The sequence below is a fragment of the Amphiura filiformis genome, chromosome 12 (assembly GCF_039555335.1).
Source record: "Amphiura filiformis chromosome 12, Afil_fr2py, whole genome shotgun sequence".
Taxonomy (NCBI): Eukaryota; Metazoa; Echinodermata; class Ophiuroidea; order Amphilepidida; family Amphiuridae; genus Amphiura; species Amphiura filiformis.
This window is the reverse complement of record NC_092639.1, coordinates 32,594,148-32,724,065: the sequence shown is the minus strand read 5'-3', so window position 1 is coordinate 32,724,065 and position 129,918 is coordinate 32,594,148. Positions and strand designations below refer to the sequence as shown.

General features: G+C 37.3%; 3 protein-coding genes across 5 annotated transcripts; 1 reads left to right on the top strand and 2 right to left on the bottom strand.

Annotated features, from left to right (window-relative positions):
- Positions 1-28,538: 28,538 nt before the first annotated feature.
- On the bottom strand, positions 28,539-33,654 carry LOC140166084 (uncharacterized). Of its 2 annotated transcripts, none has more exons than XM_072189470.1 (3): positions 33,486-33,654; positions 31,158-31,271; positions 28,539-29,495 (listed from the first exon to the last, which is right to left on the bottom strand). In XM_072189470.1, exons 2-3 carry the CDS (start codon positions 31,210-31,212, stop codon positions 28,618-28,620), a joined length of 933 nt encoding a protein of 310 aa, XP_072045571.1. In that variant the 5' UTR covers positions 31,213-31,271; positions 33,486-33,654; the 3' UTR covers positions 28,539-28,617. The 2 variants fall into 2 exon arrangements, with proteins under 2 accessions (XP_072045571.1, XP_072045570.1); XM_072189469.1 differs by lacking the exon at positions 33,486-33,654 and adding an exon at positions 33,184-33,419.
- A 1,134-nt stretch (positions 33,655-34,788) lies between these two features.
- Positions 34,789-40,039, bottom strand: LOC140166088 (Rieske domain-containing protein-like). Its single transcript, XM_072189474.1, has 5 exons — positions 39,888-40,039; positions 38,902-38,925; positions 36,661-36,695; positions 36,264-36,351; positions 34,789-35,747 (listed from the first exon to the last, which is right to left on the bottom strand). The coding sequence occupies exons 1-5, from the start codon at positions 40,003-40,005 to the stop codon at positions 35,704-35,706; spliced, it is 309 nt and encodes a 102-aa protein (XP_072045575.1). The 5' UTR covers positions 40,006-40,039; the 3' UTR covers positions 34,789-35,703.
- Positions 40,040-47,129: 7,090 nt separating this feature from the next.
- LOC140166082 (coiled-coil and C2 domain-containing protein 1-like) lies at positions 47,130-94,178 on the top strand. Of its 2 annotated transcripts, XM_072189465.1 has the most exons (29): positions 47,130-47,284; positions 64,888-65,059; positions 65,783-65,874; positions 66,564-66,653; positions 67,014-67,139; positions 68,545-68,902; positions 70,688-70,800; positions 71,697-71,784; positions 72,560-72,798; positions 73,975-74,197; positions 75,680-75,775; positions 76,158-76,288; positions 76,583-76,639; positions 77,501-77,632; positions 78,407-78,465; positions 79,388-79,504; positions 80,478-80,551; positions 81,423-81,478; positions 82,382-82,530; positions 82,922-83,012; positions 83,454-83,579; positions 84,727-84,753; positions 84,948-84,964; positions 88,167-88,242; positions 88,542-88,668; positions 89,172-89,248; positions 89,861-89,908; positions 91,140-92,913; positions 93,105-94,178. In XM_072189465.1, exons 1-28 carry the CDS (start codon positions 47,231-47,233, stop codon positions 91,158-91,160), a joined length of 3,036 nt encoding a protein of 1,011 aa, XP_072045566.1. In that variant the 5' UTR covers positions 47,130-47,230; the 3' UTR covers positions 91,161-92,913; positions 93,105-94,178. The 2 variants fall into 2 exon arrangements, with proteins under 2 accessions (XP_072045566.1, XP_072045567.1); XM_072189466.1 differs by lacking the exons at positions 88,167-88,242; positions 88,542-88,668; positions 89,172-89,248; ... (1 more) ...; positions 91,140-92,913; positions 93,105-94,178 and adding an exon at positions 87,275-87,340.
- Positions 94,179-129,918: the final 35,740 nt, after the last annotated feature.

Genomic DNA, 129,918 nt, shown 5'->3' with positions numbered 1-129,918 from the left:
AAGTACATTTCTTTTTCAATCAAATGTTTAATAACTTCAGGAAGAACTAGATTGCCTAATACTAAGACATTTTTTTGTAATTATATCATCACTGAGAGTGACGTCTATGGCTGAATTCTCGCCACCTATATGTAGGAATTAAGAAATACGCATGTCTGTCAAGAAATAATATCTCTTACAAAAAACAAAATGTTTATTTTGATTAAAATGATGGTAAACAAACACATTATGCTGTTGCACCTTTAACTATATAGCTATCTTACTCACTGTTTGCCTGTTTGTTTTAACAATTTTACTTTTGAAACAATTTTAATATGCTCCTAATTTTAATATGCTCCTAATTATGACTACTGTTCATATTTTGGGAATTTGTTTGTTTTAAGGTACACCCCTTGGAATAGCTTGAACTAAGTGGGCTACCTCAGATGTATGTATTGTATGTGTATAGCTGAAATTTGAATAAATAAAATAAATAAATAAATAAATAAATAAATAAATAAATAAATAAATAAATAAATAAATAAATAAATAAATAAATAAATAAATAAATAAATAAATAAATAAATAAATAAATAAATATGGAGTGAAAACAGAGACTATGGGAAGGGCGAGAAAAATTACGAATTGATATAAATTTAGTATCTCACGAATAAATCAAAGTATTCCTACTAACTGTGATGAGGCCAAACAGATTGACCAATCAGATACCGGTATTGATGAATGACGTGTGAAAATTTCAAGTGTGTGTCACCCGGAGTGTGTCATTCATAAACTTATACCACTTTATCTTTAGGTTACGTCAAAATCGTCTTACTGGTAGTAATGATTTTTGCTTGCTGTTGTTCTTGTTTGGATAAAACATTGACATAAGTACATTTTTTCCCAATCAAATGTTTAATAACTTCAGGAAGAACTAGATTGCCTAATACTAAGACATTTCTTTGTAATTATATCATCACTGAGTGACGTCCACGGCTGAATTCTCGCCACCTATATGTAGGAATTAGGAAATACGCATGTCTGTCAAGAAATAACATCACTTACAAAAACGTTTTAAATGTTTTTTTGATGAAACGGATGGTAAACAAAAGTAATAATCATTTATGCTGCTGCACCATTAAATATATAGGGAATAAATAAATAAATAAATAAATAAATAAATAAATAAATAAATAAATAAATAAATAAATAAGGAGTGAAAGCAGAGACTATTGGAAGGGTGTGATTCTTTCAAATTGATATAAATTTAGTACCGGTATCTCACGAATAAAGCAAAGTATTCCTACTGACTGTGATGAGGTCAAACAGATTGACCAATCACATACCTGTATCGATGAATGACGTGTGAACATTTCAAATGTGTGTCACCCGGAGTGTGTCATTCATAAACTTACTACTTTAGGTTACGTCAAAATCGTCTTACTGGTAGCAATGATTGCTTGCTGTTGTTCTTGTTTGGATAAAACATTGACATACGAGCGTACAAGTACATTTTTTTTCAATTATTGTAGTAATCAAATGTTGAATAATTCAGGAAGAAGCAACTATGGGAAGGGCGTGAAAGATTACAAATTGATTTATATTTAATATCTCACGAACTACTGACTGTGATGAGGTCTACTGGCAGATTTGACCAATCAGATACCGGTATTGATGAATGACGTGTACAAAATTCGGTCTGTCATTCATAAACTTCAGGTTTAAGTTACGTCAAAAATCGTCCGGTAGTAACGTTTTTTGTTTTTGCTTGCTGTGGTTTTGTTTTGGTTTTTTTTTGGTGTTTTTTTGTATTTTTTTACTAAATTTGTTACCATTGTAGTAATGAAATGCTGTATAACTTACGAAAGGAATGTATTTAAAAAGACATTTCTTACATTTAAAATGTTTTCTTTATAATTACATCGATGTACAGCAGAATTTTCTTCCAATTACAGAAATTACATCACTCGTAAATTTTGATTAAAATAAAAATTATGGTAAACAAAAGCAATCATCATTTAAGCTGATGCACTTTGAACTATAGCTAATTACGCACACCTTGCCTGTTTTTTAAAGACATTTTTGCTTTTATTATCAATGTTTTGTGAATTTGTTTATGTATGTTTTAAATGATGCCATATAGCTAAATGGGCTTCCTCAGCTGTATATGTGGAAATTGAAATAAATAAATAAATAAATGATTTAATAAATAAATAAATAAATAAATAAATAAATAAATAAATAAATAAATAAATAAATAAATAAATAAATAAATAAATAACCGGTTAGACATGAAAGCATAAATTATTAGAAGGGTGTGAAAGATTTCAAATTGATGCCTTACTTCAACACTAAATCAAAGTATTCCTACTGACTGTGATGAGGTCAAAAATATTTGACCAATCAGATAGCAGTATCGATGGATGACGTATGAAAATGTCAAGTGTGTGTCACTCATAAACTTACCATTTTAGGTTACGTCAAAAATCTTGAGGTAGTAATGATTTTGCTTGATGTTGTTTTTGTTTGGATCAAACATTGGCCTAGAAGTACATTTTTTACAATTATTGCAGTGATCAAAATTGATATTGTATAATTTGAGGAAGAACGAAATTCTATCTCATTGATTAATGCGTAAGCCACTTCTTCAGGTTAAGCAATTTCATAGCGTCAATGAGTGACAGATATCAATTATGTGGTACATGGAAGAAATAGATCTTCTTCCATGATTGGTACTTACGCATGTTTTGCACAAGCTACAAAAAGATTTTTACAACATTTCTTATTTGCATATAATTCAGGCATGTCATCTGGATGACAGGTAGGGCTGAATTCTCTCGCCTGTCTATAAATTAAAGAAAACTTATGAACAGATGAAACCCGTTTTTAAATGTTTATTTTGATGAAAATTGTGAGATACGAAAGCTTAACAGTATTTCCTTTCAAAAATGTATTGAACTAAAGTACTATTATATTAACATAAATTTCTAACAGAATCCGCAATGTTACCCAGGTTTTGTAAAATTTTGGAAAAGTAGTTCTATAACCATATAACCTCATTTGCTCAGATTGTGTGCATAATTAACATTGTCATCTGTCACGTAGATGACTATTGTCATTCAGTTAATGTCATGACGCAGTGACTTATATCAATATAAATATAATGTTTAAGACGTGTAGCAGCTGGACGATGCGCATGTTTAATGAAAACATTTTGAATTAAAACATAATTAACAAAACCTATATAGTGAGTCAAACTTACATGTTTAGTTTTTTTTCGGTGGTTTGAAAAAGAGAAGAGCAAAACAAAAATATTCCATTGGTTTTCATAATTTTGTTAACCTTAATTTGTTCGCCATTTTTTTCTTTAATAATTCTCTTTGCCGCCCCTTCTTCTTCTCCCCCTTTTTTTTACCGCCCCTGTTTTTAACCCCCCCCCCCCCCAAGTACGCGTTTGATGGCGTTGATCAACTATACCTAAATGGCCGCTATAGCTAAAGATATGGGCAATGATTATATTTCAGCAGTTTGTGCATATGGAATTTGAATCAACATTTTTAATATCAGTATGTGGAAACAGACCTGATATAAACATGATAAAAGCAGACAATATTAAAGTTAATAATTAAAAAGTTTAAAATTATGAGACAAAAACCTATGGTATGATGTATGGCGTCTTTGCACAATATTCATCAATACTTTCGAAATAATCAATTGCTTTGTAAATCAGATATGCCAATCAAAATGATGCACGTGCGCATGTTTTGGTGATGTAAAGCCAATGTGGAGAGAAACTAAATCCAAAATGAACGAAACAGTTTTCACACTTTTTTATTTCCTTGAAATTCTAGAGAGATTCACTTTGAAATTTTGCTCAAAGAACTACCGACAAGAAGAAAAACAATTTGTAGTAGGTTGTTTTCGAAGGGGTAGTATATAATAGGCCTTAGTTTCATAGTGGTATTTCGGAACTACCCTGTGCAATTTCTTAATTGTCCTTCAAGACTTGCAATCAATGATATTTATTTTCTTTCTTAATCTTATTCACACTGTTACATCTAAACTGTTGAAATACGCCCAGGTTTTGAAGAATCGGATATAGCTTGAAACGCCACAATTAAATATAGCTAAGCTCAGCCGATCAAGAGTAAGAGACACTTTATCCTGAATTGCAGACACTATGATCAAACGTCGAGAACCATTAAAGACACACTGCATGCCTTTTTGTTGCTGAAAGAATATTTCCTTTGTCAGAATAAGCGACCACTTTCCATACAAGGAGAAAATGTTTTTCTGTTTTGCCGGATGAAACACATACAATTCAATTTTATTCTTTTAATTGGACCAAACTGTGAATTAAAGTTCAAATTCTATATTCCATCAATTTTAAGAAGAAAATGGGAAACAGTATGCATTTCAGTGTTTTTTTTTGTATATATCAATCACTTTGATCCTAAAGACTTTTACAAAGAAAAACAATCAGAATCATGTCTTATACGTTCATTAAAGGTAAAGACAATGGAGTGATAGCCAATACAATTATGATTAGACTTGTGTCAAGTCTGTGAATTTAGGAACGGATATTGTAGGAAAACATGCAAATATAAGGGATGCTGGTAGCTCGTTCATCAATTGTCATATTTTATCTACTGCTAACCGGGCTGCTGGCATCTACTGCTGTTAAGATCATCAATTGTCACATCTATACTGCTAATTAAATTGTCGTATATGCTGCTGATATCAGTAGCTCATCAATTCATGTATCTACATTCTACTATAGCAGATAGTTCACCAATTCCCATGTCTACAGCGGATATCAGGTAGTTTATCAGTCCCCATATAGTCGGGTATCTACCAGGCTTTAATGTGCACCCCCCCCCCCCAGGACTCTACCAAGCCAACCTTTTTTAGCTTCCTTTTATGGTCCTATAACACATTCAAGATGTTAACAAAAAATATTTCCCGGCACTCCGGCCATATTCAAGGTTAAAGGTCAACACAGGGGTCAAATTTCAAAGTTGCTCAAATCTGGTTAACAAGCACACCAAATTATTCCTCTCATTGCACGGATTCAGAAAAAGTATAGTTTGACCTACCTGCGACATACCGTTCTTGAGTTATAAGCAAAATGGTGGTCAGTTTTTTTGGCCACACAGGGGCCAAAAATTAAAAATGCTCCAATTTGAACGAAATTGGTCTCAAATTGCTTGTTATGTAAAAATAAGTCAAATAAGGAATAGTTGTAACCATGTAGGATGTTTCGTTACCTAGGAAACATCACAACATAGGTTGTGGTCAATAGGCTGTAATGGGGGATTGCCTTTATGGCCAATTTTATCAATAACGAAGCATTTTAGACAGTGCAAACAATTCCCCTTTTGACTTGCTTTTGCATGACGAGCAATTTGAGACCATTTGTGTTGAAATCGGAGCATTTTTAATTTTTGACCCCTGTGTGGCCAAAAAAACTGACCACCGCTCAAAATTTGACCTTTTTGCTTATAACTCAAGAACGGTAAGTCGCAGGTAGGTCAAATTATACTTTTTCTGAATCCTTGCAATAAGAGGAATAATTTAGTGTGCTTGTTAACCAGATTTGAAATTTGACCACTGTGTTGACCTTTAACCTTGAATATGGCCGGAGTGCCGGGAAATATTTTTTGTTAACATCTTGAATGTGTTATAGGACCATAAAAGGAAGCTAAACAAGTTGGTTTGGTAGAGTCCTGGGGATGCACATTAAAGCCTGGTAGATACCCGACTAATATCTACTGCGGATAGCAGAAAGTTCATCAATTGCCGTATCTGGTGCTGATAGCAGGTAGTTCACAAATTCCTTTATATTGCTGATAGCATGTAGTTTACAAATTGCGTATTACCTATAGCAGTTGTTCATCAATTGCTGTATCTATCAATTCCCGTATTTGCTGCATAAGGTAATTCACAAATGCCCATATATCTACTGTTGGTAGTTCGTTCATCAATTGCCATATTTACTGCTGACATCTACTCCTATTAAGATCATCAATTGTCACATCCACTTCTTATTAAATCGCCGTATCTACATAATACTGCGGAAAACAGGTAGTTCATCAATTGCCGTATCTGGTGCTGATAGCAGGTGATTCATTAATTCCTATATCTACTGCTGATAGCAGGTGATTCATTAATTCCTATATCTACTGCTGATAGCAGGTAGTACTGTTGACAACAGGTAGTTCATCAATTCCTATATCTACTGCTGATAGCAGGTAGTTCGACAATTCCCATAATACTGAGGAAAACAGGTAGTTCATCAATTGCCGTATCTGGTGCTGATAGCAGGTAGCTCATCAATTACTATATCTACTGCTGATAGCAGATGATTCATTAATTCCTATATCTACTGCTGATAGCAGGTGATTCATTAATTCCTATATCTACTGCTGATAGCAGGTAGTTCATCAATTCCTATATCTACCATTTCCGTATAATAGCTTTATCACATGCCAGATCCACTGCTGATATGAGATAGCAATGTACCGCTGAACATGCTGTAGCAGTCAAGTTAGATCAATCGATAAGGCGTTCGACTATGGTGCGAGAGGTTGCGGGTTCGAACACTAGTGGTGGCTAGTACGCTCTCGTGTAAAAATTGAGTTAGCTTGAAATTCCCCTGGACAAGGAACTAACTGCTAATTGTCTCGTTGTAACCCGTACGAAACTCGGGGAGCTGATCCTGGTTACGATGGTATTTGTGGAATGTCTAGGATGTGCGCTCTTGAAGCAGCAAAGTCCCTGATTTATTGTTAAATGGTTTATGGAATGATGTGGGCCGTAGTGGTCAGCGACAACCTGTAAAGTGTGCTGAGGCTTGTGGATCAACGTCTAGGCGTTGTGCCTGTGCGTAGCGCACTATAAATCAATGCGCTTTTCTTTTTTTAGTTCATCAATTGCCGTATCTACTGCTAATATCAGGTAGTTCGTCAATTTACATCTACTAGTTCGTTCATCAACTCCAGTATCTACTGCTGATAGGTGATTTAGCAATTGTCGTATCTACTGCTAATATCAAGTCATCAATGCCGAACCTACTGTTGATTTGAAGTAGTGATATGTCGTGCATTGTCTTATCAATTGCCGTATCTGCTGCTGATATAAGGAATTTCCGTATCTACGTACAACAACTGCCGTATCTACTGCTGATAGCAGGTAGTTCATCAATTGCCGTATCTACTGCTGATAGCAGGTAGTTCATCAATTGCCGTATCTACTGCTGATAGCAGGTAGTTCATCAATTGCCGTATCTACTGCTGATAGCAGGTAGTTCATCAATTGCCCTATCTACTGCTGATAGCAGGTAGTTCATCAATTGCCGTATCTACTGCTGATAGCAGGTAGTTCATCAATTGCCGTATCTACTGCTGATAGCAGGTAGTTCATCAATTGCCGTATCTACTGCTGATAGCAGGTATTATGAAAGACAAAGATAAAAAGACTAGTTTGCGTCTGACGCCACTGTCAATCAAATTCTCTACGATCCTTGATTGGCTAATAGCGCGTATAAGGAAGGTCGATTCATCTGGCTGGTGCCGATCGGAGAAAAGGAATAGCAGTGAATGGTGAAAAATACGTACTCTTACAAGGCAAAAAGCAACTTTTCTAGGCATTGTGGACATGGTGCCTTCGCCAAAAAAAGTTTCCTACTATTAAGACCTAACTTTTGAGATGGTTTGTATGTTAAAAGGTGCAAAATTAACAATAAGGCGCCCGGTTTTACCGCCGTGTTCAGCAACTCATATCATCACGACACTTGTAAACAAACCATGCTCGGAGTTTGATTGACAGATGACGTCAGACGCAAACTAGTCTTTTTATCTTTGTCTATCATTATAGTTCATCAATTGCCGTATCTACTGCTGATAGCAGGTAGTTCATCAATTGCCGTATCTACTGCTGATAGCAGGTAGTTCATCAATTGTCGTATCTACTGCTGATAGCAGGTAGTTCATCAATTGTCGTATCTACTGCTGATAGCAGGTAGTTCATCAATTGCCCTATCTACTGCTGATAGCAGGTAGTTCATCAGTTGCCGTATCTACTGCTGATAGCAGGTAGTTCATCAATTGCCCTATCTACTACTGATAGCAGGTAGTTCATCAGTTGCCGTATCTACTGCTGATAGCAGGTAGTTCATCAATTGCCGTATCTACTGCTGATAGCAGGTAGTTCATCAGTTGTCGTATCTACTGCTGATAGCAGGTAGTTCATCAGTTGTCGTATCTACTGCTGATAGCAGGTAGTTCATCAATTGTCGTATCTACTGCTGATAGCAGGTAGTTCATCAATTGCCCTATCTACTGCTGATAGCAGGTAGTTCATCAGTTGCCGTATCTACTGCTGATAGCAGGTAGTTCATCAATTGCCGTATCTACTGCTGATAGCAGGTAGTTCATCAATTGTCGTATCTACTGCTGATAGCAGGTAGTTCATCAATTGTCGTATCTACTGCTGATAGCAGGTAGTTCATCAATTGTCGTATCTACTGCTGATAGCAGGTAGTTCATCAATTGTCGTATCTACTGCTGATAGCAGGTAGTTCATCAATTGCCGTATCTACTGCTGATAGCAGGTAGTTCATCAATTGCCGTATCTACTGCTGATAGCAGGTAGTTCATCAATTGCCGTATCTACTGCTGATAGCAGGTAGTTCATCAATTGCCGTATCTACTGCTGATAGCAGGTAGTTCATCAATTGTCGTATCTACTGCTGATAGCAGGTAGTTCATCAATTGTCGTATCTACTGCTGATAGCAGGTAGTTCATCAATTGCCGTATCTACTGCTGATAGCAGGTAGTTCATCAATTGCCGTATCTACTGCTGATAGCAGGTAGTTCATCAATTGCCCTATCTACTGCTGATAGCAGGTAGTTCATCAGTTGCCGTATCTACTGCTGATAGCAGGTAGTTCATCAATTGCCGTATCTACTGCTGATAGCAGGTAGTTCATCAATTGTCGTATCTACTGCTGATAGCAGGTAGTTCATCAATTGCCCTATCTACTGCTGATAGCAGGTAGTTCATCAGTTGCCGTATCTACTGCTGATAGCAGGTAGTTCATCAATTGCCGTATCTACTGCTGATAGCAGGTAGTTCATCAGTTGTCGTATCTACTGCTGATAGCAGGTAGTTCATCAATTGTCGTATCTACTGCTGATAGCAGGTAGTTCATCAATTGTCGTATCTACTGCTGATAGCAGGTAGTTCATCAATTGCCGTATCTACTGCTGATAGCAGGTAGTTCATCAATTGCCGTATCTACTGCTGATAGCAGGTAGTTCATCAGTTGCCGTATCTACTGCTGATAGCAGGTAGTTCATCAATTGCCGTATCTACTGCTGATAGCAGGTAGTTCATCAATTGTCGTATCTACTGCTGATAGCAGGTAGTTCATCAATTGCCCTATCTACTGCTGATAGCAGGTAGTTCATCAGTTGCCGTATCTACTGCTGATAGCAGGTAGTTCATCAATTGCCGTATCTACTGCTGATAGCAGGTAGTTCATCAGTTGTCGTATCTACTGCTGATAGCAGGTAGTTCATCAATTGTCGTATCTACTGCTGATAGCAGGTAGTTCATCAATTGTCGTATCTACTGCTGATAGCAGGTAGTTCATCAATTGCCGTATCTACTGCTGATAGCAGGTAGTTCATCAATTGCCGTATCTACTGCTGATAGCAGGTAGTTCATCAGTTGCCGTATCTACTGCTGATAGCAGGTAGTTCATCAATTGCCGTATCTACTGCTGATATCAGGTAGTTCATCAATTGCCGTATCTACTGCTGATAGCAGGTAGTTCATCAATTGCTATAACCAATTGTCATGTCCACAGCTGAGAGCAGGTAGTTAATCAATTCCCATATCTACTGCTGTTAGCAAGTAGTTCAGCAATTCCTATAACTACTGCTGATAGCAGGTAGTTCATCAATTCCTATATCTATTGCTGATAGCAGGTAGTTCGGCAATTCTCATATCTACTGCTGATAGCAGGTAGTTCGGCAATTCTCATATCTACTGCTGATAGCAGGTAGTTCGTCGATTCCTATATCTACTGCTGATAGCAGGTAGTTCATCAATTCCTATACCTGCTGCTGATAGCAGGTATTAATGTATCTACTGTTGATAGTAAATAGTACATTTTCGTATATCTACTACTGCTGATAATAACTGTATCACTTGTCAGATCCACTGTTGATATGAGATAGCAATGTACCGCTGATTGGTAGTTCATCATTGCCGTATCTAATGCTAATATCAGGTAGCTCGTCAATTCATATCTACTGGCATGACTGGTGATATTAAGGTGTTCGTCAATTCCAGTATCTACTGCTGGTAGTTCGTTCATCCACTCCCGTATCTACTGCTGGTAGGTGATTTAGCAATTGTCGTATCTAATGTTGATATCAGGTCATCAATTGCCGAACCTACTGTTGATTTGAAGTATTTAACCAGTCACGTATCTTCTGCTGATAGGGTGTTCATCACTTGAAGTATCTATCAATTCCCGTATCTGCTGCTGTGATATAAGGTTATTCATTAATTCCCGTATATCTACTACTGGTAGCTCGTTCATCAATTGCGATATCTACTGCCGACATCTACTGTTGTTAAGATCATCAATTATTGTCATATCTACTCCTAATAATTAAATTGCCGTATCTGCTGCTGATCAGGTAGTTCATCAAATCCTGTATCTACTGTTGGTATGAAGTATATAGTTCATCAATTGCTGTATCTACTGCTGATATCAAGGGGTTCATCAATTGCCGTATCTGCTGCTGGTAATTCATTAATTCCCGTATCTGTTGCTGATAGCGGGGATGGGAGTGCGTCAATTACCGCACCTACTGCTGATGGGAGGTAGTTCATCAATTGCCGCATCTACTGCTGATAGCAGGTAGTTCATCAATTGCCGTATCTACTGCTGATAGCAGGTAGTTCATCAATTGTCGTATCTACTGCTGATAGCAGGTAGTTCATCAATTGCCCTATCTACTGCTGATAGCAGGTAGTTCATCAGTTGCCGTATCTACTGCTGATAGCAGGTAGTTCATCAATTGCCGTATCTACTGCTGATAGCAGGTAGTTCATCAGTTGTCGTATCTACTGCTGATAGCAGGTAGTTCATCAATTGTCGTATCTACTGCTGATAGCAGGTAGTTCATCAATTGTCGTATCTACTGCTGATAGCAGGTAGTTCATCAATTGCCGTATCTACTGCTGATAGCAGGTAGTTCATCAATTGCCGTATCTACTGCTGATAGCAGGTAGTTCATCAGTTGCCGTATCTACTGCTGATAGCAGGTAGTTCATCAATTGCCGTATCTACTGCTGATATCAGGTAGTTCATCAATTGCCGTATCTACTGCTGATAGCAGGTAGTTCATCAATTGCTATAACCAATTGTCATGTCCACAGCTGAGAGCAGGTAGTTAATCAATTCCCATATCTACTGCTGTTAGCAAGTAGTTCAGCAATTCCTATAACTACTGCTGATAGCAGGTAGTTCATCAATTCCTATATCTATTGCTGATAGCAGGTAGTTCGGCAATTCTCATATCTACTGCTGATAGCAGGTAGTTCGGCAATTCTCATATCTACTGCTGATAGCAGGTAGTTCGTCGATTCCTATATCTACTGCTGATAGCAGGTAGTTCATCAATTCCTATACCTGCTGCTGATAGCAGGTATTAATGTATCTACTGTTGATAGTAAATAGTACATTTTCGTATATCTACTACTGCTGATAATAACTGTATCACTTGTCAGATCCACTGTTGATATGAGATAGCAATGTACCGCTGATTGGTAGTTCATCATTGCCGTATCTAATGCTAATATCAGGTAGCTCGTCAATTCATATCTACTGGCATGACTGGTGATATTAAGGTGTTCGTCAATTCCAGTATCTACTGCTGGTAGTTCGTTCATCCACTCCCGTATCTACTGCTGGTAGGTGATTTAGCAATTGTCGTATCTAATGTTGATATCAGGTCATCAATTGCCGAACCTACTGTTGATTTGAAGTATTTAACCAGTCACGTATCTTCTGCTGATAGGGTGTTCATCACTTGAAGTATCTATCAATTCCCGTATCTGCTGCTGTGATATAAGATTATTCATTAATTCCCGTATATCTACTACTGGTAGCTCGTTCATCAATTGCCATATCTACTGCCGACATCTACTGTTGTTAAGATCATCAATTATTGTCATATCTACTCCTAATAATTAAATTGCCGTATCTGCTGCTGATCAGGTAGTTCATCAAATCCTGTATCTACTGTTGGTATGAAGTATATAGTTCATCAATTGCTGTATCTACTGCTGATATCAAGGGGTTCATCAATTGCCGTATCTGCTGCTGGTAATTCATTAATTCCCTTATCTGTTGCTGATAGCGGGGATGGGAGTGCGTCAATTACCGCACCTACTGCTGATGGGAGGTAGTTCATCAATTGCCGCATCTACTGCTGATAGCAGGTAGTAGTTCATCAATTGCCGTATCTACTGCTGATATCAGGTAGTTCATCAATTGCTATAACCAATTGCCATGTCCACAGTGGATATCAGGTAGTTAAGCAATTGTTGTATCCTCTGCGGGTAACAGATAGTTCATCAATTCCTATATATATCTACTGCTGATAGCAGATAGTTCATCAATTCCCATCTACTTCGGATAGTATGTAGTTCGTCAACTGCCGCATCTGGTGGTGCTTATAGCAGATATTCATCAATTCTCATATCGTCTGCTGATAGCAGGTAGTTCAGTTCAACAATTGTCGTATCTATTGCTGATATCAAGGAGTTCATAAATTGCCGTGTCTGCTGCTGATACCAGGTAGTTCATCAATTGCCGTATCTACTGCTGATATCAGGTAGTTCATCAATTGCCGTATCTACTGCTGATAGCAGATAGTTCATCAATTGCTATAACCAATTGCCATGTCCACAGCGGATATCAGGTAGTTAAGCAATTGTTGTATCCTCTGCGGATAACAGATAGTTCATCAATTTTCTAAATCTACTGCTGATAGCAGATAGTTAATCAATTCCCATCTACTTCGGATAGTATTAGTATGTAGTTCGTCAACTGCCGCATCTGGTGCTTATAGCAGGTATTCATCAATTCTCATATCGTCTGCTGATAGCAGGTAGTTCAGTTCAACAACTGTCGTATCTATTGCTGATATCAAGGAGTTCATCAATTGCCGTGTCTGCTGCTGATATCAGGTAGTTCCACAATTGCCGTATATAGTTCGCCAATTCCTATATCAACTGCTGATAGGAGGTAGTTCATCAATTCCTTTACATATATATTACTGATAACATGTAGTGTACCAATTGCCGTAACTGCTGCTGAGAGCAGGTAGTTCATCAATTCCCATATCTACAGCTGGTAGCAGGTAGTTCATCAATTCCTATATCTGCTGCTGCTAGCAGGTAGTTCATCAATTGCCGTATCTACTGCTGATAGTAGATATAGTTTATCAATTACCTTATCTGCTGGTAGGTAGTTCATCAATTAACGTATCTGTTGCTGATGTTGTCAATTGTCGCATCATCTATACTGCTGATACGAGATAGTTCATCAATTGCTGCATCTACTGTTGATATAGCAGGTAACTGTCACATGCTAGGTCATTCATCAATTCCCGTTACTACTTCTGATATGAGGTAGTTCACCAATTGCCGTTACTACTGCTATTGTAGGATTGTTCATTAAATTTCTGCATCTAATTCTTACAAGGGCACGTTGGCGCAGCGGTACGGGCTCTGCCTTGTAATCGGTGGATTGCGAGTTCGAGCCCCGGCGGTCGGTGCCATCGTGTTGTGCTCTTGGGCAAGGCGCTTTACCTTACTTGCCTCTCTCTACCCAGGGGTGAAATGGGGAGCTGTTGCCCATTGAGCGCCGCCTAAAGGTATGAGCACGCCTTGGGCATTGTATGGCAGCTGACATATTCTAACGACAGCGGAATAAATGTAAAGCGCTTTGGTACATGTACACATGTGAAAGGCGCTGTATAAATACCAACATTTATTTATTAAACATTTATCAAATGCTAGTTTAAGGTAATTCATCAAATTTACGTTCAGCTTACCATTATGGAGAGCGAAGTCCGGCTACTCAGCGTGATAAATATGAGTGGAATTTTTTTTTTTACATTTTATGCATGTTATCTTTTCTTATCACTTAGATAAACAAGTATAATGTTGTTTGAATTTAAAGGAATTAACATTCATCCCATCGGTTCCATCAAAGAACTCCGTGATTTATCAGTGTTTGATGTTAGGTGTTTTGGTGTTTTGTTTTAAAAATATAGCTTTTTCAATTATATACAATGGTGTCCTCACTCGGCATAGTCTGCTATCTGCTGAAGGCAATAATTGTAAATTCATACATAGTTCCTTTAATATCGCCTTGATTTAGCCAGTATTCCTATGGCCGTAGGCCAGCAGCTGTAGCTACATAGAACCACCGATAGAAACTGTATACGCTACTTTGTAAGCAAATGCGCCGGATCTGTTAGAAATGAGCATCGTCATCGCGTCGAAGCAGGCACCGATTTTGAAAGCAAACCGTCACGGAGACAGGAACTGGTCGTAGCCAATAGAATACGTTATTTTGTGTGAGTGCAAGAATCGCATGTTTTTGTACAGTATGTTGTATAAAATGAAAATAGCTGCCATATGAAAAATTACATTACTTTTAAAAGTTTTATTTTTATTATTATCATGATTACTCTGAATAGAAAGTTTGTGTATAGCCTACCCAGCAAACACAAAACGTTTTCGACATCATTCGCAAAAGGGTATAAAATGTTGTCAGAAAACGTTTAAATGTCGGGTTATATAAAGGGTATATTAAGGGTATAAAACGTTTTCATAACATTTAAAAACATTTTTTGATAATCTACTGCCCAGCAAACACAACATGTTTTACAGAAAACGTTTAAATGTCGGGTTATATAAAGGGTATAAAAACGTTTTAATAACATTCCAAAAACATTTTTGAAAACCTGATACAAAACATTCTAAACAGAATGTTATTTTTGAGTTGAAAAATATTTTGCGAAAAATGTTTGCCCAAAATATTTGCAATAACGTTTTAAATACGTTTTTATGACCTTTGTATAACCCGACATTTAAATGTTATTAAAACGTTTTGAAGAAAACATTTTAAGAACATTTCTGTGTTTGCTGGGGGCAAATATTTTAACATAATGTTATTCAAGTGTTGACAAAATATTTGGTAAAAAATGTTTGCAAAAATAGTTTATAATAGCATTTTTGAAAACATTTTAGAAATATTGTTGTAGTGTGTTTTCATACAAAATGTTTTAAAACGTTTTCATGACCTTTATAAAACCCGACATTTTAATGTTATTAAAACGTTTTTACCTAAACCAAAAGCCAAAATATAACTTATTTAAAACGTTTTTAAAACGTTTTTGTGTTTGCTGGGTAGTGACGAAAGCTGCCTATACGAACTTTACATTAGTTCTATTAATCATTACTCTTAAAGGGTCATGGTCAGAGTTCTTTGTACTTTGTACATCACATAATTTGAGGGCTGTACCAAAATGATCTGGTTCTCAAGTTTTGAGTTGAAGGGGGATTTCGTGATCTATGGCCTCATCCTCTCTGGCCTCATACTCCTCAACCCTACCTTTCTGAAAAAGAGATTTTTTTATACCACCGGAAACCTCTCCCTAAATAATGTTTGTATGCAAAAATATTCTTGCATATTCATTCGCTTAGTAAAAAATGTTGTCAAAATATTTGTACTAATGTTCTGTTAAGGGCTCGGATAGCGACATTTTCACGTATTTATTGTGGGACATGAGAGCACATCAGCCATATCGAATTGCATTTTGATACGAGGAATATCCTTCTGATATCAATTTTTTTTTTTTTTTCACGATATAATACACATTTTATACACAAAGTGTATGTAGCTGGGATGAAAAGCCGTTCATCATATGAGAATTTTGACCTTTTTTTTCGTATTGAAGATATAGATTTTTCCACCAAACACCAACAAAATGAAGGTCTTATTAGGAAATAAATATATATCTTTAAAAGTCCAAATTTTAAATTGACGGTCGGTTTTTCATCCCAGCTACATACACTTTTAGTAAATATCATTAGATTCATAAAGTTAACTTCGAGGACTTTTAAATATCAAAAATATCAAATTTTAATAACTTGCCATGAAATAAGTATCATATCGCGAATTAAAATTATTAGATATCAGAAGGACATTCCTCGTATTCAGATTCGATATATGTCTGATGTGATCTCATCACTATCCCACAAAAATACTGTGTAAACGTTGCTATCCGATTCCTCAACAGAACGAATTTACAGCACCGTGGCCTATAATGGAACAATGTAATAATGCATGTCAATCATGCTTAACTTGCAAATTCGGAATCAACTGAAATTTTGGTAATAAACTTTCGTGGGTAAACGTGTACATAAAAAGAGGATGCTAGAATCGCAAAATACTCCTTTAAATTTCACCAGCGGCTTCTATCCAATATTGAAACAAAAAATGTGTTTCATAACGGCCCGAAGAACAGCATGGTGGTACACCACCATAGGCGATCACACGAGTTCATAACATATAAACGGACATATTTCAGCCCTAAAATTTCTCTGGAATTATGAAAAATATACGAGCTTTCGTCTTCTATTTTGATAGGATAAAAAAAGGGTGAGAATGTCGATATCCACACTCCTCAAAACACCCAGACCGTGAAAAATAAATATATTAACTCACAAACAAAAATGTCTAGTCTGTTTTTCGGATCTTTTGCTCTTTCTTTCCTTTATAGTTCTCTTCCCTTCTTATTCTATTTAATGATTTGTTATTATTTTCTGCCATTTTTTCCTGTAATTCCTGCAATCTCAAGAGAACCATCACTGCATCGTCGTATAACATACATAATTTTCATATTAGCGAAAGACCATGCACCACAAGCATTTGCTGCAACTTACACAGTGACATGCTGGCGCTGGAGCCCTATTCATTCTGTTTAAGGGGGTACTACACCCCTGGCCAATTTTGTGCCTATTTTTGCATTTTTCTCACAAATTATAGCGCATTGGTTACAGGTAAGATATGTATATTATAGGAACAAGGACTACAACTACTGCACTGAAAATTCAGCAACTCAAGGCAAGTAGTTATTGATTTATTGATCAAATATTGGTTTTCCCTAATATTATGACTCAGATTTGATGTGAAGATCCACTAACCAGTTATCTGATTACTAGAAATTAAACCAAATACATGGCTAGTAGATCTTCCATCTGAGACGGGGAAAGACTCAACAGAAACAAACGGAGAGCAAAATATAACTTCACAAATAAACTTTAATTTCTCATTAACAAAGTGATCACAATAATATAATAGATGAGCGAAATATTCTTAGTTCATCCTCCGGCTATGGCTGGCTGACAACTGCCCAGAATAATAGGCCGGGGTAATTGAGGAGACGGAGCCGCGGAGCGATATATTTAAATTAGCTATGGAAAGCAAATAGCGTCATAACACACGCCCTGCCTTTCTTGAATTGGCGCCTGACAATTCTAATTTAATAATATAACTTTTTAAAATAGCAATTTGAATTGATTTCAACATATGATTTAAAAATAATTATATCTTATTAACATAAACTTTAACATCAGACATAACATTCATCAAGTAACTGCATGACTAATAATTAACTGCATGCTGCATCTTTTAATCTGAAACATTTAACTCCAAAACACAATTGGATGGGGAGAAAATTATTTTTAAAAACAACATCTTTTAAAACTCTGAAGCTCGTACAGCAGACAAGGAAAAAGGGGAAAAGGGGATGACAAACTAACACAATTCTGCAAGACATCGACCAAGACCTTGCACAATCCCCAAACTGGGCATTTACAATGTCAAGTTCCATGTGTTTCAGAAAGTGCGAAGATCTTACTCTACACCTTAAACTACACCTTAAAATTAACCCTAGAGTTCATAATCTTGAATCGCTGAATCCCTGGCCAGTAGATCCACCGCTGTCGACTTGAACCCATTCGCTGCACTGTACTTGACGCAGATCTTGACGTTGAACTTGACACTTGCGTGATGAACTTGACATTTAATTTGTCGGTGTGATTCAGATCATGTTTTCCATAAAATTTTAAACATGACGTAATAAAATTGCTTTTTTTATTAGACGATAACTAATGACGGATGTCAATATAAATAACAGACGAATTAATTTCTTCATATAACTGCAGTTTTCAATGCACCAACATTGTGAAATAAGACGCAGTTCCTTCCGTAGATACAGTACTTGACGAACACGACGAAACAATTCCACACGACGAAATTGCACTTAGACATTCAGATCTGAAGACAAATAGCTGGATAATATTTGATTCAGAACATAACGGGCTTACATGAAAATCGTATGCAAAGTTCTAGAAAAAGGTTTTAAAGTTGCAACATACTTTGCATAAAATGATGTCATGTATCAGATCACAGTTAATTACCCCGTATTTTATTATTTTCTGAATCAAATCTTATTCTGGAATCACAAATATTGTACTGACGAAAATTCACAATCATTTCAGAATCACACATATTGCATACCAACTGGAACAAAATTCTTCTGTGTCAAGTTCAAATCCAAATGCACCTATTGTTCAGATGATTGACCACGAAAATGACCGAAGAACTCCATAATCCATTCAGCACGACTCGAATTCTCTGAAATATAAACTCAAGCAAAATACACAGTATAAGTATAACACATACATACTATCTAATTTAGCATATTTCTTAATTCCATAATCATAAGAATACCGTATACCATATATAATATAACATGAAATACAGTATTTCATCATAACATAACACATGCTGCCTTTCTTAAATTCTTCACAAATTTTGAAAAATTAACACAGCCAAAATTCTATAAACATGCAATTTTCAATTCAAAAATTCATAATTGAAATTACAATCTGCTTTATTCTTCACATAATTTGGAAAATGAATACATCCAAAATTCCATAAACACACAGTTTTCAAAAATTCATAAATTACAATCTGCTCTATGCACAACAGTAGTATTACAAAATTTAATTGCAACACATTCATCTGCTTTTGCCAGATATCTTCACAGGATTACTTTTCAAAAAGTCCAAAGCAGCTGGGTTTAAATTATCAGCCGGCTCCCAAGTATTTCTGGAACTTGGGAAATCACGCCACTTGATAAGATACTGAAGCTTGTTGTCCCTGTACCTACCACGTAAAATCTTCTCTACTTCATACTCACTACTTGTGGTAACAGGAGTCAAAGGTAGACCCGGTATAAAAGATATGCGCTTATCCAATTCCTGGGATGCCATAAGTGGGGCAAACGAGTCATCTGGACAATCAGCATCTACAACATCTTCTAGAGGATCCTTTGCACAAAATCTTTGGGCATGACATGATTTTCTGGTCTGGCATATCGATCATAGGCAAACTTCATTCGATTAACATGCACTGGGGCTGACATCAACTTATTGTTTGTCAGATTTCGAACACGGAAATTCACGGGCCCCGTTTGCTCTACGAGTAAGTATGGTCCTGACCAAAATTTCATGAGCTTCTTTGACAAGCCTGGTTGAGTGGCTGGAATATATAACCAAATTGTATCACCCACCTGAAACTGTACATCACTTGCATGTTCATCATAACGGTCTTTCATGCTAGCTTGATTAAGTTCAAGATGTTGCTTAGATATTGCACGGAACACTTCTAATTGAGATACCAAATGATGGATATGTTCTCTCACTGTCTTCTCTGGGTATTCACTCTTAGCCATCAATGTCACATCCAGGGGTAGTCTTGCTTCCCTGCCATATAATAAAAAGAAAGGGCTAAATCCTACAGAATTGTCTGCTGGTGTAGACCTATATGCAAATTGAATGGCTGGAATATACTCATCCCAGTTTGTCTGATACTCATTAGCATAGTGTGACAAGGTATCTAAGATAACAAAGTTAAAACGTTCCTGAATAGCATTACACTGTGGATGATAACTACTTGTATTCAACTTTGATGTACGCATAATTCTACACACTTCAAGCACCAGTTTACTGAGGAAATTTGTACCTCGATCACTAAGCAAATATTGCGGACAACCATGTTGACATATAATATGATCAAAGAATGCTCTAGCTACAGTGGCTGCATCCATAGTCTTAATGGGAACTAAGATAGGCCATCTGGTACAGTGATCTGTAAAACACAATACATACCGATTACCATTGGTTGTAATAGGTAGAGGACCCAAGATATCCACACTTACACGTTCAAATGCACTGGGGACCTTCATGGTCATCATGGGAGCTCTAACTTTGTGTCTATGTGTTTTCTCTGAGCACAAGATATACACGATCTTACCCAATTGTCAACATCTCTATACATACGTTTCCAGAAATATCTTTGGCGGATTTTGTGATATGTTCTCTGAAAACCAAAATGAGCTGCTAAAACATTATCATGACAGTTGTTAAGTATGATATCAATCATGGTTACAGGTACATAAAATTGCACAGTATTTCTTTCTGGCATGTGACGTTTGGCGGGTGTGTGCCATATATGATACAAAATACCTTCATGGACATAGTATTGATCTGACTGCAATAAAATATCACGTGCTTGTCTTTGATTATCAGGCAATATGTCTTCATCCAAAAATCTTATCATGGGACCAGCAAAAGGATCAGCTAATTGAGCATCTTTGAAATGGTCCACATTAACATCAGTTGGTAAAGAAGGAACTTTTTGAATATCTACATATTTTTTGTCTCCATCCAGTCGTCTATTCCTCTGAAATCTCAGATTTCGAACAGTATTCACTTCTGGATCTGGCTTTGTCTCTGACGCAGGAGAGTCATTGATAACATCATCAGTCATTGTCTCCAAGCCACATTCTGTCCAGTTTGAATCTGTTTCTGAGGAAGTAGGGGAGTCAACATGATATGAGTTACATGAATTACAAGATTCTGACACTTGAGTTGGTATTCTACTTAGTGCATCTGCATTACCATTCTTACATCCTCTTTTATGGACTACTTCATAAGTATATGATTGTAACTTCAGTACCCATCTTGCGAGGCGACCTGTTGTACGCTTTTGACCAAACAACCATTTCAATGCACAGTGGTCAGTCTGAATTGTGAACTTTACAGTATGTTGAAGGTATGGGGAATATTTCTTAATCCCTTCAACCACAGCCAAAGCTTCAAGTTCAGTAGTTGTATACGTCTTTTCGGAATCATGCAAAGCTCTACCTCCATAACAAATTACCTTCTCTTCACCATCTTGTACCTGTGCTAAAATGAAACCAAGACCTTTTATACTGGCGTCAGTTTGCAACATAAATTGAGTACCATCAAAACGAGGGTAGGCAAGAATTGGAGGTTCTACTAGCTTTTGTTTCAGGATTTCAAACGCTTCTGCACACTCTTTTGACCAAATAAATTGAACATCTTTACGAGTGAGATATGTTAAAGGTGCGGCTATTTTACTGTAATCTCTAATGTACTTCCTATAATAGCCTACAAAACCTAGAAATGATCTTACTTCCGATACCTTCGTTGGAACTGGATACTCTTGGACTACTTTGGTTTTCTCTGGATCAGTAGCTATCCCATCTTTACTTACAATGTGTCCTAAATAACGTACCTGTTCTTGAGCAAAAGTACACTTTTTAGGCTTGAGCTTCAAATTGGCTTCTCTCAACCTCTGAAATACTTGTCTCAAATGATCTACATGTTCATTAAAAGAATTGGAAAACACTATTACATCATCAAGATATATTAATACAAATTTCCAATTTAAACCTCTGAACACTTCTTGCATAACTCTTTGAAACGTGGCTGGAGAATTTGTACACCCCATTGGCATTACATTAAACTCATACAAACCATCTTGTGTAATGAAAGCACTCTTTTGTTTTGAGCTTTCTTCAAGTCCAATTTGGTAATAACCTGACGCTAAATCTAGTGTGGAAAAATAATTTGGTGTTCCTGCGCCTAAGCTATCTAATGCATCATCTATGTGAGGTAGAGGAAAATTATTCTTTTCCACAATTTGGTTACATAATCTCATATCACAACAGAATCTTAGTGTACCATCAGGTTTAGGAATCATTACAACAGGAAAACTCCAACTACTGGTGGATTCTCTGATTAAACCATCTTCTAACATCTGATTGACTTGTTTACGTATTTCAGCTTGCACATGAGGAGGTTGTCTATAAGGACGACATTTGATTGGCGGATGATTACCAGTTCTTATGACATGCTCAATTTTCGTATATCTTCCTCTAGGACTATCTTTGGTTTGAAAAACGTCTACATACTCAGCTATAAGATCAGATAACATATCAGAATCGGTTTCAGTTAAATGAGAATCATTGAAATTGACCTGAGAAAGAACTTCACGTACCTTAGGATCTGGCGAATTCTGTGCCTTTACATGGACTGATGCTACAGGTACTTCATCTACTACAGAGTCATCTATATCGGTAAAATGAATGATTTCACTGTTATTTACAAGTGTAAATGTACCAAGTTTTGTTCTAGGATACAACACAATTGGTTCATTGCTAGTGTTTAACACAAGTAATTGAGTACTACAACTAGATTTGTTAGCAATAGGTTGAACACTTGATACTGTATTGGCAATCAATACTCCTAAAGCAGTGACTCTCCGTCCTCCCTGACATAATCCTATTGTGCCTTTTGGAAGATTATTCGATAACCTCGCACGCACCACTGATTGTGAATGAGGCGGAATTTCTTGCCTTTCAATTACACGCAAATTACTTTTCTTAAACAATCGCAATTTCTGTGTGTTAAAATCTAATCTGGCCTTATGCTGTTTTAGGAATCTTTTTCCCAACATGATTTCCTGACTAAGATTTCGAGCAATATACATTGGCACGAGAAATTTTGAACCTTCAATAAACAACGGAACAACAACAAAACCACTGATTTGCAACACAGATTTGTTAGCGGTACGGGCTTTTGTTAATCGCGGTTTTGACACTACAATTTGGTGTGACAATTCTAAAGAATGCCAGTACTCATGATCGATTAGATTCATTGTACAACCAGTGTCAATTAAACAGTCAATGTTTTGGCTACCAATAGTGACAGAAATATAAACTTCTTCATCAAAATCTGTTTCAACGTTATCACTATCGCATTCAGACGCGGCAAAATTTGAATCAAATCTTCCATTGCGCGGAACTTGGGCTGAATTACACGGAGAATTACTGCTCTTTTGACGCGTTTGGTCAGTCACACTGTTTACATTACAACTATTTGAAACAAATTTCTGTACAGTTTGTGCATGTTTTACCTGTTCATCAGTTGGATAACAACAGTTACTACGACCCCGATTATACACATCTTCCTTTTCAGGACACTGTCTGTAGCTATGACCTAGTGTATTACATCTGTAACATTTCATATTACGGTCATTAACCTCTCTACACGTATACGGACTCTGATCAATACAGCTATTACTGTTTACAGGTGCATGACATCGATCATTTACATTTTGTTCAATAGATTCAATGTACCTCTCATTGGACAATATCCTTTCATTGACCTCGCCAAAACAATTGTGTGTACGTCCTACGTTTTCGTGTACTACTCTCACTATTTCACTAGTACTTGTATCCACTAATTTCACTATTTCATGACTGAGTCGGAGTAGATCATTATATTCTGTACTATGGATTACCTTCTCTGGCTGCTCTGAGTCAGCAATTGGTATGCCTCGGTGCATGCCTAGGGCAACTTAACCCATGCCTATAGGAGCCATAATCACATTTACTTTTCGCCATTAATATACATTGTATCAATACAAGAATATCACGCTGCAATATTATTCACAAAATGGCCGAAAACAGAAATCACGCAACAATATTCTTCGCGCCATAAAACAACTTTGGCGGAAATCACGAAAGCGTATTTCACTTAATCTATCAAAATATCACATAATATATATACAATGAATCAATCCAATATTGCTATAAATAATAATACCAAATTAACTTACCTGGGGGTTGGTTTTTCCCACCAGGGGCAGCTGACAGCCAGTCACAGCTTGCTTGGTACCGGAAAAGATTGGATTCTGCACCATTTATTATGACTCAGATTTGATGTGAAGATCCACTAACCAGTTATCTGATTACTAGAAATTAAACCAAATACATGGCTAGTAGATCTTCCATCTGAGACGGGGAAAGACTCAACAGAAACAAACGGAGAGCAAAATATAACTTCACAAATAAACTTTAATTTCTCATTAACAAAGTGATCACAATAATATAATAGATGAGCGAAATATTCTTAGTTCATCCTCCGGCTATGGCTGGCTGACAACTGCCCAGAATAATAGGCCGGGGTAATTGAGGACACGAAACCGCGGACCGATATATTTAAATTAGCTATGGAAAGCAAATAGCGTCATAACACTAATTTTTGACTGTAACTCCACAACTGTTGTCTGTGCTGAAATAAAATTTTCAGTGCAGTAGTTGTAGTCCTTGCCCGCATATATACATATCTTACTTGTCACCAATGCGCTATAATTTTTGAGAAAATGCAAAAATAGGCATAAAATTGGGCAGGGGTGTGGTACCCCCTTTATAATAATAGACTAAACTTAAGTTTTACTTGGTTTTAAATCTTTATTATCGGAAAATATAGGTTCATTTCACATAAGTTGTTTTCCCTCAATGAGTTATTTATGAGAGTGGACATCTGTCTTTTGTCTTTCTGATTGCCTGTATATTATGTTTGCATTTATTGTCAATACTTGGTACAAAATTATTGCAATCCGCAAAGATTATTACCTGACCCGTGCACGCAAATGAAACGTCTCTGAATACGATATACAATTATGCCGCTATCTGCATGCATATACCGTAACGGATCTGATATTTTTTGAAAGAAAAGAAAAACAATGGAAAAAAGTGGCAAGATCGACGAGAATCGAATATAATAATCACAATTTTCACCAGGCTCACCGTCGCAAATAATAAAGGAGACAAGCAGAAAAAGGGATTCCGTCTGTGAATTGAACCCAGGACCTTAGGTTTACGAGACCTGTGTCATGAGAGCTTCATTATCATTCGGGTTGAAATTCAAACCTTAAGTATATAAATTACAAATTCATCCCAGTGTCTCATTTTGTCTTTGATATTTTGGCATCTTTGTTAGTGTCATATAGATGTGCTAACATACCCTACTGTTGGCAAAGCCGAAGGCCGTTTATCAAAGATGCCAAAATCTGAATTTTGATGAGCTTGCGATCCTCCGGATGAGCAAATCACTGAATGGGCCTTTAATCTCATCTCCCCGCAGGATAGAAGATTAAGTGACCGTTTATTATAGGTCTGAATTTCAATCTGCCTCATTTTGGAGCTCCAATGGCAGAGTCCTGAGGTCCTGGACTCGATTCTCATGCGGGATCACCTTTTCTACTTGTCTCCTTTATTATTTGTGACGGCGAACCTGAATGAATGCGCAGTGATTTATAATAGTGCGCTGCACATAGTCTGACATAAACCCATAAGCCTCAGCATACTTTACAAAATTCGCTGATCACTCTGGTCCAATACACAACATATAAAACTATAATAAACCACATAGCAACAATCAGGGATTGCAGCTATACCACCACAAACCATCGGAGCCAGGGTCAGCTTCCCGAGTTTTGAATAAGCAGTCAATTCCTTGCCAAGGGGAATATTCAAGTCAGTTCAGTTATTCACAAGAACAAACAGAGCCTGTGCCGAGTCTCGAACTCGCATCGCCAAACACAATGCACCGAAGTCTAACGCAATACCGATTGAGCTATAACTTGACTAAACAGTCAGCAACCTGGACAACCGATTCTTTAGAAATGATTAGGCGCGCTAAAAGTCGATCGATACATGTTAAAAACAGCACAATTCAGAGATACACCTTTTTGCTATTAAATTAATTTTCTCGGTCAAATATAAAGCAATTTTTTTTTTCTTCAGTAATGTCAGTTAAAAACTTGGTGCTTGGATATACATTTTTTTTTAAATGCTGGTGTTAAAATTAAGCATCAAATTGTATCTTTTAGTGTGATAATTTTGATTTTTATAGGCCTTGAGTTCGCCCGCGAGCTTTTTACGGAATTGATTTTTTAGCGTCTCAAACTAATATAGTTTGCTAAAGAAAGATATTTCCCACCTCTGTAAGGCACATCGTGTGGGTCTATATATTATAGTTTTGTCAGAATTTCCGTTTTATTTTACCCTTTTTCCCTTCATGCTCCGAAAATGTCAAACTCAGTACTTTTATCTCGTGAGCAACCAGCAGAAATAGTCGATATTTTCATTGTTGTCATCCAGGGCAATTTTCCATTGAAAAGCAAAGATTGCCCGACCAGCGATTTGGTAGCCCAAATCCCCAATTGGGTTTTCTGGTAAATGAGGTGAATTTTAAAAATTTGCTCCCGTGATAGCCTGCAATTTCAATTTATATGGATTCCATGATTATGAAAACCATTTTGTCTGTTTGTTTGTTTACCTACAGTAGGTTAGTCCGTATTAAGAGACGCACGCTTGAGGTCCATGGGAAAATCCACGGTCCAAACCTAGAAAAATTAGCGTGTTATTATAGGGGATTTTAATCTTCTGTCCCTCCTATCTCCAGGTGAATTTTGTATGACCTACCCCCCCCCATCGCGGGTTGCCATTTTCATTACACCCTTCAGACTTGTGTTCGGGTTTGTTTTAATTTGACATGTAGGCCTATAGGCCTAACCATATTTGTCATAATTAAGCGCTATACCTAAATGTATAGCTATGCTATATATTATTATGTAATATCATGTACATGTAGGCCTATGGGGTGGGGTGGGTGCAGATGTGTGTGAGGTGGGTAGTGGGGGTGTATGTAGGGAAACTTTGGGGTGGTACTCAACACACTTTAACCATGACTTTCAATGCAAGGCTTATTGTTGCCACAAATGTTTTTTTTTTCCTTAAGGTTATTTAATAGGTGAATTTTATTGCTTGCTCATTTTATCTACCACTACGTATGAATATCCACTCGTATGTTATTTAATAGGTTTTTATAAACTTCCATGTTTAACCTGGTATTGTTTTGGCTGCTTCATTAGGGCCTATGACTTTCGGTGGGTTTCCAAAAGCAGTTTCAAACAAACACAAACAAAAGGCACCATACCCAGTCACCTTCATGACAATTGAAACACTACGTCAAGTATTAACATCCAAGTTATTCTGTATTTAGGCAAGCAATTTTAAATAATTGCTTGAACAGGTTTTTGTTTAAAAACAAAAACCTGTTTAAGTGAACAATGATAATGAATGGTTCTTATAAGGCACAATCTCAGATGAGGAACTCAAAGCGCGTAAAGCACGAAATTTACAAACAAACATAAACACAATCAATTTATAAAGATTGGTTTTAAGCTGGCGTTTAAATAACGAAAGTCTGGGGGCGTTACGAAGGTTATTTGGAAGTGTGTTCCAAACAGTTTGCTTGATCATAAAACATGCAGCGTAATATTATGTTTTGTAAAAGAAAGTTTTGTTTAAAATATTGCCCAATTGGATGTAAGATTGTTGGGCAAAGTTGTTTTGAGGAGAAGCAAATTTCAACACATTGGTCCGATGATCACGGTGATGATGAAATCAAATAATTAATCACTCACGTGATGAAAGATTCTCATCGTGCTATAAACATGATCAGTAGGAGCGCTATTAGGCCTGGGAATTTTGTTGCTATATTGAAGTTCTGGCAACACTGTAGCCATGCCGGTATTCCTATTAAACCCAGGGATATCGATCCACAATGCTAGTATTAGCCTTAGATTTCACGCGTTGATTTTGAAAAATTTTCAGCCGGCAGTAAAAATGGTGAAATCAAAACGGAAATTTTGACAAAACTATGATATATCGCTCACGGTGGTGTTAGTTAGAAAGTTGGGAAAAATCCTTCATTAGCGAACTATATTACTTTGAAAAGCTAAAAGGTTGATCCAAAAAAAAGGCTCGCGGGCAGAGATTAAGCCTATCAAAATCGAAAATCTTACACGAAATGACTGAATTTCACGCCTAAGTTTAACACTAGGATTTGAAAAAAAAATACAGTATCAAGCACTACAATTTGACCTGACATTTACTGAAAAATGAAAATGATTGCTTTTCATTTGGCCGAGAAAATTAATTTTACATTGAAAAGGTGTAACTCAAAATTTAGCTCATTTCAACACCAAATTCGATCGTTTGTATTGCCTCATTAAATGACTGAGTGAGCCTTGCATAACAAAAGAATCGGTTGTCCAGGTTGCTAACTGTAAAGCATATTGTTTCGGAATTACTGGGACTTTTCTCAGCCGGGCAAACTCGAAAGCTTCGTCGCCGCTCGATGTCATCGCACCGTTGCAGACTTGCAGAGCATCGTGCCTTCGGCGCTCCCTGCTATATATTGATCGCGAGGGGTAGGGTCCTATTTGGCAAAGATAACTCTTGAAGTTAACCTAAGCACACACTGGTCTCAAGTCGCAGCAAATTAAGCATCCCCTTAACGTCCGACACGATACTATCAATATGAGGCCTATTTCTCCTGTCACCTTCCCAGCATTGGCGGAGCAAGTTACGAATAGGCTGTGTACAATCTCCTGGAATTGGTGGCCGTTTGCCATTTCCAACAGCCCACATAATTGCGGCGCCATCCATTTTGCCGAACGGAATCTTCCCCGTTTTTAGTTCCCAGATAACAACTCCGTACGAATAAATGTCTGATTTGTGTGACACTTTCTGCTCGATGAATACCTCCGGTGCCATCCATGGAAAAGAACCTTTCTGAATGGTGTCCACGGTGCGAGTAATACTTTTAGCGATACCAAAGTCACATAGCTTCAAGGTGTTATCGTCGGCAACTAGGTAGTTAAGGCTTTTGATATCCCGATGTACTACATTTTTTCTGTGGAGGTATTGGATTGAACAAGCTGCTTGCAACATCCAGCGGAGGAGACGTTTTTCTGACAAGGGATGGTGGTTCGGACGTCTTAAAAAGTCAAAAAGAGAACCTTTGGCTGCGAGTTCACTGACAAATATCATAGTTGTTTTTGTTAGGATCACACCGATAAATGTGATTATGTTCTTGTGTTTAAGTTTACACTGAAAATCCAGTTCTTTTTGGTGGTCTTCCTTAACTTCCTTCATGCTATCAGCGGTACACATTTGACTGTACAATCTTTTTGCTGCTACCTTTTGGCTAGGTCCCTTCTTTGTTTTAAGAGAAGCTTCGAAAACATCAGCAAACGAACCGGATCCGATTGGCTTGCCGAGGACCAAATCGCTTTCTTCTAGGTCCCACTGCGACGATCCAGTGTTGATGTCTTCCGTATCTGAAAATGTAAATAGATGACATAATTACACCAATTGCTCAATACCGTAACCATGCGAGTATAAGCTCACCTTATATAGACGAATCCAATTTCACGCATTCCTACACCTCAATGGCAGCCATTAGCTGGGTCCCCGTCGGCTCTATCTCACCTAAAATGTAAAATGACGCGCATATGCGGCCTTGGAGGGTATTTTAAACTGTATTCTATCACCCGTGTTACACATAGACAAAAGAATGATGACAGTTTGCAACACAAAAGAATCTAACATCGAATTTTAAGCGGGTTTATTCCACCCAATTGGGCGCGCACTCACAACACCAGTTTTGTGCATGCTGGGACCCAATAATGGCCGACCAAATCCTGACCATGACTTGGCTCGTTGGATTCGTCTATTGAGAGAGTTTATATGTTGCGATTTCTTTAAGGGGGTACTACACCCCTGTCCAATTTTGTGCCTATTTTTGCATTTATCTCAAAAATCATAGCGCATTGGTGACAAGTAAGATATGTATAATATAGGGGCAAGGACTACAACTACTGCACTGGAAATTTTATTTCAGCACAGACAACAGTTGTGGAGTTACAGTCAAAAATGAGGGAAAACCAGTACAGTATTTGATCAATAAATCAACAACTACTAGCCTTGAGTTGCTGAATTTTCAGTGCAGTAGGGGGCCTAGTTGTAGTCCTTGCCCCTATAAAATACATATCTTGTTACCAATGCGCTATAATTTTTGAGAAAAATGCAAAAATAGGCACAAAATTGGCCAGGGGTGTAGTACCCCTTAAATACGTGTAAATCAATTGAATTAACAACATCAGTCATGTTGGTATAGAGGCGGGCCAACCCAGCACATCCAAATGTCAATTTTTGACTGCGTGTAAAGGCGTATTTGGGGTTAAATAAATCATTTCAGGTATAAATTCAAAGCTATTACTAGTATTGGCAACCTCTCCAATAATTCGGCATAACATCATGATATCCTAACAGGTAGTCACGAGATTGTAAGTCGGAGCACGCGATAATCGTGTCTTCTCCGGGGTGTTTAAATTAAAAAGGAAAAAAGGAAAAAGTTTAACAAACTACCCTAGAAATTCGTTCTTGTCCGAGCAACTCGTTAATTGGCACCTATGCTTATTAACGATTATTAACGGTACATGAACATATATTGCCTTTTTATTGGCTCACAAAATTAAAACAAAACAAAAGTCTCCGAGTCAATGAAAAAATACGGGCTTTCCAGTTATACCAATATCTTCATTTCGATGGGAAAAAGCGGGGATGATATGGGATAGGGTTGAGGATGTGGATCGGAACATGTAGATGATCCAAAATTTGGGATGTTGTCGACAAGGCTGTTGTCGACAATATTGTCGACAAAGCAATTGGCCTGATTGTTCACAAGCATTGTCGACAAGGACTAGTTATTAAAGATATTAGCGATAAGCTTGAGATCAGCATTATTTACCATGAAACAACTTCTGTGTATAAAAAAAAAGTAATAATTAAGCATATAAGATGACAATGATAATGATGAATATGGTAGACTTCGTTTTGTTGCCGATTTGATTACGTGTGGTTGATGGTAACATTTTGATGTAAATAAACGACGCATTTAAGGACTTGATTGATGTGTTGCATGAAAAATAAACACTTACCTGCAGTTTCTTTAGATCGATACCAATCCGCTCCAAACATACACGGAGTAGTCATTTTATACTTGATTTTCTCAAAACCTTCATAAGTATATCACCAAAATAAATGTCGGAAATCTGAAAAATGAATATACTACAAATTAATAATCAAAGATTGAACGAATACATAGTGTATCAATCAATCAACCAATCAATCAATCAACAAATCAATCAATGGATGAAGGACTCAATTAATAGTTCGATAAGTAGGCCTAAATCAACCAATCAAAGGATAATTAATGAATGAATCAATCAATCAAGCAACAAGTCAATAGACGAAGGACTCAAATAATCAATCAATAAATGGTGTTTTTTTGTGATTTTTGGCATACCGGCCAAAAAAATTGACATTTTTCATCAATTTCTTTCATTTCAAAAGTTTGTATTTAATATATACACTTCATAATTATTATTGATAAAGGCCCTGCAATGTTTCTGTAAAATCCTTAAATAGCCTGACTTTATGGAAACGGAACAAAATTGACAACATAGCAGAAAATATTCCCCAGACTTTCATTTTGAATATTTTAATTATTTTGTCCATTTGATTTTGAAACACTTGTCCTACGAAATCGTTAAATATAGCACTTTTGGCTATATGGCCTCGCTACTCCTAAAATTTGGCCAGTGAAATTGGGCAATATAAAATTGAATTTTCAACTTGTCTTGCTTTCTCAACTGTTCACACAGACTATATCCATGATTTAAAACCAATAAACCATACAATTCGTACTCATTTGACATTGTCAGCTATTGTCTGCAAATCATTTATGCATGCGTTTCATACATTGTGAAAATTTCTAAACAGTGTGTCAAGTCTTTAAGGAATCAGATAGTGACGTTTGCACAGTATTTTTTGTGGGACCTGAGACTGAGCACATCGAATTGCATTCAATAAGTTAAAAATTGATATTTTTGATAGTTTGGTATATTTAACAGTCCTCGAAGTAAACATTATAAATCTAAAGATATGCACTTAAACGAAAAGCTGTCCATCATTTGAAAATTTTGACCTTACGTGCTGACGATAGGCCTACATTTCCCCCAAAAGACCTAAACTTTTTTACGCCTTTTTGGTAAAAAGATAACCGTCAATACGAATCACTTAATTTATTAAGTTTACTTCGAGGATTGGTAAATGTTAAAAATATCAATTTTTAATAATTTTCCATAAATTTGTATTATATTGCTTATTTCAAAAAATTAAAATTATTTGATATCAGGACAATCCTCGTATTCAGAATGCATATGCAATTTGATGTGTTTGACGTGCCCTCATGTGCCACAAAAATACTGCTATCCGATCCCTAAGTTACGTGTGCCAAAAATAATTTACCATAAATTTGTATTCATATATCGCGAATTAAAAAAAAATCTGAATTATTTGATATCAGAAGGACACGCGCATTTGTTTTCACCTCCCTATAGGCCATATAAAATGCCTTTATTATATTGGACCCTATAAGGCGCAAATTGAGATATCATCAACACCTGTAGACTACATCATGGAGCACTATTTTGGCGAAATCTCAAGTTTGCGCTTCAAACCTCTTCAAGACGGCTGTTAATTAGGTTTACCCTCACCCAAGGTATTCGTTATATATGCCTACACCAAGTTATAATAATAATACATAAGGCCTATGTATTTTAACGGAACGAACTAACGTTATCCCGTAAATAGCCAATAGGCGAGGTCTGCCTTGCTAATTTACCCAATTTACTGCATGTTGTTGTCAAGCTAATTATGGTAAAACAGAAAAGAAAGTTGTTTAGTGCTTCAGAAACTGTGAAAACTAATGTTTAGGTCCTAAGGATGTAAAACATTTCATTTCATGCATGACATTTCTGAACAGCAAATCAGTTTGTAATTAATCAATTAAACTTAGTTTAGTTGAATCCCGGGAATTGAATGTGTGCATTTAGTAGCCTATCCAAGTAGTTGCATGAAAATTGTCAACAAAATGATAAAATACAATGTAGCATAACATACCTGTTACAGGTCTATTACGCAGAGAAGGTTCTATATACCATGTAGGCCTTCTCTCCCGGGTCTCCTGTAAACCAAGTCTGATTTTGTTATCAGCTTCTGCCGTATCGTCTCGCGCACCAAATTAAATTGGTGAAAGTTTGAGATACCGTACATGTACTACTAACAATTTTCCACAATTATAATTATTTACATCGTGGTTTCTATATAGAGTGTACACTGTAGTGGTTTCAATTGTTCCAAGATGTTGCCAAGCAATCAGCTATATAACAATAACATTTATTAATACTGAGAACGAAACTCACTTTTTACGGATCATCAGTCATGTTCCTGATAACGCAGCGCCACACCGTATACAGGCTGTATCAAAATGATTGGTACCAATGGTTTTATTGAAAACTCTGCCTTTTCCGAATGCAACGTTGGATACTCTAGTTGAAATGTCCAGAATGTATCATGACTTGTTATAAAAGTAACGTACACATTATTTGGATCTTTTGATATGTCAGACTCGTCCACTATGACTGATGGGTACCAATCATTTTGATACAACTTGTATGGTGATATATTCATAAACTGTATTACAGTAAAATCTCCTATTACTGCATGCAACCCGGCATGCAATTGGTATCAAAACAGCGTTGTCAACAATAATTTTGTTGATTTGTCATCATGGTTAACGCCCAACATAACAATTGGGAGGTAGGCCTATGTTATCTTATCAAACATGCAGCCCTATGTTCTATAAATAGGTAAAATTATAAACAGAGGGTAATTCCCGAGCATTTTCCGGTCCCATGATATTATTTTAAATGATATCAATCAGGTCACTTCAAGCACAACTACGACCTTTCAAGAAAGGTTGCAGCATTGCACAATGAATAAGTACTTCTTCAGTGTCCTAAACTGCTCACAAAGTATCGTTACATTTGAAAATGTCGCTGTGTTTCAAAAACCAAAAGGGTATTTTACAAATTAATAATGCACCATTTTATACTGCGAATATTGACAAGGGCGTAGACACCTTTCTTGATCGGGGAGGGGGAAATAAATATTTCTTCCCGGTTTTGGTGGGGAAGGGGGGAAAACACACAAAAATCCCAGTTGCATCATTTTGACCTGATTATCCGTGGGATATATACATTATACCGGTTGTTTTTTAGAGAGCCTGTACGTACATGTGAAGTCTTCGAGCTTCCAAAAAAGGCTTTATATTTTTTGACAAACAGACAGAGAGACAGACGCACGAATCACATAAACATATGGTCTTCACAATAAATTGGATGATCTAACAATGTCAGTCCCCAAACAATAACATAAAACAAATATAATAATGGAACTTTTTTCTTTAATACCGATTTGTTGTCTTCAGTAGATAGCAATTATTGCATTACTGTATAAATTGCAAGACTGCCAACTTGAGTTTCAGTGATTTAACATGCCGCAGATTTGCTTAAAAGGAGGGTTCAATGTAAAAATTCATTTCACTATAAAGGCCCGCATTCTTTTTAGGCTATCATAGCTTGTGCATTTTGCAGACATGTCTTGACCACACATTTTCCCATGGTCTCACGTGTATGTCTCTTACGGACCAGCATATTAGAATCCTAGTCTGCCATCCATAAAAGTACCATGTGGGTCAATTCGCATGATAATGCAATAAAACAGGTGATACCCAGCAAACACAAAAATGTTCTTAAAACGTTTAAAACGTTTATTCAAAACAGCTTAATAACATTTAAATGTCGGGTTATATATAAAGATCACGAGTAAGTTTTTAAAACATTATAATAAATATATTTTGTCAGGGTGTCATCAACAGTTAAATAACACTCTGTAAGAATGTTTTGCCTCATGTTTTCAAATATGTTTTATGAATGTTATTAAAACGTTATTATACCCTTTTAAACCTTTTCTGTAAAACGTGTGATTGCTAGGTAGGTATGAATGTTGTGGAATCGAACTAGAGACCTGTCCCTCTGGCACTAATAAAAGCTTATAACCAACATGTCTGCCATTTCGATTGTTATACCATTCTGAATGAGTTTATTCGATAGGGTCTATTGGAAGTTGATCTATTTTAAACCAGGTCTATTCTTATTCAATTTATCCTTGCAGTTGGTAAAACAAATATTTTAGTTTTCTTTCTTTCTAGAAATCATATTGTACAATATTTGTATGGTCAGAATGTCCTGACTGCAAGTTGCTGTGCATGGTAAGGGTAGTGTTGATTGTCATGGCAAAATTACCACCCAATAACTGCACATGATAGTGGCGATAATCATGGGTAATGTCAATTTCCTGGCACGTAAGATAACAGAGATGTGACGATGGAGGTAGAACTGTTTGAATGCATGACCCTTTAATACAAATCTGTGACATTGGTCACCTTTTCATATTTTTCATAATTTCTTTATATTGATCTGAATAATAGTAATCCGAGTCCAATTTTCTGTCACAACTTGATAGTTTTACATAAATGTTGCCATTGTCAGCTAGTACTTCATGTGTTCTTTGTTTCACTCACTTAGACTTCCAAGATGGCGGCTTTCTTAAATGTTTGGGATCTGTAAAAGAAAGAAAATAATATCCAAGATTGATCAAAACCATACCAGGAAATTGTGTACTTTTATCTTAGAACAGACCCTTTTAGGTAAGGGATGTTGATGGGTAGGGGAGACGTGCTGAGTGGGAGGGTTCTATTACCAAGTTCAGATATTTAGAAATAACAGCTGTTTAAAATGGTCTTCTATAACATTTATTTCTTTGTCAAAGTTATGTAACAAATATGAATTAACAAAATAAAAATCTCTGGGAAAAATATGTCAAACCAAGCTAAGCATTGTGATAAACTTATTATGAAAAAAACTTGATTCCATCTACTTGTGGTCCAGGACCACAGTGCTATTAATGGACAATGCTATATTAGAACTCCATTAGTTTCAAGTTTGCTATGGAAGTCAGCAGCCTCAGCGCATGCAGCATTGTGTTCCTGGATCACACATTGCAGACAAAATAAAGGTACTTGCAACTTATTATATACATGTGAATAAATGTCCCACTTCAGGGTTTGATTTTCTTACCAATAGCTTGATAGTAGCCTTCCCCTGTTTGTAAACTGATTTTATATTTGTGCCATGGGCAAATAATACATGCCACACCATTGATATCCTGAAAGAAAGAAATTAATGGTAAGTTATGATTGGAGGTACAAAGATTCAAAGAATATTTTATCAAATTATTAAAGCCATGGTTTAAATTTATAATTATTTGGATCAATGGGCAAAATACAAATGTATACAATTTTAAAAATTTAAAAGCTGGATCTGGCCTGTGGATGATATGGTGTGCATTGTTCTATATTAAATAATAATACCAGTTGTTTAGTTTGAAAATCATAATCATAATTTACTAGCAAATTGTATGAGTTGGAGTAAAAGTATAAAGTATTGTTTTGATTCATGAGAATTAGCTTCATACCTCAATATCTCCAGCATCTAGAGGTCCTCCAGAATCTGAAGTAAGAACATATTGATTTTAGTCATCAAAAAAATGTGTTTGTGCAGTGCAGATAAAAATAGTTGGTACTACATGTACATGATGTACTGTGATAATGGTTATGCTAATTTATAAGACCTCTTGGTTATGCTAATAACTCATGCTAGATTGAATAATTAATGTAGCCTACTATATTATTCAACCTTCAGTTGTCGGATTTTGCAGTGGAATATTCTAATCACTGCATTTACGTGCTTGAGTTGACAGGGTACGGGCAAATCGCCCTTCTACGCCCACAGGATGAAGTTAGTGCACAAGATTTGAATCTGTCACTGCGAAATCCAACATAAGACAAGACAGACAAGAGCTGTTTTAAACTCCATAAAGCAGAAAAAATTCATAAAAATGAAAGATACATAATAGGGCCTATAGTTAATATTGCATGCAAGGAATGACTATCAAGCTGTCAACATGACAGTCAGTAGGTTTATATACTGCGCCAATAAAGTATCCTTACACTTGAAAAAGTAATCACAATTTCAAAACTGAACCATATTGGGGTAAATTTGTCTAATTCTGCACATTATGACACCACATTGAATCCAATGTGACCTCAAGAAGTAAAGTTACAAGCAATTGAATAGACGAAGGTCCCGTTTTAAAAGTGACAAACTGGCCTATGCAAGGCGCAAAATGATTCCAACAAGCGCAACAAAGAGACTTCTCTGTACTTTTCATAACTTCCATTTTATTTGTCAGCTCTTTTGTTTCATTTTTCTTTTGTTCCTTTTGTTTTAAATTAAAGGCACACACAAATTAGCCATTTACCACTCTCAAACCAAATGTCTAGTCCGTGGAGTTTTGACCAGGTAAAACCCTACAATCGGGGATTTTTTACGAAAATCCGGGGACTTCGCCCCAAATGGGGACATCCCCAATTGTAATAATAGCCGTATGGGGTCCCTCTATGGCTTAAAAGGCCAAAAATGGCATTATCACAACTGGAGACTTCCTTCAAGTAGGGGTAGGTCCCCGATTGTACACACATCAAAAGCCCCAGATGTGTGGAATTTCGCACAAAAAAGTCCCCATTTGGAATTTTTTTTTAATGTGTGTCCCCAGTTGGTCACTCAAGTGGGAGGGGGTGAATAGGCCAGTGTGTCACTTGGAGCAGTATACAATGGGTACACAGAGTTGGGTTGTAAACTCATTGAATTGTGTGTCATTGGCCCTCAACTGTGGGAACCTATGGATTTGATCTATGTATTTATTTGGGTAGTAGCCTATTAGGTCTATATAATGAAATTATTAGTTTCCTGTCACCCGCCTGCATCACTTTTTCAATTTGACCAAAACGTTCATTATTTTCATTAAAAAAAAGTCAATTATCTGAAAATAGAGATGGAAATAACCAAAATTTAAACTCTCAAAATGTCTGACATCCCCTGCTGATCATAATCAGCAGTTTTCTTAGTTGTAGGGGTAGAGGATGTGGTAAATAATGTAAATTTAAGGATTACCTCATCATGTTTCTAGTGATTACAAAAATTGTAATTTTTTTTTTCATTTTAATAAAAACAAATTCAAATCTTTTCTCAATCTGTTGCAAAATGTCTGTAATGATGATCTAAGCATTATAACCTGTTTTGAGATCTGGTCTTTCATCAACAACAATAGCCATGTAGATGAAAGTTTTGACAATAATGAAAATTTCCAAAATAATGAATAATGAAATCATGACCTCATATTTCACTGAAAAAAATGTGACGGGGAAACTAATCATTTCATTAACCTTAGGCAATGAAAAAAGAAAACTCTGTTCTACGGGCCCGATCGACCCAGATTTTGAACAAATTAGGAACAAAATTTTCCTGTACAAATTTAATACCGACCCAAATTTCGACCATTTCAGGAACAAAATTTCTTTTTTGTATTTTCCCATGTATACAGATTTTGGTGATTTTTTTGGGTAATTTCCAAAAAAAAAAAAAGCCAGACCGACCAACCCTACTTGAAAGTTCCGTCCGCACGTAGAACAGGTTTGTTTTTTGTCGCCTAATATGGCTTTTTGTCATCCCAATAAACGACATGTCTGAAGTTTCAAGCTTGCCACTGCCATTTTTGCTGGCAAAAATTGTTTTTGTCAAGCCGGTTAAAACCTGCAAACCCTGGGAGTTGGTGATTTGTACACCCATAATTTAATACTGTTCAGTTTACACTCACGGTAACAATGGAAATCCAAAGCATCAGGGTTCCCGTTAAGGGTTTTAAAATGTGCGTCATGTGTGACGCAAGTTTGCTGACAAGATTGAAAAAACTTGCGTCCAGACAGATTTTTGTGCGTCCATCTGAAATTCACGATCAATCATACCGGGAAACGCAACGGCAACCCCTCGTTGCTAACACACGTACCCCGGGTCTACCTCATCAAATGTTGATTGTTAAAATAAAAATTTCGCCGTGATATTCCACCTCCAGTCGCAATGATAATTTTTCTCATTTCTGCATCAGTTTTTGTCCGAAACATGGTCAGAAACAGCTGCAAAAACATGCGCAAAGTCTGTCAATCTTTAGCAAATTTTCGTACTTTTACTTCCGGGTTTTACTTTTACTTCGATCCACGTGTTGTTGATGATGCTATAATTTATAAAAGCTAAAACACGCGCTGCCACAAATAATACAAAAAAAGGTTATCATTTGGATTTTGTCTTTAAAATTGCTTTTATTCATCGTAACAATAATACTAATAAAGGAAACGTAGATTATTTATGAAAAATAAACTTAAAATATTAAAAACTGAATATTGTCAGGTTGTGATAAATAACTAAATAAACATTAACTGCACGTCGTCAGTTCAGCATGCTTTGTAAACAAACAATTGCATCAATTGGGACTTTCCCGGTTTCCCCATCAAACAGCGATCGCGACGGAAAGCATGCAAAAAGTGCACGATTTCCTGACGTTGCATTTACAAATATTGCAGAATTTACTTCAATTCTTAGCAGGTTGGTCAAAATTTTGGGGCTTTTATTATCGTAAAAATAAAACAATTTCTTATTTTTATCATCAATTAATGATTAAATTTCGAAGTTTTGTCTGCGTCCACATGGACGCAAAATACATTGATTAGCCATGTGAACTTGCGTCCAAATTTGTAAAATACGCGTCTGGACGCAATGACGCACACTAACGGGAAGCCTGCAAAGCATAGAACTTCCCTTCATAGTGAAACACTGTAATTTTTCTACCATTCACATCACATGTTTTCCTTTGCAGTGATCGGATTTCACTAGCACTTCCAATCAGCACCGTATCAGAACTTGCCATTCTTTACATCTACTTGAATGAATTTATTGAGGCTGATGTAGTCGGTTCTTCATTTTTCCCATTTTCGTGTAAATGTGTCCGTGTCAGAGGTGCTGTTTATACTACAAAGATATCTGTGTAGTAAATCATCATGTCATTGCATGCATAGACATGCCACTTGTTTGTCTGGGATTGCATGTGCAGTTTGTTTACAAATATAAAGGTCGGAGGTCAAAATGCGATTTGGGCTATTTTCAATGCAGTGAAATGTGCCCGTTATGTAATAAAATAATTAATAACGCAATCAAATTCATGTATTTCATCAAAATAATTGAATAAAAACTTAAATGTAAGATATCATTTTATACAGGAAAAGTTTGAGAAGAAAATGCTTTCTTTTCCATGATTTTCCGTGACTCAGAGTCACTCAAAGGTCACAAGGTCATAGGTGTGCCACTGCGGTATCAGGACGACTCGACCTCCGGACTACTCGACCACGGACTACTCGACCACGGACAACTCGACCTCCCTGACAAGTCGACCTCCCTGACAAGTCGACCTCCAGAATCGCCGTGCACTTGGTGCATTCATGAAAAGTGATAAATGCATGCACGAAGTTGTTGTTGTTATTTATCATTATTACTTTGTTGAGTAGCTAACATAATTAGTAGGCCTAAATTTAAATGTTTTGTGTGAAATAATATCGTAATATGAATTAATATTCCATATAACAAGACATGATTATCAAGATCATAAGAACTCTGCATAGAGAGATACGGTATGGCAATATTTTTGTATTGACCACTTGATAAGGTGATTAACGCATTGTCACTTACCTACAATAGCAGAATGGTATTATATAAAATCAATGAATGTCAGGTATTTGTTATCAATGAACATGATCAATGGAATCTATAATTTAATAAAGAGTCAGATAAAAGGAAACTAGTAGTTTTCGTGGAGAGTAAATATCACTAGAAAATTCAGATACAGAATCATGATCAGACCGCATATTTCTAACAGAAAAGTCATGAAATTATGTGAATGTTCTTATTCTTGTGTACGAATTAAATACAGCTCTTACCACCATGCGGAGCATTTATTAAAACACAATTAATTAAAACTTCTTTATATTGGAATGGATGGATAAATTGTCTTAGGACTATAAAAATTTTGACATGAAATAAAAATGATTTCAGTACCAAGAAATAATATTTTAGCAATGTACCAGTATTTTCCATTGGGTTTGATTTAAGCTTCGCTATTAATATTGACTTGCTTATATTATTTATTTATTTATTTATTTATTTATTTATTATAATTTATGCTCTGAAATTGAGCATAGCATTTATGGCGCGGCGCGCGGGTCTATAAAATACAGAAGTTCATTAATACATTTAGTATTATGTACGTGTTTATTGTCATCATGTATGAGACTTGTGTTAATTTCAATTCGCCTCATCACATGTTTAACATAGGTAAGCATGTGCTTAACATATGTACCTTGGTGGGCAACGGGTATGTGGGGACTTGAGTTAATTTCACAGGCTTCAACACGTTTAACAGCACGTTGGTGGGCAACGGAGCACTGCACTTGTGTTAATTTTGACACGTTTAACATAATGCACATTAGTGGGCAATGGAACCCATGCATGCACGCATAGTCTGGGGTACGTTGGTGGGCAACGGAGTATAAGACTTAATTTCTATCGCTTCAGCATCAGGCACGTTGGTGGGCAACGTAACCCATGCATAGCATGGCGCGTTGGCATGGGGGGGGGGAGGGGACGGAGTACGAGATTTGTGTTTTATTTGACATCGCTTCAATACGTTTAAGATATGAACGGGGATTGTTGATGTTTTATGTTATTTCGCTGTTCTACTAAAAATTAATGCACACATTTGGCAGAATGTAGGCCTATTAGGAAAAACTTTTAGTATTTTGATATTTCGTGTTTGTTTTGTTGTTTTTTTTCACTATCTACTGAAATAGCATTTTGCGGCGCGACGGCCCTATAAACTTGATATAGAACATTTGAAAAAAAGTTGAAAAGGCCTACTTTTAATATTTGATAAATTTGAAAATTTCACAAAAGTTGAAAAAGTTGAATTTCGGATTGAAAAAGACTTCCAATGATTGAAAAAAAGTGTATAAAGTTGAAAAACTCCCGAATTTTGGCCCCCACTGGTTATGCCACTTCTTTCGGGGAAAATGTTAACAAAATGGGGGCCTTTTGTGGGCAGATGCTAAAACATTTGGTTCCTTTAAGATCCTAAAAAGTTGGTCTTTCAGTGGCAGATGCTTAAAAATGGGACCCGTTTCGAGGAAAATCTAAAAATGAGTTCTTTTGAGGCAGAATCTAAAACTGAGGTCTTTTGGTTGCATATGTTGAAACATGTTGAAACTTTCAGTTTTTAATGAAATAAATATATGATATAGGCTACATCATGCCTGCAGGATAAACACGTGAACCCAAAGAGAGAAGAACGAATTCGATGGTGTTGCATGCATTATCCACAACAGTGCGTTAGGTGCTCCGCTGGTACTCCTTTGCTAGAAGGGAAATCCCTGATTGGGGAACTTCTGAAAAATATCATTTGAACGAATGTGACAAAGCATACCTCAGAGGATGGTTTAAGCACTTCCCAGCAAGTCTTGCGGTTAGCACAGCTGTGTGAGTGAACATGACACCACTGCCCGCCCACTGCATACACACGTGCATGGTTAAATTTGAATTTGGACAGATATATTTACAATAAATGTCGATTTCACATTTTATGTTATCTACAGAAGGTGTGAATTATCATTCATGCATACATCACTTTAGATCTGAAATCGACCAAATTATGACGACACACGGGCAATTCTAAAACAACATCTTTTGCACAGAGTTCAATGGGATTTGAAAAGTAAAGTGGCAGTTGAAACTCTAGTGATAACACATTTACAGTGCATGATGGGGCTTCCTTAAATCATCCTCTGGCATACCTGTTACAACTTATTTGAATTTGCAAATGGGTGAAACAATTCATTATCAGTTAAGTGTCGATACCTGTGTACGACATACATGAATAAAGTACTGAAGTAGGGCCTAAACACATGTCTTCCAAATCTAGGTATATTAAACACCCAGATTTGGAAGTTATAGAATAGCCTATAGGAAAATGGTCATTTTGTTATAAAAATAGATATGACAAGACAGATTCTTTATAAATTTATTTCAGTTTATTACACAAATTTTACTGATCTATTATAGGAACACTTGTTTAGCCTGACCCTTTTAAGATTTATCCCATAGGATTAGGATATATCTATCATTAAACTTACTATCAATCAAGTTTATCTACGTTGTTGGCATTTATAGTTATACGTCCGATGATGTTGAACCATCCTTTTAACCAAAAGATTCACTTCCCTTTATTTCTATTTGAATACTTAACCATTCCCCTGGGGAGTTGGAAAATGAGGTTCTATCTAAATGAAGTCCCAATCGAAGTCATTTAAACAATGTCAGACAAGGGATACAAATTAATGTTTACCACCTTTACAGATATTTTGCAACAGATTGATAATGATTTTTTTTTAAATTTCCATGATAATCTATTGACATTTTCATGAACATAATAAAAAGTTTTGGCCAGTGATAAGGGTGGGTGACGGGACATTTTCAATCACCTTTCATTACTCTCATCATGGAAATACGAGAATTTTGAATAGCCTAACTATAATAATATTGAAGAGTTTGTTTCCAAAACTGATTATATCGAATGGCTAGTGTAAAATGTGGTTAATTAATTCCTGTACAGCAGTTGACAAGTTCGAACAACAGATATGAAATATATATTTATAACAATGATTTGAGTAGGAAAGCCGGGAAGGAAAGCCGTCTATTTCTTTTTACAATCATCCAAAGCAGATGATATGGCATAGTAAAATGCAACGTGCTAAATCAATTAGAGAATTCAGTAGGCTGATTAAACTTAAGAAAATTTAAAATTATACAAGAAAAAGTAACAGAAAGCAGCTGTTCAAAGTTGATTTAACCTTTTTTTGGAAACAAAATGTCAAGTTCAACTGTCTTCCCTACATGGTCCGGATACGTCGCAAGCACAAGACACGGGTAAACGGCCCGTAATAGACTTGTAATTCCCCAGGCGGTTATATAGTGATGAGAACATACCAGGTTATGCAGTCACGCAGCCGAGGGGTCCGGGGACTCAAGCAATCGATCTTACGTCCGGGTCCGTTCTGTCACCTCTGCGTGCTCGGTTGCAGTGCCGTTGATTCAACCCCTGTCTCACCCGGCGCTTTCGGCAGCACTGAAATACCCGCGGTGCCGCCGTGGTGCCGAATGTACCCCAAAAATCCCGGAGCAAAAATAGTATAATATCTCCAAGCTGCTGCTCGCGTTTGTTTCGCTGTGCGCTTGGAGAAATTAGTTAATTATGTTATCATAACTTTATTAAGTACAGAAGGAATTTAACATAATGATAAATACATACTGTAATCAATGTAACTGAAACGTAGATTTCTACATTTACAACTATTATAATCATAAAAAAGGCCTAAATTTCAGAAATATAAATTAATTATTGCCCTGTTTCCCTGTTTTGCATTTTTTATGCGCTATCGTGTCTGTGAGTTTTTAAAATTAATATTAATTTGCTTATTGTGCTCTGAAGCTGGAAATAATCTGAAATCCAAACTATTCTTGTTATAACTTTTCTTCAACTTGGTATCGATGATTAGAATCTGATTATATTTATAGATTCCATTGATAAATAATAGCACACTAGTTAATGATTAATACCAAAGAATTCAATATCCTAACCATTCGGCTATTGTTCCTAGTATTATACAATGTGACATTGCGCTAATCACCTTATCAAGTTGACAATACCAAAATATTTCCAAGATATCCCATCCCTTTCCTACGCAGAGCTATTTCAAGCTATTATCTTTTATAATAATTTTATTATTTTAACCTATCGTCAATATAATTCCTCACGCAATGTTGAAATATACCAAATGTTAGATAAACAAGTAAGTAAATAATAAAAAAAATTAATTAATTGCTAATTAAATAAATGAAATAAATAAATAAATTGCAATAATAGGCCCTAAATTAAACAAACATATCTGGATACGTCGCAAGCACAAAGACACGGCACAAGACACGGGCAAACGGCCCGTAATAGACTCGTAATTCCCCAGGCGATTATAGTGATGAGAACATACCAGTTTATGCAGACACGCAGCCGAGGGGCCCGGGGACTCAAGTAATCGATCGTACGTCCGGGTCCGTTCTGTCAGCGTACTCGGTTGCAGTGCCGACGTGCCGTTGATTCAACCCCTGTCTCACCCGGCGCTTTCGGCAGCACTGAAATAGGCCTACCCGCGGTGCAAAACGTGGGTGCCGAATGTACCCCAAAAATCCCGGAGCAAAAATAGTATAATATCTCCAAGCTGCTGCTCGCGTTTGTTTCGCTGTGCGTATTTGTCTTGGAGAAATTAGTTAATTATTTTTAACATAACTTTAAGTACAGAAGGATTGGAACGGTCCATGGTTTTCCATGGATTAGCACGTGTTCCTCACGGACCAACCTGGGTAAACAAACAAACAAACAAACAATTTAACATAATAATAAATACATACTGTAATCAATGTATCTGAAACGTAGATTTCTACATTTACAACTATTATAATCATAAATATCAAGGCCTAAATTTCAGAAATATAAATTAATTATTGTCCTGTTTCCCTCTGTTTTGACTTTTTTATGATATGCCTATCATGCGCTATCATGCTTGTGAGTTTTTTTAATTAATATTAATTTGATTATTGTGCTCTGAAGCTGGAAATAATCTGAAATCCAAACTATTCTTCTTACTGTTATAACTTTTCAACTTGGTATCGATGATTAGAATCTGATTATACTTAAAGATTCCATTGATAAATAATAGCACACTAGGCATAGTCAATGATTAATACCAAAGAATTCAATATCCTAGCCATTCGGCTATTGTTCTATTGTACAATGTGACATTGCGCTAATCACCTTATCAAGTTGACAATACCAACATATTGCCAAGATATCCCATCCCTTTCCTACGCAGAGTTATTTCAAGCTATTATCTTTTATAATAATTTATTATTATAACCTATCGTCAATATACCATAAATAATTCCTCACGCAATGTTGAAATATACTAAATGTTAGATAAACAACTAAGTAAATAATAATAAAAAATAATTAATTGCTAATTAACTAAATGAAATAAATAAAATTGCAATAATAAATAAACAAACATAATAATAATAAAACATGACATAATAAATACATAATGCATTAAATACATAAGGGGTAACAGCAAGAAAGAGAAAAATAAGCAAAGAAACTAATAAAGTTCTTCATTGTGACTTCTTAACCATTCTAATTATAGTCCCGGCTAATATCACTGTAGTAAAATAATTAACAATAAAACAACAATAATAGTGACATGTATTGAAGTACATTCCATGATCATCATAATAATATTCACTTGATATGCGCAAACAGAACATCAGCCCCCATTAGCCAAAAAACAAACAAACAAGACTTCACACATAGGAATGAATGAATAAATAAATAAATAAATAAATAAATAAATAAATAAATAAATAAATAAATAAATAAATAAATAATGACATCAGATAACATACCAGTTTATAATAACCCGGGAGAGAGATAAGAAAAAACAACTTCAAAAATTGAGTGTTTTCACATGTTTTTGTAGGCCCATATACGACTACGTTGGAATTTTGTACCGGGATATATTGTAATAAAAGTCTGGATATAATACTAGTATCACTAAAATAATTGACAATAAAACCATAGGAAATAAACCCATAGTAGCTCTAATCATCACATCATAAATATTATGGAAAACATGGAGCAAGCAAATCTTTAAACATGATGTAAAATGAAATGCACGATCAGCAAGTCATCCATCGGCGATGAATGCATCAAGTGCACGGTGAATAAAAAGCTCGAGTTCTCGGGAAGGTCGACTTGTCCGTGGTCGAGCTGTCACGGAGGTCGAGTTGTCAGAAGTCGAGTAGTCCGGAGGTCGAGTCGTCTGACATTCGCCACTGCCATGACTGCTCTTTTGCGGAAATTACATTAAATATTTTCTCCAACTTGAGCTCAAAACGTCCTCAAAACATAATAATTTCCAAATAGTCTGTAACTTCAGTTCTTCAAGATGCCCGGTGGTAAGAAAAAGGGAGGCTCATCGGGTGTACCGGATGTTTCTCAGGTAAGAGAAATTACTGTACCGAAACTAAAGGCTACTGCTAGTGCTAGTCCGAATAATCAGACCCAGAACAAAATATTAATTTCTGACATGATCGTGTACTGGGTCTGAACTGTTTCCATATGAAATCTTGATGGCAAATTGGACAATAGAAGCACATGGTTCTACGTGACAGCTTTTAAATCCCTATTCAGGTTACGTGAATCACGCTAAATATTGTGGACCATCCTTCTGATACTTGAGTGTTTGGACAAGCGGAACGGTTTTTTGTCTACCTCTCTGTTAGTAAACAAACCAGGAGGTCGAAATCGTCCTCCTCGCCGAATACGAAAGTCAGCGTAATAGTACGGCACTAGGCTACTGCATGCAACAATGCAAGCACTGAAGCAGGGAAATTAAGGCCAAGTAACAAAAATAACATGTATGTCGTCCGGACTTTTTCAAAAATCGGTGAGGGAGGTCCTTATTATAGGTAACCCAGGCAAACCTTAGTTAACACATTTGCTAGTCAGTCAAATTCGCCGACAATGTCAATGCAAATTTAAAATTACATAGAAATTTAAAACAACTGTTAGAAGAAGGAAACCTACATAAATATGTTTTCTATACTTCACTTGACCCAAATGTATGATTTTTATGGTGATAAGTCACTCGCACATGGAATTTTAGAGGGATTTGGATAGCAGTTCCATTAAAAAAAGCTGCTATCATAATGAGACTAAGATCTAGAAACACCCCCGAAATGCCGTTTTGGGGAATATTGCTAGAGACTTTTTGATGAAAGTCAATCTTTGACAAGATGTAACTTTGCTACGGAAAGTGCTATGAAAAAATGGTTTTCAGTTTTGGCTTTGTTTACTCAAGGGCTTTAATTTGATATATAAAATGATGTAGTTTGATGGCACATTTGAATTCACCTAGCATACGGTACCTACTTATTATTTGTTATTGTATTATTTTTTTACCATTCATTTCTGTTATGCCCAGCGAGGTCACGTCACACTCAGTGTGACGTGCCCTGAACTCCCAATAACTTTCGTAAGCGACAGACAAATTGCAGGAAAGCGTGCCAATTTAAGCTTCCTGTAATATCTATTGCACATAACGTACGAAGTCACAAACTTACAAACTTCAATATGCACTTCAAATACAGCAGACCAGCTGTTAATTATTACCGATCCTGTAGAATAACTTAAATAATCTTCAATTTCATGGAATCCTGTTGCTCAGAATTGCAAATGTCATTTTTATCTGTCAAATCCGCTGTGTATGTGCTCAGAGATTTTATGATATGCTCCATAAATCACAGGTGTGAAACTGACTTTATACCACTCGCTCGCTTTTAAAGCTAGCAGAAAAGCGAAGCCTCCGGCTACCTCGTGGCATGACGTCATCATGGACGTGTACAAAATTTCCGATGGGCGCCTTATTTATTTGTAACCCGTTTTGTGATTGGTTGCAAACACCATTCATCGCAATCGTAAGCCAATCAATGAAGGCGGCGGCCTTTTACGGTATGAATTAATGTGACCCGCCAGTATAGTACGTCTAACCTGATTGGTTTACAAAACTACTTGGATAATTGCTAAGCCAGTCGGCGTGCTCGATGCTTAACAACCTGGTCGTAGAGGGTTTTTTTTTAATAGGCGAATTCACATGGTGATTCAGCGATCGAGTATAAATTCAGCATGACTTCTGCTTTAAGGGGGTACTACACCCCTGGCCAATTTTGTGCCTATTTTTGCATTTTTCTCAAAAATTATAGCGCATTGGTGACAAGTAAGATAAGTATATTATAGGGGCAAGGACTACAACTACTGTACTGAAAATTCAGCAACTCAAAGCAAGTAGTTATTGATTTATTGATCAAATATTTGTTTTCCCTCATTTTTGGTTGTAACGCAACAACTATTGCCTGTGCTGAAATAAAATTTCCAGTGCAGTAGTTGTAGTCCTTGCCCCTATAATATACATACTGCATCTTACTTGTCCCCAATGCGCTATAATTTTTGAGAAAAATGCAAAAATAGGCACAAAATTTGGCAGGGGTGTAGTACCCCCTTAAGGGCAGAGTAATGGGAGAGAACGTGGACCATTTCGGGCTTCATTATTTCTGAATTGTATGTCCAAAGTATATAAAACTATATATTTCTGGAAAGGAAATGAGTCAAGGAATCCCATGGTGACGTCAGATTTGTTCAAAAATCTCAAGTTTTTGAAAAAATCACAAAAATTCACTTTTTTGCCCCAATTTTTTGTGACAACTTAGAAAAAATCCGTTCGAGTAAAAAAAATTCAGTTAGCTTTTCATGAAGAAGAGACATGAACTTAGGGAAGGTTTTTTATTTTTTGAAATTAAATCTTTTTTGAAATATTGAAAAAACATGTGAAAAAAGCCATTTTGTCACTCTATTAAGCTAAAAAATTGCACATAATGGTGTATATTTTTGTTTAAAACAAAAATAAAAAAAAAATGAAAAAACCTTCCCTAGACTTTGATGTACTCTAAAGGATAGTGCAAACAGTTTACCCTTTGCTTGCATATTTTTCGAGTTATCTTGTCACAAAATCGCAATATTGTCAAAAGTGAACTCTGAGAAATCGGCGTTTTAGTAAAAAAAATGTCAAAATTATGCACAAAACGTCCTTAAATTTTAATACGGTAAGACTTTCACACTTGTAACAGCTGTATCTGGTGCATGGTCTAAATATGCATCTTTATGCACCAAAGAATCTATAATGTCTGCTTTCAGTGCGCCAAAATTCAAAATGATTAAAAATCTAAGTGACATTTTGACTGCAAATTTTTGTTTTGTTTACACCACATTTGCTGGCGTTAACAACATACCGAATGCGCCTTGACTGCGTTGGACATACGTGCAGAGTTGCGCCGCGTCTCGCGACTCGAACCGCGCGCGTAATCACAATATTTCGCATTCGCGCATTTCTGACTCATTATTTCCGCCAATTTACTAAGCTGTCTTGAGCCATGTGACTTTTTAGAGTTGAAAAAAGTGAAATAAATCAAGCAATAATACGAATAAATATTAGCAAGTTGTATTTTATCAGTTTCAAGTGAAAGAATACATCTTAGTGTTGATAAATATCAAAAAATCTCAAATTCGGTCGTGGACGAATGTGTCTTCCATTACTCTGGCCTTAACAGATGCAATAACAATACGTGGACACAATCAGTGACATTTACACAATGCAATAATGAATTATTTATGACATGCATGGGCTGGATTTTACGATCGAGGTAAGGTTTGCGGCCTGTCCCTGCGTGAATATTGTTACATCAAAGATACTTGCGATGACCAGTTTTTTGCGGACACTTTGATAACAGGTAACTTTTATAGGTCATAGGGTAGAAACGATAGTTGTACAATTGTACGAAAATATACATTTTGTTATAGGCCTAAAATGTTTACAAAAATATATTGGTCCGTACGTTGTCCATGTATTCGGTTGTTCGACGTATACATTTCTGTGTAAAATTGCAATTGCGAAGTGTTTATCAACACATCATCAAATCGGGGGCCCTAGTCCGAATAATCAGAGAACAAAATATTAATTTCTGACATGATCCTGTTCTGGGTCTGAACTGTTTCCATATGAAATCTTGATGGCAAATTGGACAATAGAAGCACATGGTTCTATGTGACAGCTTTTTAATCCCTATGTTGTGTGAATCACGCTATTGTGGACCATCCTTCTGATACTTGAGTGTTTGGACAAGCGGAACGGTTTTTGTCTACCTCTCTGTTTGTAAACAAACCAGGAGGTCGAAATCGTCCTCCTCGCCGAATACGAAAGTCAGCGTAATAGTACGGCACTAGAGGCCCCCAGGCCCAGATATTTTTGTTATTTCCCCCCTGCCCTATCCCTAGCTTGAAGAAAGTGTTTGCAATGTGTTTATAAATGATAACCAAGAACTTCTGAACATGTCTTTTCATCACAACAATTTTAGAAATAAAGTAAGAGAGCAAATTAGGAAAAATAACAAAAATATTTGAAAATCTCCAAAAATCGGTGAGGGCGGGGACGATATACATGTTATTTTTGTTACTTGGCCTAAAACAAAAATGTTTTGTTTCCTGTCAATGTGTCATGCTTGTATGTCTATGTCAGTATGTGTAACATAAAATGTACATGCTGATTCGGTAGGTAGGAAATTTATTTTACTTTCTTCCTTCAAAGGCCAAAACAATTATAGATTTGTCTCATGTCCCACAGTGTCGACGTCCTATACGATAAATATAAATTTAATACTCCGTTGGTGAGCGACGGGCGAGTGGTAGTGAGCGACAGGCGAGTGGTATTTCACTGAACGCAAGAAAAGGAGTTCTATCTGATTGGCTAGCAATCGATCGCTTAGGTCGCTCAGTAGTCAACTACAAACTCATGTATTCAATTCGGTTGAAATCGATTATTCTATTATTGACGAAGATAAAGAGAGTGATAGTGTGTCAATAATGTACATTGTATTGCACCTGGTTTTACCAGCATTCCTTTATAAAATAATTTTCTCAAAGAGTTGAATATTATCAAAATTTTTACAGCGGATTTCAAATGTTTTACATCAAAATTGCAGTTAAACATATCCACAGCAAAATACCGGTCCTCACTAATTAGTTAAAGGTGAACCTCATTGAAAATAAAGTTATATATCAATGGAAAGCTTATGATGTCAGGAAGCAGAAAAGAATATTTTTATTTTCCTAACGTACCAGGCTAGACATAATCTCCATGCAAAGATTGGATATTGGCACCCCCCCCCCCCTAAATTACAAAACGAAATGGTTCAACTTGGGCGCTTTCGATGGTGCCGTCAAAACGGGGACACACAGTTACTTCCGGGTTTGATTGTAAACACAATGTCCATGCATTACTGTGGCATGCATCGGGCCAATGTTCGAATTCAGTCATTGTCAACTTACTTTACATGAAAAATATCTTCAATAAAATAAGAATAACATGAAGGACATATCATGAGCAAATTAAGAATGAAGTTCCTGAATAACGTGTGTGGATTTAAAATGGGAAAACTGCTGGCGGGGTGATTTGGGATAGGCCAAGCCATCCACGATATCACTGATATGCCGATAAGGAATATTACAGTTCTGAAGAGCAAAGATTAGCGAAGAACCGGAATGAAAACAGATTGCAAAAAATAACTGCTAGTGCTACCAGTTCAGATCTTCACACCAAGTTGAGATGAACTTATCACAATGAGAAAATGAAGGAATAGAATAAGGTACATGTACAGGATTTTTTAATTATTTCTTAGTTTTACAACCGGTCATGTATGATAGGCGAACTCGTGAGATACATACGGGATGAACTCAGTGCGTGACTGACCGAGACTCAGTCGCCGAGTCCGGTGCCGAGTGTTCAGCATCCGCGACTGTACTGTACTTGCAGACAAAATGACCGATTTTCTATTCACATTCTGATATTTCCAACTTATTGCTACTTCATCAGCAAAATTTATTCCTGTAAATGTTCCAAATATAAGATAACGATTGATCAAATCTGCTGAAACACACGCAAGCAGGACGAAGCGAGTCGCTGTGTTTGTGCATAAACCCTGGAACCACCTGTCGCGTGTCGGGTCCCTTCTTCAGCAGCAATTTACGCATCATGTGCGGTAATCCATAAAACATGAATGCTTCACTTTTCAGTACGGTATACTGATAGCTACTGATTGTACTATCATTAAAGAATCGTGACACAAGTGACAATATTTTAATTTTATTCAGATTTCAGAATTCCATCAAACAATGGTCTATCAAGCCCAAATTGTATTTATTTTATAATAAAATATTTGTTTAGTTTTCAATCGTGATTGTGTGGAAAGAATGTATTACCGCAATGCGCTAAATATGAAAACCAAGTTTATATGGGCTGGATTTGATGAAATCGGCAGCTTTTTTATTAATTTTTGATTACTGCAAGGCGATATTTTTTAATCAGATATTTTAAAATGAATCAAGAATAGGAAATGTCACAAACAAGTATTTAATTTTGATTTTGATTTAAACTTTTGATCAAACACAAGGAATTAATTCCTACCTCGAATTTTCAGATGGTACTCCATCTTTCATCAGCAGTGAGTGCTGAGTGACTCGCTGATGAAAGATGGAGTACCATCTGCAAATTCCGAGGTAGGAATTAATTCCTTGTGTTTGGATCAAAAGTTTAAATCAAAATCATGATTTATACCAACACAGATACATTCATGAAAGTATTTAATTTGTAGTTCGATCATGTTTATTCAGTCCATGACATGAACGGCAGCATGAGCAGCAAGCATTTGCGCATGGAATTGATCCCAGCGCGAAATTCAAACTCAATTACCCAATTATACCCAGCTAGTTATGACTGATTTTGTCAAAAATTTACGGAAAATTTACGTGTTGACAATAATTCTATTATTTCTAAAAATAGAAGGAACCAGCAACTTGAAGATTCCTCTAATTTCAAGCTTTATTGTGAAAATCAGACTTGCCGGGCAGCTTGCAAAGTACAGGAAGCAAGTCTTGTTTACATGTTTCCGAGCAGGATCACGTGACTGTGAACCCTGAGCTTACGGCATGAGCATTCCCAAGGTCATAGACGATTGATTTGGGTGCTTTTTGGGCGCCTTAAAAAAGACCAAAAATTCATTCGTTTTTTTAATTTTTCAGCTTTATTGGCCATCAAAAAATCGGAAAAAATAGTTTTAGTATCCTGACATCATAAGCTTTCCATTGATATATAACTTTATTTTCAATGAGGTTCACCTTTAATTTAATTTCCAGTTAGTACATTTAAACGAAACCTGTGATTTACGTGACAACAAATAAAATTTTCTTACAATAGAAATATCATATGGGATACTGATATGGTAGGCCGCAACCGCCACAATGTGGAGCGAGCTACGCGTAGCTGACTTTTTGCTCCGTGGAGCCAAATTGACCAATCATGTTAGAGTTTTTCATTACTCGGAGGTAAAACTGACCAATCAAGTACGACTTACTCATTACGTGAAGCGAATTTAGTCATTAAGAATTTGCCAGACGGGCTTCATGTAGTTGCAAGACATCCTCGGTCACGATAGTTATGATTCAAAAAGTAATTTATGAAAAGTAATGAACCGACTTATTATTAAGATGGACATGCACTCACAAGAAACTCATACAGTATTGTACACAACTATATAGCTAGGCAGAGTGGTGGTAAACCATGCACACAATTCTGCGATCTGCAGTGTATCGCCGGGAGCTGATTTGTATATCTTGCGCGGCGTGGCCTGCGGAATTCGACCTTCAGCAAACCAGTTCGGATTTACTTTATATACTAGTAGTAGGCCATACATACTGTAGTTACGGTACTGCCCGTTTTCCTATACACAATACTCACTACTCAGTGCGCTCACCATTGACGCGTGACCTAGTGTATGTTAGAAGTATTATGCCATTGCCTATATGACGTCACTGTGTAAAAAATAACCAGCCAATATTTAAAGTATTCTCTGAAATTCTAGAAAATATAGTTTTGTAACATTTCCTAAATTTTTAGCTAATTTAGGTGTTTGGAAATATTGGTACTTTTGTGTTTTAGGAAGGATATGTAAACGACAGATAACACCAAAAAATATGAACAAATTATTTCTAAACCGTGTTAAGTCTGCAAACCATTATGCTTCTCATTTTCAAGAACGCTGGTTAACAATCGCAGACTATTGTCTCATTTAAATAAACAAAAGCCCAGACAGTATTGTTACCTTTAGTTAAGCTTTATAATCATTCACCCAACTGAAACTATAATACCAGCTCATTGTTCATTGCACAGGTAAAACAGACACAAGTGCAGTGTGTATTTAACCAGAGAAGATCTGATGTAACATAGTTGAGCTGTTTTCATTGAGTGTTATCTTGGTTTAATAGCTTTTAATGGGGTTTAAGTCCTTCAAAGGTCGTGGTGAATTCTACTGTAGACAAGACTGCATCATGATTATTTTAAAGTCAACAACATTCAACAATATGATCACCGTGATAGTATGACAGTATCAGTACCGTGGGTGTCAGTGATCCTGGCCTGACACAGTAGACAAACAAACAAACACGCCACACACATGACACATGCATGCAAGGTAACTGGTATTGATCCTGTACAACTGTTTGTGGTTTATTTACATTCGATTCATTTAAAATCCACATAGTAAACATTAATTTTGGCAAGAGTTTTCTCTCTCTGGAACGATGATGCATCAACTGGCTCCGCGTAATGAAAAGATGATGCATCAATTTAGCTCCGTGAAGCGAAAAGTAAGCTACGCGTAGCAGCTCCACGTTGTGGCGGTTACGACCAGCCATATACTGATCATGCGAAAATCGTAAAACATAGAATAGAAACAGTGTGGCGGCTCTCAAAATCTCAAATTGTATGCATAGCCTGAGTCGCACGGCCTATCTCGAACAAAATCACCATGCGTAGTTGTTGAAAACGCGAGGATTCATCGTACTACCACGGCAATTTTTAACACGAAGATATAGGGATGATGATTGTGTGTCCCATGGCCATGGGATTTGAAATTTAATGCAGTATGACTGTGACGACATAATAAGTACATGCGTTTTTTTTATTTTATTTTCATTTTTTTATAGATAAAATTATTGAACAACAACGCCAATTAAGGGTATTCTGACCATTCTTGGAAGTATTCAGGGCAGGCTATGTTTAGCTGGAAAAGAGGCTACATCTAGCGTTACAATTTATAATTTTGAAGTTGCAGTGCGATCAGAAACAAACTTGAACGGTGACTTTACAGCCAATTTTCGGGCAAATTTTGTTTAAAATATGTTAGTAAAATACAAAATAAAATTCAACTTCTGCAATTTTGCTTGAGCAAACGTGCAGTATAAATGTGCACGGGGACATGAGACAAATCTATTTTTTTAGCCTATTAAAGTTAATTTTTTATTTCTTCTGTGGTCTGGGCCAGGCTGCAAAATAACCGAAGAGGCAATTGCCTGTGGTGCCTTTACCAGTTGCCTTGATGCCCTATTACTTGCTGCTATTCTTTTTCATTGCCTTTTCAAAATTGCATTTCAAAATTGCCTTGGAATGGGTGTCCTACATATACAGAATCCTTTTATTGCAGCCTGGTCTGGGCTGTGCGTATCGCATGTACACGAGCGTAAACACACAAGCGATAAACAATCACCACATGTGATCATGCTGGTTGGCTGATCAGCGGTCTTGACAACAAGACGGGTCGACCCTATAGTCACCGTCGCCGACTCACTGGCGCGTAAAAGGGAGGAGACCTTGACATGTCTACATGTACGCCTACTCAACATCAGCCAGAGAAGTTTCAATCTGGTTTCTTGATTCCTTCACTTTGAATCAACAGCATCCTTTATATTCCCATTGCTCTCTATTGTGAAAAGATTGCTCTCTATTGTGAAAAGTGTGTTGACCCCATTTACTTACCTGTAGAAGTCTATGATGAGAATGATACTATTGATTCATAGTGAAGGAATTGAGAAACCAAAATGCCTCTTTCAAGGCTTAGCAGGGGTAGCGCTAGGCTGCATTTTGGGGTCCTGGACTCACCAAAATAGTGTTCGGACCCCCTATTTTTAATTTTTCTGCGAGTTCAAGGTGTAGCTCAAACATATCCAAGAGAAGTTGGTTCCAGGTGTCTGATGTGGATTTCCAGGGGGGTCAATTTGGTTCCAAAATTTATTTTATTCATTTTTTAAGGCCTGTAACTCATTTGAACAATTTGGAATTGGCCCCTTCTTTTGTGTGTGAGTAGTAGGGGGTGGAGGCTAAAGATGACAAAATTTGGACCCTAAAAATATTTTGGGTTTTGGTGATACGACCCCCCTCCCCCCTGAAGTTGGTCCAGCTTTGATTCGGCTATGTTTAGACCATCATATCTTTAGTATACCCTATTGACTTCTAAGTAAGTTGCATATTTGGATTCTACACAAAACGTTAGCCCAGAATACAAATTTTCAGGGGTGTGGGATATATACTTTTGAAATTATGCCACAGTGAGACCTCACAACGCATTAATTTTGTGTGCCCCCCTGAATTTCAAATAGCTGTAGTTTATTTAAAGTTGGTTTTTTTAAACTTCCGTGGTCGGGGTACGCGCTCAGGGCATAGGAAAAATATTTCCTGTCTGGGAACTTAAACTATGTTGCTTTAAATTTTTTGTGAAATTCGCGAGCGCCTTGTCGCTCGCCCTTAACGGTTGGGGTCCAGGGGCTCAAAAAGCCTAAAAAGCTCATGGATTTTAGACTTTTTAAAGTAAGAAATCGCCATTCTGAGGCTCTAATTCAGGGATGAGAGTGGGCTTTCATAAAAAAAATTCGGAAATATTATCCATGTGGGTCGAGGAGCTGCGGGGGTCGAGTGGGCAGAGCCCCCGCAGGGATCGAACCCAGGCGATTTTAGCAGATTTAGCACCCCAAAAGAGGCCATTTGTGACATAAAAATGCATATATCTATGTTAAAGTAATGTCTTGGCCTGTTTCAGACGTTTTTGAAAAATATGCTTCCTTCATCCTATACTTTTGTACATGAGAGGCATTCTTCAAAGTCTTTTCTTTGCCTAATAACATGGCCTACATGGCTGAAATTGATATATAATGCACAATATAAAAACGATTATTCATAAAAAATTGTACACCCCCTCTTCAGGTATGTGGGGGGGGGGCTCCCATGCAGGGGGGTACTAATGTGCATGAAGAATGCATTGTATGATAAGAGTAATGTGAAAAATATGCTACATTTTATGCTCTACAATACAACAATGAACAAGAGTTGAGTGTTGGACTTCCTCATCATCAGGATTCATTTCTGACATGGTCAAGTAATTTATAGCATAAATTTTAATAACATGTTTTTCCTGGCCTTACACAAACTCTAACCCATCTCACAAACCTTACTATAATACAAACCCAACCAAGCCTAACCCCAAAAGGGGTGAAATTGATTTCATCTCAAAATCGGACCTACATGTATATAGCATGTTTACTAAAATTGTTTAGTATTATTAAGAGCCAATCTCCCTTATTATGTACGGATTTGCGATACAAAAAAAAATAGAATTGTCTCTAAAAAATAATTTTGGTACATATTAGCACCAACAACTCACATGTAAAATATGGCGTGCACAGCGCCCTCGTTCAACTTGAAAAATTCTTGAAATTTCAGCCTCTCTGAGCCTTACTTGCAAATGGTAAACTTTGGAGGTGCATAACATCGTGCGCCATCATCATCCCAACCTGCATTTTGCATTTTTTAAAGTACCAAATGGTTACATTACAAAACCAAGAAAAAAAATTGGGATCTTGATGGCGCACAAAATCAATAAATCAATGATTTGATGAAAAGCGCCCTCGTGCAAACTTCAAAGCATCATAACGGGCTGCGCCATCAAGATCCCAAGTCCGAACAAGTTTGAAATTAAAGACCTCCATGGGAAGTTTCATTTTTCAGCAAAAATTTTTTGGGATTTCGTTGGCGCACAGAGTTAACAGAGGTCAAAGGTCAAAATTTCCTATTTTCGCACATTTTTGCACTCCTGTATTATTGCGCGCCAACGTCACCTGACTCTCCGAATAGCATTTCATCAAAGAAGAGGTAATTCTCTGCAAGAACTGAAAAAAATTAGCTTGGGATCTCTTGATCTTCATATTTTTCTGATTTTTTTGAAAATGGACTTAGCCTCATTTTGGAGGTCAATTTGACCTCTTTTTCCCACTCGCTGCACAATGTGGGCTTTTTACTGCATCACAAAAAGATGCGCCAACAAGATCCCAATTTTATTTTTCATTGTCTAGCTTCTTTGGCGACCAGTAGACAAAAAACAAGCAACAGGTAATTGGGATCATGTGGGCGCACTAATATAAAAGAGGTCAAAGGTCACGCTTTGTGCCAAAGTGATGCATATTTGCCTATGTGCAGCACGAAAGTGGAACTTTGACGCGCAATAAAAATGTGCGCCAACAAGATCCCATCTTACTTTTTGGATGATTGGATAAAGGGCTTATGTATAACTGATAACAAGTAAAAAAAAGTGGATCATGTGGGCGCACTAATTCAATAGAGGTCAAAGTTCATACTTTGTGCCGAATTGGCATTACTTTGCCTATGTGCAGCACAAAAGTAGAACTTTGACCATAATAAAATGTGCGCCAACAAGATCCCATCTTACTTTTTGGATGATTGGATAAAGGGGCTTATGTATAACTGATAACAAGTAAAAAAAAGTGGGATCATGTGGGCGCACTAATTCAATAGAGGTCAAAGTTCATACTTCATACAAAATTAACCGATTTTTAGCCTAAAGATGCCGAATTCAGCAACCTTTCACTCAAATTTTGCAAAATATGACTAAGTATTTTGACAAAATTTTTTTACTCTTACCAACTACCATGATGGAATCAGCATCATCTGAAATGCACTCACACAAGTTTCTATGAGACATTGTCTGGTGATCCCCATTGAAAAAAAAATTCGGCACAAAGTATGAACTTTGACCTCTATTGAATTAGTGCACCCACATGATCCCACTTTTTTTTTACTTATTATTAGTTATATATAAGCCCCTTTATCCAATCATCCAAAAAGTAAGATGGGATCTTGTTGGCGCACATTTTTATTGTGGGTCAAAGTTCCACTTTTGTGCTGCACATAGGCAAAATAATGCCAATTCGGCACAAAGTATGAACTTTGACCTCTATTGAATGAGTGCGCCCACATGATCCCACTTTTTTTAAACTTGTTATCAGTTATACATAAGCCCCTTTATCCAATCATCCAAAAAGTAAGATGGGATCTTGTTGGCGCACATTTTTATTGTGGTCAAAGTTCCTCTTTCGTGCTGCACATAGGCAAATATGCATCACTGTGGCACAAAGCTTGACCTTTGACCTCTTATATTAGTGCGCCCACATGATCCCAATTAGCTGTTGCTTGTGTTTTATCTACTGGTCGCCAAAGAAGCTAGACGATGACTAATAAAATTGGGATCTTGTTGGCGCATCTTTTTGTTTTGCAGTAAAAAGCCCACATTGTGCAGCGAGTGGGAAAAAGAGGTCAAATTGACCTCCAAAATGAGGCTAAGTCCATTTTCAAAAAATCAGAAAAATATGAAGATCAAGAGATCCCAAGCTAATTTTTTCAGTTCTTGCAGAGAATTACCTCTTCTTTGATGAAATGCTATTCGGAAAGTCAGGTGACGTTGGCGCGCAATAATACAGGCGTGCAAATATGTGCGAAAATAGGAAATTTTGACCTTTGACCTCTGTTAACTCGGTGCGCCAACGAAATCCCCAAAATTTTTTTTTTTTTTGAAACTTGCCATGGAGGTCTTTAATCTCAAACTTGTTCGGACTTGGGATCTTGATGGCGCAGCCCGTTATGATGCTTTGAAATTTGCACGAGGGCGCTTTTCATCAAATCATTGGATTTGCTGATTTTGTGCCCCATCAAGATCCCAAATTTTTTTCTTGGTTTTTGTAATGTAACCATTTGGTACTTTAAAAAAATGCAAAATGCAAGTTGGGATGATGATGGCGCACAATGTTATGCACCTCCAAAGTTTACCATTTGCAAGTAAGGCTCAGAGAGGCTGAAATTTCAAGAATTTTTAAAGCTGAACGAGGGCGCTGTGCACGCCATATTTTACATGTGAGTTGTTGGTGCTAATAGGTACCAAAATTATTTTTAGAGACAATTCTATTTTTTTTGTATCACAACCCCCTTATTCATGTACATAATAAGGGAGACTGGCTCTTAAATGCATGAATATATAAAGTTTCAATTACTTTATTTAGCCTCATCTCATCAAAATAGCTATTTTTATGGCTTATTATAGGAAGGAGAAAGCTTTCACATAACTTTGGAAATTTAAAAAAAAATCTAAAATTCTGAAAATACAAAAAAATACATTTAAGTATAAGCTTTTTTCTTCTGGTAAGATTTTTTTCTTGCATGCAACAGTCTTTTCTTGCAGGTTAGAAATTTGATAAATAGGTCCATGCATGCATTTTGTATAATGATGACCTATTTATCAAATTTCTACCCTGCAATAAAAAAGCTGTTGCATGTAAGAAAAAAGTTCTTACCCAGAAGAAAAAAGCTTTTGCACTTAAATGTATTTTTTTTGTATTTCCAGAATTTTAGAAATTTTGTCAAATTTCCAAAATTATGTGAAAGTTTTCTCTTTTATTTTGTTAGCAATAAAACTAACAATTTCCATGAAAATTGAAATGAGGCAAATTTAAAGTAATTAAAATGTTATAAACATATTCATGCAATGCATTTAAAAACATTAAATATATTTCAGATTTTCTGTCATTTTCAGGTGAAATCAATTTCTACCCTAATTCCCTTTTGGGGGTAAGGGCAAGGGTTTGGGGTTATGTTAAAGGTTAGTTGGGCTTGGGTGGTTTGAATACATGTAGTAAGGTTTGTGGGTGTGTAGGAAAACATTTCAAAAAAACTTAGAAAAATTAAAAAAAAAAAAAAAAAAGCGATTTTTTTTTTTTTTCCAATTTTTTTCTGTGACCTCCAATTTTTTTTTCTGGGAACGCGCGCCGCGTGCTACCGCGGATTTCGAGGGCCTGTACGCGCTGGTGAATTATGTCACAGTAAGTCGCCTAATACGCCGAACAAATAACCAATGGGTCAACCGACTTGTTGTCAAGTGCGTTGATCAGCCAATCAGCGTAATTGCTTATCTTTTCTGTGTGTACGCTCGTGTACGCGATACGCACAGGTATGACCACGGAAGTTTTAAGAAAACAACTTTAAGTTGGCATAGAATGTAAATTTAAAAACCTGGGTGTGTAAGTTAAAGATTTGTGTACAAAGTAAACTGGCCTCAAATTAGAAACTTATAATTTTTCACAAGGTCATACCTTGAAATCCTCTCCATAAAAATTAACAAACATTGCACACAGGATTACTTCAATACTCTACTCTAAGCACTGGTCAGTAACCAAACAGTTGTCCAACTGACATAACAGCAAAATGCACTGACATGGAACACCTTCCTGTACCACATTCGCAGCCCAACAGATTTCTTTTGCTGGGTTCCAATTATTCGCCTGTGCAAGTGTACATGAACAAAAATTACACACAGGATTACTTCAATACTCTACTCTAAACACATGTCAGTATTTAAACCAAGCAGTTGTCCAACTGACACAACAGTAAAATGCACTGACACGGAACAGCTTCCGGGACCACATTCACAGCCCAACAGATTTCTTTTGCTGGGTTCCAATTATTCGCCTGTGCAAGTGTACATGAACAAAAATTACACACAGGATTACTTCAATACTCTACTCTAAACACATGTCAGTATTTAAACCAAGCAGTTGTCCAACTGACACAACAGTAAAATGCACTGACACGGAACAGCTTCCGGGACCACATTCACAGGCGAATAATTGGAACCCAGCAAAAGAAATCTGTTGGGTTGTGAATGTGGTCCAGGAAGGTGTTCCATGTCAGTACATTTTGCACAATGTTTTGTGTTTTTTTAAATATGAAATTGATACTTTGTTTTCATCTCATACTCTATTAATGATATCAAAATGCATATATATTGAATTTGAATGCATTTTGATATCATTAATGTAATCTCGGGCGGGTACCTGCGAGCCCGCCCAAAAATCCCTGGCTCAGTGTGTATTTACAAATTTAAGTATGTAAAACACTCCCTACATGGCTGACTGCATATAAGCCCTGGTCTACGTGGTCACTGATCACCCAGTTGAGTTGTAGTAACAACAAATTTCAAACGTTTGAGGACTTGTTCTCAAGTTGTGCTTGGTTCTCAAGTTGTGCTATAAGTTTAGAATGCTAAGTTTAGAAACCTGTGTCACTGATGTATATCATAATTGCTCAAAGCAATTAGGCATCCGCTTTTGTCCAAAGAAATACTTAAAATGATGATATTTTGAATGATTTTTAAGAGCAGCGAAAAGTCGAGGTACCGTAGTCCACGATCTAAGCCCAAAAAAAATTGGGAAAAAGTTACAAAAAAATTACAAGTTTGTATCCAAATGGGACTGATTTGTAACTTGAGTTCACTGCATAATCTATTGAAGATATAAAAATGCATTGGTTTTGTACACAAGTCTATATCTTAAATAGATTTTGAAGTGAACACAAGTTACAAATTGGTCCCATTTGGATACAAACTTGTAATTTTTGGTAACTTTTTTCCAAATTTTTAAAAATCAACCACAAATGATTGCAGTACTTCACTCTAGGTCAAGGGACTATCCAAGTATGCGAAATGTTTTTAAAAAAATGCAATTTTTAATTTTCTTTATTTTTAATTTAAATTTTTTTTTTTTTACATTTTTTTTAATGATGGCAGCACTTGATGTTAGGTCCAGGGACTCTCCAAATCGGCGGGGAAAAAAACCACAACATTTCAAAAATGTCAAAAAACTGCATTTGGAGCCAAAAAACGCAATTGCGTATTCTTAGCAGCCCTAGCATAATGTATGATTGTTCCCAAAGTCAAAAATACCCACTACTTTGCATGGTTTCAAGAACATTTTCAGCATTTGTTTCCCCTATTTTACACACACACAAAAATTAGCCTAAAAAATTACCCCTATTTTTTGTATTTCAAGTACACTTTAACAAAAGCATCCCTTTTTTAACATTTCAAGAACACACACTAAACAACACAGCAGCCAAACTGGGAAGTCTCTAGTGACATAATCGGTGTAAACAAACTGAGTGAGTTGCTGAATATTAGGAAGACACAAAAGTTTCACAAATCACAAAAATGAAATCCGGGAGTAAATTGAGCAAGAAATGGTAAGATTTCTTGGGATTTCAACATTCCTAGGATTCACAAAAATATACCCTATTTTTTTATTTTACGCTGTCATTAAAAACAACCCTATCTTTTAAATAGCGAACATTTTTATGTTGAAATTGGGAACGATCATGCGTACACATAGGCAATGTTAAAGTGATAACATATGCAATGGATCATGGCTGGGGTAATAATGGCATCTAAAATGGCAAAGTGGAGCAGTCTGATCTTCTCACATGTATTTTCATTCCCTGGCAATATCATTTTTTGCACTGACACTGATAATAATTTCCCAGTTATCACTCCCGCCCAGTATTAACTCGTAATAATATTTAATATTTTCCCAGTTATATCACTCCCACCCGGTCTTTTAAACTCATAAGCCAAATCTTCACCTGGTGAAATAACACTTTGCAATTTGCATTCTACGAAAGAGTGAAATCACTATTGGAAGGCAGCCAGCCATGTAGGGAGTGTTTGACACACCCAAATTTGTATACACACCCAGTTTTTGCCCACAAGGCCTATACTTTGTACATAAATCTTAAATTTACACACCCAGTTTTTTATTAATTTACACACCCAAACCTGCAAATCCTGCATAAGACCCTGTACCAATATCCTATAATGTGAGCTTTGCATATACATGTGAATTGGTTACCGGTACCAGTTAGTCCTAATGTTGTGAAAGAAAAATAAGGAAGTATAAGTTCAAGTAACAATAACCTTTTTATATTATTTGTTTTCACAGTTGGGTTTGGGGATTCCGGACCTGTCAAGTTTAGGTGTGCCTGGCCTTAATCTACCACAAGATGAAGATGATGCAACACTGGAGGCAGAATTGGCTGCTCTCATGGAAGATGATGAAGATGTCCCAACCAGCAGGGCTGCAAGGGCAAGAGCGCCACCGCCAAAGCAAAAAGGTTTGTTTACAGACTTAGATAGAGAAATGTTATCAAAAGCATATGGCTTGTAGGCCTACAAGTAAGTGTAAGCCGTAGATCTACAAATTTGGTTTAGAAAATCACAATATTGTGGATACAAATGGTGTGTGTCCACCATGCATATCTTAAACTGCATGCTAACTTGATTTGTAAAATTTGGAAATTTACATATATTTGGAAAGGTTAATCATGCATTTTTGTTATGGAAAACAAATGCTGTAAAATAGGCATTTATAAGAATTGTCAGGTTAAAACCTGAAATCAGGTTTCTTGTTGTTCAAATTTACAAAATTTTATTTATTTTTAACCTGTTTTTATGTCTTTTTAGCCATTTTCACACTACTTTTCAGGGTTTTTAACAATGTTTTTTAAGAATAGTTCATCATGCCCGGTAGGATAGACAGATTTGATAAATTGTGATACATGGTACAGCATAAATTAATTGCCAATTGTTTGCCTTGTACCCCCAGAAGGTAGGTCTTTGGGAAATGATGATTTGACCTGTTATTGAACTGAAAGTAGCATGAGAGAACAAGAAAGCTAGTAGTAAGTGTATAAGTGGCAAGTGCTGACAAGTTGAATGCTCTGTGCATGCTACACTGCTCTGCAGTTAGCCAATTTTAAAGATGAATTCAGAGGGCTTTTGCGCACATCTTCCAATCTATGTATTATTGATCTATGGTTTGCTTAAATATTTAACAGTACCAATGGCAGCAATTGACAAAATGGCTGCTGATGCCATGAAGAGTGTCGATGAAGACGACGATGAGGATATTGATGATCCTGATTTATTGGTAAGTGTTCGATTATCAAATGCATCAATTACTGGAACATCAGTTGTTTTGTGCCCACAATAGCCCTCATAGCCCTCAACTATATCATGAGTCCAGAGGCTGGCGGTTGGTCAGTATATCATCAGCATAGGCTTGATAGTAAAATCAAGAAGACAGCCAGCTGAAGATCACAGTTCTAGAATTTGCTGATGACATCACTGCCTAAGACATGCACAAAACCAGATTTTACCAGAGTGAAACACTCAGCAGATCTAGTTGGTCTTTCAAATGAATGCTTCTAAAGCCAAATGGGTTTTGGTGGCACAGATTATCTCAACTATGTTCTGCTCAGAGAGAAGTGTGATGTAGTGCCCATGCAGAATATCTAATACAGGGGTGTGAGAGACCAGATTTTAATGTTTCCAGATATTTTTTTTTCAACTTCCAGATTTTTTTCTACACTTGTTGTATACAAAAGCATGTATGGTTTAAATAATTTCAGATTTCTTTAGTTGATCTAGACCCTCCGTTCTCCAAAAACAGATATTTTTGCAAAGACACACTCTCAGGCCTGATCTAATATGAAAACTTACGATGATACATTAGGTCTAAGAAATGAAATGTAAGTTTAAAGTTAAATGCTTTTACATTATACAGACTGTGAAATTTGTAAGCTTGAGATAATGCAAGTCAAAATTGATTTTCCACAGGCTGAGTTAGATGAACTAAATGAATCGGGACCATCACCTATGCCTTCACCAAAGCCATCTCCGCAGGTGCCTCCCAAACAAATGCATAAGGTAAGTAGTAAACTTACTACACACTTAAATATAAATCTACTTACTTCTATTTGGATGTGGATTGTTTTGTTCATTTGGAAATTCAGCAAGGCAAAATGTGATTTTACTAACAATCAACACTTATTATGGGTTTTGGTCATTTTATGATACCCATTGTCATGTTTCTCTAACCAAAACACAGGTAGATGAATTGCTGGCTGATGTCTTTCTTGTTCAAGCTGTGAAATCTAAGCTGGGAAAATTCAATTCAAGGGACCTTTTAAAGACCAAACTTATGAGTGTTCTTATTGATCCCTAATAGCAGACACCATTTCAGGATTTTTCCACCTGAGAATTGTATATCTATTGCGTATTTTACAGGCTCCGGAAGCTGCAGACATCCAAACCGTGTTGAAGGACAGATTAGACAACTATAGGGCAGCTTTAACCAGTGCTGAGGCAGCAGGGGAAACATCAAAAGCTAGGAGATATGCCAGGGGTGCTAAGGTATGATAAACTAGTGGATTTAGTGATATGTAAGGTTCTAAGGTAAGATAAACTAGTGGATTTAGTGATATGTAAGGTTCTAAGTAAAGTGTTGGGATGTGCCATAAGACATGCCCATAAGGCCAATAATGGTGTGTCGGACATAATTTAGTTCTTGAACACACCAAAAGTTCCCAGTCTGTAAAAACAACTATATGCAGCAATGCTGAGGTCTTCAGCAGTGTTTGAGCCCCAGTTCTATATAGTAGAAACACTCTTTAGATGTGTTTCTGACTAAAAACATCATGTGTGAACATATTTTCTAACCTGAGCAAACAAGTCACTTTTGCGATGTGTTTTCTGCAGAGATGCCAGATGGAAGAGGCATTCCAAGTAATCCGCATACAGTGCTCAAGTTGCCGAAGTGTATGAAAGATGAAATGAAATTAATTTATATAATGCATTATCTTTCAAATGAAAGTATATGTAATAATAATTTCTTTACTTGAGGACAAGAATTGGCACAACAGACGGTGTAGATTTAATGTTTTTTTTATTATATAGATAGAAAACAAATTTAGGTACCAGTTATGTTCACCCCTGTATATCCTAAAATATCCCTGGGCCTCAAAGAAGAACAGATGATTAATTGTGTTTTCAACTGATTTAGTGTCCCAGGTGAAAGAAGAAATAAAACAAACAAACAAAAGATATCCTAAGCAGATACCCTTCAGCTCTGATTTAAGATTTCATTTGTTGAAATCAGTTGAGAATTAAGGAAAGAGTGAATTAAAACCCAAGTAATGAACAAAACCAAAGTTGCATTTTGATGTTCTTATCAATGGAAAGCAGGTTTGTGTACAAATCAATAGGGCATCCAATGGAGTAATCTGCAACATTTGAATTTGCATCTTCTTTGGGATTTTGGATCATCGCATGTCTATATTTCTTGACAGATTTCAACAGATGAGTGCTTAAAGACCCATTCAGTGATCCCAGCGCAAGTGTAAAAAAAAAATTATAATTGTTTATAAATTGCTTAAAAGTGAAGGATACGTCATTCAAATTGTCATTTGGTATTTTTGAAATGACAAATTTGGCAAAAAACGAAGAAAACAGCAGTACTGACGAAGTTAAAGCCCCGTTCAAATACACATAGCTAATTTAGACACTGTCAGTATCCAAATTACAGATTCCTGTAAAATGTCTTATTTTGTCTTAAATACACAGCTTTCGGCTGAGTCACTCGTAGGCTATGTTAGCACATCTATGACAATGACAAAGGTACCAAAATCTGAATTTTGATGATTTTTACAATCATCCGGATGAGCAAATCACTGAATGGGCCTTTAAATCTGAGCTAAAAGATGCAGCTATAAAAAACAAGCAATTTCTAAATTCTTCATATTTATTTACATTGTATTAGACATTGACCGACTTGATGAAGAAAGCACAGACAGGTAAGAAAATCGATGAATCTGAGATACCGCCCCAGGTAGCAGTTATGAAACCAGCAGCGCCCTCTGCCAACCTCCTCACTCCTGATGCATCATCACCACCAAATAATGTGGTACAAACACCACCAACTGTAGAGCCTAGGATGCACCCACCAACTGTAGAGCCTAGGATGCAACCACCACCTGTAGAGCCTCGGATGCACCCACCAACTGTAGAGCCTAGGATGCACCATAGCCCAGCAGAGAGTGTGTCACAACCACCTGAAGTGCCAAGCAGGGCACAGTCTTCGTCACAGGGATCTACTTCAGTGGCAGCATCTTCTACCGGTGAGAATTTGTTTGTATTCAGACTACTGTATATCCCAGTATAATGCTGATCAGTGTTTACTCAGAGGCTGTATGTCGCAATTTTGGCAGTGAAAATTAGATTTGGCACACACAAACTTGCAATGCTTTATTACAATTAGGTTTATTACAAAAATTGGGCCAATTTGAGGGCAAAATGCTTAATTTGGCACACCCAATTTCCAGAGAGAGTAAACTCTGATGCTGATGTTGTTCTTTGTCTGTAGTCATGGCGCAGGCATAAGTTTGTGGTCAAATTGGCCCTTGTAGCAATTGAACTTGGCTGGTTATTATTAAACAAGTTTTGCTATACATATTTATAAATTTTAATCATTACATTAATATACAAGCAAATAACCTGCAGCCATCGTGTAATAAATACACAATCAGCGATGCGCAGCTATGCGCAATAACCAAGTAACAGTGGTCACATACTTTGATACTTCAGGGTTTACATTGCAACATAGTCAACTGAAGTCAGTGACCTCAATATTGATACATACTTGTTCACAAATTGACTTTCCAAAGACAAGCGTTACAATGTCACTGACCTTGAGTCGATACATATCAACTTGTTATTTTGCAACATAATTTATTGCACTGATGTCATTGACCTCAGTAGTGATACATACTTAACATTGCAAAGACATGTGTAGGTGTTATAGTGTCACTGACTTTGTGCCAACTTGACACTTTGCAACATACACCAGGCACAAAAAGAAACTCGTCAGTTATATTCATCCTTGCTGTTCAATAACTTGATAATTTTGGATTATTCTGAAATATACATTTTGTTAATTGGACTTTGCTTTCTCATTTGACACCCTGTTCGTGAAAAACAAACAAGAATTAACCAAGATATGCGCCTCCAAAGCCTCAAACCCCAAAATCAAAAGTTGTATTTTCAACGATTTTCAATGGGAACGCATCGTTGTATTGCACACAAGCACCACGGGCCAATCAATAAAGCACAGTGTAACAGGCACAATTGAATTGTTAAAATTGCATTGGGGTTTGAGAGTTTGGAGGCGCATATCTTGGTCAATTCTTGCTCAATGTTCACGAACAGGGTGTCAAATGAGAAAGAAAAGTCCAATTAACAAAATGTATATTTCAGAATAATCCAAAATTATCAAGATATTGAACAGCAAGGATGAATATAACTGACGAGTTTCTTTTTGTGCCTGGTGTAGTCCGTTGCACTGATGTCATTGACCTCAGTATGGATACATACTTGTTTACAACATACTTGACATGCCAAAGACAGGTTCAGGTGGAACAATGTCACTACACAACTTGATACATACCAACTTCTTGCTTGCAACATAATCTATTGCACTGATGTCAGTACTTGTTTACAACATGCTAGAATTTTATAAGATTGATTTTGAAGCAGTGCTTTTCCACCCAATTTGGTGCAGATGGCCCACAGTAATGGCGTAATGAATGTTGACCATCACTTGGCTCGTCGGATTAGTGTATACCAAACACATCAATCTTGAATATATAGCAGAATCGCTTTATTTATTAAGCTATTCCAGTTGAAATCCATACACTCCCTATGGAAGACATGACCTTAATCTTTCACACAGGGAGTGTAGACTTGAGTCGCCCATTCAGGTAACTCACAGATGCCCTGTGTGAAAGATTTAAGGTCAGGTCTCCTATAGGGTGTTTGGATATCAAATGGGATATCGCGTTCAGTATGCATACTTGACAGAGCCTTCCTTGTTGGATCTAATTCAATGCTCCTATTATAATTCACAGATCCAAGGCTTACATTGTTACATGAGAGGAGAAATCAGTACAAGACAGCTGCATTACAGGCCAAGAAAGCAGGTGATGTTGCTACTGCATCAGAGTACATCAAGGTTATGAAGGCAAGTACATGTAGGATAGGACAATTCTGTCTTGCATGACATATATGTTGGCAAAATAAGCAAGGCTGGGATTCACAAAAGTGACAAAGTAACAATAATCCTGCATCATCCCATTAGATTAACAAACATTCAAGTAAAATAGGTATTAGTTGCCTTTTTGGTTGAATTTTGCCTCCCGGTTTGGCTCTTAGAATTGCTAGTGCTATATGTGACCCATCACATCAAAACATACCTCTTGGAGTAAAACATGGAAAATGAATTTTTCATATCAGATGAAGGGAGGACCTTACACTCGAAAATAATACCAATTTCACTGGGATCTGACATTCGGTTGTTAAGTTATTAACCAATCAATATATACCACATATTGAGAAAACAGGGCCTAAAGATTAAGTTATGCATGCCAACATGTCTACTTGAGTAGTTTGTCATTATTTTTAATAACTTTAAATTATATTTTGGGGAATTTGAAGTGGATTTTCTGAAACTATAAACTTGAAAGATGCATTTTGCGGTGAAATCCAAAAATTAACCTTGGGACTAGATTTTTCATTATTTTACACATTAGACGGTCTGCTGTGCAAAATGGCCATTGCCGACAAGAGGTATGTTTTGATGTGACGGGATTATATGCTGCACAATTTGTACGTACATTCTGTGGTGTTTTTTTCCCGGATTTTATTTATTTATTTTTTTTGGGGGGGGTTCGTATCTTTTTGACCATATGGTACTCCAGAACCCAAACCTTACCTGGGGTATTTTGGGCAGGGTCCCTATGTTTTAAGCAGCTCTATCCCATTCCAGGGAGGGCACCCAGGGCGTGAGATTTTGTGGGGTTTGCTGCTTCTCTGTAAAGTTTTGCATTGTTTTCATTTGTCATGTTGATTTACTTTCAGCAATTTGATATGGTAATCACTGCAGTTGGGAATAATGAAGAAGTGGACCTGAGTAACATGCCTCCACCTCCAGGCCAAGTACCACCATGTAAGTTTGTCTGATAGTATTTAATTTTCTCCCTTTTTATTTTGTAAAGATAGTAAATTCAAAAAGGGTATGGTCAAGTTTGATAAACAAGGAAAAATATAAATAGCTTTAAAAATTTGACAGGTGGTGACAGTCAATCGATAGATAAATTGATCAGCTAGCTAATAGTGCAGTAAACACTCATCAATCAATCAATCAGTCTTCTCACTCGTTCAACTGATCAATCCAATACGACCATTGCACTTTACAGAAAGTAAAGATACGCCTTATAAACCATTGTATCATTCAGGGATTCAGCTCTATACAGGTGCAGAACCTTAATTAGCCTACCTATAGAATTAAGCATGGCAGCCATGATCAACTCCCCCAAGTTTTGTATGGGTAGACTGGGACAATTCAATTCTTTTTCCAGGGGAGTTTGAAGTTAGCTCAAGTTTCAAATACCATGAGATGAGAAAGATAATATTGATGGCCTTGATTTTGTAACATCACACACTATGTACCACAGTCATGTACCTTACTGATTGTGCTAACTGGACTGCTTAAGGCGGGTCGGAGAGGTTTATCAGCTAGCGGTGGTTGCGCTAAAATATGGAGATTGAAAAAAATAAAACCCACACTCATAGGGAAAGGTATTGGTTCAATACGTGAGATGAGATCCCAATGCTAATTGTAATGAGTTTGATCCCCCCCCTCCCCTCCATGCATGGTTTTGACTGGGAGGAGGAAAATAGCAAATAAGCAAAGTTTTATTTGTATATTAATTTTCCTACAGCATCTGCTCCAACATCTGTTTCTCCAGCCAAGCAACAAAGAATTGATGCTCCTGATGGAACACCTGCTGCAACAACATCCGCTGCATCAGACCAACCTCAGACAATACCAGGGATGCCACAACCGAAGACAGTACTGGAAGCTTTGCAGCAAAGAGAAGCAAGGTATAAGGAGATCATGACTAAAGCAAAGGCAGAAGAAAATACTAGTAAAGCCAGGAGGATGGGGCGCGCACACAAAGTAAGTATTTTTTCTATGCTACGAAACTTGTATGTGGTTAGACGAGTTGGAAACTGTACAATTATCACTTAAGACCAAGGGTGAAAATAAGAAATTATGAACCAGGGGCTCCTTTTTACACAAAATGGCCCCTGGTTCACTTCATTCAACATGGAACCAGGGGCCACTTCTAATCAACAAGGGGCCAATATTTGTTCTGGATAAGTTCATCATGCATCAATGGCTATGGAATTGAATTTTTGGGTATAGTGACCGGAGGCCAGTTTCTGAACAACAGTGTCCCCTGGTCAGCTTAAATTTAGATGGGACCAGGGGCCATTTCAGGGTTTCAGGGGGCCAAACAGCTCCTGTCTCCCACTTATTTTCACCCTTGCTTAAGACTCGGTGTCGGGTGACGTTGTGGTGGATTTGTGTTGAGACTTTATGTACACTGATAAAAGGAATATAATCAGTTGTCCTTACCCACAATGCCTTGTACTTTCTAGCGTCCCATCTAGAAATTCAATACAAGACAATGTCACATGTAAATGTAATATGTAAATGTAACATTATGTTTCAGGTTTTCCAAAGCTAGAAGTGTCATTAACAATAATAATTTTGTTCCCTGAAGCATAGGTACCAGTCATTCAGCTTTATAAGTTTCAAAGTTCTTAAAGGGGGACAGAGAAAAGGCATGTCATTTAAAATGTTATTAACAAAATTGATTCCATTTAATTTGTGTGCATTATAACTGCATACTTTTGTACCTTCTTAGAACGATGTTCAATGTATTATGTTCAAAGTATTCTTAAATAGGTAATTAAATAAATAAATGTAGACATTTTATATCATAAATTTGTAATAAAATGGATATCAAAGAGTCACACATTTATTCCGCTGCTACTAGGATACATCACACCATTTAGCAGCCAACCCCGGTATGACTGCACCCATAACAGTTCCCCATTTACACCTGGGTGGAGTTGGACAAGAGAGATAACGTGCCTTGTTGCCCAAGGATGCAACCTGTGGCCATGACAGGGTTTCCAACCCACATGCTCATAAGTCAATGTAACTATTAAGCTAGTGTTCTAGATATTGAACAATTCTTGGTTCCCCAAACAGCTAAAATAGTGCTAATGTACTAAATGTTATTTATTGGAATGTAATTTAGTTTTCTGTGTATTTTCCTTGTAGCAATATGTTGACGCAATCAAGAAGGCCAAATCCGGCCGACCCATAGACTATAATGAGCTACCATCATTGCCAGATTTCCCACCTATTCCAATAGGAGGTCAGGGATCAGCAAGGCCTAGTCCAGGTGGGCCAGATCCAGCTCCACCACCGCCATCTCAGCAGCAACCACCTCCAGCATTGCCACCAAAGGCTAGGGCACCTGCACCAGGTGCCAGTGTTTCAGGTTAGTTGGAAGACAGTTTGGGTGATGGCTTTCATACTTACACAATTGTTATATGTGACAAGATCAAGGGAAATGAGTCGGATGTCGTTAATATTGATTTTGAGATATTGGCAAAGAAAGTGTTAAAATTCTTTTGTTTTATACTGTTTTCAGCGATTGATAAATTGACGTAACTTCACAAAAGAAATTCGTATCAACATGTCCTCTTTAGAAACATGTGTAAAACTCATTTTCGACCAGGGCCGACATGTGACTCATTCCCCTTGATCATGTCACATATTTCAAGGGGTTATTAGTGAAAGAAAGTTCTTTCTGCAATAGCTGCCCAATAGACATTTGAAAATTTTGGCGTTTTATGTTGTACATATCTGATATCCTGGAAAAAATAGCGGATAAGGCAGTGACTCAAGCCCGGATATTCGGTACCCGCCCGTTTTTCCTTTCCGGATACAAATTCCATTTACGGATTACCCGAATTTAAAAAAAAAAAAAAATGTTTTTTTTTTTTTTTTTTAAAGTTATTTATTTTTCGGCTTTGTAGTGTCCTTGGACCTAGAGCTAAATGCTAGGATCATTCATTGTTGACTTATTCAAAAAAAGAAAGAAAGAAGGCCTATGTGTTTTGAATAAATTTGTACTCATGTCATACTCTTTTAATGATTTCAAAATGCATTGAATTTGTATCCATTTTGAAATCATTAATAGAGTATGACATGAGTACAAATTTATTCAAAACACATAGGCCTAAATTTTTTTTTTTTTTTTTAAGTTAACCATGAATGATCCTAGCGTTTAGCTCTAGGTCCAGGGACACTACAAAGCCTAAAAAATAAATAACTTAAAAAAAAAAAATTTTGTTTTTTTTGGGTTTTTACGTTTGATACGGGTACCGTTACCCGCCTTGAAATTTACCTCGGGTACCGAATCGTCATTACCCGATAGGTCACAGCCTTAATAGCGGACATACTTGTACCAAATAATTGAAATGTGTGCCCTATCAAAATTGGAAAGGCGAGTGAAACATTCATGTGCTATAATATGTGAAGCACAGACTCCTTCCTTTATCTCACCCTTCCCCACTCCCTATCTATCAATGTTGGAGGGTTTCACTGACCTACAGACAACATAGCTTTGTCCAACATTGAATTGAGGGAGGGGGCAGAGATATACCAAAAGACAGGCAAAGTGTGCCAACATTTTTTTCCAGGATTGTGACAGCTATTGCAAGTGGTGTCATCTTAGGCTAACCCCTTGGAATGTAACATAAAGGAGTGGTTTAGATTTGTTGCTAAAGTTGATTTTGAAAATGCAAACAAGGCAACATTGTCACTTATAAAGCTATTGCTAAAATTAACCTCAAAGTGTGCTGCATTTTGTTGACCCTTATGAGCACTGTGAAATACGGAAAAATTATTACTAACTCTGCTTCAGCTGTGTTATCATTATATTCTTTTGCTGATTTGCATATCATTTTTTGTACAGGTCAGACAGCAGGGCAAGGGCCAAGTCCAAGCAGACCAGCACCAGCACCCCGTGCAAAGCCAGCTGCAGCACCAGCAATTGATCCGAAGAAACAAAGTAAGTTACAGATGAACATTGTGACATCAGGCCTAGTAAAAGGCTGTATCGTCTATTTGCATCACAGAAAATTTACTTCCTTTTGAAGGTAAAAGGTTGTACTATACAAAGAGACTAAATCTATGCGACTGTATATTGTCATAGGTTGCTTAAATGTACGACACATACATTGACAAAAGAAAGTTTCTTTCCTACCCAAGATACACAACACAATAGTATATCTGTGTATGTTAGCACAGTAACAATTTTGGAAGGGATTATGAAAATGCATGAAATAATAGTCGGCTAGTCGCATTCAAGAGTGATCACTGTCTGTAAAAAACAGCTATGAAAAGCTTCAGATCATGTTTTCTCATCTCATGATTGTATCTACTGCTTTCAGTACGTATGAGTGCCAACCAAAAACAGCTTCAGACATTACACCAGAGAAAGAAGAAATTGATGGCAATGGCATTGAAAGCAAAGAAAGAAGGTGATATGGAGGAGGCCAAACGACTACTCAAAATGGCCAAGGTATGTACATTGAACCGGGGATATTAGACTGCGATAGTGATGTGGACTTTGTATAGGTCAATACGTAATGCTATGAGAAATTCATCATATTGGACTGTTATTCATGGGGACTAAATCAGGGTACCTCCAACATGAGTAGCACATTTATTTGAGTGACCCATCTTTGGGGATTATCCTTATTAGATCATTTACTGTTTGTGTTTCCCTCCTACAGTTTACAGTTCCATAGCTTAATTGGAAATAAACTAAAGAAAAATTAACGTAACTTGAATTCTGTTTGCGCTATTTTTTCAGGGATTTGATCCAATGATTGAAGCAGCAGAGAATGGACTCCCTGTAAACATGGAGAGTGTAAGTATCTGAACTTCTATATATATTGAGCGGTTATCCTGAGTAAAAAGTAAAAACTATTATTTTAAAACCATAACCCTCCCTGATCCAACAAAATTCAACAGCATAAAACCACTGTGCATACAGCCCTAAGTCATATATACGCACAGTTTCGTTAACAGTCATGGCTACTGGTTGCTGATTGACTGCTTGGTACGCAGGGGGTCTGGGGTTTGAATCCTGAGTGAAACAAACAACTTCTTTGTTCATATTCTCTCTTCATTCTTTCATTCTTTCCTTTCCCAAAAAGCATGAGGGAAGTTATATGAGACTTGATATTAAATGACATGATAAAATAAACCTACATCAGATTTGGCCAAGAAGATGAATAAAAGCTGCTAATCTGTGTTTTCCTGCACCTGTGCAAAGTAAGTAAAAATGAAGTATTAGTGGCCTGGTCTAGTTGCAAGAGTATTTTCTGTGGGTGACTCAGTTATGGACCTTTCTTCCTTCACACTGGGAATTCGGCCTTGCTCCTGTTAAAAAATAAACGATTGAAATAATATTATGTAACTATAGTGGAAATTTCAATTGAATGAACACAGCCTGACATAGGGTGATGATTTTTTGTGTACACTGCACGATGTACACCAGCGGGTGCAACTGTGCCTACATAACGCGGAAGTGAATCCAACCATGTCAACGCAGTCTTGACTGGTTAGTATTGTATCCAAGGTTGTGCATTCACGCGTTGTAGTTTGAAATATGTGATATACAATCGCGGTTGGATTGAGTACAGCTGTTGAAAGCTGTGTTCATTCAATTGAAATTCCTAGTATAGACTTATCTGACATAACTTGTCTAACATTTTCTTCAACATAGATACCTGATGCACCAGGAGCAGAAGAGACAGAAGAATTGGTAGAGATGGCCCAGGAATGTGTAGAAGAATTAGGTGGTGACCCCAAGAAGCTGTATAGTAGATTAAAAGAAACACTTACCAAGCAAATACAGGTAAGCAGAGATGACACTGCCATTACATGTACATGATGAAGATTGTAGTTGTAGTCATATCTTTGCCATTAATTTATGGATATTTTGATCATGTATTCCCTCTGTGTGGATATATGCGACTCTCATAGTTTTCCTGTAAATGGCGACTCGCAATCGCAATGTTGAAAGATACACATCCGGCTGATATACTGGACATGTAATTGCAAGCGACACAAGTCTTTTGTCAACATGATTACTTTAAAGGTATCAGTCAGTGCTTATATATATTACATGGTGACCATCACTCATTACATCAGTCAATGCAAGATACAGACTTGCCTCTGATATACTGGACATGCAACCATCTCCACATCAGTCACATCTTTGCAGTATTTTGAAGATTTAACAGACCTGCTGACATCACTTTTTTCAAGATATTGTATATCAAGAAATTTGTGTGTGACTTTGATTCTCACATGTTTTGTGATTATGTTAAGAATATGTAGTTGTTTGAATCCAGGATTTAAACCAAATACAAAATTTTATAAATCTGATTAAAATGCATACCTATGAAATATCCTGCGCTTCACTTGTCAAGTAATTCAAATGAATATTATAATTAATGGTGATATGAAGCAACTCACTTACTGGAAATTAATAACTCTAATTATAACTGCTTCTTCTTTTCAAAACGGGCTGACATAGCTTAGCTGCTCAAGTATTGTCTTAAATTGTCATTGCATTTTGTTTACGAATCACTATTGATTTCAATATGTTCATTTTTTTTCCTTTCAGATGTGTGAATCATGTGAAAAGCAGTACGCCCAACTAGGCAATGTGGCAACAGTCAAAAGGTAAACTACGCTCATGTCTCGTATTTATTAAATTGGAATTCTTTTTCAGCCTTAATTCTTCTTCTTCTTCTTCTTCTTCTTCTTCTTCTTCGTTAATACTGCTTAACTTCCCTTGACGAGATAACACAAGCAGGGGTGTGGTGTGCGCAGTATAACTTAGTCCTTCAGTTGACTGTCCTGCACTCGAGATAGTCAATGGTGGCGGTTTTAAAGTGGTCTGGGTTGGATAAAGATGTAATGGTGTCTGGGAGATTATTCCAATCCCTTATTGTTCTGTTAATAAATGAGTAACGGTGGCAGTCAATTCTTGCTCGATGTAGTTATTTGATCCTGATCTGCGGACGCCTGTTGGGCTGGCGTCAGGTAGTTTTGTACCGGTATAGCGAGGTGCCCCCCCCCCCCCTATGGCTTTGTGTAGTATGCCAAGTTTATTCGCTTTTCTTCTTGTTAATAAATTGTCCCATTTCAGCTCCTGTATGAGTCTTCCAATCATAATTTTTGTTGACCATTCTGGCAGCCCTTCATTAGACTTTACCTCTTTTTTAGTAAGGTCTTGGGTGTATGGGTCCCACACAGCCGAGCAATTGTCAACTGGTGTAATGTACTATATACATTATGTCAGTTTGGTAATTTTATTACTTTAATTGTCATTGGAGTTTGTATTTCCAGCTACAATTTTGGAAAAAGAAAGTTGTAAACTCTGGTGCATGGGTATGTGCTAATTCATCCTTTACGATACTAAATGGTGTATAGGGTGTTATAGGCCACTGTGATAAGCAGCTTTCTGTAAAGGGAAAGATCTTGTTTAATTTGTCTTTATATGAATTCATAAGTAATAATATAGCTTCATTAAACTTCATTTAAATTGTTTTGTGTTCCTGAATTATGCATACTTTCTTTGTACAATTTCTATTTGGTGCAGGTTTCGTGACATGCGTGATAACTGTCAGCAAGACCTGGATGTAGTATTAGTATCGCAATCACATGGTGATGCAGTGCCTAGATTCCATTATGAAATGAGAACTATTCCTTCTATAAGGTAGGTAACTATTTGATTGGATTGCAAGTAGTTAAACTACTATGCTTTTATTACTTATCCTGTGCAGACACTGCTAGATTTTGAATGGGCTATAGAGGCCTTGCATGTGACATATCATCCCGTAAATATGGCGGACTACTCAAATGCATTCAACAAAAGCCCAGGAAAAAAGCATGATTGCAATCTACCGTGACAGTTCGTCTCACACACCTAACCCTGCACTACGATCAAATAGGTTGATGACAACATTTGATTGAATGGACTGCACTCCGCCATCAGGGGTAGCGCTAGAACTAAACACTCCAGTGTCCGCAGGGACCCCCGAACTTGCAGAAAATTAGAAAGTAGGGGGTACGGATTAGAGTTTGGCAAGTCCGAGTTGCACAAATGCAGCATAAATAGTATGTCTGCAATAGCGCTAGATTGAAAAACTGGGGGTCTGCAGGGACCCCTGAACATGCAGAAAATTTAAAAACAAGGGGTCTGAACTCTATTTTGGCGGGTCCGGGACCCCAAAAAGCAATCTAGCGCTACCCCTGCCATAACTATGGTGAAGGACACCGGTTCAAATCCTTTGTTTGGAGCCAATCGATAAAAGAATGCAGGGCCTCTATTGAAGTACTGTATACAAACATTAAATAGAGGTTTACAGGCTATGCCATTTTTCACCCTGATGTGGCAGCGACGTCAGTGCACATTTCATTAGGGGCAGTGTCAAGTAGCTAGCGGACACCAAAAGCGCTGGCATAGTGTGCGCTCGAAACAGTTGGCTCAACGCGCTGGCATCACTGCCACATCGGGGTGAAAAATATTACAATGATAAATCTCTGCTTGGCTTGATTGATTGTTCAACCAAATTTTTAATCCAGAATGGTTGGATTAATAATGTTTGCTGTGTACATTGAGATAAATTTTCAAATTTCAAACATGTTTGTGTTCTTTTCCAGTTAATTTTAATGCTTTTTTTTTTCAGAGTTAATGATGACTTGCGGGAAACAGAAGCAGAAGTGGTTATAATACAAGGAATGGGATACAAATCTCCATCAGGTAATTTCACTACATGCATGGGTACACATATCTTGCTGAAAGGATGGTCCGATTTAACTGTAAAGTTTTCTTCTTGATTGAATGACCTTTTACCACCAATTCCCATCTGAAGTTTCATGCCGGCGTTTCAATTCATTTTGATATGAGAGCTAAAAATGTAATTCTCTAGCCCCATAGGAACACTGTGTATTAATTAATTGGTCAAGCAAAAAGGTGCACCTTTTCATTCATAACATTTAAACTAAATATCTTTGAGCCCTGAAATTTCACAGGGTGAATGAGAAAAATAGTATCTTTCTTCTGATACCAAAATTTATACTGCTTCCGGTAAAATCTGGGGTTCTGAGGATGAGGCTATTAGCGATTGTGCTATACCCCTTTAATAATCTGCAAACAACCTGTTAAAACATAGCTAAATTTAACAGAGAAGAAATAATTTCATTCAAAACAACATGCATTAAACCAGGATTAAATGTATTCTATTTGTTCATTTACCTAATCCTCTCCAATGCAAACACCTTGCTATTATGCCTGGATAAAATGCTTCCTGGGAACATGATTAAAATGTTCCTTCAAGATTGCAGTTTTTGATTTAAAAAAAACCCACACATTCAAAATACCTATCCGAATGGCAAAGTTTCCCTGGATCATAATTCCCTACTTTTTCCAGACATGCACATTTTACAGTACATGATACATCTTCATTGAACTTTGTGATTCTTTTAAATACATTCCAACATTTAATACTGTTATTAGCTCAGTACAGTGTGGGCCTCCTTTATTTTAAGATTGAATTCTCTTTTGATAATGAATTTATTATGAGCTTAATTTTGTATTTAATGTGAACATTACTATTTTTGTTTGATTACAGGAATTAATGATGCAGATTTAGATACCTATGTCAAGTTTGAGTTCCCGTACCCTACAGTAAGTTTTGATGCAATTATGTGTTTAAAATGACAACAAAATTATATATAAATTTAATATGGACTAATATAAAGTGGTTTTGGTAAAGAATTGTTATCTCAAGTGCAAATTTCTCTGTCTCCATGTCGTCTTGTGTCGTCTTAATTTGTGTGCATGCAAAAGTTTGAGTTTACTGATAGCACAGTGGTGCAGCGGGATGGGCTCGGATTCATTATTGGAAGGGTGCGGGATTGAGCCCCAGTGTTGTAATCATGTAGTGGAATTAGGTAAGGCACTTCTCTCCACCCAGGCGTATTTAGGTCCATCATGTATAGTGCTGGAAAGGTGAAACAAACTCATTGTTCAAGAGGAGTTGACACCCCCATATTCTGGCGAGTCTGGTCTAAATGCCAAGGAAAAAGAAATGGGCACTTTGGCCTGTGAACATTGCTCCTGCCACAGTATTAGAGAAGGAGAACCGGGACTGGGAGCAAAAATAGGGGGTATTCAGTTTCACTCAGAATGCTCTTGAGGCATTTGTTGCCATGCAAGCACAACATCGCATACTAAGCGTAATTTGACACGCTTCATAGTGAAACATGTTGATTGCAAGATGCTAAAGACAAGACACTGAATTGTTTTTGTTCATGTCGGCGCACCATCGGCAAGGACCCTAATACCCCCAATTTTCTCCCCATAGCTGACAGCTCGATTGTATGTGGCGGTGTTGGGAGTCCCAGTTCTCGTCCTTTAATTCTATGGCTCCAGCACAAATTTAAACTTATAACCTGGATTAAGTCCATGTTTGATAGGTAGATTTTAACAACTCGAATTTCTGGTGAAAGTGCGTAATTTACGATTTTATGGTCATTATGACCATAAAATCGTAAATTACGCACTGTTTTTGTTTTCTTTACACAATAGGATAACCCACAGAGTCACAAATGTGGATGGGGTAAAGGAGCTGAGAATCCAACATACAATGGTTCACATAAAGTGCAAATAACCCGGTCTAGAACTTTACTCTCCGTTGTGAAGAGGAAAGCTGTTAAGTTTGAAATCTATTACAGAAAGTAAGTATGAAATTTGCTGATACTGCTAGTATTATTAAAATTGTTTATGTATGCATCATTAATTCTTATTAGCAGATAATTTTAATCACTTTCCCAAAAAGAAAAATGGAGACAAGACTAGTGAAAAAGAATATAAACAAAAATGCTGTGTTACTTCATAAACAGTTTGAAAAGAAAATTGAATATACCTGAAGCAAATGATGGATAAAAACAGAAAAGCAAATATTTTGTTCACATTACCATGTCATTGTTGTCATATTGATACTGTTTTTAGGCAAACTATTCTGCCCAGCCATATCCTCTTGATTGCTTTCATTGTATGTGTGGGACTATCAACTTAAAAACTTGTATGCTTGTTAACAGGGTATTTATTTTACTTTTTCTATTACAGAGGTTTATTAAGAGGAGACAAATTATTAGGAGTAGCCAATCTGAAACTAGCAGATTTAGAAAACAAGTGTGAAGCCCATGATAGTGTTCAGGTAAGTATCATCAATTCTGTGTCGTTTGGCGAGGTAGAGTTCTGATGGTTCTGTCCCAGGCGTGTGAGAGATTATTTCCGAGTCCTCCACCACAGTTGAAGGACAGTTGTTCAGCTCTAACCCAAATGGCTTCTTTAACTCCCCGTTCGTACCACCCTGATTCGCGGTCGAAGACTTTGACTGATCTTTGTAACACAAACGCTAAACATCTTTTGATTTCAATTCTTGATGAAAAGTGCAAAGATAAAAAAGGCCCTAATTACTATGTCTCCCATACATGACAGCTTACCAATATAATGTCTTGAAAGAATTGTATCATGAAAGAAGAGTGAAAACATGAGCAATTTTGTGGTCAAGATATTAAGCATTTGGTTTGAGTTCAAATTAGGATTGGGGCTGTTCTCTCAGGTATTAACTTTTCCTAATTTTCTCCATTTGCAGCTTCATGAAGGTAGGAAACCAATAGCGGGTAAATTGGAAGCCAAAGTACGCATCCATCATCCGCTGAGTGGTGTCAAGGAAGACCACAGTAAAGAAAAGTGGCTAGTTATTGATGCTAAATTACCGGTAAGTAATATGAGAAAATGCGAAGTAACAGGTGAATTTTAAATCTACTATAAAAGTAAGGGATGGCTTTAAAACCCAATCACCGGTTGACCTTGTGTGCCTTGGCAGAACAGGTGATTGGACCTGGTTTCTATATATTTTGGAACTGTAGAACGTGGTTAAACCTCCGGTTCTGTGTGGGTGTATGCGGTCAACATGCGGTTGGGGTTTGAAGCCGTCCCTTAACTAGCTATGTTATCATTAATATCTTGTCACTGATGTCCAAAATTTGTCTGATTTTCCTTCCCTAAATAAAAGAGATGGATTGTGGTAATCTGGTGTTTTAATATTATGACATTTCCAGGACGAGGAAAGATTGTGACAGTTAGTGCATGTTAAATTTAATTTACTTAAAAACAAGTCAGATTATTACAATGTCATAATCATTGTTTAACCATGGGATACCTGCTTGTGTCAAGAGAGAGTATTTTGGTAGAGCTAGATGTTTACACTATTATCAGTGTTCCCGACATAAAACGTTCCACGTAATACAAAATACTACTTCACAAAGCGACTGCGACACCAAGTATCCCACATGATTGGATTACCTGATCATCCGAAATAACATACACACAAAATTCCTTCCTTCCTTCCTTCCTTCCTTCCTTCATTCCTTCCTTACTTACTTACTTACTTACTTACTTACTTACTTACTTACTTACTTACTTACTTACTTGCTTACTTACTTACTTACTTACTTACTTACTTACTTACTTACTTGCCTTGCTTACTTACTTACTTGCCTTACTTGCTTGCTTACTTACTTACCTTGCCTTACTTGCCTTGCTTACTTACTTGCTTACTTGCCTTACTTGCTTACTTACTTGCTTACTTGCTTGCTTACTTACTTACTTACTTACTTACTTGCCTTACTTACTTACTTACTTGCTTACTTACTTACTTGCCTTGCTTACTTGCCCTTACTTACTTACTTACTTACTTGCTTACTTACTTACTTACTTACTTACTTCTTTTCTTCTTTGCCAAAAAGCAGGTGGGTAGTTAGGGTTAATATGATAAATTGATATAATACCAGTGCTGTGCTTGTAAATCTTATTTACTCAATTGTTAATTTTGACAATGCATTTGTGATTTTTTTGCTTTGCAGCCAGGAGCAAAGAGTAAATTAAAAGGGGTAAGTGTACTTCATTTGCTTTAAGATTAACTAAGATTCATGAGCAAATATGCATGGGGAACATTGTAACAGTTGTTGCAAATTACTTAAACACAATGATATATTAATGTAATCAGTTTTTGTGTGTCAAAGAAACCAATTTATTTATTGTTAATAATTTAATTTTGTTTTCTTTTTCTTTCGTGTGCTTACAGGGAAGTGGAAGTCAATCGTGAGTGTATTCCTTTGTTTTACTCTATTTAAATTAACCCAGCACTTGTAAACTGAGCTCAAAAAGAAACTTATAATTTTTCACAAGGTCATATCTTGAAATCCTGTACATCAAATTGAACCAAAATTACACACAGGTTTACTTCAATACTCTACTCTAAACACATGTCAGTAACCAAGCAGTTATCCAACTGACACAACAGCAAGATGCACTGACATGGAACAGCTTCCTGGACCACATTCGCAGCCCAGCCCTGTTTCATGAAAAAAGTGTATGAAAAGCAGAAAGCAGCACCGTTTTATCATCTGTGCAAGGATCTTGTGTGCATTCTCACAGATTTTTTGTGCTGTGTGTCAAATGTTGGGCTGTGTGTCAAATGTTGGGCTGTGAAAGTGGCGGAAGTCCAGGAAGCTGCCCCATGACAGTGCATTTTGCTGTTGTGTCAGTTGGACAACTGCTTGGTTACTGACATGTGTTTTGAGTAGAGTATTAAAGTAATCCTGTGTGTAATTTTGGTTCATTTTGATTGACAGTATTTTAAGGTATGACCTTGTGATTCACAAGTTGTAACAAAATATAAGTTTATTTTTGAGCTCAGTTTAGTTACATGTGTATTTTATTGCCATTTCAATTAAGGTGGCTGTGTACTCTCAGACATGCATGTAGTAAAAGTGCCATAACTTTGTAATTATTCACGCAAGACATATAAAAGTATACATTTTTTATAAAGGCAAGACATCAATGAATCTCAATATAAATACAGATTTGGTGTAAAAACAACAATTATGAAGAAAATCACAAAAAAGTGAATTTTTGGCAATTTTTGTTCGGTACATTACAACAAAAAAACACTCTTTCCAAAAAATTTTGTTTTGTTTTTTTCTTAATCTTGAAGCACCATTCAAAAAACCTTTTTTTTAGTTTTTTTATATTGGCCTTATTTTGTGAGATATTGACCATATAAGGCAACAAAATGAACTTTTTAAAATTCACAAATGCCTATCAGAAATATAAAAAATATAAAAAAATGAGAAAACCGTTTCTTGAGTCGATCATGCTTTTTATGATGAGCATAATTGCTTACCTATAGATGCTGTATTTATTGAATTATTGTGTACCTAAATCATCATTTTACCGAGAAAATGAACATTGAAGTAATGGCCGTTGAAGTTTAAAGTGGTCACATTTGCAGCTCACAGGAGAATGTAGCAGTTCTTGTTTTTCTACCTTACATTACATGAACATCGGGTAAATCTACAGCCCCTTGAAAATTTGGGCGAAATCTATTCATATCTTGATGTTTAAATCGGGGGAAAGAACTTGAAAAAATTCACATTTTATCAGCAAAAAGCGGAGCCATTTGACCGCTAGGTTTTGTGAAATCAGTGCTTCTGTGGTCCTTCCATAAGATGCGCCGCACATGCAGATAAGCGTTGCGTATGCGTAGCGTATCTGTGCGTTAACAAATTGCACGACTACAAAACGCGATGCGTTGTTGCGTGTGTGTACCCCGATGGTACAACAACAAAAATTCTTTCTTTTTATATTGCGGAAACGAGTGAAATAGTGAAATAAAATCCGTAAAATAGAGCAGTTGGAGTTTATAAATGTGGATTTTCTTTCCTTGTATTTATAAGAAACATAACAAAGTACATACATTTCAAAAAAGCTCAATTTCGCGAAAGAAACAATATCTAGAGTACACAGCCACGTTAACCCAGCACTTGTAGTTGCATGTTTATTTTATTTTATTCCCATTTAAACTAACCCAGCACTTTTTTCTTAAAAGAAAATATGCTGCTTTACAATTACTGCATTCCCACTTGATACAACCTGTCAAATGGGGTCAATGTTTTATAATCGCTCAAACCTTAATCCACATTATAAATACTATGATTGACCAAATGTGTTTCTCTAAAAGTATCAACATTTTCCCAAAAAAATGACACAAAAAATTATAATTTCAACTCCTAGTTCTGAAATAGGCCCTTCTTTATGATTTGATTACAAATTTACACCAAAACACACATTTTCGTAGATAATTTTCTCAATTTGATGAGGACAACTTTGCATTTCAGCAGGCATAAATTGCCCTTATGTTGTCTACTAGGTTACTTTATGTTGTGGTGTACTCACTGTGCAACTCACCTATATAGGTGTACTATTGTCTTTCCTTCACCCCTCTTCTTTACTGATCTTTGTTCATAGTCATTCTGCAACAGTCTTTATTTGCCTTTGCATGTCACTCTACATCACTCAACATCAAAACCATAGCAAACATTTGCCCGTTTTGTGTATTTGTTAATACAGCCATTCCAAGGTGTGCATGTTAAGCTGACCCTATATGCCTGCTGCCTAACCCCTAGCTACTACATCATGATAAGACACAGTAAAAGGTTTGGTTAACTAATATAGAAATTATGTTCGAGTCTTTTTCGTAGTAGAGTGATAGGTGACACTGTGGTGTAGTGCCTAATTTCAGAATTTGTAGTTATTTGTTCTACCAAGACAAAAATGGTGTGACTAGCTTGTAATTCAGTTTTAAAAACAATATGCTTGTTGTTACCGTTTATATTACCTCAGAGGAAATGCATTGAGTTGTCATCCATCCACTCTAACACTAATTCTTACCCTAACCCTAACTTCTTACCTTAACCCTAATCTGACAGTAGTGCCCAGTATTCTTTATGTGTTTACTTCTAGAACACTTGAAGGTAAACTGTTTTCAAACCTAAACACTATGTAGGGTTGCCTTAAGGGCACCCCTTCGACTTCCTGACAGAACCATTGTTCTAAACAATAGAAACCAGTCCCTATGCCAGTTCTACCAGGCTCCCAAAGTCAACCGGCCATTAGATTATGAAGCCATCCCTTTACAGACTATAAGAAGCCTGTGGTACAGGTATTTATTCTTTTCATCTGTTTGGTTTTTGGGAAGCGAAATTAATAGTTTAAATGCGAATGGCACTGATTATAATCTGCGATTTCCGCATAATTATAGCGCGCGAAGACATTAACGCGTGCGTAATATCATTTTACGCTGGGAACAAAGCACATGCAGAACTATGCCCGGGCCGCCCCGGGGTATAGTTACTTTTGCGGGCATAGTCAAAACTATGCCCACGCTTTTAACCAATCAGATGGCGGGAATCTTTAGATGAAGTATATAATATGCTCTATTTTGTTTTTTGATTACACACAGAAATGTTGCACCTCTCTCAAGTATACCAGATAGTGTTGAAGTACTCAAATGGGAAATAGACACATTAAAGAAAAAGGTAAGTCAAGTGACACTCATCATTTAGACTCTCTACAGCATCGGGCCATACTAGATGAAATCCACACACCTGCTATGGATGATATGGCATTAATCTCCCACAAAGGGGGTGTAGATTACTAATGGAGTCACCCATTCAGGTCACCCCATTTGAAATTCACACTCCCAGTGTGGAAGATTAAGGTCATGTCTTTCATAAGGGATATATGGATTAAGTGTATTTCCTTATACACATTGGTTTCTACTTCCACTGAAAAGTCCTGGTTGTATTTTTGACCTACCTTGTATATTTTTCCACAGATGGCCCAAATACAAGCCCACGGCAAGTCAGTACCTAAAGATATTGCTGCTCACCAAAGTGGAATGATAGAAAGATACCAAAAGTTGCAATTTTACCTCAAAGAAGGCGGCAAAGGAGCAAGAATAGGTAAGACAATTTCACAAGCCTGTGTGCACATGTTTCTTGTCCATCTCACAGACATTCATATGAAAGCACATCTCCAAACAGGGATGCACATGTGCACAGTGCCAAACATGCTATAGCCTAGAAAGGCCTTAAAGTGCATTTGGCAAGAAGTCCCCTATTATAGTACTAGGTGCATGCACAGTTGTCCTGTACTATATTTGCATGTGATGTAAAGCACAAAATTGTAGAAATATCCTTGGTATGGCGGTTGAAGACCCAGATACATAGTACGCATGTAGATAATTGTTTGCATGGTCCTTGTTTGAAGGTAAACACATGTGGCTGTCGGCTTACATATATTCATGTATTTGTGACACAATCAAGAAGTCAAATATCAGCAATTTTCATATGATTTATATTGGTCCAAACCCCCACGTAAGTGGATGCTTGTAAGCATATGTGGCAAGCCTGTATTATATTTTGTGTTAAAGAAACCTTTATTTTATATTCTGTTCATTTTTCAGCCCATGTGCAAAGACTTGAGTCAGCAGTGCCTCTATACTTGGCTCATGCTAAGGAAGCTTTGCAAGCTGGAAGTAAGGTAAGGACTGAAATTACTACCTTCTGTCATTGTTATAGTCATTGTTATAGTCATCATTAAGATCAGCTTTATAGCCCATTATTGAAAATCATGCACTGTGATTTGAAATTGTGTGCTCTGAACGCGTATGGAACACAATAAAGTGAGAGCATAGTCTATGCAGAGTATTACCTGTGATTACGTGCACAATTTTCATGCATTGTAACTTGCGCTGTGGATATCAGGGTCAGAAATTCGCAACCATGTGCAAGAACCCTTTTGGATTCTCACAGTGGAATTTTGCAAGAATCCATGGATTCTCACCATATAACTTTGTATGATAAATTGAAATATTTACGAGAATCCATTTAGATTCTTGCAATTTTGTTGATGAGAATCTTTGCGAATTCTCACAAAATTTCTGACCCTGGATATGCACTTCAGATTTGCAGATTTTATGAAATAGGCATGAGATTTTATTATCAAGTTGGTTTCTATATCATAGTTAATCGTCTTGGGGTGCAGTTACATAAAATATGAGACAAAAATCTCTGATAATCCACTAAAAAGACAGATAATTCTTGGTGAAATCTTTGTTACAAAATAATGTTTTCTTTGGTGTTCATTTTGCAGGACAAGGCAGCAATGTTTATGAACAAGAAGAAATTAGTGGAAAGTGAGGTGAGTCACTGGTAGTAAAGGATATGTGACGTGTCATGTCAAAACCAGACACTTTTGGGCAGGATCGTAAATGGAGAAATAGCCAAAAATCTGCCCGGGGTTGATTTTTTTCACAATTTGGGTTTGTTGCGAATTTGTGATGTTATTAATGTTTAAAATATTGTCTGATAGTTTCAGACCGAATATAACTGGCATCTTGTATTTTTTGAGACATTTTTAAAGGTAATTCCTATTCCCAACATTGTCAATAATATTTTCAAAGGCCGATATCTCAATTTCCAATTTTATAATACCATAACTTACGAACTCAATATCTTCGCTTAGAAATGTCTGATTTCATTGAGGAAAACAGCGTTGTGGAGCAAAATATCTCTATATTTATGATATGTAAAAAAATTGGTAACCTGCCCAAAAGTTTCTGGTTTTGACATGACATGTCACATATGTAGAATGTTATTTTGTGTATTAAGTACAATTTTTACAGAAAATGTAAAAGTGCCAGAAGTAATGGGTACTTTTCCCTGTAGTTTCACAGTTTGAGTGAATGTTGATGTTTTCCCACAAGGTTCACAAAAGACAAGTTAATATTCTTTTACTATGTTAAGTTTTTAGTGAGTATAGGTAATATAATGTTGCTTGCTTGCTTCAAGTGAGTTGTGTCTTCGAGATACAAAGGCTTTACCACATCTTTCTATTGCTGTCCTAAGGTCTGTAGCCAATATCCTTGCTTGAGAACATCAATATAGATCAGGACAGGTCTTCCAGGTTTCTTTTGTCTATTTTTGGGAGTCCAGTAAAGTAGTTAGGATACCAGTTCTTCTCTTACTGTGCAGTGACCAGCAAATCAAATCCCCCGGATCAAATCCTACTCACCTTGCTCACTTATCTTAGGGATGTCCCATATACAGCTCAGTGTTTGTAAGGTGCTGCTTGCATTGTACATTAAAGATGTTATGTGCTCAAAATTCAGAATTTTGTAGCTCCAAATTCTGACAGATACAGATACTTGCCAATGCTAAAATGTGAAATCATTTGATTGCCTCACCCCATATCCTCTGTGAGAAAAATGATCGAAACTCGACCGGCGGTTGACTGCCAATGCCGGATGGTTCCATCCGGTTGGAGCCGGTTACTACTGTTCTAAACAGTGGAATGCTGTTCAAGCGCCAGTCAACCGGCAGTCAAGTTTTGATTTCATCCCTAATTACGACTTTGAATATTATCTTTGCAGATTGCATCAATGAAGAGGTGAAGCCGATTCAAATGCAGCGTATCTTTGGCGACAAAAGCCTGCTCAGCACCTTGGTAGTGTATTCTACACACAGTGTCATTGTATCTTTTACTTTTGAATTATGTGATATATAATATACTACAATATATACACTATTGCATAACCCTGATGACTATAGCAGAGTATAATTGGCTATACATTCAAGCAGGCAAGATGTGATTCACATCCTTTCAACCATAGCTTACTGTTGGGATCAGATGTAGGTATTTTGCAACCAGATAATATATACAATTTGAACAAGCTGATAAGTTAAAATCCTGTAACTAACACTATATTATCAGTACTAACCACTGAAACCAAGGTAAATCTTCAAGTTGTCGCTGTGGAAACAATTATGCCAATTTTGCGACCTGCAGCTGCGACATGTACTCGGGTTGTTTGTACTTCAAAATATGTTTTGACGTTGGTTAAGCTTGGTTAATATGGTTGTATTATTTTGGAGATCATCATTTGGGTGCGACTTGGAAGCATTTATAGCAGTTAATCAACAAAGATGTGCATATAATAGATTGATCACACTTTAATGACAATGACGGAAAATACCCACAATGAAGGATATGAAAATACATCAAGAAATACTGTAACTGCTGATTTACTGCTCTATATCAAACTATTGGAATTGTCAGATTAGGTAATTTTTATTATACCAGGAGGTCATTCAATTCAAAGTGGAAGTAACTCTTGCTCACTGATAATTATATAATAGTGGTTTGCAATTTTAATCTAGTATATACATCGTACAGGAGATGTAGTGTAAAATATGCATACAATTCATATTGGATTGCTACTGGTTAGAATATCTAAACTGAATAAACACACCGTACACACAGTTTAAATATTGAACTTGCTGAACTAGAATTTAAGCTAAAATAAATATTCAAAAACTCAACTAGCGAGGGGTTGAAATTTGAAAGTTTTTTAAAGAACAACATGAAGCACAGTATGAAGTTGTATAAAAAATGTATCAATTTATTAAGTGCTTTCAAAACAAATATATTATAAAATCTTGTAATACTATTAATATAATATACTTATAAAAAGAGGGTATGTAGTGTAAAAGAGGAACATCAGAACACATTGGTTGGTGATAAATCATTTACGTTTTTGTACTTCCAGTCATTACAGAAAAGGATGTTTTTATTTCTACTAAATCAAATTGAATGGTACATAATTTGCATGCAGATGACTTACATAAGTGAGGGATTTACCTCATCAGTGCCCTTGAAATTATATTTGCATTTTATATTTGATTTATCATTTTTATTATTCATATAAAGTAGGTTTATATATGTGCAATAGCAGTTTAGATACAAATATTATTGTAACAGTATGTGTAAATGAGAAGCAGGTTGTAAGCTTTATATTTTATTTGAAGTATTGTTTTCCCATGGAATGGGTTTGAACAAAATCCAAATTTATTTATCTTACTATGTTCAACTGCATCTCAATTTCAGCTTAGATTTCTAAGAGTGTATGTGCATGCTAATAATAAACCCCAAATTTGCTTGAAAGTTTTACTTTAAATAATAATAAAAGAAATGAAGAATTCCTATATCACAGCACTGAAAAGCCACACATTGGCATATATAGAAATTTGTGTAAATCAATAGTTATTTTATTTGATGTCATCTTGAGTAATACTTGTAGCAAATAATGACTTTGTCCTCTGCACACACTTTATTTCCCAATATCAATATCTAATTTTCCACTGACTGTAATTAAGCTACTTGCAGTTCGCCATTATGCACTATGTCTTGGGGAGAGCCTCGAACTGGCAGCATACATGAATGGGAATTGAACTAGTCATAACGTTCTGTGTAAGGTTACATAATTCTTCCTTTCATGTATGCTGCCAGTTCGAGGCTCTCCCGCACATATAATGCATAATGGCGAACAATCAAGTAGCTAATACTATCAACTCCTGACATGGCATTGAAATGTGATTAAATAGAACTTTGTCATTTTGCCTATGACAAAGATTCTACTACATGTATATAAAAAGAACTTGGGCCACTAATTAAACTTAACATTTAGTTTAATAAATATGTGAAATCCTAAAGAATATATTTCCAAGTTTTTCCGAACAAAACTATTATGTGAAAATGCATAAACCCTGAAAGAAGTTTGAACAGAAGGTAATATTGTAATTGGATTCTGCCACTGACTGGGTAGACTGTGGCTGAGCAAAAAAGCAGTATTCTCCATCCTTATGTTCAGTGAACAAACACTCTTGAACATGTCCGGATACAAAATAATTGTAAGATTAAAAAGCTAAAAGGCTTCTGTAGGCCTTGAGAAACTCGTGCTTAAATTCACTTGAAGCATGAATTAAGTAATTTGAAATGTCATCAAACTTCAGCAGCGGTCATTTGTTATACCAAGTAGGCAATCAAACAGGTTTGTTAATTGTGTAAGTGGTCTGGAAGTGTTCCTGATGCTATATGAAGTCTATTTCAGATATCTGTCATGGTTCTCCTCGCTCATAGCAGCTACCATTTCTGGTGTCGCCTTCATTTTGAGCTGAATTTACACTACAGCGTATTGGAATTCAATTATGCGATGTTTTACTGATGATGTGTGGTCAAGATGGCAGCAATTTTAATTGTTTTGCCTTTGTTTTTTCACTGTTTCTGGATATAAAACACACTGAAAAATCTAATAAATGCAACTTGATGTTTAATTCATTGAGGGTGCGATTTTTGTTAAAATCATACCAGACACTGTATAAACACAAAATATATTTTGTAAGTGAATGATTAAGGGTATCTTTCTTTGCAAATTTGTTTCCTTTCCGAATCATACTTGATTTTACTTTTTTAGAAAGTTCAGTAGGGCTATCTTCTTGCTCATCTCCCCTCATCTTTGCTCTCAACTGTCACACCTAACTTGTTTCTTAAGTCTTTCATTAATGCCTTTTTCTTCTTGTTTCCAGTTTTGACAGACTGCTTCTTCAACTCTTCTTCAACAAAATATTTCACACTAATTCTACCACCAATTTCTAAATGTCTCATAAATTGTTCTTGAGGTATTGAAAAGATCAAAGTAAAATTCTGGATTTTCAGGTAAAATTGAAAACACAGATTCAAAGGGAGCAAGTTCCCAAGTGTAGGTGCACAAGCATAGAATTAAAAAATATATTCTTCATTTAAATTAGATCGATCAATTCCAAAATATTGAAAAATATTGAACAGTTCTGTCACTAATAGACTTGACACTCATGCTATATTTGGCATTTTTGCGACTTTTGGTACTATGCTGTAGCCAGCTGGTCTTGTAGATCTTTATTTTTTGTACAAACCCCTCACCTCACCATGAAGGACAAGCGTTTCTTTTTGGTAATTTGCAAATTTCCAAATTTTCAGCGATTGTGCGTTGCAAATCTTTAATCTGTGCATCCTTATGCTGAGTCATTTCAAACAATTGTGTTTTGAGCTGTGGCACAGTTACAAGAGCGTTTTGATATTGACTTTCAAGTTCCTTCTTTTTCTGTTTATCTTGCTTTACTGAAACAACAGAGGACTTCAATTTCTTGACTGTTTTCTCATAGGTCAATTACAATTGACATAGAGGCCAGTTATATCTAGATGATAATTTAACAGATTAATATCACTCTGCCTAGGTTCTGTCTGACATGCATCTACAGAGTCGGTAAATCCAATGTCATCATAAGGACTATTTGTGATTTCCAAAATTGGGACCTTCAGAACATGATGGTTGCAATGTTTGACTAACCAGACATCCGAGTTGATCGCTGAAATCAAGGTACATGGCTGAAGTCTTTCAAATGTCCTTGGTATACAATCCCATATCATAAAGCATGCTCGCCAGGAATAAAACCCAGGGACTGTGAGCCTAGCACTCGTTTTGGAATGTTTATTGATTTTAGGGTGCTTTGGAGTGACGAAGTGGACAAATTGTATTTGTTTCTTTCTTTACCTGCAATTGGTGGATTTGACAACTTTTGATTTCTGAAGAAACAAACTCCTTGCCAAATGAAACCCTCCCTTGAACAAAACCAACAAAAACTTTGTTATCTCTAAACATAATCTGGTCCAATGGTTTCAAACTACTTTGATAGGCCTCCTGTCTTTTCTTCTGTTGAGCGTTTGACATTTTCCTAGTGTATTTTCTTTAGTGTTCATGCCGTTGAACTTGAATTTTTGCCTATTTTAAACTTTACCACAAATCATGAAATTTGGGAAACCAACACTTGCTGCATACTTGCACAATCAATATCAGATTAAAATATCAAAATTTAAATCATCCAATGCACTCTAACCCCAATCTACAACTTATAAATCAAATGTAGGGCGTATGTAGGCCAATACCAGAAAACTAGCTAGGATCCAGAAAGGATTTACAATACATTTTGTATCAATTTTGAATTTTCTCAAGGCAAGGTACTTTGCGGTAAATGGCAAAATTTCCATTAAATTACAAGATCTTCAATATAATATCAGACACAAAGTTCCAGTAGGTATACCGTTCTCTTTCTTTTTCTTTTTCTTTGTCATTGTCTCTTAGCCTTCTGCGTTTGCTTTCGCCTCCTTTTTCCCGCCTGCTACTTAGCCACACACGGAGAAAATGATGGTACTTGGAGGCTGTTCTTTACCACGCCACTCTTCACCGTTGCACAGTAAAGCCCAGCATGCTCTGGCGTAATCACTGGCACAACTGGTCCAAGCATAACTTCAGACCTACGTGTAGGCAATGCTGGTGCACTAACTTTTGCTGTTTTCTTTGCTGGACATGGTCGAGTAAAGTGGCACCTTTCTGCACTTTCCCTGAGGTGCTTCCGACGATCCCGCAACTTCTGTTTCAAAGTTTTTTGGTAGTTCACGGGAGGGATCATCGAGGGTGGGAACAATCTTCCTGATGTAGTTGACAGAGACACGCTACGACATTCTGTGATCACCTCTATGGCAAATTGCCAATATCCCTGCTCGTTGAGGTGCAGGTTGTCCCTGGCATATTTATTCTTGTTAAAGTTCTCACCAGCGAATGTAGGGTATGCATTACACAGGGATCTGATCTTCACATTCAACCATTTCCCAGCATCATTGAGGTCATTGTCATCGTACCTGTTTAAGATATTGTTCACAGTTACTCTTGCCTCTGGATACAGGTTTTGTACCAATATACACAGCCTCTGCAGTTTCAAAACAGTCTTGGCAACAAGTTAGTGTTCAGTTGGTTTTCATCGCCACCTCTACCAAGGGGTCGAGCTTGTCCGAAATCATGTAGTTATGTAACCCCAACTTGGTGAGATCAATATATTATTGAAGTCTCACCAAGACGAAACAAGTTGTCTGGGCTCTCCAGGATGAGGTTACAATGGATCTTACCGTTAGAGGTGTGTGCTCGCTGAACACCAGTAAGACTTATGATGTGAGTGAAAAGTTTTGCTTAGGGCTGTCAGATCATCATTCAGGTAGACTTTACCTTTATACTGGGCTACTTCTTTAGTTTTTTTCTGTTTTTCATAACAGTATCTCTAGCATGACGAGAGACAAACCTGCACAATACTGGTTGTCTCCCTTGATTGCCAACATGGTGAGCAACTGATATGTCTCCTCTTTTGATTTCCACATGGACTAACTGAGCAACCTTATTGCCCTGTTCAATAATATTCTCCTCATCAACAACATTTGGGTCAAACCCGATATCTGGATGTTATCTCTTCTAGTGCACTGCTGCATGCTGTTGTTGTCATATTTAGCCAATAATGCCATTTGTTGCATTTTGGCCAATTTCTTGTTTTCATTCACCATTGTTGCATTGATAACTACCTTGGTTGATTCTTTGACTGAAGTAGTCACAACAGCAGAGATTACTGGAAGCAGTTATTTCAGAACATTTGCCACAATGTCTTCTGTTGTACTAACTGTACTACCACCGCTTTTACGTATACCGCTTTTTTCTCTTTGAGAAGTATATATTGATACCCTGAGATTCAGTATACTTACTCGTCACAACTTTGAACAACTTCAATCTCTCAAAACTCCTTTTCTTCTGTCTGCTACATAGGGAATAGGTGAGTGCAACATCTTTTATCACGACTTCACTCATTATGTTGTGTACAGCGTTTCTTGTTGAGGTTCCCCCAATACTACGTAAATAAGCAACCTGAAAATAAAAACATATGATGCAGTTCACGATATCCTCCAAGTTAGGCAACTTGACTTCTTCATTATTGCCATCTGCAATACTAGCTGAACCTTCCATCCCTTGTAACTCCAAGATTGAGTTGTTAGTATGGTCGTTGGACATTTTGACCCGGAAAAAATTGGTAAAAAGCTGATTGCCTTACAGGGATAGATGCTAGGTTAGCCCCCTTCTGGTTACTATCCATTAGTTACTACTGAACTTGAGAGCTGAACTTGACAAGTCTGAACAATAAGCTTACAAACGCGGAGCTTCAGGGTTATCAATGGAGGTCAGAGATTCACAAGATGACAGCCCCCATGGCGACCTCAAAGGAGATACAGCATCCGGCTGGTTTCAAGCTTTTGAAGGGTGGTTTCATTTCTGTTGAAACCAGCTCCATAAAATGTGAATTTTTAATAATTTGCAGTTTTTGTATTGTTGTGTAACTTTGCCGCTGTATAAGAGAAGTATGAAATATTTCAAATCTGTGAAAATCTAATTTTTCTTAAAATGTGATTTTTGTTGTTGTTGTTGATATTTTGCACTGTAGCTTAAAATCACATTTGCTGACTTCTTGGCTCATTTATGGTGGATGGCCACAAATACATAGATTTATATAATTTGGACATATCCATATTCTTTCTCTATATTGCTCTCCCCTAACACCATGAGTATACACAACATTATACCTCCTGAACATAAGCAATGTTCATGTTCACAAGATCCCAGTATATTCACAACATTATGATGATGGCCAATCTCATAATAAAATGAAGCCTGTGATACATTTTTATTTATCGTCAAGTATCTAACACCATGAATGTATACAGTATTATACCGCATGGACATAAGGAATGTGCATGTTCACAAGACCCCAGTATGTTGACAACATTATGATGATGGCCAATCTTTACCATGGTTTTAAACTCCTCTTTGAAGAGCACTCTCTTAGATGCTGGTATACCATCTGCAAAAACAGATATCCTTGCCAATTTTTGTCATGGTGTTGAGCTCTTTGAAAAGCACTCTCCCAGATGCTCTTCTGGACATAAGCAATATGGATGTTCACAAGATCCCAGTATGTTGACAACATTATGATATTATGGTATTAAATTCATCTTTTAAGAGCTCTCACTCTCCTAGATGCTGGTGTACCATCTGCAAAGGCAGATATACTTGCCAATATTTATCATGTTGTACTATCAAACTCCTCTTTGAAAAACACTCTCAGATGCTCTTCTGGACATAAGCAATGTTCATGTTCACAAGATCCCAGTATGTTGACAACATTATGATGATAGCCAATCTTCACCATGGTTTTAAATTACGTTTGGAAGAGCACTCGCTCAGATGCTGGTGTACCATCTGCAACGGCATACTTGCCAATCTGTATCATGTTGTACTGTCAAACTTCTCTTTGAAAAGCACTCTCAGATGCTCTTTTTGACATAATGAATGTTCATGTTCACAAGATCCCAGTATGTTGAAAACATTATGCTCTCAGATGCTCTTTTGGACATAATTTGTTCAAGTTCAAGTTCCCGATTCCCTCTAAAATCAGACAAGTACTTATCAAACTTGTGCAGAGGTCCCTTGGGACTTGATCCATCTGGGAAGAAGAATGATGTTGCTTTCTCTAGAACGTCCTCATACGACGATTCGCGGTCCATGCTCATCTGAATACTGCCACCACCCTTTATGGGTGTACTCCCTCTTGGCAGTATTGAAGTTCATCCATCCGAGTTGAATGGTTATGTTCTTATTTTTTACTTTTGATTTTTTGATTCCGATTTTTCGCTTTATTTTCTGCACCAGCTTCAGCTTCTCGGTCTTCCCTTCCATTTCTGCCTCAGTTGCAGTTTCTGTAGCTGTGTTAAGGATAAGGCTGCGATCACATAGAAGTATACGGTATTCGCTATACAAAATACGCTCATTCGATCAGGCGGAGTTCACATAGTATACTCCTATGTGAACTCAGCCTGATCGAATGAGCGTATAGCGAATACCGTATACCGTATACTTCTACGTGATCGCAGCCTAAGGCTCGATTCCTTTCTTTTGGTCGTTCAGTCTGTGGTCAGGAGGCAATTTTAGTTTGCTTACCACATCCTTTATAGCGAAAAACTCGTTTTGAAGGTCCCCAACTGTATTATCGGACAAAAGTCCAGTGCTATCGTAGGGATCAACATAGGCCGACCATCCTGTGGCATAACCATTCACATGTAAACCTGACATGACTCTCACTTTGAAGCGATTCAATTGTGGCTTTTAAGCTCTCATTTTCACTCTCCAAACTTTGAATTGTATGGTCTTTCTCTTTCAACTGCTTTTGCTGGTTCTTAATCTCAGCATCAGCTTTTGATTCAGCTATATCCATAATCTTTTCCAGTTTCCTGACAGCACATTTGTGGCTCCTCCTAACAATTTTTGCTTTCTTTTTCATTTTGTTAAGTTCTTCTGACACAACTGTCTTTGCTATTTCAGACTTGAGCCTCTTTATCTCTGCATTTTTTCTTGCTATTATACTTTGCTTTCGATTGATGTCCTGCTTCAGATATTTGATTTCATGATTTTTTTGGAAATCTATTAAAGATTGTAATCTTGAAGTTTGTTTTTTGTAATGCTCTATAACGGCTGCTTTTGACTCTGTCACATTGTCTAATCTTTCTTTAAGCTTAAGTTTTCTTGGGGTAATGGGTGCTCGTCTTTTGTCTTTTAGATGACCGAATAGATGATCCTGATGATGTGAGTGCTTGGTTGGCAAGGGGGGATTTTGTTGGGGTCTGCACAATTTCCATCACTTCTGGTGATGTGAGTGCTTGTTGGCAAGGGGGAAGGCCTTTGTTGGGGTCTGCACAATTTCCATCACTTCTGGTGATGTGAGTGCTTGGTTGGCAAGGGGGGAAGGCCTTTGTTGGGGTCTGCACAATTTCCATCACTTCTGGGGACACTGACGTTGTAGCCATCTGAGATTCTTCAGGGGCTTCCTTCATAGCTGAAAGAAAGAAAGAAACACTTTAACACCATCTCATAGGATTTGAGGAACGTAAGCACTGCATGAGAGAAGGAAATAAATAACATTCAAGAGATAACATTGAACAAATAAAGAATGATCAATGGTTTTGAATTGGAAGTACAGAATTATATATTTAGACTTGCCCGTCGGTGTTAGTGTAACGGTAGTCAGAATGTCGTGTTTGGAGATCCACAACTCATCCTTTGAACTGGGCCATTTGTAGGTGATCGAATTTTTCCCTGAACTTTCCATGAATGTGATTCTATATTCTCCATTATCACTGTCAAACTCCACAACACTGCCAATATATGGCTTTCCTAGACACGATTCTGGCACAATTTTTTCATGAAGGCAAACGCGGTTCCTGCTGTGTGCAAGTATTCGTTCAATATTACAATAATACTCTTGTGCTCTAGCTCGGGATGCTTATCACACCGCAACCATGGCGGCATCGATAGAAGGCCAAATACATGATTAGGCTGTCGGATTGGTATACCCTTGTCCAATATGCAGATAGCCAGCTAAGTTCCCCTGGTGCTTTTCTGTGTCACAAATATGAATGGGCAAGTGTCTTATGTAGGAATGTGCGGTTTCTTCATCATTTAGCCATGTAACATTAGTGTCTTTGAAAAAGAGTTGTATTGTTGATCTATCATAATAACACAATGAAAGCACATGCTACTCTTGGGTTTGAAAATGAGACCAGGACGGGAGTGAAAAACACAGGAAAACAACCGACTTTCGTTCCTTAATGCTACCCCTGGTTGCATACATTGTTCCTAAGGCTACCACCTGCCCTTCCCTTTTGGCTTCAACATGCCCAGGCCACCATTTTATTACCGTCTTTCACTGGCAACTTCTGTGTCTCTTCACTGGTGCATGCAGCGTCCTCGAAAAGGGGAAAAAAACATGAAATATATGATACAGAAATTTATGCCAACTGCAACACACCCAGAATTGATCTCTTTTTGTGGAAACCTGATTGTAGTTTCAGCATAATCATGAATGACAGTGACCTTTAACAAACAAAAGAAACCTACCTAATTCTTTTTCAATTTGCACCTCACAGGCTTTTTTTCTTGACACCTTTCTTTCAGGCTTTTCATTCCTCTTGGTGAATTCCTTCTGCATTTGTTGCCGCCGGTCACACATGCTCTCTTGCAGGAAGTCCCTATCACCTGCAAATGTTACACAATGTAAACAAATTTGAGATGTTCATGCATCTATTCATCATGCAGGCAAATGAAAACAGAATAAATATTCATATTTAAATTGAAATTCATCGGCATGGTTAACCATGGTTTTCCAACATGATAGGGCATAGGCACCTTTAACAAAGTTTGCAGGGGACAGGAAATTTTTTTTTTCCAGATTAAAATTTGGTTAAATTATATGCCAGGGTTCCAAATACAATAAATGATAAGTGGCATGATGGCAATACTTTTCAACCGTGTTTTCTGTATAGTATAATCTTACAAATGTGTAACTTACAAGATTTATGTAACAGAACAGCATCCCAGAACTTTGGTGACCAAAATGCTTGCAACTTCCCATCTACATATTTAACCTCTTTCGCTGTACAAATCTTCAATTCCTGGTCGTCGACAAAGTGGACCAAGAAAAATTCTGGATGCAATGGTCTCTAGCCTAGAATGTGTAGCTATCGGTGAGCAAATTCTTTTGCTAGACTTCTCGAGCAACAAAAAAGGCGAAATTACCGCTAAACTTCCGCCGAATTCTGCACCCTTGAGGTAGTGAGCAACAAAAAAGGCGAAATTACCGCCAAACTTCCGCCGAAGTCTGCACCCTTGAGGTAGTGAGTGTGCAAAACAATTCCCATTCAAACGTGTGTTTAATTGAAAGTGCATTATCTTGACTAACACTGCATGTGCGACCTTCTCCATGTTCTTGGGCTAAGGCTTAGGCTAAGGAGTCATAATACATTCATGACATTGCATGATTGTCATTGACATTCATATTGCAATTTGCATTTGATTGGCTCACCAAACTGGTCATACATGCTATATGGCAATGCTACCTCATGTCATTGTATGCCATTGTCATTGTCATTGTCATGTGTGACGTAGAATGCTTGTAGAATGAAGATGAAACTACACTGCAGAGTACTATACACTGGCCTAATGTACAAAAGGAATTGTCTATATTCTGTGGCCTTCCATCTACTGTATCTATTTCATTCAGTGATCTTGGTTGCTGTGAAAAGTCACTTGGCATTTTCATAGATAGTAATCTGTCAGATATTCTGTTGATACTATTGGAAGACAACCTGCAGGTGGGTGGGCCACTTCTCAGATACTGTGTGTGGCAGTGCCTCTGGGTAAGCCTGGTCTACCAGTTCTGACACAGCCTCCCCCAACTCTCTTAGGGTCTCTTTCAGCTTTCTGCACCGCGGCTCTTCAGCTGCAGCAAGGAGTAGTATCCCATATCTCTTCTCCATCCGCTCTAACAGTTCTTGCACAGTGAGCGCCCATCTCATCCTGGTATAATAATCGACTGGAGCCAGCTGTAACACCTTACAAGTGGAATCACACAGACTGGCTGCCAGATAGGTGTCTGCCTCTTCATCAGTCCATCTGTTTAACTGCCAACATGCTCGAAAATGGACTTCATATTCCCACCATGGTTTAGTTCCATCAAAGCGGGTACCCTTCTGGCTGCCATAGGGACTGCTGGGACCGCTGGTGGTGGTAGTGCCAAGAAAGGGTTGTTCACATTTGACATCATAAACGGAGTCACTGCAGGTGGTGATTGTGAATGACTTATAAACCTACCTTCGCTGTCCACCTGAGATCTAGTGATGTAGGACTCCGCTGGCGAATGAGATGGCTGGTGGTCTCCCAGCAGACTAGCTGCCTCATCATCTGACCACATGATGACTGACAATAACTTAAATCTGGACTCCTACTGGGCTATCTCAGCCGCTCTATTTCCTCATCCCTCTCCCTAATTCCCTGCCTCAGCTTTTCAATCTCCCCCTTCTCTGCAGGATTCCCGCTAGGTCCAAATATTATTTGGACCCCATAATCTGCAACATTTGAAAACTATGGGGTCTCTAACAATTTTTTGGGGTCTTTAGACACAAATTCTGACAAGGTTATCACATGTTTGCCTCAAATAATGGGGTCCACATCATTTTCAAAATTTGAAAATATGGAGTCCCTTGTGATTTTACTGTGCTAAAAGACCCAAAAACTTGGTGTAGCGGGAACCCTGCTTCTTGGTCAAAACACTCTAAACAGTCATCTTTTCTTTGTCAAGGATAGAGATCACCATTCAGCATGGAGCAATAGTACAGGACCAGCCTGTAGAATCTGTGACCAAATCATAGAACAAAAGTTTGAGAGTCATTTTGGGATTGATTCTGAATACATTTAGCTTGGGCTCACCTCCTGAAACTTCCGGGCATTCCGGGGAGAGGTCAATCAAGGTCACATGGGGGTCAAATTTTCAGAATGCTCCAATTATGACAAGTAATATATCAAATTACTCGTATGGTCATGAGGATTCCAAAAATGTATAGTTTGTTATGTGTCAGACCTTTCAGGAGGGCGCTATGACGAAAAATGAATTCTGACCATAGTTGACCAAAGACAGTAGAGTACACCAAGTCGGATCTAATTTTCATTTTGTCATGGACGAGAACTACGAATTTCTGGTGTGGCTGTCTTTCTTCAAACTTCATTTCTCTTTTTAGTTGTTTGATTGCTGCTGCTGTCAAACCACTTGTGGGCTTTGTCCAATGAAGATAGTATCTGAGGGTGGTATCTGATGGCAATTTGATAACACCCGATGATTTTATTATGTTAAATGCCTTTTTTGAGGCAATCTATCTTGCGGACGCATCCGAGAAAGAGTTTACGATTCTTTTCCAGGAATCTCTATCAGCCATCAGATTTGGGAGGTCATTAATTTCTTGATTGACGTCCCTTGCCACACAGTCGATGTAGTTGAATGGTCTTCTTCCTCTACATGTTTGTGGAAGCCTCATACAGATGACATCTGAAATTATTTGGTCTTTTGCACGGTAGCAGTGGCCTGCAAATCTGGCTCGCCGTTGAGCAACGATGGAGGACACCTGTGGAACACCATCATAGATCTCTGCTTTGGTTTTATGTTCACGCCAGGATATATTTCAACCCTCATCAACAGCCGGGTGTAGGTACCATCAAGACGGTCCTGAAGATCTTTCTTCATTGTCCAGGTCTCACTTCCATATAAGAGGATACTCTCTATGCAGGCTCTAAAGAAGGCAAGCTTGGTATTTCTTGATATGTTGGACTGCCAGATGGTGTGCAGTTTGTTGCAAGCTTTCCATGCTTGAGCTTTGCGAGTCAGAAAGTCTTTCTTGCTGTCGGCAACAAATGAACCAAGATATTTAAAGTCCGACACCTCCTTGAGTTGTGTGCCATCCCGAGAAAGGATTGGAGTTGGGTTCTTATCTCCATTAATACACATATATTCTGTCTTCTTGGAATTGAGAAAGAGGCCAACTTTGGCGGAAGCATCTTCTAAAGATGACAGAAGATCTTGGGCATCTTGTGATAACGTAGCTGTTAAAGCGATGTCGCTCATGCGTAGTCAAGATCGGTTAAATACTTGTTCTTCTCTCTGCTCGTCTTATTGGGCATGATGTCAATCCTTTGGACTTGTCAGTGTCTATCGACTGTCTGAGGAGATAGTCTACCACTATCACAAACAGGTCAGGGGCCAACGTGTCGCCCCGCAGGATTCCAGCAGTAGAGAGAAACTCTTCAGTTGGTCCATCACCTGTTTGTACAAAACTTGAAGGATTATCATACATTATTGCAATAGCATTCACAATCTCCTGAGGGATCCCATAATTACGAAGAATATGCAGCATGGCCTTCCGGTTAACACTGTCGAAAGCTTTTGAGAAGTCAACAAACACAATATATGCCTGCTTCTTTGAGATTTTAAGCTCTTCTATTATCCTTCTAAGGGCTAGAATCTGTGGTGTGGTTGATCTACCCTTGCGAAAACCATTTTGGTTACGCCTGAGAATAGGATCTAGATGAGGAGAAATCCTGTTGAGCAGCATAGTGTTATACAGCTTGGCAGCAAGTGCTGACAGTGTGATACCTCTATAATTTGATGGTTGTGAAAGATCCCTTTCTTCGGAGAGGTATAATTGTGGATCTTGACAAGGCTTTTGGCTTATTTCCTTCATGGTTTCATTACAGAAATCAAGCAGTTGCTGATGGAAGAGTGGGTTTTTCCAAACAATGGCTGGTATGTTGTCAGGACCAGGTGTTTTTGACTTGTTGAGCTTGCTCAGACCTTTTTGCAGTTCCTCCATAGTAAATGGACCAGTGTGTATTGGGAGATCGTCAGAGACATTGCTGTTAAAGAACGTATCTTCAAGGTTTACGCCTTGCTCTGGTTTCCCTATTGATCCGGCGACCTCCAAGATCGAAACCAGTTGTCACGACGCTCTTCAGATGTATTGCCTTTCACTCTAACCACAGGAGCAGATTTAATGTCAGTTATCTCCCGCAGGAGTTCCCAAGAAGCTGCATGTTTATATTCATGATGGAGGTTGTCAAGTTCCTCTGTCTTCTTTTGAATAGAGGACTCCAGAGTTTCTGTGTAGGCTTTATCAAGAGTAACTTTGGCCGATTCGAGGAGCTTTTTTGAGGCAAACCAGAGGTGCAAACACCATTTTATCACCATTGGGTGCCATCTCATCCCTTTCTGGTTTCTTAGTTCGGCAGCTTGCCTCTGCTGATTCCAAAACAGCTTACCGAAAGAGTCAGGCTGATGGTCATTTAGCATTTCGGCCATTTTGTCGTAGTTTTGCACCATAACTTGGTGCAAAGCATTGGATGTGGAAGAGCCAATATCAACTCCATCACTTTGGACAATTCTGTCCACCCTGGCCTGCACGCACCTTATCCTGGTTTGCAAATTCTTCTTTGCCCTGGCCAGACTTTGGCACCTTTGCTGCAGTTCCTGTACTTTCAAACTTCCGAACTTGACATTACTGCTTGATGACAGTCTATCTGTGCTTGCTTGCTTGCTGCCGAGTCACGGGCACACAACCTGTTGCTGATCTGTACACAAACCTGGCATCTGCTTCCTTGTTGATGCACTAACGAGTACAAGTCGAGTTGTACACTGTTCCGTCTACCACAACCGTATGATTATGCTGGATCCAATCATTACCAACCCTGCCATCTTTCACCAATTTATGATAGTCAATATTTGGGTACCCTATGCACACATGGAGAGAATGCACCTTTTCGATCAATTTTGGTGCAGTTTGTGAATCGACTGACGTTGCAAAGTTTTCAAGTTCTGACTGTACTTCCCCTTACCATAAATGAAGGCCTTCAATTAGCTGTTTGAAAGCCTTCACTGAACAGGCAATTTAGCCTGTAATAGTAGCTGTTACTTAGCATGTACTAAGCCTTCAAAATGATTAATTATGTAAATTAGGTACAGCTAATGACAGCCTTCACTAGCTGTTCAATAATAGCCTTCACTAGCTGTTCAATAATAGCCTTCACTAGCTGTTCAATAATAGTCTTCACTAGCTAGATAGTAGCTGTTACTTAGCATGTACTAAGCTTTCAAAATGATTAATTATGTAAATTAGGTACAGCTAATGACAGCCTTCACTAGCTGTTCAATAATAGCATTCACTAGCTGTTCAATAATAGCCTTCACTAGCTGTTCAATAATAGCCTTCACTAGCTGTTCAATAATAGCCTTCACTAGCTGTTCAATAATAGCCTTCACTAGCTGTTCAATAATAGCCTTCACTAGCTGTTCAGATAGTAGCTGTTACTTAGCATGTACTAAGCCTTCAAAATGATGAATTATGTATTAGATACAGCTAATGACAGCCTTCACTAGCTGTTCAATAATAGCCTTCACTAGCTGTTCAATAATAGCCTTCACTAGCTGTTCAATAATAGCCTTCACTAGCTGTTCAGATAGTAGCTGTTACTTAGCATGTACTAAGCCTTCAAAATGATGAATTATGTATTAGGTACAGCTAGTGACAGCCTTCACTAGCTGTTCAATAATAGCCTTCACTAGCTGTTCCATGATTATAGCCTTATTAACCTTTATAACAAAGTATACATAATAGTCATATTTAAGCTTAACTATACGTACATTATCCATGATGCAGCATTTTATATTATTGCACACATAGATAACTACATGCATTACATATGATATTGTCCACATAACATGCATCCCAAATGTAAAAATTGAAAAACAAGGCCTATTACGGTAATAAAGCTGGAAACATATTAAGTATTATTAAGATTCCGTCTGCATTCATCCACACCAGTTCAAAATAGCAGTTAGAATAGTCCCATCATGCACCTATTTGACCCTTGGGTCAACCACTGAGGAAGTGAAGGCTAGTGAAGGCTATAACAGGCTAACAGCTGTAAGCCAAGTTCAAAAATTGAACAGCTATAGCTAAACTAGCTGTTCAAAAATGTGAAGGCTATAATTATAGCTGTTCAAAAATGTGAAGGCTAAATTATAGCTGTTCCAAACATGTAGCAGCTAAGCTACTGGCTGTTCAAACTTACAACTGCTGAGTAACAGCTAGCCTAGTGAAGGCTTAATTAGCTATTCATTTTGGTAAGGGCCGTACTTGGAACAAGTTGTTGCTATTAATACTTGAATATTGATTTTGAGCTGGACGTTTAGTTGTTTACCTCCAAAACAATCAAATATACTGAGTTGATTCGCCATCTTCATAAGACACAACACGAAAATGCAACGCAAGCCACAGACAAGAGATAAACTTTAGTTTTGTGATCGAGAGTAAACTTCATGTCTTTCTGATGTTGTTTAATGTCTGACACTTTCAAATGAATGAAATCCCCATACTCCTTCAATTTCTGCAGCTTGTGTGGGATGCATTTGCTTTAGAAATATTTTGATTCCTTGTCAAACATATTAAGTGGTGACAGTTCAATTTGTATATTGACCTTTTATCTGCACAACAACAATCATAGTGGTTCCATTTTTGGGTGAAGCGGTGTGCACTGGCATGCACAACCATTTTGAGGCCCCATCTATTAACAAGATGCTGCTTTATGTTTTGCGGTGACTCATAATGTGTCTTCTGCAGGTGTGGTTATAGTTACCTTCTTTCCACAAAGTAACCCATATATCTCGATTCCTTTTGTGGTGTTTTTGAAAACTGTCTTTGCAAAAGCAGTAAGAACTCCTGCTGGACATAAAAGAGGTCTCTTGCTTGCCTGTAAAAAGTAAGGTAACAAAAATGTTAAACAATCCTCTTGTAAGTTAACAAATTCTACCTTCTCTACAACTTCCTATATTGAATGATAGAGCTGTGTTCCTGTGAAACCTGTGTAGGGATACCGGGCCTTCTTCAATGATGAGAAAATCCCTTGAATCATTACAACCAAGACATAAGCAAGTTGAAGATCCTATTCTTGATAGTTGTTCTTCATCATTGGTGCCATTGCAGCCATTTGGAAGATCACATACTAGATTTGTAATCTCCTCTACATCAGTAGTCTCCATAATAGTGCCTTCAGCAGCCTCTTCGGGACCCAGGTTGAGCCTTCGCCAACACTTGCTTATGGTGTCTGGTGTTCCATGCCATTGCAGACATGTAGACAGCGTCCTTGATTGTCAGTGTCTTTATAAAGTCGACTATTCCAGTCATTTGCCTCTTGTAGAATTTTCTTAATGAGATTTTTCCTGTAGACCCGTTTGATTGTCTCCAGGATCCTATTCATTCATCACTTGCCTTCAAAGAGTGCAGTGTTGTCAAATACAGCCCCCATTTCAGTGACCCCAGCCCCCCCCACACACACACAATTCAGCCTGACTTTTGCAAATACAAAGTTGTTCTTCACTTTCATCAAAGAGTAATGGAACATATTGTTCATAATCTGGTGAGGTATCTATAGACTTGTTTCTTTTACAATTTCTCTTAGTGTGTCATTGTTGATGCCACTGCAGGCTTCTGTGAAGTGTGTATATTTAAAAAGTGTTGTGTGGTGACGCATTGTTTTATACCCTATTGCCAAAGTCACTATCGCCACTTTTTTTTAAACAAAGGTTGATGCAGGTGCTATTTCGTTATACGGTATTACTGCAATAAATTGGCTCTTTATTTCAACGCTATAAATATTTCAAAGGAACGACTTCCTCACAATATACTCCTTTGGAGCAATGTCAAAATTATTACTTAATTGAACTATGCATACAAATCAAAAATAACAAATGAAGTTTTTATGCTCTGAAATATATTATGATATTGTATGAAATAAAATTCTTACCTCAGGAGGACATATAATTAAGTGGCGGTCACTAAAACCATCTGCATCGTTGCTGTGAAATAAGTCTACTAGAAACTGCGGTTGTATGAATCCAGCCACGTTAACACTAGTGCGGGGAAGGTATCCTTTTACGCTTCTATAGTTCAGCTCCAAATTATACCTGTTGTATAGCTTCAATAAAGTCTTTCTATCCATGGAGCAACCGGCCGGCTTGTAAACATCTAAGCTTTGCCAAAATGACTCTAGTTCATCATAGACGCCCATCACCTGGCCACCATTATTGGTTAATATGGAGTGTAGTTCCTCGAAAGAGAATTGATCCACAATGAGTTGAGGTTTTTGTGCGCCTTCTTCACACTCTTTTCGCATCGATTGTTGGATATCATAGATGGGTTTGATGAGTCGAGAACAAGCAGGTGTTTTCTTTTCACCCTTTCTGACTATGCATACAAATCAAAAATAACAAATGAGGTTTTGATGCTCTGAAATATATTATGATATTGTATGAAATAAAATTCTTACCTCAGGAGGACATGTAATTAAGTGGCGGTCACTAAAACCATCTGCATCGTTGCTGTGAAATAAGTCTACTAGAAACTGCGGTTGTATGAATCCAGCCACGTTAACACTAGTGCGGGGAAGGTATCCTTTTACGCTTCTATAGTTCAGCTCCCAATTATACCCGTTGTATAGCTTCAATAAAGTCTTTCTATCCATGGAGCAACCGGCCGGCTTGTAAACATCTAAGCTTTGCCAAAATGACTCTAGTTCATCATAGACGCCCATCACCTGGCCACCATTATTGGTTAATATGGAGTGTAGTTCCTCGAAAGAGAATTGATCCACAATGAGTTGAGGTTTTTGTGCGCCTTCTTCACACTCTTTTCGCATCGATTGTTGGATATCATAGATGGGTTTGATGAGTCGAGAACAAGCAGGTGTTTTCTTTTCACCCTTTCTGGCTCCTTCTGCAATCCAGATGATTGAAGGTTATTTCCATTCTTTGTTTATTTGCACTTTACTTCTTACGCCCATACACCCAGCGACTATACTTAATAGCGGATAAAAGATGAATTCATTTGGGCATCCGACAAAAGAGGTTTTGATGCTCTGAAATATATTATGATATTGTATGAAATAAAATTCTTACCTCAGGAGGACAAGTGGCGGTCACTAAAACCATCTGCATCGTTGCTGTGAAATAAGTCTACTATTATTGGTTAATATGGAGTGTAGTTCCTCGAAAGAGAATTGATCCACAATGAGTTGAGGCCTTCTTCACACTCTTTTCGCATCGATTGTTGGATATCATAGATGGGTTTGATGAGTCGAGAACAAGCAGGTGTTTTCTTTTCACCCTTTCTGACTATGCATACAAATCAAAAATAACAAATGAGGTTTTGATGCTCTGAAATATATTATGATATTGTATGAAATAAAATTCTTACCTCAGGAGGACATGTAATTAAGTGGCGGTCACTAGAACCATCTGCATCGTTGCTGTGAAATAAGTCTACTAGAAACTGCAATCCAGATGATTGAAGGTTATTTCCATTCTTCGTTTATTTGCACTTTACTTCTTACGCCCATACACCCAGCGACTGTACTTAATAGCGGATAGAAGATGAATTCGTTTGGGCATCCGACTGCTCTTGCATGGGTTCTATTGTCTTAAACAGTGGCTTAGAACAAACATCGTCATAAGCTAAGACTTGTTGTTGCGCACTTGCTAATCTGGATATAACAATTTCTGCAGATACCTTGGTATACATCTGCAGATACCTTTGGGCATCCGACTGCTCTTGCATGGGCTTCTATTGTCTTAAACAGTGGCTTGGAACAAACATCGTCCAAAGCTAAGACTTGTTGTTGCGCACTTGCTAATCTGGATTTAACAATTTCTGCAGATACCTTGGTATACATCGTGACTCTGTAATGTGCTGATGTAAAGTGAATTTGAGAACTCTGAAAGGAGTAGCAAAAAATGCCTATCTTTTCAAAGGTTACAAGCTTTATTTTTATTGGTTGATAAATAAAACCACCTACATCAACCTATGTTAATTGCAACTTGAGAGGCCTAATCCGTGAGGCCTAAAGGGTTTACGCATGCGCATTAAGTACAAGTGACGGTATGTTTGATTTTGCATAAATCAATCAATATGCTAATTTCAGAGCTTCATCAGGTTTTTTTCATTTTTTCTTGAATTAAAGATAGAGTCTCAAAAGGTAGTACCGCCACCGACATATTGTCTCCGACTAAACATTTGGATTTATAATAATGCAAATGGGCCCATTGGCAGCTTCTAGCTTTTTCCAACCAACATTTCTTGATACTTTTAAAAAGGATATGAATAAACGAGTATGAAACAATCAGATAAATAACATTTGATTTCAATGCCTGTCCTCTATATCCGATCAGCTCTTAATAAATGCGATTTATTTGGCTACGATTCAACAGCAAATCCACTCTGGACAAAAACGTATTTTAAGAAAGCCAGCAAACAAATGTACGAGTGTAATTGGTATGATAACGCTAAAACTAAAATTTCTCTTAAATGACTATGTTTTTTATAAAAAAGAACTTATAATGGAGAAGTATCTTTTGGAAAAAAAACTGATTTCCACGGAGCAAGTTCCACATTTTAAGGCACGATCTAACACTCTTCTCCTTAATGGTATAATTCATTCCTGGAATTAAAGCATGGATGAAAATTGCCTTTCAAAACTTACTTAAAACATCCATGGTCTTTTAAATCCTCTGTCTTGAAAAATATTTAAACAATGCGATTTATAAAGCGCCTTTTACAAAAGTAGGCAAAGCGCTAAAAGAGAGAAAGACAAGAAAGGAAAAAGAGCTAATCATTGGGAAAGAGGTGGGTTTTAAGGAGATTCTTGAACGTGGTATTTTCTTGACCTCGGACAGTGGTGGGCAACTCGTTCCAAAGGCGCGGCCCCACTGTTAAAAAGGCGCGATCGCCAGCTTGTTTCTTGGAACGAGGCACTTCAAATGTGACAGCAGCATTTAATATCCATTAAATGTCATGTCATTCCAGTATGTAATTTCAGTTTAATATTTTCATTTGAAGATAACGTAGTTAGATGGCCTAAATTAGCGCTATTTAGCGCGATATAGCATTGTAGTGCTAATAACTCTAATTTGCAGTACCTAGCATGCTGCCACTAATTTGACGCATTGATTTATACGTACCCTATTGGGCTCTTATGGTACATGGGATACTAAATTCGTACTACACTATTAAACGTTGATGCAGATCAAGCCAGGCCACGGCTCGATACACTATTTTATAATGGTAGGATGCCATTGCATATGTCTTGGGTCCTTTGTCTATAAATACTGTTTTGGCTGTTCCCATAGCAAACATTACGATGAGTCTTTTTTCAGAATAGTCGTCATATTGCTTACTGATACCAATTGCTGTGAGAATTTGTCTTTCTACACCCTTTGTACCATGCATGAAACAGTTTTCTGAAATCCCCATTGAAATCCTCATACCAGAAGCATGAATGCAAATAAAGGGGGCCAAGGTCTTCCACTATGTCACAGTAATGTTAAAGGTAATGCATATTAATGTGTAGTATCTGGGCTTATAAATCGCTTATTTTGAAGCAAAACATTTTTAACATAATCCTAGCTCTTGCCAGCGGTTTTCTTGTTATAGAGCTTGATATTAGAATGTGTATTGAATTTACAAGAAGAAGATGTTCAAAGTATTTAGCTCGCAGAAGGCCATATAGGCATGGAACAGCATAAAACTTGACAGAGTGAGTTTTTATTTTTTGAGGAATTTGGGATATCACGCTAGAAGGCTTAATTAACATCAACCTGTTGTCAACATCTTTTATATACTTATGGATACTAAACAAAAAAAGTAGTAAGTTGCATGAATTTATGGGGATGAAAGAAATCAAAAAGTAACGGAACATGTTGTTCATAATCTGGTGAGGCATCTATAGACTTCTTTTACAATTTCTCTTAGTGTGTCATTGTTAATGCCACTGCAGGCTTCTGTGAAGTGTGTATATTTAAAAAGTGTTGTGTGGTGATGCGTTGTTTTATACCCTATTGGGCTCTTCTGGTACAATTAGTACAATTAAATTAGTACTACACTAACATTGATGCACATCAAGCCAGGCCATAGCTCGATACACCATTTTATTATGGTAGGATGCTATCGAATATGTCTTGGGTCTTTGTCTCTTAAATACTTTTTGCTATTCCCATAACAAACATTATGATGCGTCTTTCGTAAGAATGGATTCCATATAAAAGGCAGAGTTTTGCTTAAAAGTGTCTGATTTCTGCATTATGTTTAGTGTCAAAAGGGGCAGCTTGTTTCCCCATCAGGTTGTTGATATGTGATTTCAATCACTCTATTTCTTTCTTCAGTTGAACATTTAGCTTTTCTGCTTTTTTGATAATTGTTTCTGTGTCCACTGATGAGGTCATGACATGCATTCTGCACTGTTACATAATTCCTCTTCCCCTGCCTTCAAGATGATGTCCTCATCATTAACATTAAATAATGTTAGGTCATATGTAACTAGCAGTGATGCTGTGAAATGTTTGAAATGTTCTAAACATTTGTTGTTATATTTTGAGAAACTTGCTTTTTCCCTTGTCTACCAAATGTTACTGAAAAATATCATTTAGTTGATACACACTGTCTCATATTACAAAGTACACATTTCTAGTGGGGTCTACTGGGTTGGGAGCAAAATAGCAGGCATTCAAGATAGTAAAAACCCATGCAGAGAATAAAATTTCCTGTTGGCTGATGCTCCGTCTGATACATATGCACGTACATAGAAGCCGGCATATTCTACCTTCTCTACAACTTCCCATATTGAATGAAAGAGCTGTGTTCCAATGAAACCTCTGCAGGGATACCTGGCCTTCGTCAATGATGAGAAAATCCCTCTGATCATTACAACCAAGACATATTGAAGAAAGTTGGGGATTCTCCTCATTCATCGCTTGCCTTTCAAAGCATGCAGCTTCTTCATTTATATCCCCCATTTCAGTGAACCCCCAGATTCGGCCTGACCTTTGCGAATACACAAAGTTGTTATTTCATCTCATCAAAGAGTAAGAAAACATATTGTTCATAATCTGGTGAGGTATCCAGTCTTGCTTGCTTCTTTTATTATTTCTCTTAGTTTGTCATTGTTGATGCCACTTCTGTAAAGTGTGTCTATTTAAAAACTGTTGTGTGGTGTTTGAGTTTAATGAAATTTGATTTGCGCATTGATTTATATGCTATTGGGCTCTTCATAATGGTAGGATGCCATTGCATCTTGGGCATTTTGTCTCTAAATACCGTTTTTGCTATTCGCATTCCATAAGCTGACTTCTGCTTAAATGTGTCTAGAGGGACAGCATGTTTCTTATCAGGTTGTTGATATTGTGGCGGGATGGCCGACTAGTAAGAGCAACACGAGCCTTTGCTTTACTTTGATACTGTCTCAATGTGTATTTTCAATGCAAAACCTGATTAGTCTGTAACTTTGAATATGAAAGTCAGGTAGGCGGGTTGACACTAGTTCCTTAACAGGAACACGCAAAGATTGAGAGTGAGACGTTGGTAAGCAGTGGGGGCAAAAAACCCCATCCTTCGATACCTTTATAAACAGAAGTGCATCTAAATAATTATCACATAGTAGTTCTTTCTAGTTCCTCAGCAATGCTTTATTCACTTATTTTTAGCTTACAACATACAGGATTCAGTCACACCCCTATTCAATACTCTGGCACCCCACTCCTACCATTGCTTCTATAATACTACACAGCTAGCACCCTCCCTCAACTGAATTTATGTATCCGATGAGCGAAAGAAAAGTATAAGAACAATAAAAAACGTTAGTATGATTTACACATTTAAGAGCTCTTGAACATAATTTTCTAGAAGTGGCTCTATACCTCAAAAAATAGATTTTTCTGATATTTTGTGCAATGATGCATGTTAGGGTGTTGACTACTTGTGTGACTAAAAAATTCAAAAATCGGCTCGTTGCCATGGAAACGGCCAAAACCCAGATTCTGTCATTTTGGGCCAAATTGGCAGTGAAATTAGTGAAAAACATGTTATTTCAAGTGTTCGCTGTATCTAAGCCATATATTGCTGGTACATCACATTAAGTTCTTGTGAAAGGACATCTATTCATCTGATGATCAGCATATTTAGAGGTCAATAAGTTATTCTTAAGGGTACGTGCAGAGTCCGTCTGTCAGGTGTATTTTCACTTTTTCATAAAATGTCATTTTAGCACCTAAAATATCATCATGAAAATCAACAACCCGGTGTTCCCAGGATTTTGTCCATTCTAGTGTGGGTAGTACAAGCTAGGTACTTAACATTTTAATAAAAATCAGCTTGGGCAAATGTTACTTCTAAATACAGTGTTGCCAGAAAACCGGTATTTTTGCAAATTGACATTTTGTCAAATTACGCCTTTTTGTCACAATTTTGTGCATTTTGACAAATATTTTCCTTCAAGGTGAATCCAAACAACACTTTTTCGTCTTTGTAAATATCTAAATACTGAAAATTCAAAATTAGTGTTGCCAGAGTTCTTGATAAAACACCCAATATTAGTATTTTACTGATAGTATGATTTGTTGTTGATGGTTTGATTGGGAAATGCTTATTTCTAACAAAAAGTTATTTAGCACAAAAATAAAAAAAATGGGCAGCATAGCTTTTATCATAGCGCAGGCAGCAAGTAACGCCATTGCCCATGCACACACGACTCGTACAACCCCCGTGTTCTCATTTCCGGGAACCGGCGTCAAAACGGCCGCCCGACACTCCATATTCGAGGGATTACAGTTGATCAATAGAAGGTTGTGTTCCATGTTCCAACCTAAATACTGCCGCAATTGAGGTGGCCGTCACCACAACTTACCTACGTCTAATACAAAACTTTTGTGTTCCAAAATGTTACTTACTCACGTCTCAACCCAAAGAATCTTCGCGTTCTACGTCTAAGTACTGCCGGGAGGTAGTGTAAAAACAGAAAAACTAAAATACTAATATAAGGAGCTGGAAGGAATGAAATATCCCTCCGCGAAAATAAGACACACTATCATCAGGACCGGCAAGAGAGACAAAATAAATAAAGGGTACTGTACACAAGGTACAGTACAAAGACACTAAGGCGGTGGAGGGAGCTATCCCCTCACTCTGGTAAAGGGCCAGCCTATCACCCCGGTGGTAAAAGGGACTGGAAGAGAAAAATAATATGGAGGGTACTGCTGAAGGTGCAGTACAAAGACGCTAAGGCGGCGGAGTTTGTTGTTGTTTTTGTTTTTGCATGTAGTTGCTCACTACTCATTAGTTAACTCTTATTTGGTGATCACCACGTTGATAATGTCTCTTTATTATCTCTGTCTCTTATACACATCTCTCAGTGACGTATTGGCAGTAACTGTAACTCTGCAAAAGTTGATGGCACTGAAGGTATGATCATCTCCTTGTCCTTGAACAGTGGACACTAGCATGTGTTTTAGGAGTGATTTACTCTTCCACTCCAGTGATGACTGTGCAACCAGAACACTATTGCAAACTTCAGATATGGGCAAGTCATCCCTCTGGAAATTCAAGGACAAGTTGGCCATGACTTCCAATAAAAGTCTTGAAGATATGCTATTACAAAATTGAAATTTTTTGGTGATTTCAAAAAAATCTTAAGTGCGTAATCATCATCATCATATCTGGTCAGACAGTTGATGCGCACAATACGGACATACAATGGTACAGAAAATGTTGTGGGCACCTCAGCGGAGGAGTCAACGTTGCCAGGAAATAGCTGTAGGATGAAGAATGTTATTTCAGTGAGTGACAATGAAATACATCACAACGATTGGATGGTCTGCATGTCCATGAGCATATATTAGACAATGTATCTACTATCTTGTTGCCATTTTGATCTTCAACAAACACCTCGTTGCACCAGTAGTCACAAATGTTGACACTTTGAATGATGTCACATAGTCTGCTTATTGTTTTGAAATATTCTACATCTATAATTGAAAATTGGTTACCACTTCATCCATCCCAATTCAGATCATCAGCACGACATACCTTGCAGTGATAAATAGCTCTTTCAATTTCTTCATCTGTTTTGGACTCCAGAGGATCATTGGTTACCACTTCATCCATCCCAATTCAGATCATCAGCACGACATACCTTGCAGTGATAAATAGCTCTTTCAATTTCTTCATCTGTTTTAGACTCCAGAGGATCATTGGTTACCTTTTCATCCATCCCAATTCAGATCATCAGCACGACATACCTTGCAGTGATAAATAGCTCTTTCAATTTCTTCATCTGTTTTAGACTCCAGAGGATCATTGGTTACCACTTCATCCATCCCAATTCAGATCATCAGCACGACATACCTTGCAGTGATAAATAGCTCTTTCAATTTCTTCATCTGTTTTGGACTCCAGAGGATCATTGGTTACCACTTCATCCATCCCAATTCAGATCATCAGCATGACATACCTTGCAGTGATAAATAGCTCTTTCAATTTCTTCATCTGTTTTGGACTCCAGAGGATCATTGGTTACTTGGGTGCATCATGCCCCCCTTTTGTCAACCAGATTTTATGTAGCTAGTCTTAAAATGTGCCAAATGATGAAATAATAAGATTCCTAAAATTTGAATTCATTCTGAGTTCGTCTTATGGGTCCTCCGTGGCCCGAAAGTTTGAATGAATAACCCATTATGTACATAACGCAATAGGCATATGGCAGCTATACATTTTCTAAAGTTTAATGGTACATATTATGGCTGCCATGCACTTAAAATTCATGATTAGGATTATATGTAATTGGGGTTTGTTTTCAACTAAACTTGAAGTTAAAGTTCAAATGAATATGGCATATACATCACAAAAATGAATAGCTGCCATGTGCTTTGACACACTCTTCCACTCCAGTGATGACTGTGCAACCAGAACACTATTGCAAACTTCAGATATGGGCAAGTCATCCCTCTGGAAATTCAAGGACAAGTTGGCCATGATTTCCAATAAAGTCTTGAAGATATGCTATTACAAAATTGTAATTTTCTGTTGATTTAAAAAAAATCTAAGTGCGTAATCATCATCATATCTGGTCAGACAGTTGATGCGCACAATACGGACATATAATGCAATGCAAATTTTTTGCATTCTCATTTTGAGTTGAATTTTCGGCCGGCTGACATTTGTACGTGGGTTTCCGTATGCAGCTGTGCTATTTGTAGGGTGTCTTAATTTTTGATCTTGAGGTGGGATGGTCTTAGAGGTGATATGCACCTGTTCATCCCAATCCTCTACACTGGTATCTCTCCTACATATGCTGGATCCGTGGTGCGTTTTATTCACATGTATATATTTATGTCTTTTATACTTTTACTTTGTGCAATATATTTATCCATCTTTTATCTAATTTTGTTATTTGATATTGTAACCAGTGTATGAAGCCAAATAAATAAAATAAATAAATAAATAAAATAATGGTACAGAAAATGTTATGGGCACCTCGACGGAGGAGTTAACATTGCCAGGAAATAGCTGTAGGATAAAGAATGCCTTTAGTGACAATGAAATACATCACAATGATTGGATGGTCTGCATGTCCATGAGCATAGACAATGTATCTACTATCTTGTTGCCATTTTGATCTTCAACAAACACCTCGTTGCACCAGTAGTCACAAATGTTGACACTTTGAATGATGTCACATAGTCTGCTATTGGTTTGAAATATTATACACATCTATGATTGAAAATTGGTTACCACTTAAAACCATTTCGACCCACATCCCAATTCAGATCATCAGCACGACATACCTTGCAGTGATAAATAGCTCTTTCAATTTCTTCATCTGTTTTGGACTCCAGAGGATCACTTTTAAACCCCTCACAAATTAAATGCTTAAAACCAAGCCACAAATCGCATTCAATTACAAGTTCATCTTCAATTCAACTTTTGCCTATAACTTTTCTACCCTTAGATCATCATCATTATTCAAAATACAAGGTGTATATGTATAAAGATGCCTCTTCCCATATTGGTACATCATCCTCATCATCACCTCTAGTCCTCTACCAGTATCTCGATGTGCCTCCCCTACATGTACTTCACCATCTTCCCCCTTCCTTTTCTTCCTCTTCCTCCTCACCCTCTACCTCTTCTTCTACATCCAGTAACTGTTCTTCCACCTCTTCATCTTCTACCACCTGTCTTTCATCTCCTTGGCCTACACCTATACCCTTTCGTTCCAATACAGCAACAAACTTTAGTTGTGCCCTTTTCTTTTTACAATTACTGTCCCATGTCCTTCTTAATTGCCTCCAAATGCAGTCCCCCTATAAATTATGAGACACTATTTGAGAATTAGAATCATGAAAACTGAATCAAACATTCAGAGCTTGTTATTTGGTTTGTTATTGTTAACCCCTCCAAAAAACACAAGTGAACAGGAGATAATCCCTAGCAAACATCCCCCATACATTTCAAAAGAATCAACAATTTGAGAAAGTTCATTGGTATCCAAATTATACATGTGATTAGAATTGAACTGAAGAGTTGCTGAACAGTTAAACAGAACACCACCAAAGAAATACAAAACATTTGAATCAGCAAAATATGGGTATGATGAAAGGCCATTGGCTCAATATGAAGGGGAAAGGATAATGATGACCATGTTCTAGAATCTAAATTGTAAATACAAGTGTCTATACACAAAGAAAATTGCCAAAATTGTTCAGATGTTGGAAAAAGTAGATGAACACTGCCAAATATTAATAATCTGTTGCATCACTGGCGGTAGAGCGGCTGTCCCCGCCTCTGCCGACGCCTGTTTAGCATCATTTCCAGACCCCATCAGGGTCTGATATTCCCCTTCAAGAGCTGCGTGTACACTAATCTCTGGCTGCTGGATTTTGCACCTAGCGATCACATGCTCTGTTACCGCTATATGAAGAGCTTTGTTTCAAAACCCCTTACGTCCACTTTTGGCGAAATTGAGTTATTGGCATAATATTATAGTGTGGGTAAAAATACACATTTTGGTGGTTGTTTGACCTTCATACTACCTTCCTTCCAGAGTTATCGCATATTTCCGCTTGGGAAATCTTAGGAATTTCCGAAATCTGAACTTAAAATGAATATAGAATTGTTTTGTTTTAATTTTTTTGATGTATAATGGTAGCATGGAATGTTCTTTACCTATTAAAACCAAAAGGAACTGTTTTTGGGTCACTATGTTTGAAAAAATCATTTTAATTAACAAAAGGTGTAGCTTCAGAAATACCCAAAAAATGCCATTTTCCCGAATTTAATTAAAATTCATAATTAAAAAGTAAATGAGATATTTCAATTTTTCTTTTTGATTTTCAAAGCATTAGTCAAGTAACATAATGTAGTGCAAACAAATGGGCTCAAATTTGATTGCAAAGGTGGTTTCTAGAAAAGGGGTAAATTTATTTTGTTGCAAAACCCCTTACATCCACAAAAGGTGCGATATAAAATAAATAATAAAATAAATAGGAAGGCTTGAAAATTGTCCCAAACCTATTCTTTTAGTTTCTATTCATCAACACTTTATCCAACCCCAAATTGAATCAAATCGAACAAGTAATACTTGCACAATTAAAAAAAGCTGTTTTTCTCAAAAAGTCAAAAGTGGATGTAAGGGGTTTTGCAACAAAGCTCTTCATATATCCACACCATCTGCCCTCACCACAGGGTTTCAAGATGTTCCTGGAGAACTTCCAGTGGTTAGATTTCTCATAGCCTGTGATTGTCTTTCCATGGGCACTAATATTTGCGCTGGCCGTGATTCTCTTTGTCCCCTCCGATGACCTATTTCTCTTCTCTTGTGTATTAATACATCTCTCTACTATCTAGCTTCAATTCCAGTAAAGTACTTGCATGCTGTTTGTCACCAAACACTTTCCAGGCAGGTTGCAGTGAGCAATGTTGCTTGACATGCAAAAGATGTACCGATGTGGTCTGTGAATTGAACACCATCTTCTAGCTGCCTAAGCTCATCAAAGAGGGGTTTCAGGAAACTCCACATCATAGGTTTCTTTTTTGCAATCAGAATTACATAGAATTTGTGCTCTCTCTTCATTTGTGTTGTTTAATTGGAAGTTCATTTATGAGTAAATAAACAGGCCACATGGAAGTGCTTGAACTTTTAAATATGGTAACACCATCTGTATTAGCAGAAAAAGAAATGTTATTGGGATTTGCCACCTCTTCATCTTCTACCACCTGTCTTTCATCTCCATGGCCTACGCCTACACCCTTTCGTTCCAATACAACACCATATGTATTAGCAGAAAAAGAAATGTTATTGGGATTTACCAAGATGTACCGATGTGGTCTGTGAATTGAACACCATCTTCTAACTCCCAAAGCTCATCAAAGAGGGGTTCCAAGAAACTTTTAAATATGCTAACACCATCTGTATTAGCAGAAAAAGAAATGTTATTGGGATTTGCCAAGATGTAACAATGTGGTCTGTGAATTGAACACCATCTTCTAACTCCCAAAGCTCATCAAAGAGGGGTTCCAAGAAACTTTTAAATATGCTAACACCATCTGTATTAGCAGAAAAAGAAATGTTATTGGGATTTGCCAAGATGTAGCAATGTGGTCTGTGAATTGAACACCACCTTCTAACTCCCAAAGCTCATCAAAGAGGGGTTCCAAGAAACTTTTAAATATGCTAACACCATCTGTATTAGCAGAAAAAGAAATGTTATTGGGATTTGCCAAGATGTACCAATGTGGTCTGTGAATTGAACACCATCTTCTAACTCCCAAAGCTCATCAAAGAGGGGTTCCAAGAAACTTTTAAATATGGTAACACCATCTGTATTAGCAGAAAAAGAAATGTTATTGGGATTTGCCACCTCTTCATCTTCTACCACCTGTCTTTCATCTCCTTGGCCTACGCCTACACCCTTTCGTTCCAATACAACACCATATGTATTAGCAGAAAAAGAAATGTTATTGGGATTTGCCACCTCTTCATCTTCTACCACCTGTCTTTCATCTCCTTGGCCTACGCCTACACCCTTTTGTTCCAATACAACACCATCTGTATTAGCAGAAAAAGAAATGTTATTGGGATTTACCAAGATGTACCGATGTGGTCTGTGAATTGAACACCATCTTCTAACTCCCAAAGCTCATCAAAGATGGGTTTCAGGAAACTTTTAAATATGCTAACACCATCTGTATTAGCAGAAAAAGAAATGTTATTGGGATTTGCCAAGATGTAGCAATGTGGTCTGTGAATTGAACACCATCTTCTAACTCCCAAAGCTCATCAAAGAGGGGTTCCAAGAAACTTTTAAATATGCTAACACCATCTGTATTAGCAGAAAAAGAAATGTTATTGGGATTTGCCAAGAACTACCAATGTGGTCTGTGAATTGAACACCATCTTCTAACTCCCAAAGCTCATCAAAGAGGGGTTCCAAGAAACTTTTAAATATGCTAACACCATCTGTATTAGCAGAAAAAGAAATGTTATTGGGATTTACCAAGATGTAGCAATGTGGTCTGTGAATTGAACACCATCTTCTAACTCCCAAAGCTCATCAAAGAGGGGTTCCAAGAAACTTTTAAATATGCTAACACCATCTGTATTAGCAGAAAAAGAAATGTTATTGGGATTTGCCAAGATGTACCAATGTGGTCTGTGAATTGAACACCATCTAACTCCCAAAGCTCATCAAAGAGGGGTTTCAGGAAACTTTTAAATATGCTAACACCATCTGTATTAGCAGAAAAAGAAATGTTATTGGGATTTACCAAGATGTAGCAATGTGGTCTGTGAATTGAACACCATCTTCTAACTCCCAAATCTCATTAAAGATGGGTTCCAAGAAACTTTTAAATATGCTAACACAAGCTGTATTAATTAGCAGAAAAAGAAATGTTATTGGGATTTGCCAAGAACTACCAATAAGTAAGTATAACAACAGATTAATTTATTAGAGACATACATTCATTGTCATGTTTCCATGAATTTGAATGGGAAGTTCATGGTTGGAGAGTTCCTTCCCCATGCCATCATATAGCTCTCTCTGGTCCTTCATGAGATGTATGTGTATCAAAATCTCCCTGCATCTGGAAACCTTCCTCTGGCAAAAGTCACTTTCGAGTTCAAAAGCACACAGCATAAAATTATGGTTGATTTACACATTTGAAGTACAAATATCAATTGTTTTATACACAAATCCGACTTTACACATTCCTACACCTCACCGGTGGCCATAGCTGGGGGCCTTCCATCCATTTTACGCGACGGCAGTATCATAGGCGTGCAGCATTTACTGATCCTGTGATGCGGCACTAGTGCTACATGCTCTGATGAGACCTTCATGGTTCTTCTTGTTGGTAGTGGCAATGTTTGTCTTGGCACAAGGGGCATGATTGTTGTTCATGGAATTACACCTGAAAAGTATGACATAGAATTGAACAACCAGGTCCTGAACCCCATCTGGTCCAAAGAAGAGTTGGTCATGTATTTGTTTTAAAGCGAGCCTCTGGAATTCCCTTCTTGGCCCACCTAGATCTTATCCTTTTTCTCCCAAGAAATTGACATGAAGTGCCAAGCATGGGTTAAATGAAGTATTAGTTAATTGTCAGTTCATCTACCAGTGAGTCAAAAATACTTTGACGAGCTTTTTGACCAGCTATGTTAATTTCCGATACGTTCCCATCAACGAAGTAGGGGTCACACTCAACTTCATTGCCATGTTCTTCCTTGCATGTACAAATTACGATACATTGTCACTACTTCTTTAACAGATGATTCTGGACCCAATAGGAAAAAAAAATCTGAATTCTTCATGATGGCCTGCGCAGCCCGATTTGCATCGACGTACGTTCCCTCAAGGCAGCGTCTAACATCATGATGGCCTGCGCAGCATCTTAAGCCCGATGTGCCTCTCCTATACCTGCTCTCCGGGTTCAAGGCAGCGTCTAACATGGTGGCCTGCGCAGTGTCTTCAGCCCAATGTGCCTCTACATACCTGCTCTCCAGGTTCAAGGCAGCGTCTAACATCATGGTGGCCTGCGTAGTGTCTTCAGCCCAATGTGCCTCTACATACCTGCTCTCCAGGTTCAAGGCAGCGTTTAACATCATGGTGGCCTGCATGTGCAGCGTCTTCAGCCCAATGTGCCTCTACATACCAGCTCTCCAGATTCAAAGCAGCATCCAACATCATGATGAAAAATTGTCAATGAAGAAGCTATAGGTGATTACCATGTTCTAGAATCTATATTGAAAATAAAATTGTCTATACACAAAGAAAATTCCCAAATTGTTCAGATGGAAAAAGAGTAGATGAACACTGCCAAATAATAGTCTGTTGTGATGAAAAAATGTCAGTGAAGATGCAAAAAGTGGTGAAGGTGATGATCATGTTCCAGAATCTATATTGAAAATAAAAATGTCTATACACAAAGAAAATTCCCCAAATTGTTCAGATGGAAAAAGGGTAGATGAACACTGCCAAATAATAATTATTTGTTGTAATGAAAAGTCAATGAAAAAGCAAAATGTAATGAAGTTGGGGACCATGCTCTTGAATCTATTGTCTGTACACAAAACTCATCAATTTTTTCATGTGACAATATAAATGTGATAATATTGTTTTAAAATGTTATACATCTATGATTGGAAATTGGTTACCACTAAAAAGAAGTGACCCCAAGACTGATCCTTGGGGCACACCAGATAACATGGGAACAAAATTAGACATATGGCCACGAAAAGCAATTCTTAAATTTGCTTGCGGTTTAAAATAAAAGAAGAGATCCAGTTCAAAAGTGGACCTCTAAACCCATAAGTGCGGTGGAGTTAAAAGAACCGCATGAGAGATTGAATCAAAAGCACAACTGTAGTCAACAGAAATTAAATCAACTTGCGAAGTCGGACTTGTGCGACGGTCAAGGATCTTATTCCATTCGCAAACAGCCTCGTTCAGGGCAGTGGCGCACGATTTACCTGGAGAGAATCCATGCTGGTCTGAATACAAAAGGTTATTATTCAAAAGGTGACTGCAAATATGGTCAGAAACAATGCTCTCCAACATTTTTACAACAATGGATGTGAGAGCAAGCGGGCGATAGTTTTTAAGATCACACCGATTACCTTCTGTATATACAGGCACAACATTTGCTGTCTGCCAACAAGAAGGAAGAGTACCACTGGCAATAGACATGTTACAAATACGAGTAAGAACAGGGCTGATGGAATTAGCACACAATTTTAACATTGTGCCTAGATTTTGGATGTCCTACATTAATACCACTGGAGCTCCTTTTCTTTGTAGGTTCCTCTACAGCAGTATTTGTTAGAGTTTGCTGTTTTGTCACTATTGGCTTATTTGTCACAATGCAGCTCTTTGTATTTGAGGCCTGCTCAGCTTTGGCTTTTGTCACATTTTGGCATTTTGTCGACTTCCGGCTACCTACTCCGATTGGTTGTCTTCCTTGTTTCTTCCTCTGGCTGTACCGTGGAGATGGCAACCAATCATCCGACGTATTCTTAGCACCCCTGCCACTCTTTTGCTGACGAACAGCCACCGGGACTCTGGGCCTTAACGGGGGGGGGTCGACTTTCATGATAGGAGTTTACTCGTTAGAGTGTTGACCTGCTTTACATACTGGGCACACACAGCCAATTAGACCATGGGACAAGGCTTGCTATTAAGTGGTTCAGTTTTGGTTCTCTCTTTCTGGGTAGAGGATGGTTTATACATGAAAATATAGCTATTATATCACTGATCAATCATATAACATTTCCCACTTTCAAAATGTGTACGTTACTGTGTATTTGACGTTTACAAAAAAGGGCAGTTAAACAAGAATTCCTTTTAAAAAGCACATAGTCAAGTCAACAATAAAACAGCATGATTGTACTTTTTGTTGAGAAATATGTGTTGAACACAGTATTTTTGATGATTTGGCACCAAGGGTATTATTGTACTTTGAAAGGAGTATAATGAATAATAAAAATCAATCTAACATACACTTGATGCACAGTGTAATTGATGTATTTTGCTTGTATTAAAGTATTCAATACGCGGATCCAGGGTTTCTCTATCGGAAATCAATTTGTACCGAAATTCAATCCCACATGCACTAATTCAATCCCACAATGCACTAATGATGAGCCCAAATAGGCGTAAAGTGGATTCGCACTGCCACTCATCCGAAACAACAGTTTGAATTACCCATTTTTATTTGTATTGAATTTTAGCAGATTACTTCACAGCCGATTAGTTTTAGGTAAAACTGTGTTTGGGCTAAAATTTCGGTACGGATTGACATCCGGTTTAGAAACCCTGGATCCACGTATTACCGGTAATTGTTTATAGTATTAAGATCTAAATCCAATCCATTTTGGATATTGGTTGTGCAAAATCATGTCGCAAAAGGCACAAAGAGACAAAAACATGCGCGCAATAAATGAAATGCACGCAACCATGCATTAATCATAATTGAAACAGCGTGGTGTCAACATTTTCTGTGTGACAGTTTTAATTGCAATTCCTGTACCAATCTCCAATACTACATGTTCATGCACCATCAATACTATAAGGATTTAATTTCCTGGGGATTTAAAGTTTATGCATTTTGTGTAAAATATGCTAAATTTCAAATTTTACATTAAACTCAATCAAGACAATGAAATAGATTTCAATGAATTATTTAATATAAACGATCAATTTCACCTTCCACACAAACTCCTTGCAATATTTACAGATTATATTACAGTACACATGGGTGCATCAGAATTTGAAAATACAACACCTAGATGCAAGAATGTGAAAAGAGATATTTTGGGCAAAATTAAGTTTTCTATGGATAATAAATGAAAACGCATTAATGCACAAGTTTTAAATCAAAATAATATTTTTAGAGCAGAACTAAAATGACTGAAAACATAGAAAATTTACATTTCAAATAATTTCTCCTGCAAATGACACTTGAATCTAGGTGACAAACAAAATTAAATCAACTTAACGAGTACATGCAAGTCACTGAATGCAGTGGCGTAACAGGAATTTTTTTCAGGTGGGGCAAAGTCATTTTTTCCTGCGGTTCATTGCTTGTTTCCGGTCGAATTTTCCTCATTTGTACACCCAAAACAAATTTCAGTTGATTTAAAAAACTCACAAGCAAAAAAAAAAGTTTTCCCGCACCATTTTCCATTTCCTCCTTCTCTTTCTTCCTCATTTAATTTCCATCTCCCCCTATTTTTCTTTGTTTTTCAGCAAAAATTTCCCGGTGGCAAGCTTCAGGTGGGGCACCTCTGATGAACATGTCTCATATGTTTTCAGCATCTCCTTAAAGCTGTCATCATCCAGGTGTGACAGGAACTCTGGAGTAGGATAGGCTGAATGCAGGCGTGTCATTATAGACCGATACTCCTCTGCCTTCTCTGTATTCTCCAAAAAGCTCTGCCAACGCAAATAATGAAGTGCCTCTGCCATTAGCTTGTGGCTCCTAACACTCCTATTGTAGTGATGTCCACTAATCACACCGTTGATGGACCCACACGCCACAACTTCCGCCTCTACTAAGATGTCTTGGAGACCAGCGTCTCCAAATGGCTTGCCGATACAGGCCAAAGCTGTCATAATGGTGTGAAATGCACCGAGCCGGATAACTGTACGCTGCATGAGGTCTGGTGATTGCCATCTGATTGTTTGGGCCTTGGCGTAAATTGCCTGGTCAAACACCACTGCAACAGCTGGTAGTTACAGCGCATCGGCAATATCTACACTCCTCCTAAGGATTGTGTTTACTGTGTTGAGCTCGGTGGGACTTGCGTCAATCACTGTAAGATAAGAAATTGTCGCCTTTTCAGGAACATCAAGTGTCAACAGTTGGTTGAATCCTGTCCACGATGGCAATAACCTATCTCGTGGGAATTTACAGATGTAGTATGCAACATCTTTCTCCTTGTTCTTGTTTAGAGATGGGTCCTTCGCATCCAACTGCAGAGAAACACCTGTAGCAAATGGTTCAGGCTTTGCTTTCTTCAGCCTTCTGAAACTGACGATGTCCTTTGCAGGTGCTGGAAGAGTCCGTTGTTTGGACTTTCTTCCCGAGGTTGTTGCTCTAGTCTCTGGTGTCTCTGTTGGTAACTGATGAGAAATGTGTTGGATAGCAAGGCCATTAGTATTGTGAGTTGTGCCTTTCCCTGTGAGAGTCTCTTCTCCAAAATCGTTGTTATCCCATACCAACGTGGTATATACACCTTTCTGGAGACAGGACGGCAGGGCATTTGGTCCTCGGTCCATTTCCTGTTGAGCCAGTGCAGTATCATGTTCCAGAACGTAGCTATGAGAAACGCTGTATCCAAACCCAATGAGCTGCGCTGAACCACTCAGATTTTGTGTGTGGCAGTCATGAATGTGAAACTATGTAAGCCTCTGTGAAATTGCACGGATAGTCTATAGAGTTCAGCGGCACATCAATGTCAACAGGATTGAAAGTTGAGTAAAAAAAAGGAATGATCCTACCGTTTATCTTCCGCTGTAGTCCTGAGTGTCTCACAGTAAGGTACAATGCCATACAAACCAAAGAGTATGATCCCAAAAATCTCCCACGGCGATCCAATGCGAATAAAAACATGGTGTAACCGGTCAGTTAAAATTGAAGCAGTAGGCTTCGTCACGATTAAAAATTGCACACACTAATGAGTTGAAGTTGAATCCAGGTTAAAAATGTTCAAAAACGTCTAAAAGTCCACAGTAAAATAACACATCAAAATTGGTTAAAAATTGGGTGGATGAGTTGTAGAAAGTAAATCTGCAAGCGATGATAGAATCCCGAAGTAAAACAACTCGGTGACGCAGCAGTAATTGCACAACAATGGTATCCACGTATCCAATATCAAAACATCCAATGGCAGGAAAAATTAAAGTCTTTAAAATAGAGCTCCAGTGGTCCAAAAATTCTCCAAAAGTCGTCAAAACCGTGTAGAATAAATAGCGGAGAGGGTAATAAGGGCAAAAATTTGGAATAAATCGAAAAAGTGGAGAATAAATTAGAAAAATTTGGTGTAAAAACGGGAGCTCCGAAAAAGTGCGACGTCTCTCTCAATCCATCGCAGCTATTACTGAGCGCAGCTATTACTGAGCGCAGCTATTACTGAGCGCAGCTATTACTGAGCGCAGCTA

Bases quoted from the DNA above. Each gene is read 5' to 3' on its own strand.
- LOC140166084 (XM_072189470.1), bottom strand. From the start codon at position 31,212: ATGACTACTCCGTGTATGTTTGGAGCGGATTGGTATCGATCTAAAGAA. The intron at 29,496-31,157 runs GTAAGTGTTTAT...TTACATTTTCAG, and splicing joins TCGATCTAAAGAAACTGCAG to ATACGGAAGACATCAACACT.
- LOC140166088 (XM_072189474.1), bottom strand. From the start codon at position 40,005: ATGGCAAGTTCTGATACGGTGCTGATTGGAAGTGCTAGTGAAATCCGA. The intron at 36,696-38,901 runs GTGAGTGTAAAC...TTCTTACTTCAG, and splicing joins TTTGGATTTCCATTGTTACC to ATTCTGGAGGACCTCTAGAT. The intron at 35,748-36,263 runs GTAAGAAAATCA...TTTCTTTTACAG, and splicing joins AGGCTACTATCAAGCTATTG to ATCCCAAACATTTAAGAAAG.
- LOC140166082 (XM_072189465.1), top strand. From the start codon at position 47,231: ATGCCCGGTGGTAAGAAAAAGGGAGGCTCATCGGGTGTACCGGATGTT. The intron at 76,640-77,500 runs GTAAGTATCTGA...TCTTCAACATAG, and splicing joins TCCCTGTAAACATGGAGAGT to ATACCTGATGCACCAGGAGC. The intron at 89,909-91,139 runs GTGAGTCACTGG...TTATCTTTGCAG, and splicing joins AGAAATTAGTGGAAAGTGAG to ATTGCATCAATGAAGAGGTG.